The sequence below is a fragment of the Podarcis pityusensis genome (assembly GCF_964106645.2).
Source record: "Podarcis pityusensis genome assembly, chromosome: 14".
Classification (NCBI taxonomy): Eukaryota; Metazoa; Chordata; class Lepidosauria; order Squamata; family Lacertidae; genus Podarcis; species Podarcis pityusensis.
In genome coordinates this window covers 22,749,729-22,871,624 of record NC_138039.1, presented here as the reverse complement: position 1 = coordinate 22,871,624, position 121,896 = coordinate 22,749,729, and the positions used below count along the sequence as shown (strand labels likewise).

Below are 121,896 nucleotides of genomic sequence, written 5' to 3'. Positions count from 1 at the left end.
CCCTGCAGTTCAGAAATCTTTTGCCTAACATGAGGCTCGGAGCCACAATCCAGAGATTAAGAGTCTCATGCGCTGCCAGCTGAACTATCACTTCTGGAAAGATACAGTGGTGCCCCGCAAGATGAATGCCTCGCAAGACAAAAAACTCGCTAGACGAAAGGGTTTTCCGTTTTTTGAGTTGTTCCGCAAGACGAATTTCCCTATGGGCTTGCTTAGCAAGACGAAACGTCTTGCGAGTTCTTGCGAGTTTGTTTCCTTTTTCTTAAAGCCGCTAAGCCGTTAATAGCTGCTAAGCCGCTAAGCCGTTAATAGCCGCTAAGCCGCTAATAGCCGCTAAGCCGCTAATAGCCGTGCTTCGCAAGACGAAAAAACCGCAAGACGAAGAGACTCGCGGAATGGATTAATTTCGTCTTGCGAGGCACCACTGTAAAAGAAAGTACTTCTTCACACAGCACTGAGTTAAACTCTGGAACTCACTCCCACAGGAGGCAGTGAAGGCAATCAATCTATATGTCTTTAAAATACAATTAGACAAATTCTTGGAGGAGGAGGAGGAGACTATCAATGGCTACTAGCTATGATGGCTATGTGCTCTACCTCCACAGCTGGAGGCAGAAATGCTTCTGACTACCAGCTGCTGGGAGCCATAGGAGGGCAGAGGGCTCTTCTGCTCAGGTTCTACTTGTGGGTTTCCCACAGGCATCTGGTCAGCCAATGTGAGGAAAGAGTGGCCATTGGTCTGTTCCAGCAGGTTCTCCTTACATTATTATAAGGTAACTCCCTTGTTCTTAAGGTTTATCAGATTGTAAACAAATGTTAAGTGGTGAGAGGAATGCAACTGTCGGAAGTGAGCAATGGATCTTGTTGACAGAAGATTAAAAGACTGCAGAAATATGGAAATAGCATTCAGAGGAAGTTATAGACAGGAGAAAAACTTTCTCCCGAATCATCCTCACAAAATAATGAGCCTGGAAGTGGCCTTAGACTAAAAGGAGCATGAGAAGGAATAACAACAACAGCAACAACAAATAATTTCCTAGTTGAACTCATGAAAGTTGCAGGAGATGGTTTCAAGGAACATCTGTTTAAATTAATCAGAGAAATGGACAGGAGTAGCAAAACATGCCAGTCAATCTGGGCCACTATAACTGTTCTTACAGGCAGGAGGCAAATGCAAAGAGCCTCAGAGTTATTAACCTGTGCTTCCAAAATACCAGCAAAAGATTATGCAGAGAAAGGTTGGGATGAACAACTGAGATACAATTTGGATTTAAGAAGCAAGGAGGATCCACGGAAGCCATGCTTGTAATCCAAATAGGGACCAAGAGAGATCTAGAAATTAAGAGGGAATCACAACTAGGGTTAACTGATCTAGAAAAAGCCTTTGACATCTTGGGCTGGAATAAACTGTTCACTATCTTGTCAAGGACTGGAATAGACAATGAGGCCCAAGGAATAAGAAACCATATATGCTGGAAGTACAACAGGAATAATCATTCAGTTAGTACCTAAGGGTTAATTTTGTTGATAGTCAACAGGGTGCTAGAGGTGTTGCCTAGCAACCAGTCAGAATTGCATGATTCTTGCTGAGGTAGCTTATTCTCTGATTGGCTGGGTAGTTCTGAGGGAGTTCCCCTCCCTGCAAGTGTAGTTGCATGTCTCCCTGCTATGAAAAAGGCTTGCAAAGAAAGGAAAACCGCTGACTGGTTTTGTACAGTTTACCCAGTTCAGTAATATCAGTTTCTTTTCTCTCTGGGCTCTGTATGCAATCTATACTAGGGCTAGGGAACCTAGTGCCCTTAAAATGTTGTTGGACTGCAACTCCCATCAGTCCCAGGTAGCATGGCCGGTGGTCAGGGATTATGGGAATTGTAGTCCAATAATATCTGGAGGACCCCAGGTTGAAGAATGCTGTTTTAATTCTACCATTAGTACGGAATGCAGGGCAAGATCCCCACTTTCATTCTCTCAGCAGTCCTGTGACATACGTTGCGATGAGGTACGCTAGGCTGAGACGCAATGTCTGGTTGGGCTTGTGGGAATTCAAGCTCCAGAAAGCCTTGTACTGCTTCCAGTATGCCAGCTCTCCACAGCCGCTTCTGCCTTCAAGCAACCCAAAGTCTGTAAGATCAAGAGCTGAACTGGGTGGTGCATTATGCAAATCAAGCCAATTGCACAATTATTCTTATGTCGTATAATGGTCTCGTTTCTACTGTTTTGCATAATTTATGCTGCTTCTGTCAGTCATGGGGAGGAGCACACTGAAGCCCCTCCCTCTGACCTTGGGGAATCTTATCTAACCAGTCACACTCTGGCACCTGAGATTCAGCAGGAGTTGCCCTGCAGCCTTGCATCCATAGGGACTAGGAACTTGTTTTTAAACAAACAAAAATGACGCACACACACTCCACATCCTTGACAACTGCACTTCTTAGGAGGCTGGGTTCTGTACCACATTGCCTTCCTGCAGAACACAGTCCTCGCTCCTGGCTGTTTGGAGATTAGAACCCAGGCTAACAGTCACACAATGATCTGGATAGATGGCAAACCATTAAAAACACATTGCCTTTGAAACAGGCCCAGCGGGCGATGTACCAAATAGCTTGACAGATCTTCCACAAAAGCGCCCGTCCCGTCCCCCACTTAAAAATGGCTTGCTCCATTTTGCAACTCTTAACTCCAGCGAGCTCGCAGCAGTAACAAGAGGGCTTTTTCTGAATGCAGCGGGGATCCTCTGGAAAGATCTGACCATTTCCCCTTTCAGCTACCTTTCCCCTCTTCCTCCCCCCCACGAGGGGTTGTTTTTATTGTCCCCGTCTAATGAAGTAGCGGTTTCACCTGGTCAACCCCACAAGTGGTGCCTGTTCAATGCCATGAATGCAAATACTTGACCCCCTGAGCGGTGGGGCAGCAATTAGTTTAAGCAGGGGGTTCGTGTAACACTTCAAAAGTCTTAATCCGGGCGGCCAGCCTCAGCCCTGGCCTCTGCCAAGAGCCCATTGAGAGCTCTTAATGAGTCTGCAAGGCAAATGCTCGCTTTCAATGCGTTTTGGGGTCACGTCAGATGCTTGAAAAGCTCCACTCTATAAGGCATTGTGTGGCTTTGGAGATTCAGGCCTTTCCCTTTGTCGAGCTGGGGAGGGGGAAGGAAAAAAGACCCTCGAGCCCCAAACTCCCCTTTTTCACAAGGCAGAGACACAAACCATCTTTCAGAGCTGGGACCCTTTGGGCGCTTTGCATATCAATGGACCTCGGCCTGAATGCAGGCACTCAGCTGAGAAATAGGATCACTATCGGAACTTCCCGGCATTCACGGGCTCTTGGGAATCTTTAAAGCCCTTGCCGGAGAATAATTTGGTCGAATGTCATGGCTGGAAACAAAACCTAAACAAGCAGGGGGCAGTCCATCATGGGGGGGGGGGGCGTTGGCAAAAAGTGACAACGGAGTCCCCTCGGCTTTGACATCCAACCCCTGGCAGGGCACCTGGCACAGCGCTTCCATCGAGGCAGGGGGGCTCATTGTGGCAAAGGGGCCTTTTCCTATGGTGGCCTTTGTGGCTGCCCCATATCACTCCAGATTTGCTCTACCCTGCATGTGCCCGCTTGACCACTTTGAAGAAATCAGTACTTTAGCGTGGCGGTGCCTACACTTTGGAGTTCCCTGCCTGTTGATGTCACTGTATTATTTTTGGTGTTCATGCACACAAAGTAGACCTTCCAAGTGTCCCTATTTTCCAAGGACAGTCCCAGATTTACAGAAACCATCCCAATTTCTGATTTGATCCCGGAACATTCTGCTATTCCAGGAACGTTCTCCTATTTTCATCGGGGAAATGTTGGAGGATATGGAGTTATGCGATCCCCAAGCCAAGGAGATAAGTAACTATAACTTCCGGGGTGGCGCCATCGGCAATGGCGGACTCCCTCTGAATTGGAGGGACTAGCTCCGCACGAAATGGGTCTTCTCCACTACGGCGAAGCGGGGACCCTTTTAAAAATCACAGGCGGATGAAGCCTGTGACCATGGGACTCAGCGGGCACCCTTAGCGCCCCCCCAACCCGCAAAGGTACCCACTAACGGGCTCCGAAGCAAAGAGGGGGAAGTGGCGCGGTGCTGTGAGTCAACTGCTATATCCGTGGAGCGAAGCCGCACAGCTGTTGCCGGAGAGCGCTGCCTTTTTCCTGGGACAAATTGGCTTCTAAAATAAGTACCCGTGAGTACTTAAACTTTGAACAATTGGACTTTAAATAAGGACTTGCGAGCAGAAAGGAATTGGACTTAAAAATTTACTTCAATTTGGTACTGAAACGGGAAGGTCTAAACAGGAAGTCAGCCTTCCGTTTCTTTGTAGACAGAATAAAGCAAAGACAACGTAAACTAGAGCTCAGAAAATCGCCTCTAAAGGATTGGCTTTCATCATTTAAAATTGTTGAACCCCCCTTCGGCAGCAGGAGAAGAAGGGGGATCTTTTCTGGACTGTTTAAACCTGCAGAAGTGAGTTTAAAGTAAAGTAACTTTCCACCGTCCTGATCCTGGAGCGGGGTGTCAGGACTGACGTTTGAAGCTCATCGACCAGAAATAAGCGCTTTTGACAGATAGCTAAAAGAAGAGGAACATAGTGATTCCATTGTTTCCTGTCGCACCTTAAAGGAACAAATATTGACAAAATATCTGAAAAAAGGAAACTCTGTTGCTAGACTTGTCTTTAAAAGAAAGATTAAACAGAAGTTTCCCCCCTAGAGGGAGACTGTGAAACTGTAACCAACTCCTGGGAGCTGGCATCTGTTACAGATTACAATCGTGGGAATAGACATCTGACCTTCAGGACAATGTATTCAGAAGCTCTGTTGTGTGCTTTCTATAAAACAAATGCCCTACTGGAACAGTTACATGAGAAGACGAATTTGATGGCTGATTCGATTAGAAATTTTGAACAGGCAGTGGGAAATTTTGAACAGGCAGTGGGAAAATATGTGGAGCCCACCCAGGAATTAAATCAGGAGTGTGTCTTGATAGAACAGGCCCTACAGGAATATGAGCTTTCAGATTTGACAAATGAACTTAGAAAAAGCCAGATTTGGAAAGAAAAAGTTTGGTTTGGTTTGGAAATGGAGGGTTGGATAGACCCTCCTATGAAATTGGACTTTTCAAGTCTGGCAATGGGCCGTGAGATGTTTGGGATTGTGGGGGCTCTTAATTTTGGAGGGATTCTGAAACATGTTTTTAAATACCACATGGAATTTAGTGTTGATTATGGAAAAGGGGCTGATCTGTCGAGAAGGGTCAAAAATACTGCTAAGTTGGAGTTCCCACGAGTGAAAGGAGCAGGAGACAAAGGAAAATACAGCTATAAATATGAAGAAGAGCTGTGGAAGGGACATGGAAGGGACTTAAGGGCCTCGGATATAAGATTACCAAGTTAATGCGCCAGATTGATGGGATAATAAGGACTGACAAAACCCGGGACCAGGAGGAAGGGACGCTGGATGAAGATTGGATTTGTTTTTATTTCTTTTTTTCACTACTAGGACTGTTTTATAAAATTGATGAATGTTAGAAAAATGTTGGAATGAAATTACTTGGCTTTAGTAAAAATGTTTAAAGAATTATGCAAGAATATTATGGTTATGAGAAGTTGGTAAAAATAAGATTTAAGTTTTAAGTCTCAAGGTTTTTTTTATAGTAAGATAAGATTAAAATAGTTTAAGGTAATGTAACGACAGAATATTATGAAATATGGAAAGGATTTGCTGTGACAATTAACAAACAGGATACAAGGAAGGGGAGGAGGAGGAGGTCAAGGAAAGAGGGTAATGACAGTTGAGGAGTTGAGAATAATGGATTTGTTTTTAAATGTTTTTAAATGTTTGTGGTGTATTTTTGTTTTTTTCTTCCTTATTTTGAATTTGTATATGTATGGTTGGAAGTGGTTTGTTTTTCTCTTTTTCTACTTTGGTTTTTTTTGTAACTTTAAATTTTTTTTCCTTTTTCAATAAATATCTTTTTTTTTTAAAAAAAAGAGATAAGTAACTATACAACCTTTGGAAGACATCTGAAGGCAGCCCTGTATATACAAGTTTTTATAATGTTTCATTAAGTTTTTATATATGTTGGAAGCCGCCCAAAGTGGTTGGAGGAACACTTATTATTATTATTATTATTATTATTATTATTATTGAATAAGACAACCCTAGTTTCATTGGAGAAATGTTGGAGGGTATGCATAAAACTTGCAAGCCCCCCCCCCCCCCCTGAGCAGAAAACTAGGCATGTTGTAGAGGCTCCAATCGGACATACATTTGATTCATGTCAGTATGGCTCTTTGCTTTTTCAGTCAACAGATTAACTAGCTGTCTGAAGAGGGCTTGTGACTGTGTGTAGTCCTCAAAGAAGGCTGAAGAGTCCTTAAGCAACACCTGTACTAAATTGCTGGAGGGCTAAATAGTTTGAGAAAACAAAGACTTGTTAAGTCTCCTGTTACAGGCACTTAAGGCTCATATAACCCTCTCTAGATTTCGCTCCAGGGAATTATTTGTCTCGGGTATTGCCTTTCGATCCTGTTCGTAGAAGCATCCATCTTGATCCGTGAGTTTGCACAGCACATGCAGGACAGTGCCTGACACTTAAGAAGAAAAGAGATCTTAAACATTTGGAGTCTATTCAGAGCTTTTGTATTTTCCCTTTTATTAGTTCATATTTCTCACAGAAATGTTTTGAGGGGCCATAAAAAAATGGATTAGCATTTGCCAGATCTGTGGCAAAAAGAGAACAACAGGCCTCTTCTCTAAAAGGTTTGCATGGGGATGTTATCCTAGGATGCAGACCTCCCCACCCTGCAAGGCAAGAGTGAAATGAACACCCACAATGCTTAAAAGTTGTTAGGAGACCCCCTATTCCCTTTACAGGGCTTCAATTCCAAGAGTTCCTAGGGAAGAAGGACTGATTGTTGAACCCCTCTGGAAATTGTAGCTCTGTGAGAGGAATAGGGGTCCCTGAACAACTTTCAATACCCTTGACAACCTGCAGTTCTCACAATTCTATGACTGTTCAAAGAGGTATAACAATGCTTAAAATATATGGTGTGGAAGTGACTTCAGAGTCCACCACTGATCCTTTTATGAACCTACCACTTCCTTGCTCAGTGTTCTTTGATCACAGATGCAGATTCTGTGCATGTGTGGGGCAACTTTGTCTGTAGTTGTTCATCTTATGATATCCACTTGTTGCAGTGGTCAAATGGGCCAGAACATGCTGGCCTGCTTGCTCCACATCTTAGAACATTATTTGCACAGAAGGAGGCTCTTCTCACATGCCACTTGGAGAACATTGATCAGCTCCCAGGTGGATGAACTGGGAGAGCCGTTAGGAGACTCTTATTCCACTCAGAGAATTACAATTCCCAGTGTTCCTCAGGGAGAGGGACTGATTCTTAAACTAGTTCTGGGGGAAACAGGGTTCTCCTAATCACTCTCAGCTCCTTTAACAAATTACAGTTCCCAGAATTCTTTTGGAGTGGGAGCTATGCCTGTTTATGGGATCCTAGTGGTGTGAATGTGGCCTTAGTTCTGCCCAGAGCACATCAATTGAAATCAGTGGCTCAACATTAGTTATGTCCATCAATATCAAAAGGCTGACCTTGAGCAGGACTAAAGTTGGATTCATCCCAAAGGATGTGTGGAGAAGAACATAGTGGGCTGTGCCATTAGTCAAGGCTGTGTTCTGCGTTCTTCCTCCCTTGCTCGCATTGTCACTCACTCACACTCCTTCAAAAACTTCCATGCCTTGTCTATATTAGCCAGGTTTATTCAGCAGAATATTTCGTCAGATCTGGGTTTCCTGGACTTGATCTCTTCTGTTGCTGATGGTGTTTAAAAAACGAAACAAAAACAAAACTTAAATACTTTCTCTCTACTCGGTAAGCGTACATTTCTTCCTTACTGGCAAGAGGTGATATAAATTATAAAGAAAAGGAGACGTCCCCCCCTGACCCGAGACCCATTTCAGACGTCCCTTGCCCTACAACTGTGTGTCGGAGGGGCCTGCAGTATTCAACAGGCTGCTGGGAATAGGGCTATTCCACCCTCTACCAAGTTCAACTTTCCCCCTGTCACGTGAAGGGGTCTCTCCATCAGTCCCAGCCAAAGTCCTGCCCTGTCATCTGGTAGAATTTCATGTTAAAGGGTCTGTAGAACTCCTGCAGGCGGCGGATGACCTGCGGGTCGATTTTGGGGTGCGGCCTCCCTTTGGATTTCCCTAGGCACCGGGGTCGGCTGCTCCCTTCGGGCTTCTTCAAGCAAGGGAAGCCCTTAGTCTCGTTGAAGTAGAAGTGCTTGTCTGTCACCACCCGCTTGATCCCCAGAAAGTCTTGGACGCGGGCCATCTCCCCGGCTGGGTCGCTCACCAGCCTCTCCCCACTGACAAAGAGGAACTTGGACAGGGGGAAATACCGCAGCCAGCTGTCCAGGTGTTTGGCATAAATGCCGATCCGCACAGCACTCCAGGTGGTGTCGATGAGGCCCGTGCTGATGTTCTTGAAGGCCAAGGCTTGGAAGCTAGGGATGGTGGGGTTCTTGGAAAGGGTCTGTGTGTAGTCTGAAATGGCCCGTGTCACCGGGTTGCGCACCACTACAATCAGCTTGGTGTCCCTGGACATGTTGTAAATGCGCCGGGGGGCTTCCTTGGTCACAAAGTAGCTCGGTGTCTTCTCCATGGTGATCTGTCCCTCCAAGGTGCGGGGCATCAAGTTTCTGGGGAAATAAAAGGGCACTGGTAAGGATCCTGCCTCGATAATTCTACATCCTTCAGACCCCCACCAACTCTCTATGGGTGCAATCAGATACAAATAAGATCGCATTGGTTTTCTTTTTACTTTTTCTTTTTAAAAAAATTATGTGTATCATTGATTTGTCCACAGACACAAAAAATGCAAGCCTAAGAAAACCAAAAATTAAAAATATAAAGCACTGCAGCCTGGAAGGACAAAAGTACAAAGATATAGCACAGATCCAACGGGCTAATCAAGTATTTACTCATGTAAAGATTTTCTTTACCAATAATAAAGACATATAAAAATATAAATATTCTCCACCTGTGAGTTCCATACTGCTTTGGTTTTCCTGATTATAATGCAAGTGCTTCCATCCTGTTTTCTAACATTCCTTTCACACTGCAGTGACTGTTGTATTATGAGGGGACTGTGGCTTTACCAATATACTGGCATTGCACCAAGACTGCAACAAGGAGCTGTTAATTTACTTTTTAAAATTTTCAGAACAATATATATACTGAAAAACAAATAATAACACTATTTTAAAGCCAGATATTTTTTTTTAAAATGCACATATATGAATATGAGAGAATCTATCCACTCAGTTTTCTTATTTGTTGAATCATCTGTTCAAGTTCTACAGATTTCCACATCGATTTGTGGATACATGTATATATATAGTCAGCAGGAAATTTTTCTGTTATTTTATTTTGAATTCCCCCTAATATAATGCATTTTTGTATGTTACTGTCTCCAGTATATTTACTTTAATGTTCCTTTCCTGCTGATATATGCATGGGAGAACTGAATTGCAAAATTCAGAGATGGGCAGATTTCGCAGGGGAACTGTGGTCATTTTTCGTATTGTTTCAGAAAAAAAATGGAATTAAATGTGAACAGAATTCGGTTTTTCTTCCCCATCTCACACCAGATACTCCATTGCAGTAGCCTAATCAGGAGTTACCAGAGCATGCATTAGTGCTATGGAACAATTAACTTTCCCCAGCTGTTGTGAGTCTGTTGCAGCATAACAACAAAGAGGACTTGGGGTCTTTGTTGTGTGTATATTCCTTTTGGTGCTGTAAGGACAGAACCCTCCCTTGTGTTTGTGTGTGGCTTGCCACCTGGGGCTCTTTTACAAACAAAAAAACAAGACCTGCATTCATGCTTGAAAGCTGCGATGACCTGTTGGGCATTCTTGATAAACTTGAAAACAAGCTCTCTGGGTTTCAGCCGCAGCCTTGAAGTGAGTAATACTCTTGGGAGCTGCAAAGATAACACTTCATAGACGCAGAGGGGAGCGGGCACTCCAAATTGGGCACGGTTTGAAGAGCCAGGTCACAAGGCGATACAATGCCGTGTCCTCAAGCTACCAAATCAAATTGCCCTTCCAAGACCGGGCAGTCAGCAAACACTGACAGCTCTTGCTAACTGGCTGAGGTTTCTGGCACGGTGCAGGTTTTAAAAAAGGGACCATTGTTCTTCCATTCCACGGCGCCTCCAAACACCAGCTTGTTCTCCTGTCACTTCATGACTTATCTGCCAGCCTCATCCTCAGGAAAACGAGACCCACTTAAAAGCCTTCCCAAGATGTTGGCGCCTCCCTGACTGGAGTGCAGCAAACATGGGACGAGCAACAGGGAGCAAAGTGTGGTGGCTGGTGCAAAGTTGGAGGGTTGTAACTCAGTGGCAAAGCAGGAGCTTGCATGCAGAAGGTCACAGGTTCAATACCCAATGGCACCTCCAGGTATTGAATGCCCCCTGTCTGAAATCCTGGAGAGCTGCTGCAGTGTAGACAATACTGAGCTACTTGGACCAAGGGTCTGACTCAGTATGAAGCAGCTGCTTGTGTTCTTTCCCATGTACCTCAGCTCAGCGGTATTTTTTTTTTCTAGGGCTCTTCCTATCCCATTGTTCCTCTTTGACCTCAATGCATCTACTTCTATCTTGCCATTATCAACCTACTGTTCATTCCCATCATTCCCTACCTTTCAGCTTCTGGACCCTCTTCCCTTCAGATTCAGATTAGAGATCTGATGTTGTGGTTAGAGTGCTGTTGTGGTTCAAATCCCCACTTAGCCATGAAGCTCTCCAGGTGACCGTGGGCCAGTCACTCACTCTCAACCTAACCTACCTCAAAGGGTTGTTATGAGGATAACATGGGGAGGAGGAGAACTGTGGATGCCACCTTGATTAATTAAATTTTTTAATGTCCCCCCTTGCTATATATCAGCAGTGCAAAGCTTTCTCCCATCTGAAGACTCTGTGATATATATATATATGGAAAAATAAGACTATTTCCCTGAAAGGATCTGAATGACTTGTCCGAATTTTGTCAATGCAGGAAGTGAGCAGAACATCCATGAACACACCATGACATCACAGCAGTTCTGCCAATAGCTGGAGATGGTGGACAAATGGCAGGCAGGATTTAGTGTATTAAAATATTTCATCAAACTTTCACAATTCCTAACCAGCCCAAAACCCTAGAGCCATATTTAAGGGGAATCTTCCCCTTGCAACTAATATTCGCAGATTATACTCTTTTCCATACATGGTCAGAGCCTTAAAATAAAAATAAAAATCAGCCATGCTCCTGCTCTCTTCCTCACCGTCCCCCACCACATCCCACGCCCAGGGCTTCCACATGTCAAACATTAATGCTCTGCGTTCTTTCAGATCCGGGCTTTGGTCACAGGACATTTCTGAGCGGTGGGGATGGCCATGAACCCATTTCAACGAGACTTTCGGGAGTGGAGCCAAGTTCCCCTTCCCCCACTGGAAAAGGAATACCAAACAGTTCAGTTGCATGCCAATTATTTTAATGACAATCAGATGTCAGAAATTAGGAAAGATCTGGGGGAGGGAGGGGTGTGTGAGAAGGAATAAGTTTAGCATGTACTTATGTGAAATGTGTCAGAAAAGCTTTCCTGTTTGAGAAAAAAAAACTTCTGGAGGATATTCACATTCAGACAATACGCTTCTCCTTTCCTGTAATACTGCTATTTATTTATTTATTTGTATCCAGGGCTACACAGAGTTCCACTCGCACAACTTCTTCTCTTTCCCCTGCGAATCCCTAAATATTCTCTGATTTTGAGGGTGCCTGTGGGTGGGGCTGGAGGGGACAGGAGAGGCAGAGGGAGAGGAGGGGGTCTGTTGCAGGAGCAGAGCTGCAGTGTTGGAAGCAGCCACATAATAAGATATAACAATATTATTCAGTTCGGTGTTGCTAGCTTTTCCAAAGGAGTCTTGTGACTCTGCCAGCACCAGCCACTTGCAGACATTCACAGCAAAAGATTGTGCTCGCTTCCATGCTTTGGAAAAACACTCACGCAGGAAATCTGCACTGAAGCTGCTGACAAAATTTCATGAGAAAAAAAACACACACAGAGACAAAAATTGATGTGAAAAAGTAGGAAACTGAACGTAAAGATTTGAATAAGGAGAAACCGAAATCATGAGATGCAATCATCATAATTAGACAGCCCCACATAAAGCGTGTTACAGTAATTGAGTCTTGACGTAATGAACGAATTGTCATGGGCTGTCTGAGTCAGGATGATGCAGATTGCAGATTGGCCGAGAACCTGGGTGGCTAAGCAAGGACTGGGGGTGAGGCTTCCCTCAACCAGCTCTCTTGTCTCATCTGTTCCCAGAATGAGAGCCACATGTCCTGCCTCCCTCTCCATCCCCACCCCTCTCCATCTGACATTCCTATGGTGCTCATTGCACTGCCCATCTTGTTGCTGGGAGTAGCTCTGCCTACCTCAAGGGAAAAGGTTCACCCATCCCAGCCACCTCTCAGGAGGCAGAGACACATTCTCCATCACCTAGGTCTAGGAGGAACCAAAAGAGAAGAGAGCCTACTAGGCGTAGCGAGAGATTTCAGAAATGCTTACTGCCCGAAAATCAGCCTGGCTCATTCCTATATATAGGATGCCAAGGGGTGTAGCAGTGTCGGATCAACGTCTAAAACTTTGGCAGTTGGAGCACCTGCCTTTGTTGCAGCTGAATTTGGGATTAACCGTGTGCATTGCCTGGAGTGCCTTAAGCCAGCAATTTGCATCTGCACTGCAGTGATCTAAGCATTAAAGCCTTTGGAAAGAATCCTTCTTCAGGTCTTTGTTCTACAGCAACTGGGAGCCAGGACATGAATGAGCCGCTGTGTTCAGCGAAACAGGTCCAGGAATGGTAGCAGCTGGTGCACCAGCTAAAGTTGGTAGAAGATGCCCCTCCATTCCATGTACTGAAGCTGAATGGGCCAGCAGTCTAGACAGGGTCTTCTGACAGGCTAGTGTAGGGGAGAGTAGGAGGAGATACACACAACTCTGTCCTGGGTCCCATGACTGCCACCCCTATGCATCTGCCACCTGAGGAAACCGCCTGACTCTGCCTAATGATAGCGACTGGCCCTAGTTTGACTGTGTTACCACTGTGATCTACATGGACATGGATTTTGTTAGTGATCATAACACAGTGGTATAATAACATGAGCTATTCCACCAGAAGCCCAGATCAAGAGTGAACATCTCAAGGACACCAGTGCTTTTTGGAAAGAATAATGTACAAAAGAAAGGGAAGGCCATCAAGGGGGCTTATTGATCCTTGGTTAAAATCAAAGCTTGTTCCAGTTTCATTTGAGCATCTTCAAGACAGATTCAGGACTGATCAAAGAAAGTCCTTCACACATTGCAGAGTTAAACTATGGAACTCGCTCCCTCAGGAGGCTGTGATGGTCACCAGCTTAGATTGCTTTCAAAGAGGATTGGGCAAATTCATGGAGAGGGCTATCAATGGCTACCAGCCACAATGACTATGCTCTTCCTCCACTGTTGGAAACAGTGGTTGTTTCTGAATACCAGTTGCTGGAAACTGCTGTGCTCTTGTGCTCAGGTCCTACGTGCCACTTTCTCACGAGTATCTGGTTGGCCACTGTAAGAACAGGATGCTGGACTAGATGGGCCACTGGCCTGATCCAGCAGAGCTGTTCTTATAGTATTATGCTACACAGACAAATATGACTCCTTTAAATGTTAGAGGCCCTCTTCAGCTTCCTCTTGTGCTTCCTCTCGGCTGGATTGCATCTGAGCTCAGCCAAGCCCGTTTCTCCTTCACCCAAAAGACTCTCCAATCATCACTTTATTGTTACGCCAATAAATATTTACTGAGCGTTCAATGGCTTTTGTTCTTCATTTAGCGAAATGCAAGTTGTAAGTGTAACTGTTAAGGGCTCTTTTCTCCAGCCAGGCATTTTCACAACTATAGAGCACCTGTCTTAATGATGGATGGGTAAATCACTCCGTGTTAAGTGCTTAATCAATGCTGGCTGTTAAGGGGCCAGCAAGGGCTGGTCTTGAGGCTGCCAGTGGCACAGAGCTGAGAGCAAAGAAACAAAAACACCCCACATAAAGCCAGGCCGAGCTCTAATTCCTTTATTAATTCTCTCCTCTACGCCTTCTGCTAAGACCTAGTTTGTTCCTTGACACCTTATTCTTAGCTGCCTTCAGTTTGAGACCCCAAGGGATTGAAGGATGGAGGATAGAGCCCTTGAATAAATAGGGGCTCTAGAATATAAGTGTGATGAGGGCTGGTACAATGCTGACTAAGATGGGCCCAGTGCCAGCTCCAAGTCACTGATTCCTGGATGATGATGATGATGATTATGCCTTTCTCCCAAGTTGGGATTCCAGGTGGCTTCCAACATTTAAAAACACATTATAAAACAGAAAGTAATAAAAGCAAACTAGTTAAAAACAATAACTAAAATACAGCAAAATACATTTGGAAGCAACAATTAAAACACAGTGGCCAGCGTCATCTGCATCTTCCCCACGCAAAGCCTTTCAGAACAGGAAGGTCTTAGCTTGCTGCTGGAAGGATAAGAGGGGGAGCCAGTCTAACCCCTCCTGGGAGGGAATCCCACACTCTGGGCGCAGCCACAGAAAAGGCTCTCTCTCGTGTCACCACCAACTGTGCTTCTGATGTTGATGGGAACTGAGAGATGGCGCTCACTCGAGGGTCTCAGCACCCAGGCAGGTTCATAGAGGGAGATAGGATATTTCAGGTAACCTGAAATATAGGGCCTTATAGATCACAACCAGCACTTTGAATTATTCCCGGAAATGGACCAGTAGCCAGGGATTTATTTGCTTATTTATTTAAAAAAGTTAAAAAAAAAGTACACAAATAGAAAAGTTAGTATGTAAATTCATGAACATGACCAACAGCTGGTTTTTTTAAAACCAAACAGAACACATACGCATTTTCAAAATAGGGATATCATATCCAAATCTCACTTTATTATCAAGTTTTAGAGTGGTGCGCATGTGCTCCAGAATTTTCATATCATTCAGAAATGTCCAGATTGCCTAAACCCTTCACAAAATGGTCTTCAATATGGGCATCATAATAAATGACACAGTTGCTGGTGTGATAGAAGGTCCCACTGAGCAACTTAGATACCCCATTCTGCACCAGCTGCACCTTCTGAGCCAACCTTCAGGGCAGCCCCACATGGAGCGTGTTACAGTAGTCCAATCTTGAAGTCATGAAAAAATGGGTCATATAGCACCTTCCACTTTGGCATAATGGTCAGAGTGTCAGACTAGGATACAGGAGACCTGGGTTCAAATCCTCACTCGGGTTGTTGTGGGGATTAAATGAGCATGGAGAGAACTATGTAAACCACCTCGAGCACCCTAGAGGAAAAGGTGGGATAGAAATGCAATAGATAGATAGATAATTCATTGGCAACTCTAGGTGATACATTTTTCATCCCTTTGTAGGATCCTCCTTGCTCTCCTCTGACTCTTGCTTCAGCCTACCAACTGCCTTTGTGAAATCGGGAGCCCAACACTGAATGCAAGCATTGTTTGTCTTCTGCCACGGCCCCACCCCACCTTACCTCATAGGTGGTCTTTGGCACCTCTTGGCCCCACAGAATCCCCCTCCCCCTGTGCCAGGGGAGCTGTTGCTTTGTTGGGTCAAAGCCAAGGAAGAGGAAACGGAGCTAAACAGCTGCCCAGGAGGCCTCTGCTAATCACTACTTTTTCTTCTTCCTGAGAAGCAATATGGGATAATCATAATGACTTGTAAAAAAACACACACACACAGCAGTTTGATCTGGAGCCAATCTGTCTCATTATGTCGGCCTGTACAATATGCAGACTTCTTTGATGTACAAAGCAATGGGAGATGCACGCCATAAATCCGAATGGGGGCGGCAACATCTCGTTGCAGCCCAGCCAAGCACCGATGGCCTTTCTCAGCCTGTTCTCTGGAACATCCGCTTTGCAATGCTTAAATATTTCCCCGTTAGCAGAAGGAGTTAAGAACTGCCTTACACGATTAGCACAAAGGCTGACCTAGAACAGTCAACCTGCAGCTCTCCAGGGATTTTGGACTATGACTCCCACCTACTCCCTGGCATCCTACAGCTTGCGCTGGATGGAGATGAAGGAAGTTTTCACCCAGAGTTCCCTGTGATAGTTGAGCTTCCTGCATTTCAGGGGGTTGGACAAGATCAGTGATGGCCAAACTTGGCCCTCCAGCTGTTTTGGGACTACAACTCCCATCATCCCTAGCTAACAGGACCAATTCAGGGATGATGGGAATTGTAGTCCCAAAACAGCTGGAGGGCCAAGTTTGGCCATCACTGGACTAGATGATCCTCAGGGACCCTTCCAACTCTACGATTCTATGATAAACCACTCTGAAAACTGTAGCTTGGTAAGGGGGTTAGGGGTTTCCTAAGAACTCTCAGCACTATTAACAAACTATACTTCCTAGAAGTCTTTGGGGGAAGCCATGGCTTTTTAAAGTGGAATTATATTGCTTTAAATACATGGTGTGGGAGTGACCTTTGCTGTGACTGCTCTCTTCTCTTTAATAATATTAAATATCATCCATGAGAGGTCTGGAGGGTGCCAATACAAGAACAGGCCTTTTCTGTAGCGGCTTTCTGTTTATGAAATGCTCTCCCCAGGTAGGTTTGGCTGGTGCCTTCAATATACACCTTTAGGCGCCAGGTGAAAATGTTCCTCTTTAACCAGGCCTTTGGCTGATTGACATTAAAATGCTTTGAGGAGGGGGCAATTACAGGGTTGTTCTTGTTTTTATTTCTATTATGTATTTTGTGTTTTTATATCGTGACTTTATCTTGTGAGCCACCCTGAGACCTGCAACTATAGGACGGTATACAAATTCTCCTCCTCCTCATCTCTTTCATCATCATCGTCGTCGTCGTCTCTTTCATTTAAAAATGCTTTTTGATACTTGTAGGTCATCTTAGGGCTCATCCACACTTCTGCTTTCTAACCACAGGTCCAAGAAGTTTTGTCTTTGCCCCTCTGTCCTCCCCCAGAAAACGTGCTCTTTAGTACTGAATCACAGCAAACGTCGTTTCGGAGGAAACCTGATGGATGTTTGCTCTGATTTAGTTGTAAACAGTGGGTTTCTCTAGGGGAAAGGGGCAGGGCAAGTGGAAATTTGGGTGAGCCCTTATAGGTTGGTACACGCTATACCCATAAACCCCACTGAAAGCAAATCCCTCCTCAAAGAATTCTGGGCACTGTAGTTTATCCTTTACAGAGTTACTCTTAACAAACTACAGTGCTCAGAAATCTTTGAGGGGGGGAAATGTGCTTCGAATGGGCTTTAAAGTTCAGCCTTATTCAAGAACAAGTTGAACTGCAGATGTGAATAGGCAGCACAGCTTTCAAAAAGCTAGAGGTGAGTGAGGGTTTTGTGCTGTGAGTAACAGTTTCGGAACCAGCAAGGAAATCACGGGTAGTGAGAAATTCAGGAGCCATCCAGTGAATGAGTCAGCCAGAAAAAAATAATTTTGCTTCTGAACTCCTTTGATCTTGCCTCTTGCCCACACAGAGAACGGAGGCGGCTGCCCAGGCAGCTGTACTAAGCAACAGGCTCAACATTGCCCAGCAAAGGTTTATTAGGGTTTATGCTTCTTTCCCACCTTATCCCTTTGGTATGTAGGGTCAGTAATGTTTCCTTCTTTCCTGGTTTAGAGAGTTTATTCTTTGCCTTTAAATGGATTATCTGGTTGCCTTGAATAACAATTTTGTCTTGCCATGTTTGACATTAGTTGTAGAGCTAATATAGAGAGTTAGGAAAGCAGGTGGAGGGGCATAGATGGTGATACAGAGGTTACATCCACACCATACATTTAAACCACTTTAAACACTCATTGGTTCCTCCAGAGAATCCTGGGATCTGAAGTTTGTTAAGGTGCTGAGAGTTGCTAGGAGACCCTCATTCCCCTTCCCAGAGTTGCAGTTCCCAGAGTTCTCTGGAAAGAGGTTTTGATTGTTAAACCACTTTGGGAACTGTAGTTCTGGAAGGGCAATGGGGGTCTCCTAGCAACTCTCAGCATTATGGGTGCTCATTTCACTCTTTTACTTGCCTCCCTTTACCCCACAAAGAGCTACAATTTCCATAATTCCCTGTGACGAAGGACTGATCATTAAGCAACTCTAGAAATCATAGCTCTGTGAGGAGAATTAATTATTTGGGGGTGGGAAGAATCCATGGCTATTTAAAGTGGTGTCATGGTGTTTTAAATGCATGATGTGAATGTGGTTCTGTCCTGGTTTCTAACATTCCTTTTGCATGGCTTTACCTGTTGCATTATAGAAATGTGTAGCTTTTGGCTTGATATACTGCCATGCCATACTAAATTTCATTCACATCTGTGGTTTGACACAACATCGGCCCTGACTGGACATGTTGCCACCCTTCTGTTCCTCCAGGATTCCCCCGGGGGGAAACCCTATTCGCTGAAATATTACCCCATTTTTCCTCCAAATAACATGATCCACGAAAACGGTGGGAAAATTACAGAGCAAAACTCTTCTGACTTTCCAAACTAACAGGGTTGCAAAGAGTTTTCTTCTTCTTCCTGGAAGCAATTAAGATGTAAATGAGGGCTAAACTTCCTCTAGATTTTCAGAAGTGACCTTTACGTCATGTGAAAGATGTAAAATGCGAAAATTATCGCATAGGCACGTCCTGCAAATACCGTGTTATTAGGAGGTCTGTTCTGCACAATGTAAGAACTGTGGCTGCTACCCTTTGGAATCCCCTCCTGTTAAATCTTAGACAGCCACCTTCTCTTATGTCTTTCCTCTGCCTGCCGAAGACCTTCCTCTTTCAAGAAGACTTTTAAACAGAGATCTTGCCCACTCTGCAGCTGTATTGGAATTGTTTTTAAGATGCTTTAAATCTGTTTTTACTGTTTTATTGCTTGTCGTTGACTGCCCTGGGCTCATTTGTGAGGAAGGGCAGGGTGTAAATTGAATTAACTAAACAACAACCTTTCATGCGTGCCCAGGTGGAGAGATATCTGTGTTCGAAACCTCTGACTTTGGCATGGACAGAATGTACAATGTACAAAAGTGAGTCGCGTCTGTTGCCCTGCCCACTTTTGCCTCTGGCCCTGCTCACCCCCAGCATGTGGCCCCCCAAAAGTTGGCCATGAGACATTGGGCTGGAAAAGGCTGCCCACCCCTAGCCTACGGGAACAACCACAGTCCCCTCAACTCCACAGTTTTGCCCTACTCTACCGACCAAGCAGAGAGTTTTAGATATAATATTACACACAGCTACTGTGTGCCGATTTATGGAATAATTTATGTCCTTTCCAAATGTTTTTCTGAGTTTCTCATTGAATTTTTTTTTAGTAGTATAGGAAAATGATTCTTTCCATGTGTTCCTTCCGAATGTTAAAAAAATATCACTCAGCAAACACAAGCTTAGGAACTAAATCAATCATTCTGCTTAACGTGCAATAAAATGTTCATTATCAAGTGGGGGCAGGGGGAAAAATCCCCAGGCTGTGATGTCATTTGAGATACTGGAAAGGACTGCATTAAACCAGGCCAGTAAATCCTTCCAGCCTATCTCGAAAACACACGAGCGCATTCATTCAGCTCAAAAAGTGGAGGAATGTAATATTCTGCCCAGACTTCTTTCCCTTTTTCTTTCAATAATAAAACACGCCACTTCAGATTTATTTTATACGCCATAACATTTCTTGCTTCAAATAAACTCAGGAGGGAAACTCGCAAGATGCACTAACAAGCTGGGAAACCCTCCTTGCTTTCGGAATTGCCTCTTCCAATGTAGCTGTGGAAAAGCAGCTCGCTCGCTCGCTCTTTTTTGATGCTGTGGGCCGATTAAAAACTGATTTTAAGAATTCCCCACACAAGGAAAAGAACTACTTTGCATATATAATGTAACACCTTGGCTGGAAGACTAAATTCCTTCAGCAACAGAAGTCGCCCACTGGAGACCAACTTCTGTTTATAAAAACCAGGAACTACCAGAATAGTGAATGAACATGGGTGGTCAGAAGAGCTTGAAACACCTCTCTGCAAATCTCTTTCTCCCCCGGCCCAGCAGCACTCAGTTATATCTCACAGGTCTCTGTTCCATGTTATCTTCAGCAATAGCGGAAGCAATACAGTGCAGCCAGCCTCTTCCTGTGCTGTGCAGTAAACTGGGCAGTAGCATCTGAATAAGCCAAATTCACACTGGACACCTTAAAATCAACAGACTTTAGGGGACAGGATGTAGCTCAGTAGCAGAGCATCCATTTTGCATGCGCAAGCCCCCAGTTTCAACCCCTGACATCTCCAGGTAGGGCAGGGAAAAGATTTCTGCCTGAAATCCTACAGAACCACTGTCAATCAGTGCAGACAATCATGAGCTGGATGAAGATGAGGGTGTTAGATTTGTATTCTGCCCCTCATCAAAAGATCTCAGGGTGGTTCACCAGTTAAAAATGCAAGATAAAAGCACAAATAAAAAGTTAAAACAGAAACAACAAAGCAACGATCCCCTTCCACAAACACATTTAAAAGGCGGTAGAATATAATAAGCCAAAGACCTGGTTGAAGAAGAACGTCTTCGCCTGGCACTGTAATATAATTCTGTACCACCCGAAGTTTCTGAACCATCTTCAGAGGCAGCCCTACATATAACGCATTGCAGTACAGTCGTACATTGGTTCTCGAATGGCTTAGTAGCCGAACAAATTGGCTCTTGAGTGCTGCAAACCCAGAAGTAGGTGTTCCAGTTTGCGAACATTTTTCAGAAGCTGAACTTCCTACATGGTTTCCGCGGCTTCTGATTGAGTGCAGGAAGCTCCTGCAGGCAATCAGAAGCTGCGCCTTGGTTTTCGAACGGGTCCAGGAGCCAAATGGACTCCCCAAATCTATTAAGTTCAAGATCCAAGGTACGACTGTAATCTAATTTAGAGTTTACCAGATCATAGACAACAGAAGTTAGACTATCCCTGTCCAGATAAGGGCACAGCTGGACCACCAGTCAAAGCTGATGGAATGCACTCTGAAGGAAGCTTCTTATGCTCCTACATATTCAGTTAAACAAACTGCAGGAAGCGGCATTGCCGGGAGTCCATATGCATCTAATGGTGTGCAAATCGAGAGAACTGTATGTGGCAATGCAATGGCTTGTAGCACCTCCAAAATGAGGCTATGAAGTTGGAACCACTGAGCCTGTGCCAAAAACTAAACCTGCATATGGTAGACAACAGGGTGCCAACTTGAATAAAATATTGGGGGGAGGGGTTGTCAGGTAAGCCCCACTCTGCATAATTGATCACATGATGCAGCACATGCACACCACTTGAATAGCAATGCCCATCAACTTTGTGGGGGCCCAGTCCGCTCAGTATTTTATGGGGGGGGGGGTGAAGTGGCATTGGCTCCCAGGAGTTGGCTCCTATGGTGAACAAGCCACACGGAAGGAAGGAAATAATTGTTGAAGCAAGTGCTATTGGGAACATACCTATGGGTTCTACTCAAGTTTGAGGTTCCCTGTTCAGCCTCCTAGCAGATTTAGGCCCCATTTAAAGCAATACCATACCCTTTTAAATAGTCATGGCATCCCCCCACAAAAAATCCCAGGAACTATATTTTGTAAAGTGTGCTGAGGGTTGTTAGGAGAACCCTTCCCCTCATGATTTCCAGAGTGGCTGAACGATCAGTCTCTGTTCCCAGGGAATTCTGGGGATTGGAGTTCTGGGAGGGGAACAGGAAGGTCTCCTAAAAGCCCTCAGCACACTCAACAAACTACAGCTCCCAGGATTCTTTAAAAGTATGGAGTGAAGGTGGCCCAAGTATGACAGCCATGCACATCAGAGCAACAAAAGCAGCTGCTCTTCACTGCCTGAACAGCATTCTCAAGGCAAGTCTCGGCTGAAATGCCGCAGTGCTTCATTTCCCCATCCACTCTTTCCGGCAACTTGCAAGATAATTTCACGTTTCCCACATTTTCATTAAGTCTCTAATTCTCCCTCTGAAATTACCTCTGTTCATTATTGATAACCCCCTTCGAGCTCGAGTTAAGTTCTTTTTCCGGGGTGGTGTGGGGGGTGAGCAGGGTGCTGTAGCGGGAAGGCCAGATAGAAGATACCCATTACACACCACTTTAAGCAAAAGCACTGGGAACTTTAATTAAATTTCCTGTTAATTTGTATTGACCTTAAGAGAATGTCTTTGGAATGCTAAGCATTGCCTGCAGGTAGAAAGGGTGGCAAGCAACTGAAACGAAGGAGCCATGTTAGATTTCAAGAAAAAAAGAGATGGAGGGGAGGAAAGGATGAAGAACCTTCTTTGTATCAGCTGAGACAAAGGTTGTACAAATCGATTAGACAGTAAAGTTCCCAATACGATCAACTGCAGAACTGTCTTCTCACTCACAACAAATAAAGAAGTTTATACGGTGGGTTGCCAACGTGCTGTCCATGAACTCTTATGTGCCTGCAAAGGTTCCTGTCTGGGCACCTGCAGGGTCCTGCTCCCCTGCTGAAATTAGGCTGGAAAGACTCCTTAAATTGTAGACAATATATGACTTTCCCCATGCCTAATTGTTGGGGTGCGAGGGAGAGTAAGTGCGTGTGGGTACAATTTGTGGGTGCATGCCTGCATGGTTGTGATGTGTGCATGGTTCCCACACCACCATGTGTCCACAGGTGCAAAAAAAAAGATTGGTGACCCAATAGATGTTCCCCAATGCAGATCCTAACCTCTTTTCTGCTGTACATGCCTTGCCTCACTCATGGTACATCTGCAGTTCCACCTGACCCATCACTTTCCCCTGGAAAACTCACTGCTTAGTGCTGAACTGGAGCAAATGTCAACTAGGTTTTCTCCCAATTGATGCTTTCTATGATTTAGCGTCAAAGAGTGGGCTTTCCAGGGGAAAGCAGTGGGGCTAAGGCAAAACCACTTGGACCTCTTGCCTAGAGAGCAGGGGACAAGTAGAAAACTGGTTGGATCCATGCTTTCTAGACATGGCACAAGCCCTCAGTGTAAGCAAGCTAGCCAATTCCCACCCCCAAATTGTGGATATATGTAGATCTGCTTCTCCATTTGCGAATGGGGCAGTACTAGTGGAGACCTATGGTTTCTCCCTCTCAGTGTGAATAACAGAGGCAGGTAAATCTTGTAGCTATTAAGTCAGTGGCCAAGCTTAAGATTCATCATATTACTCAGGTCTCTATTTTTGGATGGGAAGCGGTGCATACTCAAACCAGAATCTGGGTCAAATGGGCAAGCAAAACACAAACAACAATCCTGCTTTTGATTAAAAGTGTCCCCACCCATAACTGCTCGATATTAGGGACCCCACCATATTGGATGGCTCTGCACATGGGCTGTGAAGCCACAACGTATGTCTCTCTGGGTGTGTAACAAGTGCAAAATGGCAGAAGCCATGCCACTTTGCTGAGAACCATGGAGCTTGCTGAGTTTGTAGCAGGAACCAAAAACAGTACAGCAAAGGCCGCTGTCTATCAATGGGCAGTGAGTTCCAAAGAGTGGGTGTTGCCCTTCTGAAGGATTGAATCTTTGGAACTGCAGAACAAACATAGAAACATGTCAGTTCTGCCATTTTGAACTGTAAATATAATCCTGTGGAAACCCGAGGAACCTGGTTTTCCTCAAGGCTCTCTAGGCAAGGTCTCATTCAAATCCAACCTTCTCTTCTCAATAGTTGGACAGATGCATTTGGGCAAGCAGCCTTGCCAAGCTTCCATCTGATGCCACCAGCCTGGAGGGGCAGGCTTGGCAAAGAACGTGAGAGGGCACCTAATTGTATTCTCTCCCGAAACATCGGTGGCTATAGTTCTGGAGAGGCCAGAGGTCCAGGTTCATTACGAGGCAGGATTGATTTCACATCAGGCTCCCTCATTAGAGCTAGGATGCACGAGGGCTGTTTGTAATGACACCTAATGGCTCTCCAGGAAGATGCTCAATTATGGAAGATAAACAGGCCTCCCCTGTCCCTATCCAAATGAACTGACTGAGATGAAATAATGGAATCTGCTTGGGGGCAAAGCACACCTTAAGTCCCCCCACCCCCATTACAGGAGGAACAATTGATCATTGAGGATCATGGACGAGACATTATGCTTAAACTCTGATGAGCCAGAAATCTACAATGGAGCCAAACAAACTGGGTGCCTGCGGCACACCATCATGGTTTGCTGTGTTGGCTAAAACGGATGCCTACAATAAGGAAACAAAGTTTAAATGCTACTGAAACTTTAACATCTCCACACACACACCCACCCATTATTTTAGACATCATGACCACCAAGCAAATCATGCCATTGGCTCAGGCCACCCCACCCAGAATGCTTTGCTCTAAGAAAGGACTTTGGCCCTTCCCAGAGCTAGACAGGGAGGGAGGAGGCAGAGGACTTTGCTGATACTGCAGCAGAAGCCCAGAAAATAAGAAAGTGGAATGAAGGTTGGACTACCACCACCATAAAGAGAAGGGATGAGGCTTGGTTGCAGTGGCTGCACCTCAGGAGGCATAATTTCTTGCGCCAGCACTCTTGCTTTCCCCTAGGAACTCCACTGAAAAGCACCCTAAGAATAATAGAATTGTAGAGTTGGGAGGGATCCCAAGGTTCATAATAATAATAAATAATAAAATGTTATCTATATCCTGCCCTCCCCAGCCGAAGCCGGGCTCAGAGTGGCTAACAACAATAAAAGTAACACAGCATTCTAAAATCAATTCATTTGCATAACAAGGAGGGGGGTCAGACTGTGCCTTGGCCAAAGGCCTGGTGGAACAGCTCTGTCTTGCAGGCCCTGCAGAAAGATGTCAGGTCCCGCAGGGCCCTAGTCTCTTGTGACAGAGCGATCCACCAGATCGGGGCCACAGCTGAAAAAGCCCTGGCTCTGGTTGAGGCCAGCCTAACCTCCCTCTGGCCCGGGACCGCCAATATGTTTTTGTTTGAAGACCATAAGGTCCTCTATGGGACATACCAGGAGAGGCGGTCCCGCAGGTATGAGGGTCCAATCTAGTCCAATCCCCTACAACCCAGGAATCTCAGTTAAAGAAACTCTGACAGATGGCCCTCCAAACTCGGTTTAAGAACGTCCAATGAAAGAGAGTCCACCACCTTCTGAGGGAGTCCATTTCACTGTTGAACAGCTCCTACCCTCAGAAAGTTCTTCCTCATATTTGGTCAGAATATCCTTGCTTGTCATTTGAATCCATCTGTTTGGATTGCATCCTCTGCAGCAGCAGAAAACAAGCTTGCTTCATCGTCCATGTGGCAGCCCTTCAGATCTTTGAAGATGGTTCTCATATCTCCGCTCCATCTCCTCTTCTCCAGGCGAAACATACCCAACTCCCTCAACCATTCCTCATAAGGCTTGGTTTCCAGACCCTTGATCCTCTTGGTCGCCCTCCTCTGCACATGTCCCAGTTTGTCAACATCCTTCTTAAACTGTGGTGCACAGAAGTAGACACAGGACTTCAGGGGGGTTCTGACCAAGGCAAAATAGAGTAGTACTTGGGACTCAGCTACATTAGTGGATTTATAATGTTATAAATGCGTTATAACAATGTGACCCTAGATGATGCTGTAGAGCTGAAATCCAAAGTCCATGATATAAATATAAATATAAATAAAATTTAATAATAATAATAATAATAATAATAATAATAATAATAATATTTCCATTGTGAATGAGGTTTTTTCATAGAGTTTTAAATAGCTGTGTAGAATCAGCCTTGGTCTGTACGTCTGTTGATGCAGCCTAGAAATGCATTAGCTCCCCCCCCCCCCCGCACTGCTGTGCATCTGTGGCATCAACAACACATTCATCCCAACAAAGACTAAGGTAACATTCAAACCATACATTTCAATCACATTTGAAGTACATGGGTCCCCCACAATCCTGGGAACAGTCATTTACCCTCACGGCGCTACAATTCCCAGCACCCTTAATGGACTGCAGTTCCCATTATTCTTTAGGAGAAGTCACGTGCTTTAAAAGTATATAATGGGCCTCAAGTGTATCCTGTGGATGATTTTGGATTTGGCAGATTTTGCTTTGGACAACCCCAAGGAACAAAGTCAGATGCCCCAGATTTTGTAATGTAGATGGAAAGATGAGTGGAATTAAAACAGCCAGTAATAAGTGGCCCAGTCTATTGGTCTGAAGGCTTCAGCTGACGATAATTTCCAGCATCTTTTTGGAAGATTAACAGGCACTGGTGTCATGATGTGTATGTGTGTGTATATACGCCTGAATTTCCTCTTAATTTTGCTCCAGTTAAGCCCCCTTTTATCGCTCCCATAATTCTTCTCACCAACTTCAGCGTTTATATCCTTCAAATATTTCCAGACATTTAACATGCTCACCCCCCGCACCCTCCACACACCAGCTCCTGATCCTTTCTAATGAATTACCGCTTAGGTAAGCGGAACGTATTTCCCACTATTAATCTCTTCTCATAAATCAGGCCCTCGCCACTCCCAGGACTCCTATGCAAACTTCTTTTTCCCCCAGGGTTCTTTCGGGTGCCCAAAAGAAAGCCTACTGCGAATAAGCACTACACACACCTTGAACTACCTGGAGACGGAGGCACTGGAGAAAATAAATACCGTATTTTTTGCTCTATAAGATGCACCAGACCACAAGACGCACCTAGTTTTTGGAGGAGGAAAACAAGAAAAAAAATATTCTGAATCTCAGAAGCCAGAACAGCAAGAGGGATCGCTATGCAGTGAAAACAGCAATCCCTCTTGCTGTTCTGGCTTCTGGGATAGCTGTGCAGCCTGCATTTGCTCCATAAGACACACACACATTTCCCCTTACTTTTTAGGAGGGAAAAAAGTGAGTCTTATAGAGCAAAAAATATGGTAAGTGCATTCCTAGCCATTGCAGAGTTATAAAAGCCAGTCCCAAATTGTTTCGAGCTCTAAGAAGGCTGGGTTGCAAGTAGCATTGAGCCCCGGTGCTTAAAAAACCACCCTAAACTAGCTATCCATAGGAGGCCATGGAGGCTGTGACTGATCCACACACACCCCAGCTACTTTGTTATTAAAAGAGCAAAGTGAACCTTAATGCCTTCCCAGGAGGTCCAACAGACTGGCTGACCTGTCATATAGAAGTATTTCCCCTGAGCAAAATAGTGGACGGGTTGTAACTCAGTGGCAGAGCATCCGTTTTGCATGCTGAAGCTCCTGGGTTCAATTGGCTGGTGTCTCCAAGTACGGCTGGGAACACCCCTTCTCCGATACCCTGGAGAGCAGCTGCCGGTCAGTGTAGACAACACTGAACTGGATGGACCAGCGGTCTGACTAATTATAAGGCAGCTTCCTATGTTCCTAAATTGCTGGAATGGTTAATATGTTTGGAAAAAAACAGACCATGTGGTGTCTAGACAAGGAACTAGGGAGTGCTAGGTTCACAAGCCTAGTCTGTCCTTGGAGTCCCTCTCCCTTAGACTATCTTACCTCTCAGGATTGTTGTGATGGAGAGCAAGAATGATGTATGCAGCTATAAGCACATTCAAAGGGTGGGATAGAAATGTAACAAATGGCTAAAATGTATTTGTTTGTCAAGCTGCTTCCCCAGTTGGCCAAAGAATAACAAATAATTCTGGGCACTACAGTTTGTTAAAGGGTGCTGAGAGTTGCCGGGAGACCCCTATTCCTCCCACAGAGCCAGACCCCCCAAGTGTCCCTATTTTCCAGGGACGCCCGTGATTTAGAGAAGCCGTCCCGGTTTCTTATTTGATCCCAGAATGTCCCGCTTTTCCTTAGGAGGTCCCTATTTTCATTGGTTAAATGTTGGAGGGTATCTGACCCCTGAGCCGTTTAAAGGCAATCCTGTATAGTGAATGGTTTTTTTTAATCTTTAATGTTTTATTATGTTTTTATATATGTTGGAAGATGCCCAGAGTGGCTGGGGCAACCCAGTAAGATGTGTGGTGTATAAATAGTAAAATTATCATTATGGAATGGGACATCCCTATTTTCATCAGGTAAATGTTGGAGGGTATGCAGAGCTACAATATACAGAGTGGTTTAACATTCAATCCCTCTTCCCAGGGAAGTCTGGGAGCTGTAGCTCTGCAAGAGAGAATGGAGGTCAGCTAACAATTCTCAGCACCCTTAACAAACCACAGCTCCCAAGATTATTAATTTTGGGGGAAGGGGGAGCCATAACAGTTTGAAGTTGAATGTATAGTGTGGGTGGGGACCTTAAAGTCCCTTAGAGGTGTTGTTCTTCCTCTGGCTAAATATTTTGTGCCAGTGGAACATTGTCATGCAAGAGGATGCATAAGCAGGTTGCTTGTAACTTTGTGATAGATTGAGCCATCTGAGGTGAAACAAACTCCCAAGAGCAGTTGCATTGGATTCCTATGCTATGCAACATTAAAACGCAACCACCCACTAGCACAAGAGCCCTTGCTCTGGTGGACAGAGAATGCCAGATATGGCCCGAAGAGTGTCTCCTGCCCCTTTGAGGTTAGATGAAACCAAGGATTAAATCACCGTCTGTTTGACAGTGGAACAGACCCCCTCAGAAAGGTAGTGGGCTCTTCTTCAACGGAGGTTTTTAAACAGAGGCTGGATGGCCATCTGTCAGGAATTCTTTAACTGTTATCCCTGCATTGCAGGGGGTTGGACTAGATGACCCTTGGGTCCCTTCCAAATTTAAAATTCTATTATTCTAAGGGCCAGAGCAAGTGACTTTACCATCAAGGAGACACAGTATATTCTTTCCCATTGGGGAATATTCACAAGAAATGTCTTGCTACACCCACCTGCCTTGAATTATGAGGAGACATGGGAATACACACACTCACACACTGAAGAAAGGCAAGGCAAATTAAAAGCAAAATACTATGATTTGGTTGATAGAAGCCTTCTGGGCTATGAAGCACCACCCGTAAGACTTGGATAACTTTGCATAACATTTTTTTTTTTTGGTGGTGGGACGGACGGACGGACTCCAACCGAACTCTTCGCAAGGAAAGGTAGATTAACTTCTGTGTCTGTTTCAGCCTCTGTCCCACCCCTGCTCCACCCCTGTTAATTCACACGGTCGGCAAGGGTGACATTCTCAATGAAGTCCGGACGCAACCCCCTTTTGAAAAGGCAGCGTGACAGGCTGCCCCCAGAACGCAGATTAAAGGGGACAGAACCTTTTTTGTATAAAAATGTAAAGCAGGCGAGATCCATGACAAAAAAAATAAAAATGCGGGGGACGGGAGCAGAAAGGGGAGCGGAGAGTGAGGAGATGCGTGTAGATTTATCCCCTCAGCCTGGAAACGCAGAACCTCCCAGATCTGCATATCAATTGCAATATGCAGGCCTATCTGCCATTTCTTTCTTAAAAAAGAGAGAGAATAAACTCAGGGAGGAACAAGGAGGCCTTTGTCGAAAGGGGAAACAGAGCTCTCCAGACTGGCTCAACTGGGGCTAAAATGGCCTTTTCCAGATAGCAGTTTTATTGCGCGAGGAAGGCGTCGCCGTTCATGGGCTGAGGTGGGGATTTGCAAATGCCTTTCCTGCTGGGAATGTGACTGTTGCATTTCTCCAGCGATGGAACTATGCCTCGTAGGCAGCAGGAAGTTTGAGGGTGGTCTTATCAGTGGGTTTCTTTGAAGGGAGGGATTGTAGGAGACTGTGGCACCCCAAGTCAGCAAGGGATGCAGGCAGGCATTCCATGTAACTAACCTATGTGAGGGCTTTATTCAGCTAATGCATGCCACACATACAGTCTCTTGACTGCCTACACACACACACACACACACACACACACAGCGCTCTGATTCCTGTATTGTGGGGTTGGACTAGATGACCCTTGGGATCCCTTCTGACTCTACACTTCCATGATTCTATTTGCCCAGCAGCAGTAACAAGTGCTTTCAGAGAGGGAGCAGCTAGGGATGTAAGCAGGCAGCCACTAGCATAGCTGGGGGATGGCGAGGGCGGCTGAGGGGGCGGCACTTACCACGGGGGGGCTTGCAGCGCACCTGAGCCACGTGTCTCTCCTGGGAGTGACATGGTGGCTTGGGCACATGCAGGCACCATGCCTGTAGCTGAGGGGGAGGCAGTGGCCGGAGCAGACTCCACGCAGGCTCCGTGTGCCCTGCCTTGGCTCATCTTGAGTGGCAAACTCTGCCACTGCAGGCAGCAGTTTCTCCCTCCCGCTCTGTGTTTTCATCACAATAGGTGCTGCTTCCATTACCACAGCAGTTTTGGCGTCTGCTCAAACCTACATTATTTGTCTCGCCATCCACTATGGCCGAAACTAACGTAATTAATTATGTTGCCAATTACATAATTAACTCCAACACGTTTCAGCGGAAGGGAAATGTCAAAAACGACACAGAAAACAACCCAGTGATTTATGTCAGGTTCATAGACCGGAGAAAAGAAGAAGAAAAGCCCAGCAACAGCTGATACTGCTTCCACCACCTCCTTCCTGACCTCAGGCGAACATGCAAATTTGGGCAATCGCTGCTCCTATATTCATTTCCAATGGGATTCTCCCGACACCCCTGGGCAGCAGGAGGGTGGGCTGAATCCTCCCTTGGCCCCCTCCATTCCCCATAACAGCTGATTGACCCTGCAGAGTAGGCCTCATCTGAATCCAGATTGGTTTTGGCAGGAAAGTGGCAAGGCTTGACACTCTGAGGAGGACAGGACCCCTCTCCTCCTTTATCCTCACAGCAACCCTGCATGGTAGGTTAATTTGAGATGGGAGGGCCTCTGAGCATCGTGGCCCAGTGGGAATGTGGGTCCCACCATTCCAAGCCCAACATTCACACACCTACCCTGCGCTGTCTCTCCAATGTGCCTAGCTATCCATGAGAGGTCCATTTCTGCAGCAAAATACCAGGACCACCTTCATAAGAACAGCAGCCTTCACCATCACAGCCCGCCATTGTTCTACAACAGGGAAGGGAAAGCTCAGGTCTGGGGGAACAAAGATGGCCCCCAACCCTCTCTATCTGGCCCCCAGGGACTGTCCACAGACCACACCTCCTCCCCAGGCAACAACCCTCTTCTTTGGCCACACTCCAAATGGTCCACGCCCCTCCTCAAGCTCTTTCACCCTAGAAGGCCAGACACAAGGGGATGTGGCCCGCAGGCTTGCCCCTCCATTCAAGAATGATGTCTGAGTGATCTGCCTGGGAGACTGTGGATGGTTTCAGCAACAGGTGGGTAGGCCGAGGAAATGCAGATTTTAAGGTGGAGCGGTCCATAGGTCGCATTCAAGCACCAGACGCTTGAATGCGGTCCAAGCAGGCAGCTCAAAGTTTCAGCCACAGGATTTCCCTCCCTCCCTCCTAATTACTTGCCCCCTGTCTCTCTCCCTCCCCCCCCCCCGCCTCCATAAGACTTGAGCCATTTCCCCACCCCTCTTCTCACAAAAGCAGCCACGGAAACGAGTCCCCCACCGGCGTCTTTACTGAGACCCCCCCCTGCTCTGAGTTTGTTATTCTTTCAACGATTCCAACGTGCCAATGAAGCCGGTGGGTTTCCAATCAAGCTTGGTCCATGAGCTAATTGGCTTTGAGAGGCCGGACCCCATACATGCTAATGGAGGCCAACGTGAGCTTATGATACGGCCCATCCGTCCTTGGCACGAACGCCTCTTCCTTCTCTTGGCTACACAACCTCCCAGTTTTGAGACATGACAATTAACAAGAAGGAGAATAATTTATTAGCACCCCTCGCCCTCTCCTCTGCCAACCCCATCCTTTGCCCTTTATACCTAATTAGAGTTTGATACAAGGGAGAGAGATCGGGGTGGGGTGGGGGTGGGAGAGAAACACCCCGGAGGCAAGTGAGGACTGCGCCCCTCCATGCCCTCCCCTTCCTGCTCCGAGACCGGCAGGCGAGCAAAACAACAGTGAGTTTGAGAGCTGAATGTCAGTGGGGGCTCAGCCCCAGAACGTCCTTTGAATGCTGAGACGGAAGCATCTGGAAGCCCTGGCAAATGCGGAAGTCCTTTTGAGCGTGTCCACCGAGCCTTTTTCTCACCATTCAGCTCTTGGGTGTGATTGTGGGATTCCGCCTTATACAGAGATGGATGATTGGCGCATATACCGTATTTTTCGCTCTGTAAGACACACTTTCCCCCTCCTAAAAAGTAAGGGGAAATGTGTGTGCGTCTTATGGAGCGAATGCAGGCAGGAGGCTCTGCTCAGCGCTCCCTTTAAAGAGCCACGTGGAGCATGTGTGCGGTTCTTGGGGGCTTTTCCCCGAGAAGGGAGAAGGGCTGCCCTTCTCCCACCTCAGGGAAAAGCCCCCAAGAGCCACACATATGCTCCATGCAGCTCTTTAAAGGGAGCGCGGCTCTTGGGGGAGCCTTCCTCCCACTGCCCGGAAGCCTTCCGGAACCACTGCCTGGCTTCTGCCTTAGCCACCTGTAGCCTCTTCCGGGCAGGGGGAGCCTTCATCCCGCTGCCCAGGAGAGGCTGCGTGCGGCTATCACATAAACCAGGACAGCAAGAGGCTATCCCAGAAGCCAGATCCCTCTTGCTATTCTGGCTTCTGGGATTCAGAATATTTTTTTTCTTGTTTTCCTCCTCTAAAAACTGGTGCGTCTTATGGTCTGGTGCGTCTTATAGAGCGAAAAATACGGTAGCTCAGTATTGTCCACACTGACTGGCAGCCACTCTCCAGCACTTCAGGCAGGAGTCCTTTCCAACCCTACCTTGAGATGCCATTGCAGATTGAACCTGGGACATTCTGCATGCAAGGCAGATGTTCTACCACTGAGCCAAGGCCTTTCCGCAGAGGAGAGGATGGACATGTGTCTGTGCAGAAATCTCTTATTTTACATGTCTGGAATGTAGCTCACTGAATGCAAGGCTGACATTCCAACACTGAGTTATGGACCTTCCCTTCAGAAGCCCAGCCTTCAGTATTGTCCACACTGATTGGCAGCAGCTCTCCGGAGTTTTAGACAAGAAAGCATCCCCAGAAACTCACCACAAATCGAAGGCCAAAAAAAGGTTGGCAAGACTTGGGAGACCCTCACCAGGCTAGCAAAGGGCTTTATTTTATTTCTTAGACTTATGATCAGGATTGGGAACTTCCAGAAAAGTTAAACTTGACTGTAATTAAATAGCATAATAGAAAAGCTATTATGTAGCATGATGTGAAGTGATAAACCTCCCCAGCCCTCCCAGCCTTTGGTTTAGCTAATAGCTAAAGATGATGTTTTAATGGACAGAAGATGCTCGCTTAAATGAACATTAATGGCTGGTGGCTACTAGCTACAGTAAACTGCGGCACTCCCAATCCTCTGGGAGTCTGGAGAGAGACGGTTTGGGAGCTCAAATGTAGCCAGTAAAGGAGGCCAATGTCAGTGTTTTGCAGCTTTTGCACCATACATTTGTGAATTAGCAGAAGTAACAAAAATAAACATGGCATCTTTTTATCTCTGGTAGATCCCTGCTGGATCGGATCAATGCCCCATTTAGGACTCAGCTACATTACTAAAGAAAAAGCATTTTAAATGCGTTATAACACTGTGACACCAGGTGGTGCTGTGGAGTTCGTCTTTGCCAACGTAATTTCCCATTATGAGGTTTACAACGTGTTTTCCTGAAACCTTTTTTTTTTTTATGTGTCTAGATCCGGCCCTAGTCCAGCATCCTGTTCTCACAGTGATCAACCGGATGCTCCAAATGGAAGCCGACAAGCAGGACCTGAGCACAAGAGCCCTCTCCCCTCCTGTTGTTTCCAGAAACTGGTATTCATTTCTGCCTCCAACTGTGGGAGTGGAGCAGAGCCATCATACTGCTCCTTCCTTCCAGTGAAATGTACCCTGTAGTATTTGCCTCTGAAACTTCCTGCCACTTGAAGAAGTAAGGAAATACAGTGGGGTCCACATTAGAGGTGTCAGAATCTCTACGAAGACAGAACCGGGAGCAGAAATTGCCAGTGCCCACTTACTCACTCCATACGCAGAACAGAAATAAATCCAGTTAATATGATTGACAAGTGTCACCATCATTGCTCTCAGTCTGGAAATGATATTCAACTGAATATGCTTCCACCCCAACTTGCATTGCATTTCGCTTTGGATTGAAAAATAATTGCATGGAATAATGTGATTAATAAGATAATTAAATAAGTTGTGTAATTTTGCAAGTGGACAGCAAGACAGATAATGTATTTATTGGCAGATGACTGCAGCAGAAAAGAAACAGGGCTTCATGCAGCAAATACAGTGAAAAATGGGATATGGTGCCCTCTTACATCCCTTGTCCACGCTGTGAGCCAGAGGGAGAACATTTCAAAGCACCAGCACTTTCTCTCATGCAAGAAAGAGGAGGAGATGCTCTATACAAAAGCAGAATCAAGGTCCAGTGACTGCAGACCCAATCAGCATTTCTCTACAAATGAAAATCTCCACAATAAGCTGTATCCAGATTCCTGGCCAATAAACACTGGATTTCTTTTCCACATTTTGAAGTTTGGATTTTGATTCCTCCTCTTTGACCTAAATTACAAGGTCCATTTCGATTCCCTTGGTAAATTTAAAACAGATCCTAATTTGAGTAGTAAAGTTTCCAAAAACCACTAACCAAACACAAGAGAGGAGAGAAGAAAAGAGCGAGTGAGAATGTCTGGATGTAGAACCACAAGCTGAGTTTGCAGGATCACCAAAAATATTAAGAAGAATGGATGCTTGATGAATTCAATCGCCGTAGTGAAAAATATGCTTAGAAAAGCATATTTTGAGAGAAAACGCATATCTAACCCATGCACAATTTTTGTGTGGTTTTTTAAAAAAACAAATCTGCAGATTAATGCAGAAATGGGATGATATCAAGTGGCCACTGAGAGACTCCACTCCCTGACTCCCAGCAATATATATATTGGCAATATAATGGCAAGGGGGAAACTAGCCTAGCTCATTCATTGGCCACATACGGAGCAGCTGCAGGGAGTTGCCATCCCCACCCAGAAAGAGCCCTCGACTCCATCTTCTTGTTTTGCTTGGGACTGCAGAAGCAAGGGCAAAAGAAACTCTGGCCCCATCCGCTGGTCAACGGAACAAGAGTCACACACACAAAAGCGACAAGGAACCAGACTCATTGGACCACCATCTCTATCAAACAATTCAGCATCTCTTTGGAGAGTTTTGGACTGAAAACGCTAGTGACCTTTTCAAAATTTATCCTAATCGGTGCCGTGTGAGCCCCTTGATGCCCCCTCTGAAAGCGACATGCTGTGTGCGTGTGTGCATAAAGGGGGGTTGCATTTGTGGGCATCGCCCAAGCAGCAGACATTGCTTCAATCACTCTTTGCTTCAGTGCTAATCAAAGTGAATGAAGTTTAAACAATCTGAGCTGTAAAGTACACACAAGTCAACGATCACTACTGGAGGTCACAACCTGGAAGTGTCTAATCACAACTGTGAACACTCAAGCAGGCTGGGGGGGGGGAGGGGGAGATTCTCTTTCTCTCCCAGCTATTTACTTTAAAGATCTGGAGGGATTTGGAGTGACAGAACTCTCCGAATCCTGACTCAGAGCCAACATTATTTCCAGCTGGAGTTGCTCTTAAATTAAATAGTTTGATTCAGTGACCTGGTTATTAACTTCAGATAACAAGAGGCTTGAGCTCCTGAATGTCAAGTAGCAACAGCCCCATGTGAGACGGAAAAGTTAATCGGTGTCATGGCAAACACTGGCGAGAGAGAGATGGACTGCTCTTGGAGAACTTGAGCCATTGGGAGATGCTTTGTTGGTGGTGACAAATTTGGGCGCAATCCCCCAGGCAATCCCCCTGAGATTCTGGTTTTTATTATTCCCTAGGAAAGTAGGAACCTAAGGGGAGTCTGCAGGGTCAGGCTAATGGCCCATCTCATCCAGCATCCTGTTCTAGCAGTGGCCAACCAGATGCCCCAATGGGAAACCCACAAGCAGGACCTGGAAACTACAACAAATCCAGAATGCTGCAGCTAGACTGGTGACTGGGAGCGGCTGCCGAGACCATATAACACCGGTCTTGAAAGACCTACATTGGCTCCCTGTATGTTTCCGAGCACAATTCAAAGTGTTGGTGACCTTTAAAGCCCTAAACGGCCTCGGCCCAGTGTACCTGAAGGAGCGTCTCCAACCCCATCGTTCTGCCTGGACGCTGAGGTCCAGCTCCGAGGGCCTTCTGGTGGTTCCCTCACTACAAGAAGCCAAGTTATAGGGAACCAGGCAGAGGGCCTTCTCGGTAGTGGCACCTGCCCTGTGGAACACCCTCCCATCAGATGTCAAAGAGAACAACAACTACCAGACTTTTAGAAGACATCTGAAGGCAGCCCTGTTCAGGGAAGCTTTTAATGTTCGATGCATTACTGTATTTTAATATTTTATTGGAAGCCGCCCAGAGTGGCTGGGGAAGCCCAGCCAGATGGGCGGGGTATAATTTTTTTTTATCATCATCATCATCATCATCATCATCATCTTATGATTTCCAGCAACTGGTATTCAGAAGCATTGCTGCCTCCAACTGTAGAGGCAGAGCATAGTGATCCTGGCTAGTAGCTATTGATAGTCTTCTCCACCATGAATTGGTCCAATCCAATCCAAGCCACCAGTGTTGGAAATGGTTCCAAAACGCCAGAAGACCAGGACACTCCAGCTTTTCAAATTTGGTCCAGCTCTTCTGGAAATTTCTCTTAGCTGAGCCGAGGGCATAGTCTCACAAACTGACCGATACAAAACCCTCCACATTGAACCAAACGCTTTGCACACACGTACATGCAAAATTTAAAAACCTCCGATCGAACATATTGATTTGCTTTTGCTGTTGCTTCCCAAGTGCCACAGACCTAGGCGCTGGAATCCCCGCGCGCTCTCTTTTAATCTCTGCTTGTGCAAACGAGAAAGTTCCCAGAGGGTGGAGTGAGTCTTGGCTTCTGCCCCCGGAGACGCTGGCGAGGAGTCGATAAAGAGCAATGCTCGGCTCCTGGGGGAGGAATTAGAATGTTTTGCTTTCTAGGCCCCCAAAGCCAGACTTTGATTCCACGAGATCATTATGGGCAGAGGCCGTTTTAGCAAACACGTTGGAGAATCAATTGTGAGCTTCTCCGACAAGCAGCACCAGGGCAATGCACAGCCCGATTGAGGCCAGGGGAAGGAGAAACCATTGGCCCAGGTACAGTGCAGGCTGCTACTGCCATAAATGAGGGTCTAGGGTTCAACCCCTGCCATCTCCAAGTAGGGCTGGGAAAGACTCCCTGCTTGAAGCTCTGCAGAGCCACCACAAGTCCATACAAACCTAGGATGGCGAACCATTTTCAGCCTGGTGGCTGCATTCCCTTCCAAGCAGCCTTCCAGGGGACTTCATCCTAGTGGTGGGCAGGGCCTGAAGCAAACCTGGGCAGAGCAGTGAATATAAATTTTACAAAATAGGCACTCTGCTTCTCTCTGTTTTCCACCCAAATGAAGCAGGTGCTTTTATATTGCTTTTTTGCTGGTTTAAGGTTGCGTTTCTATGTTTTAATAATACATTGTTTTAGACTGTACATTGCATGATACCCTCCAACATCTGGGTGCTCCAGATTAGGACGGTAGGGGTTTTTTTTGGTCCTGAGCTCTTTTGGGAGCCAGCTGTTTTGCATTAGAGCGAGACAAAAATATGAACGTCTTTTGGTCTGGTGCTCTGGCACAAGCTGACTCGTGCCAAAGTGCCGGACCAAAAAGTGGGACATTCCAGGATCCAATCAGAAGCAAGGAATGGCTTCTGTAATTCTGGGGTGTTTGCTTAAATTAGGATGGTTGAGCAGTATACACATAGATTTTTGAAAGATTAAGTGGTATATAAATGGCTTTTAATAATTTTAAAATCATGCTTTCAGTCATCCTCACAAAAGAAGAATGTGAAAATTTATTTTTCCATTAAACCTGCCTTGGGACTTCATTGGTGAAGACATCCAAACAACAATAATAAATAAATTTGCACATACAGATTTGCATGCACAAATCTTATGCAAACCTGTGCTCTGTTTTGCCCTCCTTTTTGGCGATCCACTTCCTCTGATTTGACAATGCCTAAATGATCACCCTACCCAAAGGTTAATAAGAGATTTCTCATGTGCTTTGCCACCCCAGTTTCACCCAACCACCAGAGGTTTGGAGAAAAACTCCTGTGAAGTCTCTCCATCTCTGTAGATCAGCGGTAGTCTAGCTGCCATTGGACTACAACTCTTATCATCCCTGACCACTGGCCATGCTGGTTGGAGCTGATGGGAGCTGGAGTCCAACCACACCTGGAGGGTACCACATTGGCTACTCCTGGCTTAGGGCAGGGGTGTGGATCCTGTGTCTCTCCAAATATTGTTGGACTGTGACTCCCATCATCCTTGACCATTGGGCATGCCGGTTGGGTTGTTAGAATCCAAAGACATCTGGAGCTGCCCAGTTAAGGAAGACTGCCACCCTATGATGCAACTTACATTGTTTTGACTCTGCAGAAGACTTTATTGTTTCAGTCCTGATTTGGTTTTCCATTTGTGAGCACAAATCCTAACATTCTCATTTCCATGCTGTGTGTGGCAGGGTGGGGTGGGGACTGCGATGTGCTGCGGTTTATTTCTGCAGAAATCATCCTCTATTTTTGCTAACAATCAACAGATACTTTTTAACCGAAGAGGGTGATATGCTCCCCTCCCAATGCTCCTGTCTTTTCCCTTTTTCAAAATAAGAACTTCTTCCAAGGGCTGATTTCCAAGCCCCAAATCCTGAAAAGAATGAGCATGAGCATGTTTACGGAGAGCTGAGCAAGAGAGAGGAGGCGGAGGCAGTGGGAGAAAGCAGGAAGAATGAGATGGACCAAAACCCTCCCCAGCCCCCAGCATGAACTGTGTCTGGAAAAGCAGCAATTAGAAATCCTTTTATTGATATTCACTCCCTGGAGTCCCTTTGATTCACAGGTCTGTATTGCCACTGGGCGGCAGAGGGTTGGGGGGGGGGGTTGCAAAAGAGGGAAGAAAGGGGGGCAGCTCAGTGACAGGTGTCATGCCTGTGACCCGGGTCAAGCGAAGGCTGTGATCGCCCAGTGACCCTTGCCATCAATGACGATGTCGAGCAGCGCCAAACAGCTTGCAGATGAAGGCGCAGCCGTGTGGAGATGATATATTCGGGAATTAAAGGCCCGGCTCTCCCCTTTAAAGACTTTTCAGACACCCCCACTGTCAACCTCCATTGCACGCAATTAAAAGGGTGCATGGTGGGCCTGGCTCCCTTGCTCTCTCTCAAAGGGAAATTGCAAGCAAGCAAGCAAGCAAGGAAGGAAGGAAGCAAGCAAGCGAGTGGATGCTTCTCCCAGGCAGCCATTCCCTCTAGCACAGTCTTACAAAGAAAAGTTCGTAGCCTGAATTGTTTTTTCTTAAAGTCGCCCAACAGTGAGAGGGGAGAAATTTGCCCAGCTTGCATTTTTAAAATTTTCTTTATTTATAAAAATATTTCTATGCCACTAATTCATAAAGAAAACAGCAAAGCAGTTTCCAATAATTGTGCATAAAACCATATAATGAAAGCCCCACATTGGGCAAAAGATTCCTGCATTGCAGGGGGTTGGACTAGATGTCCCTCGTGGTCCCTTCCAACTCTAGAGTTCTGTGATTCTGTGTTCTATGATTCTATATTTTAAAAGCTGAAATCAGAAATCAGCCAACTATTGCAGAAAGATGTATTCTTAATGGCCTGCATAAGCCTGATGGGAAAGTTTTCAGCATGCTTTTAGAAACTGAAACAGAAGGAGGCACCTGCTGAATCTGTGTTGGCAGAGTATTACTCAAGACAGAGCTGATGACACTCAAGGCTTCATTTCATGTTGTCAAACGAGCCTTGCCAACGCAGAGAACGACTAATGATGCTCCTGCGGATGATCTCAGTGATCGAGCTGGGATAAAAGAGTTCAGGTGATCCCTGAGGTACCCTGGACCTAAGTTGAGCTCTAGTATTTCACTGTGAATTGACCTTCAGTGGGAACTTTCCAAACCAATCTGCAGTCTGAAACATGGCACAAATCTGCATTAGTTTGCGACCTCTTTTTTTTTTTTTTGCAAGCAACGTCCCCTAAGAGAATGTATTTTTGTATGTTATTTTCACCAATATATGCATGCTTATGCACACCTTCTCCAAATGGAAACACCTCCCCTTTGAATTATTTGACTGGAGAACTACATCACAAAATTTGGACACATGTGGATTTCAAAAAATTTTCACTTTGTGTCTTGTTCTGGAAGGGTGAACTGGGAGGATTTGCCTCTCTGGTCAGACAGCAATGTTTCTGATTACTGGTTGCTGGAAACCACAGGAGGGGAGAGTAGCTCTTACGTTCGAATCCTGCTTGTAGGTTTCCTACAGACATCCGGTTAGCCATAGTGAGAACAGGATGCTGGGCTAAAATGAGCCACAGGCCTGATCCAGTGGGGCTCTTCTAACCTTATTAAATTCAGCCAAACTTGTTTGAAACCTAAATATTACTTTGGATGTCAGACCACACCTGGGTAAACTGCTGCTGATTGTCCCTCCAGGACATTTCAGAACAGATAAGAATTCAAATTGCTTTCAGCTTTATTTCTTGTATGTGTGTGTGTGTGTCCCCACCCCCCACCGCCAAACTGCTGGAATAATAGCTATTTACAAGGATTGCTTAATGGCTCAGTGGCAAAAGATCAGGGCAAAGCGAGGTCTCTGAAAGCTATCCCAAGTCTTCCTCCTGCTTTTAAGCTTCCCACTGAGCTTCTCGCCAGCATGACAGGCATCCAATGAAGGAGAGTGGCTCAGGTCCAACTGGGATAATTAATTGAGCTGACTGGATAATTTGTAGCATGCAAATTTAGTCATCAACGCGGATGACTTCTGCTGCTATGAGGCATCCGAAAACTCCCTTGAACTGTCGCGACTCCTCTCCTCCCAGCACCTGATTCATTAAAGGAAATATTTAGGATTTATGCATTTCATTATCCATTTTATACATTCTTCAGAAAGCTCTAAGCAATTTAAATGGGTGTGTGTGTGTGTCCTGGAGATCTCATCTAGGCCCTCTTAGCTTCAAGTTGTGCTACTGTCTCGGGTGCTACCAAATCACTCACAGACACATAAGACCTTCACACACAGCCTGCAAACTGGTGTCTTCCGGATGATTTGGACTACAACTCCCATCAGCCTCAGCCAGCCAGCGGCAGCCCATCCCATTTCACCACCTGAGGCAAAATGGGAATGTGCCCCTGCTCTCCCCCTTTTCTCGCCACGTGCCAGAACGCTGTCCCCTTTCACCAAACACGGCAAGAGCATTCCACAAGGCAACAGCAGTGGTGGGTGTGGATGGGACACCTGCTCTTGTGCTCCTGCCACCTGAGGTGGGTGCTTCACCCTGCCTCATCAGGAGGTCGGCTCTGCAGCCAGCACAGCCAGGTTTTGAACTACAACTCCCATCAGCCTCAGTGCCCAGAGCCATGCTGGTGGGGGCTGACAGGAGTTACAGTCTAAAGGCATCTGAAGCATTATTGCCTCTGACCACGGAGGCAGAGAACAGCCATCCTGGCTAGCAGCCATCGCTAGCCTCCTCCATCTCCATGAATTTATCTAATCCTCTTTTAAAGCCCTTCAAACTGGTGCTGATCACTACCTCTTGCGGTTGTGGAATCCATAGTTTTAACTACAGGCAGTGTAAATAAGCGCTTCCTTTTATTTTTATCTTGTTCTGAAGGTTTCTTTTCTGAGCTATTGGGACAGGGCGTGTGCTTTTACGCTCTACTAAAAAAGGAGGAAAAAAATGGCATTCTTTACATGAGCGGAGGCACTCAGGACTGCAGGCATTTTGGAAAGCAAAAAGACGCCAGACCTTCCAGTCCATCAGACTCCTCTAGATGAAACCTTGAAGTAGGAAAAGTGTGAGTCGGTGCAAATTTTGGGGCCTTAGAAGTGGAGCGTATTAAGAAACTGATGACAGCTTAAGTGAAGGCTTGCTGCAGATGCCTTTTAAGCCACTTAGCACTTCTGTTCCAGACTAATCTCCTCTCCACCAAGTGGCCAGAAAGCCCACTTTGGAAAAGAGAAAAGGGGGCCCCAGCCCCACACCACAATGCAAGCCCCTAATTCGAGGCAGATGAGAGAAGCCACCATGTGCCTTTCATCAGCCCCCACAAGAAGAAACCCAGATCAGCATCCAAGCTAATGCTTGGCTGTGAAGTCTGAAGGCAAAGCACTCAGTTGCCCCACTGGCTGCACTCAGGGATGGGAGAATCTGTTCATTACGCTTTCTCCCCATTTCTCATTTTTGCAGCACCCCACATTTCCGTTTCCAAAAAGCTATTGTGAAAATTCACCAGGGTCTTAGTGCAAATTTCTCTTAATAGACACATTTTTGTAAGCAGATTTAAGCAACACACACATATTTCTGCAAAACAATTTTCTCTAGTATAATGTATGTTATTTTGCAGTAATATATGGATTTATGTGCACACTTTACCCTATCGTATGCATTTTTGTACTTGGCTGGAGAACTGTACAGCAAAATCGAGTGAAGTATATTAGAGCAAATATGCTTTGCAAAAATGTGTATAAATTGCATACAAATATGTGTATTATATCTGCTCTGTCTAAAGCTACCTTGCAGGGTTGTAATGAGGTTGTAATGGTTAAATCCTGCACTATGCTCCCCGAGTTCCTTAAATGAGGCACAGGATTATCATTATAATATTCCTTCCCCCGTATGCATATTTTAGCCGTTTTAACACTCTGCTTTGGAAAAAGACAGGGAAGTGGAATACAAGTTGCCTCTAATGCTCACTTTTCTTTATGGAATTGGGGATGGGGGGGTTAGGAGAGGATCCCTATCCTTTCCTCCCTGTGCAGGTGCTTATTTCGGTTTCCGGAGCAGTCATGCAAACAATGTACATTAGGATTCAAAACCCAAGGGCCTTCCACCGCGGAAGCTTTTGACTGCGACCAGTACTCCCGGGGATGGCGGAAGCAACATCTGTTCCCTTGCAACTGCGGTGGGGAATCAACGCTTTTGTGCTGAGCAGCTGTTTAAGGAATTTTAAAGAGGGGGCAGATCAGCTGTGAAAAGGCCACAACCCACCTGGGAGGGACCCTTCAGCCGGTGCCGATAATTCAAAACCAGTTGCCAGCACCAGAGCCACTGGGTGAAAGGTCTGAACCAGAGAGGAAACTTGCCGAATTCTGTCCCGTTTCAGTTTCAATGACAGGAAGCACAGCTTTTTGAGAATTCGTCTGAACACACAAAAAGTCCTCATTCAAATTCTCTGCACGTTTTTGAATGTGTTTTCCCCAAATTGCGTATGTTCTGTGCATGTGTGTGTGTGTGTGTGTGTGTGTGTTAAAGTATGCATTTTGCAGGCATATATGCAGCACAGTCAAACCTTGGCTCCTGAACGGCTTAGCTGCCGAGCAAATTCGCTCCCGAATGCTGCAAACCCAGAAGTAAGTGTTCCAGTTTGCGTACATTTTTCGGAAGCTGAATGTCTGACGCGGCATCCGCTTGAGTGCAGGAAGATCCTGCAGCCAATCAGAAGCTGTGCCTTGGTTTTTGAAGGACTTTGTGAGTCAAACAGACTCCCGGAACAGATTATGTTTGAGAACCAAGGTGCCACTGTATGTAGTTTTGTATAGACCGAAACTCATAGCAAAATCTAGAAAAGTGCATAATTCAATTGGGAACTGTGTTCCAATCCACAAATGAGTTTGAAACTGTTGAATTAGGTCAGCCTGCTGCAAAACCTAGACAGAGTAACTTAACCAGCAACCCCTCTTCTCAGGGAACTCTGGGAACTGCGTCTCTACAGTAGCCATAGCAAACTACAATTCCCAGGATTCTTTGGGAGAAGCCACGAGTGGGCTCCACTCCAACCCCACGAAAGGACAAGAGATTTCTACATCACACACCCTTTCCTCTAGGAGAGCCAGAAGCATTGCACTTCAACAAAGCTTTGCAGCCAAGCAAAAGAAGCACTCAAGGAGACGGCAGAGGATATATTTTTTTTAATCCCTGAGCCTACTAAAAGTTTAACCATTTCTCCCCGTTCCCTGCATCAATCTGGAAAACACATTAGTTCACACCCCAGACTCAGAACTGGATACAATTATATTTATATATATGAGGGGGGAGGAGTTCAAAACTTTACAGAACTTGCCCCTGAGTTATCCTATGTTGTATCGCGAATTTTGGGCAGAGGCTACATCCTCAGAAGTCACAGCCTGGCCAAGGTGCAGGAACTCAAGAGTCCAGAATACTGCCAGAAAATAAAGTTGCTGCTGACTTTCCACATCCGCTCCACTGTGACGCCCAGACCAAATAACACTTGATGAGTCTCAGCATTTTCTGGCCAAATGGACAAGTCTAGAACACCTACTTTGCTTTCGTTTCCATTTAGAGATGCCAATTTTAGCAGTCTTTTTAGAAGGAAGAGGGATATTTGTGTTTGTGTGTGCATTATATTAATGATATTACATTATATTATAGCTACTATATGTTTTGGAAAGTAGTTTGTCTGTCTCTTCATCTGGTCTCCATAGGTTTGGCTCCCTCTCGAGATATTGTTGCCAAACTTGGCATGAGGGTTCCTGAATTGGGTTTGGCAGCCATCGGTGTTTGGCTGCCAGCCGCCATTTTGAATCAAGATGGTGGACCAAAATGTCACTTTGACATGACTTTGCCTGGTTGTTTTTGTTGGCACAAGTTCAGCGAAAATCAGGTTCACATTTAAATGCAAATCTCTCCCCAAGCCCTAGTTTCCATCCCTTGTAGAAATCACAACCTAAACCTCATTTTTATTCAGTAGGAAGTTGGGAACTGCCACATCTTTGCTGAGACCACCATGGCAGAATCACAGAATCATAGAAGTGTAAAGTTGGAAGGGATCATCTAGTCCAACCCCTTGCAATGCAGGAATCTTAACTCTTGAACACTGGCACCTGGCTTGTGCAAAGGCAGCCTGCAGGTTTGAACCTGGGGGTGGGGGATGCTATCTTTTATCTATGTTGTCCTGAAAAAAGACCATCACTTTCTGTGCCAGACCTGTTGTCCTCCCAGGGAAGGCATGGAATGTTCCTAATATTCTAACTGATGGTGAACGCTGAAAACCAGCATAGATGATGGGAGAGTGGGGGAATCAATTTGGCAAGGGCGGATGGAAACAAGAAGAAATTCCGACGAAAGAAGAATGGCAGATGAAATTAATGGACTATGCAGAATTGGACAAAATGACAGGAAGGATTTGAAACCTGCGGGACCAGAGATTTACAGAAGATTGGAAGAAGTATATGAATTATTTGAAGAGCAACTGTAATCAACAAATTACGCTAGTAGGACTACAAGAAGGGGAAATATACGAAGTGTTACAAAGTAGAAAAAGATAGAGATATTGGTTATGAGTTTGAAATGTAATAGGGAAGATAAGAAATGCATACTGAGAGATTAGATTAGAAAATTTTCAGATAGCATTGATGGAAGTCAAAAATTTGAATAATATGTAAAAGTATGTTTAATTACTGTTGAAAATGATATGCTAAAAAAAACAAATTATATATATATATATATTTGGCAAGGGGGGAAGGGGAAACTTCACACTGCAATTAGGGACAGAGTGATCCCTAGTGAGCAAATTGCAAAAGGTTAAGCTCATTGTGATTCAAAAGCAACCCGATTGCAAGAGTTCCCCGATCCCACACTCCCCTCGCAAACATTAACTGCTTCATCTGTTGCCAAATATAAACTGAAAAGGTAACCTGGTCAATCCCAGGAAGTGCAGCTCTTTTTCAAATCAATGTCTCCTGCTCCCTGGTGAGATAAACGGGTCGCTTTCCCTGCCTTAGCCCCTCTGAACTGCTCCGGAGAGTGTTGTTCCTCGTCCTAAATTTATCAGCAGCAAAATGCTTCCATGTGTCAGCTCTGCTCTGCCTTGCAAGTTTGGCAGGAAAGAAAATCACACACGCTCTGGGAGTAAATTACAGTTGGTGATTTTGGGATGATGTTTGTGGTTTGGGCCCAGCTTTGGGTTACCAGTTCTGGGATGGGCTCAGGAGAACAGGGCCAGGAGAAACAGCTCTCCAGACAGACAGCTGAGCCAAGAGAAAAAGGAGCAGGGAATAGCCTGCCTTTGGTACCTTCAATGGCAAAATGGTGGTCACCAGAATAAAGATCTTGAATTAGAACAGACTTTCTCCAAAAGGAAAAGGGGGGGAGGAGGAGGAGGGGAGGAAGGCCAAGCAAACATTTTTTGTGGTGCAAGCACTCCATGCCCAGCAATCACCAAACACCAGGCTGCCATCGCTGGAAGCAGGGAGACCACACAGAGACTTTAATATGTGGCACTCTCTCTGGGGAAGGCCACATCACTTCATGCACATAATGCTCTCCAATAATGCCGCAACCTAATGGGGCCATTCCATGAAGCTGCAAACTGGAACTTTTGGGAAGAAACCAAAGGAGGGACTTCTTCACACAGCACATAGTTAGACTAGGGAACTCACTGCCACAAGATGGGCTTAATTCACATTCAGTTCCCCCAGCAGTTATGAGATCTACATTCAGGTACGGTCCCGAGATTTTCTGAACAAATTCAATGAAGTTTGTTAAGGACATCAGGCTGGTGGCCCATCTAGTCCTGCATACAAGCAGCCAACCAGATGCCTCCACGGGAAGCCTTCAAGCAGGACTCAGGCACAAGAGCTCTCGCGGGGATTTGAACCGTCGACCTTCTGATTGGCAAGTCCTAAGCTCTGTGGTTTAACCCACAGCGCCACCCGCGTCCCATTGTGGCTGATAGCCTCTGTGTTCAGCTGAACCAGATCATTCCATGCACGGCTTGAAGCAGCGTAGCTCAAAAGCTCAGCAACTGAGTTACAGCCATCTTCAAAGCAGGACTGAAATCTCGGCACAAGCCACCCTTTGAGAGGTGTGTGCATTTGTGGAGAGGGAGGATGGGATGCTGGAGACTCAATGCAGGAAAAGCCAGGAAATGGGTTGCATCTTGCTTAGGAGGTGGCAGCAGCAGCAGCAACACACCCACAGGCTTGGGATCCTGACCCCTCAACCTTGCCTCATGGGTGGGCCAGTCCTGCATTCATCCCAGCCAGGAACCATCAAGTCAAAAAGCAAGCAAACGAAAAGGCTTAAGAGTCTGAAAATTCAGACTGCTGCCAATAAATATCCACAGAAGGTTTGGTATCTATGTCTGGATATACAGCAAAGCTCAGTAGTAGAGCAGTTGCTTTGCATGCAGAAGATCTCAGGTTCAATCTCTAAGTAGGAATCTGGCATCTCTAAGTAGGAATAATCCTCCCTGAAACTGTGCATAGTTCAACTATGGAACTCACTTCCGCAGGAGGCAATGAGGGCATCAACTTGGATGGCTTTTAAAAAACAATTGGATAAACTCATGGTGGAGAAGGAGGAGGCTCTGCCTCCACAGTCGGAGGCAGTAATGGTTCTAAAATCTAGTTGCTGGAAACCACAGGAAGGCAGAGTGCTGCCATGCTTGAATCCTGCTTGCAGGTTTCCCATGAAGGCATCAGGTTGGCCACTGTGAGAACAGGATGCTGGACTAGGTAGGCCTTTGCCCAGATCCATCAGGGTACTTCTTATGTTCTTCTGTTAAGGGAAATGGGCACTAAATTGCCAAGTGAGCTCAAGACCCTTACTCTCAGGGTCGTGGGTTCGAGCCCCACGTTGGGCAAAAGATTTCTGCATTGCAGGGGGTTGGACTAATGACCCTCATGGTCCATTCTACAATTCTACAATTATATGATTTTTTTAAAAAAAAAAATTGTGATGCAGAAATATGGAGAACTGAGGTTAAGAACAGAAAAATGAGAAAACTAAAATGGGCAGATCCACTCACCCTTCATCTCTGGCATTTCCAAAAGAAGATAAATAAATGAGCAAGTTAAGTTAATTTGGATGTGCAGAAGATAGTAAAAATAAATTGAAGGAACCACAGAAAGAGAGGGAAGGAAGTCAAGTTTTAAAATGTCAAAATGAATGTAAAAATCAGTGAAATGTATATATCTGAGAAGTATAAATAATTTTTTTAAAAAAATAATCTCTGGCATTTCCAGGTGGGGAGAGGAAAAGCTCCCTGCTGGACTGAGCTAAATGGCCATTAGCCTGTTTTGGCATCATGCTTCTTCCAATCTTCCCAGGTAAGGTAGCATCTCCAGCTGCTGCTATCAAGGGCCAGCCTTCCTGATCTGGGGAAATGGCCCCTTCCCAACCCCTGCTCTTCCATTTCAAGGCCCAAGTGGAATTGCAACCAGCTCTCCAAACTATCATGGAAAGTGGTGCAAATTTTCTTTCTGCACCTCCTGATCTGCACATCCCATACCCCCCGTAGGCATGGAGCCCTTTGATTCTCCATACGCGTTCGCTACAGCCCCCAAGGGTGAGTGCCATTTTATTACCCCCTATTTATTTCTTTTCAAGAAATCAATCTTTTTAATTATCACAAAAACACTTTTCTGGCTGTTTTGAACAAAAGAGAGCTATGGTGCTATAATGTCAATTTATTACGGCGATAAACTACAATAACGCTAGATCATGCCTTTTGGTCTGGAGGGCTGCGGGGAGGGAAATGGCCAGATTGCGCTCAGGTGAGCAGCAAATGGACATAAGGGGTGGTGGCGGCAGCCAGTGTAGTGTAGTGGAAAGAGCATCAGACTAGGACCTGGGAGGTAAAAGGTAAAGGTAAAGGGACCCCTGACCATTAGGTCCAGTTGTGACCGACTCTGGGGTTGTGACGCTCATCTCACTTTATTGGCCGAGGGAGCCAGCGTACAGCTTCTGGGTCATGTGGCCAGCATGACTAAGCCACTTCTGGCGAACCAGAGCAGCGCACGGAAACACCGTTTACCTTCCCGCCAGAGCGATACCTATTTATCTACTTGCACTTTGACGTGCTTTCGAACTGCTGGGTTGGCAGGAGCAGGGACTGAGCAACGGGAGCTCACCCCGTCACAGGGATTCGAACCGCCAACCTTCTGATCGGCAAGTCCTAGGCTCTGTGGTTTAACCCACAGTGCCGCCCACGTCCCAGGACCTGGGAGACCAGGGTTCAAATCCCCACTAGGTGCCCTTGGGGCAGTCCCTGCCACAGGGACCGTTTTAAGTCTGAGGGCCACATTCCCTTCTGGACAGCCTTCCAGGGGCCACATACCAGTAGAGGGCATGGTCAGCAGCAAAAGTGGGGAGAGCAAGAAATGTTACCTTTGTATAGCAGGTTAGTAGCTATACATGCTCCCGCATCCCTCAGAAAGCAACACTCCAAGAGGGGCAGAGCTGGGCAGGTGAGGACTGTGGCTTTGGGAACACCTGAAAGGACAGCTAAAGTGGTCCAAGTCCCTGCTATTACGGGCTGTTTTTGTACTTATCAGATTGGTAATGTGAAGTGCAGGTTAAATCTTAAAACAACAACAACCCAGAAAGAAAAATGTTTGGCCTGGCAGTTGGATGGTAGTGATAGTTCAGACAAGAACAACCACAATTATTAAGGAGATGGAATAGTTCCCCTCTGGGGAAACACTGAAATGTCTTGAACTTTGTAGTTTAGAGAAAATAAGAGGCAAGTTTATAAAAATGTGCTTGGCCTGGAGAAAGTCTTTCTCTGTCTCCCATAATACTAGAACTCCATTGAAGCTGAAGGTGGGATTCAAGGCAGATAAAAGAAAGTCCTTATTCATGCAGCACATAGTTAAACGATGGGACTCACCCTTGCAGGAAGCAGTGATGACCACCAACCTGGGTGGTTTAAAAGACGGTTGGACCAATTCATGGAGGAGACCGCTATTGATGGCTATTAGCCATGATGGTTTTGCTCTGCCTCTGCAGTTAGAGGCAACGGTGCTTCTGAATACCACTTGCTGAAAACTGCAGAAGGGGAGAGGGCTCTTGTGCTCAGATCCTGCTCGCAGGTTTCACCTTTGGGACATCTGGTTGGCCACTGATAGGACAGGATGCTGGACTAGATGGTCCATTGGCCTGATCCAGAAGGGTTCTTATTATGTCTTTATGTCATGAAAATGCTGCAAAAATACTTGTGGGTAGGAGCATCACAGAGTCCAAAAGAAACTAGTGCCTAACACCCCATATCTCTTGCACAGAATGATCCATATTCTGCATGTCCCAAGATGCTTTTCCTGCTGCCTTTCATTCACCTTACTTATTTTATTTTAAGCCAGGCAAAGAAAGAGGGGGTGGGGGTGGGATATGATCTCGGTTCAGCTGCAACCCGTTGCCCTTCTGCAGCTCTCCCCTCCTGGCAAGGGCTCTCCAGTGGTGGTCAAAGGCTTTCCTATGAACAAGCGTAATGACAGCTCTGCGGGGGGATGAACAGCACTCGAGGGGCCTGCAATCTTGGATGCACAACCCCGAACAACAACCCTGCTCTCTGCTGCCAAATCTCAGCCACTCAAATTAGCAACAGAAGGAGAGTTGCAGAAACCAGCCCCCACATCAGAAAAGTGGGAAATTACACCCCAGAGGACTGTCGGCATGCGCAACACAACACAGCCGGTTCTGGCGAGAGACGGGCAAATCTGTCCATTTTGGTTTCTCGTTTTTCCAGTGTGGTTGAAATGCTTTCCATCGGTTTGTGATGCCTGGTGATGATGACAATTTTAAAAGTCATTGTGAAAACTCATCAGTGTGCACTAATGTATGTGATTTTCTACAATGCCGCTTAATACACCCCAGAATTGCAAGCCATCTTCCACCAACGTAGTGAATTTTTATAAGTTATTTTCACTAATCTGTGCATGCTTGGGCATCCTCTTTGGTTGGAAAACTGCATCTCACAATTTGGAGAAGTGCAAATTTTGAAGGGTTTTTGGGAACTGATTATTTCTCTCTAGCCCTAGTTCTGACTACATGCTAAGGGTGAAGATAGATGAAATCGTATTTCCACATTGGTGATGGGACAACATTCTCCACAGTACCTGAGAGCACCAGGCTAGCTTAGAAGGTGCAAAGAACACTAGTTTAGGGCACTGGTTCTCAAACTTCCCCCCACTCTCCGGACCACTTGAAAATTGCTGAGGGTCTTGGTGGACCACTTAATGATTCTCCTGCCCATTGTAGCCATTGCAATGCACTGTGCTAGATGCTGGGTGGTTTTTAATTGGGATGCGGGTGGCGCTGTGGTCTAAACCGCACAATGGGGCAAGCTCCTGTTGCTCTCGCCTAGCTCCTGCCAACCTAGCAGTTCGAAAGCATGCCAGTGCAAGTAGATAAATAGGTACCACTGTGACAGGAAGGTAAATGTGTGCTCTGGTTTCCATCATGGTGTCCTGTTGCACCAGAAGTGGTTTAGTCCTGCTGGCCACATGACCCTGAAAAGCTGTCTGCGGACAAACACTGGCTCCCTCGGCCTAAAGTAAGATGAGCGCCACAACCCCATAGTCGCCTTTGACTGGACTTAACCATCCAGGGGTCCTTTACCTTTACCTTTTACCTTTTAATTTGATTTTTATGGCTTCCCTTATTTCTTATGTTTTATTTTATTGTATTGCAACCTGAATTCTGTAGAATGCAAACAGTAACACGATATAAAAAATGAAAGATGCAACAAAAATACAATTCTATATGAATATTTACTGCGACAGATGTGCTGTCTCCTGTCTCCGAGAACAAATCCACAGACATGCCATGGGCAACCTGAACGAAACTTGTGGCCCACCAGTTTACAGGATTCAGGTGAAAAGGTGGCAGTGGTGGGACTGTGGCTGACCCCCGGCATCTGCTGCCTGAGGCTGCTGTTTCACTTTGCCTAATGGCAGAGCCGTGTCTGGAGTCTGAACAGAGGAGGCAGTGGGTCCTGTGTGAAATAAGGGGAGATAGCAGGGAGATGGCATGGAGTAAAGCTGCAGAGGAGCTTGAGCTGGATTCAGGAAGAGAGGCGAAGGGAGAGGGGAGCTTTCAGGCAGGGGAGACAATGAGAGACACAAAACCCTAATTAGAAGGAACAGGGGCAGATGCTATTCCTGAACGCAGCCCATCATCATCCGTGCCTCCGTGCTCCTAAGCTCATCCGTTCTGCTGTTTCTCTTAGTGGTTTAGTGTATTAAATGTATGTGGCTCGTCTTTCCTGGTGATGAAAGAGGGTTGCCTTGGAAGCTCATGCTCACCCATCCCATTTGCTAAAACCCTCACATTTTAAACCAGTCTCCCCAACCTGGTTCCCCTCCAGTTATTTTGGATGGCAACTCCCATCGGCTCCAGCCAGCAGTCCAAAATGTCCAGAGGGCACCACGTTGGGGAAGGCTGGTTTAAAAAGTGTGGGCTCAAAGCACAGAAGCTGCCCTTGCCCTTTTCCCTCCCTGTCCACTGCCAGCTTCTCTCTCCCTATTCCAGGAGGTGCCAGTTCCGAGGGATCAGCCATTAAGGGGACACTAGATCCCTCGGCTTTGGAGTCAAGCATTTGAAATCCCAGCGTTCCCACTTGGCTTGGTTTATAGGCACAGCCAAAGGAAATTATTTCAGTGAGGCCCAAACCATTTCTGCAGGAAGAGAAATCCACTGTTCATTGTCAGGCCCTGGGAAACGCTTGTGCAAAGGGTTCCAGAAAAAATATTAGAGCATCTTTTTCTAATCGAAAGCAGTTTCAGACTCCATTGCGCAGACTCAGAAAGACATGAGAAAAGCAAAAAATGCAGAGGTTTGATGTGAAGTTCGCCCCATATATTGAGTTCCATGATTTGTCCATTATTCACATATGGTGGAGTCCCCCCCCCCCATCCCCATCTCACAACTGCAAGCAAACTCTAAGTCTAAGCTGTTCAGAATAACTTTCTTGGGTCAGGAGACCTTTGGAGGAGACAATGACAAAGAAGGTGTGAATTCCTTGCATATGCAAATGTAAGAGGCAAGGATCTGATCCAGAGTTCTGTCACTTTAGAACCCCAGCTTTCCTTCTGAAAATGCAATAGGTTCTAGGACTATGGCTAAGCAGGCCCTTTATTTCCAATAAGGTCAAGGCTACATGGCCAATGCCTGGTGAAAAATCAAGGGCCGAGCAGAGGTGGAGGGAAAGTATCAGCGGCCAAGGCTGTGTTGAAAAGTTTCATCCTCTCTCCCTCTCTGTGGCTCAAGGAAAGTGAGGCAAAAGCAGCTTAAAGTGTGCATGTTCTGTGTAAAGAGTCAACATAACCTTGCTTAGAGCGCCTTTGCAAAAAAGAAAAATAAGAAGTTAATCTATTTATACATATACACTCAAAGCATTTGTTAAAGGGCTACAGCAGGCAGTGCGAGTTCTGACATCATATACTTTGTTGCAAAAGAGGAAATGAATCACCGAGAAGAAAGAAAAGAGGGCACAAGGTTGCATATGCGAATCCGCTTGCGCATAGATGCACATTTATAGATAACGGCTATCGTTTTTAGTAAGAAGAAGCTCTGCTGTATCAGGCCAGTGGGCCGTCTAGCTCAGCATCCTAGTGGAAACCAGATGCCCCAGTGGGAAGCCTGCAAATGCAACAGGAGCACAGTATCACTCTTCCATTCATGATTCCCAGCAACAAGACATCAGAAGAGCCTGGCTACTGAATCAGGCCAAATGACCCCTCCCAGGCAGTGCCAGATTACTAAATAGGCAAAGTAGGCATTGGACTATGCCCCCCCCCCCGGCCTTTTAGGGGCCCCGTGACAATGGATCAAAATAATATTGATTTGATCTTGAAAGAAAATTGCAATCAAGCTTTCTTAGTTTTAGGAGATAATTTGTGAGGGGCCCCCCGCCCTGAAATTTTGACAGCCTAGGGGGCCTCCACAGGGTTTAATCTTGCACTGCTCCCAGAGCTACAATTCCCAGAATGCTTAGCAGTCAAACCCTCTTCCCAAGGAACTCTGGGAACAGCAGCTCTGGGAGTCTGCCCTTAAGAAACTGCAGCTCCCAGAATTCCTTGAGGGAAGCTGTGAGTATTTAAGTGGTCTCATAGTCCTTTCAATGTATGGGGTGAATGTGGCTCAGAACAAAAGCATCCAAAGCAGCCTCCCCCAACCTGGTGCCCTCCAGATGGGTCAAGCAGTATACCTGTGCTGGCTGGGGGGGCTGATGGGAGTTGTAGTTCGGAAAATCTGGAGGGCACTAAGTTGAGAAGGGCTGGCCCACAGAATCTAAAGGAAAGCCAAACCAGGTTTCGGATGATCAGACTTCTCAGCATCTCTCTGGGCACCTCAGCCCTCCGTATCTCTTCCTCTCCAGTTTTCTGCTTTTATAGCTTTTCGGCTTTTGCTTTTTATTATAGTTTTTAAAAAAGAGTTACAGCAGAAAATGGTTTGGGCTGGAACGCTCTGCTCCCTGACAGCCCTGACAGCTTCATCAGGCAGCCATTTGAAAAATTCCCTTACAGTCCTCGATGGCAATCGGATATTCTTGGGTCAGTGGAACTTATTATTCACTCAAGATTCCTCCCTCCCCCTTTTGCCTCTTTTAAAAAAATAATAATAAGCAAGATGGATTATTTTAGCCTTACTGCAAACCTAGAAACATTATCCAAAATATAGAGGGAGGGAGGGAGGGAAGGAAGGAAGGGGAAAGCAAGCCACATCTCTCTTTCCTTCTCAAAGAACAAGAGAAGCTGGACGGAAACTGTCAAAAGCAAAAGAAATTAATCAGAAACAGCTCCTGAAAATTTCTAAGTGGCCACAGTTTACATTTGTTACCAGCAAACACAGAAAACGTATCCATCTGCAATTCCCTAGGAACTCATATTCTTGAATGGAGACTTGTTGGTGGAGGGGGGGGGCTAGAATTAAATGGGCGGCTTTTCAAGTTGCCGGTTCAAACTTCAGAAAATGAATCATCCCATCAGGACGGGGATGCTGAGAGCATTTGGGGGCCCCTGAGAAAATATGAGGCTGCCCATCCTAATCCTTGGAACTGGGCAGAATTGCCCCCCCCTTTCCCGCTCATGAATTCTTCCACTGATGAACTCTGGGCTCATCCGCAATTACCTTTTGCCCCATACTTTCTAGGCACAGGCCTAAGATCTAAAGCTCAGTGTCTGAGTACTTCCCCACCCTCTTCTGCTTTTCCAGGAAAACTGGCTCTTTAGCGCTAAATTGGAACAAATGGCAGTTCTGGTTTCCCATGGATTGCCGTTTCCTCCAATTCAGCAGTACAGAACAGGTTTTTGTGGGGAAGTGGAGGCAAGCACTCAGACATGGAGCTTTAAAGCACAACCTGTGCCTAGAAACATGGCACAAAAAGAAGTCTGGAAGAGGTGACATCTGGGATCCAGCTGCAGGGTTCACTCCCCGCCCCGCATCCCAATTTCTTCCTCTACTCTCCCTTCTGGTTTGGCCCCTTAAGCAGTGGCAAAACCCAAAGCATATATTTGCATATGCCAAGGTATACATGCTGATTCAAGCACAGTCTTTCTTGGAAGTCGAACAGAATCTGTTCTGGAAGTCCGTTCAACTTCCAAAATGTTCGGAAAACAAAGCGTGGCTTCTGATTGGCTGTAGGAAGCTCCTGCAGCCAATTAGAAGCCACAGAAGCCCCATCGGACTTTCGGGTTCCAAAGAATGTTCGCAAACTGGAACAATCACTTCCAGGTTTGCAGCATTCAGGAGCCAAAACGTCCGAGTACCAAGGCATTTGGGATCCAAGGTATAACTGTATAGAAATAAGGACTATCCTTTAATAAGAAATACAACAGAGAGGGTTCATATGTTATGTTTTCAGGATTCAATATGGTGATAAAAATGGGCCTGCCGGTCTACCTATTTACCTAATTAACCTTGTTGCTGTCAAGATTAAAGATGGAAGGATCTGCCCATTTTGGCTCTCTCAATTCCAAAAGTGAATGGATCCAAAAAACCTCTGAAGGGCACCAGGTTAGGGGAAATCTGGGATAGAATCCATGGCTTTTTAAAAGGAAGTCATTCTCATTTCCTGCACTCACACATTCCCCAAGAACAGACTAAAGTTTTCACTCCCTGAAGGAGCTTACTCTGACGCTTGGCTTTTTCCACGGGACACCCAAACTTCTTGGAAACGAGAAGGAATGTTTTTGAGCCGTGCAGAAGTTTCCACTCTTAAAAACAGGTGAAAGTTCATGGGAGCTCCTCTTCTTCGTCTAAGCTGGTTTTGCCTAGCCCAGCTATGAGGCCGCCCCACATCCCACTTGGCTTGTGAAATCCAACCACATTAACTTTCAGGGTGGCTACAGGTCTGCAGACTTTGGAGCCATCAAATGCTTTGACTTCCCGCTTCACGATCAAATAAAAATCCCAAAGTTAGCCGTTCCCTCCCTGATGCCCCACTGTGGTTTTGGATCTTCTGGTCAAAAAACCCCCCTATCCTTCCTTCCTTTCCATAACTGAAGTGGAAGTTTTGTGCTTTACAGGGACCCATTTAAAAAGAAAGAAAATACACCCACCCACACCAAATAACACACATGCTTGACTGCATGGGAAAGGTTTAAAAATGCTCCTGGAACTCAGACCGGCAATGCTTGATGGATTCGGGCCTGCCAATTCTTATGTGAAAAGGCCTGATCAGCACCTCTCGGGCCAATGTCCAGATCATAGCTTTGCTACCCACTGGATTTTGCAATTCTCTGAATATCTTCTTATGTTCTTATATTAGAAAAATTCAGGGATGATAAGGCTATCAATGGCTATCTACAGTTGGAGGCAGCAATGCTTCTGAATACCAGTTTCTGGAAACCACAACAGGGGAGAGTACCATATCCTCCAAGTGTCCCAATTTCCCAGTGGCAGTCCCAGAATTGCCATCCCGGCTTCTGATCCTGGAATGTCCCTATTTCCCCTGGCAGTGCTGCCTCAGGGAGGTTGAGCCGGTGCTTGTCCCGAGGTGCAGCGGTGGCTGTGAGGGAGCATCCTGTTGCCTCTCCGTGGTTGATGCCGGCCTCCTGCTGGAGAAGGGGGGAAGGAGGCTGCTGCCACTATGGCCCAATCCCATGTGTCACACACCCGCTTCGAGGGGCAGACACAGGGCAGGGCCACCCTGGGCAGGAAGAAAGTGGGAGCAGAGCAGAGAGCAAGCAGCCCTGATTTTTTAAAAAACAAAATTGGGGCATCTTGCCCTTTTCTAAAATGTATTTACAGTCATACCTCATGTTACCTTTGCTTCAGGTTGAGCGTTTTCAGGTTGCGTCCCAGAAGTACCGGAAAGGGTTACCTCTGGGTTTTGCCACTCGTGCATGTGCAGACATGCAAAATAACTTCACGTACATGCGCAGAAGCTGCAAATCGCGACGCACACAGACATACAAACGCAGGTTGCGTTCTGCTCATGTTGCAAATGGGCCTCCGGAACGGATCCTGTTCGCAACCAGAGGTACCACTGTATTGGTGTTTGCTTCCCTTTTTGTAAATCTACTGAAGAATAAAATAAACTACAATTGGGATTAAGGGTAGGTTTTTTTCAGGCACTTGCCCTTCTTCTGATAGGGACTTCTCTACAGGGGGCACTAAAATTGGGGGATTGGGGAGGGTCAGTTGTGGGGAGTGAGAAATGTCCCTATTTACATCTGAGGAATGGTAGAGTGTAGGGAGTGCTCTTGTGCACAGGTCCTGCTTGCAGGTTTCCCACAGGCATCTGGTTAGCCACTGTGAGATGAGGATGCTGGACTAGATGGACCACTGGCCTGATCCATCCAGCAGGCTCTTCTTACGTTATCATGTTCTTACCATGGGCCATTTAAGTGTATCCAAATACAGTGGTACCTCGGGTTAAGGACTTAATTCATTCTGGAGGTCCGTTCTTAACCTGAAACTGTTCTTAACCTGAAGCACCACTTTAGCTAAGAGGCCTCCCGCTGCCGCCACACTGCCGCCATACGATTTCTGTTCTCATCCTGAAGCAAAGTTCTTAACTCGAGGTACTATTTCTGGGTTAGCGGAGTCTGTAACCTGAAGCGTCTGTAACCTGAAGCGTCCGTAACCTGAAGCACCTGTAACCCGAGTTACCACTGTACGGATTTTGAGAAAACAAATGTCCCAATCAAAATACAGTGGTACCTCAGGTTACATACGCTTCAGGTTACACACTCCGCTAACCTAGAAATAGTGCTTCAGGTTACGAACTTTGCTTCAGGATAAGAACAGAAATCGGGCTCCAGCGGCGCGGCGGCAGCAGGAGGCCCCATTCGCTAAAGTGGTGCTTCAGGTTAAGAACAGTTTCAGGTTAAGTACGGACCTCTGGAACAAATTAAGTACTTAACCCAAGGTACCACTGTATGTGTTTTGATATGAATTATTTTGCAATTAATACAACAGGGCTACATTCCCGTCTGGACAGCCTTTCAAGGGCCGCCTGCCAGTATTGGGCAGAGCCAGGAGCAAAAGTGGGCCGAGCCAGGAATGTAAATCTTACTGTTGTACAGTAGGATTTTTATTTTCCACACACTCACACACCCTTTCTCTGTCCTCCATCCCAGAAAGCAAGAGGCAGGATCAGAATTCAAGGACGCATTCTGTGTGGGTGGGTGTGCATATACCTCCTGAAATTCACATGCTGCAGCTAAGTAGCTAGTCCTCCTGGTGCTACCTGGTCTTGTATTTGCCAGGCCCACAGTAAACCGTAGCCAGTAGCTTTTCACCAGTTACTTGAACCGACTGGGCTGATCTTTCTACCTTCTGCAGGATATTCCGAAAAGACAACAAGCAGCTGAGGAAGTCTCCCGACAGGGCTGGGTTGCTGGTTACATTTAATGGGCCTCATCAGCAGAGTCTTAAGTTTCAGGACAAGTGTTGCCAGATGCCGGACCGGGGGCCAGAGAGGCAGGGAGCTCTGTCAGAGCCATCTACCTGCCTTGGTCCCTGTTGGGCCCTTTTGCAGGTCACCTCCCCCCACCCCACCGGTTCAACGCCAAGAACTTTAGATACTGATGTTATACCATTCTCACTCCCCCTTTCTCCTCCTGTGACCTTTTAATCACATCATAAATCATCATCGCTTCTCGTTGGGGCAGAATCGCCTATCGGAGGCCTTTGAAATGCTTCGGCCGGGTTCTCCTTCCCTGACACCGCTTGGAGCTCACGAGGGCAAGTTCCCTTCCTGCTGGGAAGACAACTCTGGAAATGGGAGCTCACTTGCACACTCCAGGTTGGCTCTGAAAAGGACACACACTCACACACAACCCTCCATCTCCATCACAGGCTAATGTGCTTCAGGTGTCTCTCGTTATGGGGCTGGAGAGAGACAAGGAAGGGGAAGAAAATGATACAGAGGAGACCGGGAAGTGGGGGGGGGGGGAGATGCAAGCTGGAGTCACCGATCTTGACCAAGGACTCACCTCTGCATTCCTAAGTTGCATACACACCATACATTTAGAGACCGTTTCCCCCTAAAAAAGAATTATGGGAACTGTAGTTTGTTAGGGGTGCTGGGAATTGTAGCGCTGCCCATAATTCTTTGGAGAAGCAGGTAGAAGTGCTTGAAATCTGCTTTAAATATGTGTTTTGTATGCAACCTTGGAAAATAGATAGATGATAGATAGATTAGATAGATAGATAGATAGATAGATAGATAGATAGACAGATAGATAGATACATTGGTACCTCGAGTTAAGTACTTAATTTGTTCCGGAGGTCCGTACTTAACCTGAAACTGTGCATAACCTGAAGCACCACTTTAGCTAATGGGGCCTCCTGCTGCTGCCACGCCGCCGGAACACGATTTCTGTTCTCATCCTGAAGCAAAGTTCTTAACCTGAAGCACTATTTCTGGGTTAGCGGAGTCTGTAACCTGAAGCTTATGTAACCCGAGGTACCACTGTATCTCCAATGTCACAAAAGCAGAGCAAAGAGGCTACATATGTTGTAAAGTGTTTTTAATGCTGCATTTTATATTGCTGTAACCTGGGACCATCTGTTGAGGGGTGGGTAATAAATCTAATAATAATACGGAACAGCGAACTGGCTTCGTAATTTCTCTGTCCCAGGTCTTTAATGGAGGGGAGCAGCTCCACCAGCCTCCGCCTCTGCTATGCTTCTCTTTCCCTGCTTGGTTCAAGATCAAAAGCCCAATGTTGGGTCAGGCCAATGGGCAATCTCGCCGCATTGGCACACTTGCACAAGAGGCGCAGCCGGGATAGGTCCCTACTTGATTGTTCCCCAAGGTGTTCACAAGAACCAAACCAGCTGCACTCCCTCCCTCCCTCCCTCCCTCCCTCTCGCTGAGCTGTAACCAACTCACACGCCGCCCTCCGGGGATTGGGATGTCAACAGCTTGCATAACCCCAACATGCAGAAAATGCCTCTCCTTTGATCGGCCCACCAACCTGTCAACATGCCAAATTTAGCCCTCTCCATTTTGCGCTGAGAGAAATGGTTGGTGGATGTGCTCATCAACCCCAATGACTTGCAGAGAGCACAAGCTGTGCTAGGTTTTGGTGACCAAATCATCTACCCTTTGCGTCTTATTTTTCAAGAAAAAGAGGTGCCGGAACTCAATACAAACGCCTCCCTTGTTCCCTTATAATGGAAATGGCGCCCACTTGAGAGGTGCCAGAACTGAGCTCCAGGGAGTTCCGGCTGGAAAAAAGCCCTGCCCTTTGCCAACCTGGTGCCCTCCAGGTGTTTTGGACTACAACTCCCATCAGCCCCAGCCAGCATGGCCATGTTTCAGAACGTAAGAATGTTTGACTGTAAGAAGAGCCTGGCTTTTGGATCAGTCCAGTGGCCTGTCTAGTCCACCATCCTATTCTCACAGTGGCCAAGCAGATACCCCCATGGAAAACCCACAAGCAGGACCTCAGCACAAGTGCTCTCTGCTGACCCGTGATTCCCATCAACTATTATTCAGAGGCATATTGCTTCTCTCAGTGGACACAAAACAGAGCCGTCCTTGCTAGTAGTCACTGAAAGCCTCATTCTCCGTGCATTTATCTCATCCTCTTTTAAAGTCATCACACTACGCCCATCAGCCCCATCCAGCATGGCAGTGAGAGTTGACATTTAAAACACTGATCCTTGGAAGTGACCTATCAGAAGCTGGGGTTGGACTAGATGATCCTTGAGCCCCTTCCAACACCACAGTTCCATGATTCTAAGTCAAGCTTCTTCAGCTCGATTGCCCAAACTGTGATGCTCTAGTGCTTTCCTCTGACAAAGCACCAGGAGATTTCAAGGGAAGCCAAATGATGGAGCTGAGTAGAAATCTGAACCAGGGAGTAGCTGTCACTTCAGGAAGAGGTAGGAGGTCTCTCGGAGGCAAAAGGGCTTGCTTGTCTATCGATAACTGTGGAGTGTGCCATTTCTTGTGAAGCAGCCACACAGAGAAAGAGAAAGAGGAAGCTCAGTGGTCCTATTGGCATGGGAGTCAATCGGTTGCCAATTCCTGCATCTGAGCCAGGATCTATTGACAAGTGTAAGTAATGAGGGGGTTCGTACGCTGACACACCCCAGAGAACGCCTCGTCAACGCTCGGATCAATGCCGTTTATTGAGCCCTCATCATACCCCCCGATGGCTGGCCCCACCCTGCTCCTTGAGAGACGGTAATTGGGGGGTTCATTTCATTTCCAGGGCTATCGATGTTCACTCTGTCTGGACGTCACCCAAGACAACTTGTCACTCAGAATTACAGTGCAAATTAAATGCAGAAGGGTCCCCTTTGGCAATGAGACGGGGATGCTTACAGATCCATCCGGCAGATATTATTCCCCTTCCTCTCTTGCAATCTAAGAAGCGACTTGGCTGAGGACTGAGGCTGGCGAGGAGCTTGGAGGAGCATCACCAAGTGTGGGGCATCACCAAGGGTGGCTGAGAGCCACACAGAATTGACTAGTTGGATTCCACACCTTCAGGAAGTTCTCCTCAGTAGGAAAAAAAGGGAGGAACCTGCATCACATAAGGAGAGGCTTGCTGGATCAGGTCAATGGCCCATCTAGTCTAGCATCCTGTTGTCATAGGGGCCAAACAGATGTCCCATTGGGAAACCCACAAGCAGGACCTGAGAAGAAGAGGACTCTCTCCCCTTCTGTAGTTCCCAGCAATTGGTATTCAGAAGCACTGCTGCCTCTAGCTGTGGGGGCAGAAGATAGTCATCAAACTAGTAGCCATTGATAGCCTTCTCTTCCTCCATGAGTTTCTCCAATCCTCTTTTAAAGCCAGCCAAGCCACATTGTGGGAAAATCCCACTGGGAATTAATGGAACAAGAAGCCATGCCAATTTTCTGCATCCATCACTCAAAACTCTGGGCCTGGCTACGAATCAGGATCTCTAGACTTGAGTCTTGCCCACCAGATGTTGTAGACCACAGCTGGCTGGGCTTGATGGGCGCCACAGTCCAAAAACATCTGGAAAGCACCTGATTGGGAAAGAGGGTTCTGCTTTCTCCTTGTTTCCTCACTTCCCAGGAGCATCTTCTAGCTCAAAGCCCAAACGTTGGCAGTTTGCTGGAAGAGGCGCTGTGTTCTCAGCACGAAAGGCTAATTCAGCTTGCAAAAAGAGCTCAGCGGCAAAGCATTTGGCCGTGGCTTTAAATCCAGCCCTCCCAGGCGCCTTCATTCCCCAAGACATTTCCATTTTGGGGAGGGAGGTAATAGAGAGTTAGACTATAAGGCTTCATAGTGGGAAAGGAAGGGAGATGGACTCCCAAAGAAAGCTCCTCACACTCAAAGGCAGGTTTGCCATCATTTTATATGCCAGGCAGGGGCTGTAGCTCAGTGGTATAGAGCAGCTGCTATGCATGCAGAAGGTCAGAGTAGTCAATACTGAATTGTCAGTATAAACAGCAGTGACTTAAACAGACCAGTAGCCTGAGCTGGTGCAAGGCAGCTTGCTGTGTTCTACAGTCACTTAGTTCTGCCCTTATTCAGAATCATGAGGACTAGAATCTTACTTTATTTTTAGGCTATGTAGGGCAACTGCACAGCATACAGAAGTTCCAAGGTTCAATCCCCAGCACTTCCAGTTAGGGCTGGAAAAAGACTACCTGTCTGAAACCCTGGAAATCTGCAGCCAGGCAGTGTAGACCATACTGAGCTACATGAGCCAATGGTCTGACTTGGCATCAGACAGCTTCAGAAGATGGTGGTGATCAACCAGAGGGAAGAGGGTACATGCTGGCTTTCAACCACCCCATCTCTCCCAAGTGCCAAGCATTGGCCCAGTGAGAAGCAAGTATATCACTCATCAGGGCCTATTGTAAAACACAGGAAAAGCCTGCTGGATCAGGCCAGTGGTTCATCTGGCCCAGCACCCTGTTCTCAAAGTGGCCAACCAGATGCCTGTAAGATACCCTCAAGCAGAACCTGGACACAAGAGTACCCTTCCTTCCTGTGGTTTCCACCAATTGGTATTCAGACACATTACTGCCTCTGACTATGGAGGCAGAACATAGCCATCATAGCTAGTAGCCATGGATAGATAGCCAGGGATGGCCTGCCCCATTTCACCGCCTAAGGAGAAACAGGATGGTACCACTGCTGCCACTGCCCCCTGCAAGTCTCACTTACCAATATATCATTGGAAGCTGCTGCTGCATGACCCCAGCACAACACAAACCCCATGGGATTCCGCCACCCGAGGCGGCTGCTTCTGTCTGCCTCATGGGCCGGCTGACCCTATGGAAAGCCTTCTCCATGAATTTTCCACTCCTCTTTAAAAGCCATCTAAGTTGCAGGCTGTGTATTTGTTGACAAGGCCAGGTGGAAGGTATTTCACATTATATGTTAACTTGTCCCCCTACATGCAGATCCTAGGAGGAGCTTTCTGAAACCCCTGTTTGTACAGAATAGCAGGTTCTCCACAAGTGAGAGGCTTCAGTGACACATAAGGTGGGCCCTTTTGCACTGGAGGCAAGAAAGAAAAGAAAAGAAAAAAGAAAAGGAAGCAGGAACTGGATAAAATAGCTGTAAACTGTAAGGGGCAGAGCACTAAATTAAAACTCAGTGTAGACATGGAGGCATCCTTGTTATTGGATACATTGCATTTTATGTTCACTGTGTTTATTTGCAGATGTCATATTTTAAATTGATTGTGATTGCATGGAATTGTTGTGGCCTTTGGCTAGTACAATAAACTTATTTTGATAGTTTTTTAAAAAACCACTAAGTTGATGGCCATCACTGCCTCCTGTGGAAGAGAGTTCCACAGTTGATCTTTGCTCTGCATGAGTAAGGACTTTCTTTTCTCTGTTTGAATGTTGCAGAAAAAGCCTGCAAGTGCAAAAAGGGATGTCTGAATTGCACACATCAAGCACAAAGTGAGGCATGTCAGGACCTGACTCTTCCCCCAAAATAGCTGTAGATGCTCCTGCTGCGGCTGGAATGCAGGGTGCACCAAGAGGGCATTTATGGGTCTCACGGTAGTAAATCAATAGCAGCCGGGTCAGACTTCCCCCATCTGCAAGGATGCTTAACAAGGTCACCTCCGTATTCTCCGCAGATTAATGAGAAGAGATTACTAATACGGCCCAAGTGACAAGCAAGTATATTAACGTAATTCTCCTCTTGCTTGTAATCAATTTGCTCTGGTAGAACAGTTGCAGCTCTTTTGGGGGGAGGGGGGATGCCAGGGAAAGTTTAAGGGCTGTCCCTAAAGCTTTTCTGATAAAAGCCACAACTTTTTGACACAAGCCAACCCCTTCGTCCCTCGCTGTTGAAACCGTGGGGGTTCAAGAGTTTTGGCAGAAATGCAGGGTTCAGTTTGTCCTGGAGTTGAACTCTAAAATTAGAATGGAAGTGGGTTCAATATAAGCCTTTTCAAGGAAATTTTAGAATGTCCGCCCCACCTCCAAGATATTGGGGCATAAAAAGGTAAAGGACCCCTGACCATTATGTCCAGTCGTGGCCGACTCTGGGGTTGCGGCGCTCATCTTGCTCTATAGGCCGAAGGAGCCGGCGTACAGCTTCCAGGTTATGTGGCCAGCATGACTAAGCCGCTTCTGGCGAACCAGAGCAGCACACGGAAACGCCATTTACCTTCCCGCCAGAGCGGTACCTATTTATCTACTCACACTTTGACGTGCTTTCGAACGGCTAGGTTGGCAGGAGCAGGGACCGAGCAACGGGAGCTCACCCCGTCCGCGCGGGGATTCGAACCGCCGACCTTCTGATCGGCAAGTCCTAGGCTCTGTGGTTTAACCCACAGCGCCACCCACGTCCATTTTCAAGGAAATTTTTGAATGTCCGCTCCACCTCCAAGTTATTGGGGCATACTTCCCATTAAAAATCCCAATTACATAAACATCCATTATATACAAACATTTTGTATCCAAAGGAGAGCAAAAGAAGATTAGGTGGCAATAAAGAAGCAGTCAAGTATAAACAGCTGGTTTCCGAGCTGCGGATTTCATGCAAACCTGTGTCCGCTTTTGGAGTAATGCAGACATGGCCTTCCTAACTCTAGGCAGGTGGGCACATTCTCTCATCCAGCAAGGCCATTCTGATCTCTTTTAGCTCAAACTCTCCCATTTAGCTCAAAAAGCAAACGGCTACGCTTTCCATCGGGTCTCTAAAATTCTTTGCGAAGGAGGAGATAGAAAGAGAACACGAGATGGCTCCCCAGTGTGACCTCGCTTTCAAAGATGGCTTTAACGAATTGGTTTCAAATTTGGAGAGAGGCCTCCAGTTTGGGGGGGGGCAGAAATGGAGGTGGGTGGGGAAGAAACAGACAACCGCAACCTACTGCTGATGGGCTCTCCACGCAGAAACAGACTCCCAGAGTGCTTTCAAAAGCCATTTAGGAGCTTAAATCCTGGTATTAAACCAAGCCTTTCATTAGCCAACTTCTCAATCCCCACCCAGGCTTAATACACTGGAAAAAAAAGTTCTCTCCCCCTCTCCCCCACCTCCCCATTTGACAAAAGGTCAGTCATAAGCTTTTAAGCCGCCTCTCCAATTAACTTTTTCTGCCTCCCTGGCCCAGCCCAACTTCCGCCAAGTCGCCCACTTCCTTCTCCGAGCAAATGTGGCATAATTATTATTTTTAAATAATGATTTAAACGCATGTGCATGCACACACACACACACATACATACGGAACAAATGTTTCAGGAAGAGTTTCCCATTTGCCTGCAGCTAACACCATTAGCGGCGACTCTTGCTCTCCTGACATCTCTTAACTTATAAAGCCTCCAGGTTTTGAGGGAAAGCGATGATGGGGGAAGAGGAATCAGCCAAGCAGCAGAACATGAATAGGTGCCTCTTCTACCTTTCAGGGTTTGGATAATTGTGCTGTCCTTGCAGCCAAGAGGACCAGATCCTTTCACACCCGTAGGAAAATCAATCAGCCCACTGAGAAAATGGACCCAGCTTTTCAGAAACCTGGAGAAGTGGATAGACAGAAGTCGTCTCTCCCCTCTCCCTTTCCCATAACACTACAACTTATAGACTTCCATAAGAGACAGCACTTCTTCATGCAATGTCTAATTCAACTCTGGAACTCGCTCCCACAGGAGGAAGCAAAGGCCACCCACTTGGATGGCTTTAAAAGAGGACTGGACCATGGGTAGGCAGACTAAGGCCCGGGGGCTGGATCTGGCCCAATTGTCTTCTAAATCTGGCCCGCGGATGGTCTGGGAATCAGCGTGTTTTTACATGAGTAGAATGTGCCCTTTTATTTAAAATGCATCTCTGTGTTATTTGTGGGGCATAGGAATTCGTTCATTTTTCCCCTCCAAAATATAGCCCACCCCCCCACAAGGTCTGAGGGACAGTGGATCGGCCCCCTGCTGAAAAAGTTTGCTGACCACTGGACTAGACAAATTCATGGAAGAAAAAACTATCAGTGGGTACTAGCATGGTCGCAGCTGCCACCCATATCAAGTAAGACAATAGAAATACTTAACTAACTGACCAATCACGTTGGTTCTGCCCCCATAACAAAAGGCCTGCTTTTCCCCCCAACAAAAATCCTGGCTCCCCCCCCCCCCATGACTCTGTGATTACTCTGTGGCAGTAATCCCCACTCAGTTATGAAGCGCGCTGGGTCACCTTGGGCCAGTCACGACCTCTCAGCCTAGCCTACCTCACAGGGTTGTGGTAGGGATTAATGGCAGAGGGGGAGAACCACAGACCCCATCTTGACCTTGGTTGCGGAGGGGAAGGTGAGATATAAATGCAACCAATAAAACACTTTATAGTCAATTCCTCTCACGTTCAGGGCAACTGTGCACCTTGATTGATGGCGGGGGGGGGGGGTCGGGGAATTGCTGATCGGCCTCAGGCAGTCACCTCAGGGAGCCTCTGGAAAGAGCCCTGCTGGATCATATCCTGCTTCCAACAGTAGCCACTGAGATGCTTCCAAGGAAGTGATAAACAGGCAGGGCATAAAAACACCAAGCAACTCTTCTGCATTGCACACCAGCAGGAACTGGTATTCAGAGGTACACTGAATACCAGTTCTTGCTGGTGTGCAAGGTACATGGAGGTTCTAACACACTATCCTGACCCAGAGCCATTGAGATACAAATTCACATTCTAACACAAGTGGGAATCAATGCCACCTTGTGGCTGTGCGTTCCACAAGTTTCCCTATGTGTGCTTCCTTTGGGGAAATGCCGTAGCTCAGTGGCACAGCATCACCCTTGCATGCAGAAGGTCCCAGGTTCAATCCCTGCCATCTCCAGGTAGGGCTGGGAGAGACTCCTGCCTGAAATCTTGGAAAGCAACTGCCAGCCAGTGCAGACAATACTGAGCTAGATGAACCAATGATCTGAGTTGGTGTCAAGCAGGTTCTTATGTTCTTTAGCAGGGAGAACTGAACTGGGCATGATGAAGAATGAGCTTTCTCTATGCACATGATCCACTCATAGCATACATTTATTAAAAAAAAACACCCTATCACGTTCCCATCCCTGCCCCAAAACTAAAACCCTGGTGTCTTCCAGATGCTGCTGGACTACAGCTCCCATCAGCCCCAGCCGGCACGGCCAGCGGCCAGGGATTGTGGGAGATGTAGTTCAGCAGCATCTGGTGGCGCACCAACTTTGGCAAGGCTAGCTGAGCCTTCCCTCATCAGAAGCTGTTCCAGCCCATTAATCATTTTGGTTGCCCTTTTCTGCACTTTCCCCCTTAGCTCTGAAATATCCTTTTTGAGTCAGAGCCACTAGTAACGCACATGGGATTCCAAACTCAGCTACACAATAGATCAGCCTTGGCCAACCAGATGCCCTCCAGATGTTTTAGACTACAACTCCCATCAGGGTGGGTTTTTTTGTGTTCACCCCCCCCAACACCACCAGGTTTTATTTATAACCCCCTGCCTTAATGGTTTTGTTGCTTTCCCCCTCATCCCTCCCACTGCACAAAGAACTGACTTTTTGGGAGAGCCAGCTACTACAATCCCGATATCTTTTCCCCAGGCACACCCGATACTGTTGGTGAATATGCAGAATAGGGATGGGTGAATCTGTTAGTTTAATTTTCTCACTTTCCCAGTGTTACATTCTCCACATTTCCACATCAGTTTGCAAATTCATCGACATTTTAGCACAAATTTCTCCCAATATACCCATTTTTCAGTGCATTTTTGTCTAAAATACACATGTTTGCAAACCAATTTTCCTGCATATAATGCACTTTTGTGCATCATTTCCCCCTATTATATGGAGGTTTTCATGCACACTTTACAATAGTATATGCATTTTTGTACACATGACTTTGCCGGTGAATTGCAAAATTCGGAGAAGTGCAAATTTCAAAGGATGGCTGTGTGTCGGTTTAAGTATTGCTTTGAAAAGTGTGAATCAGGTAGGTTAAACATAAAATGCAAACTGAATTTAATTTCTCCCCCATCCCTAAAAGTTAGGGTTCATTTTTCTGAGTGTGTGACAGTTTGCAGTTACATTAATTCTCATCTGCTACTTTCCTGCCGGTGTGCTCAGTTCGGAGAGATTTTGCTGGTCCATTTTGGGTTTCAGTATCCTAAGTAAATGGGCACCACCTGCAGTCACACATTTGGCTACATCACTGCTCACTCCTGACTTCATTATGAAGTTGGTATGCAAATAACCACTTAATTTTTAAAAAATATTTTTTTTTTGCTAAATCTTACAAAATTCTTCAGACCTACCCAGAAATCCTACATACGCTTCACCTGAGACAGAAATCCAAATTTTGGATTTGCTTTAGAGAGAGCAACTGCTTCTGGTAAATGGCACAGGTTAAGGCTTGTCTGCTGTTTGTTTATGCCTTATGATAGCAGAGGAAACATTCTGCAGAGTAATGATGTTCAAACTCTGACATGCAGGGAAAGACAAGCAAAACACGCTCCTCCTTTGGAATTGCAAAACAAACAAACAAGTTCTCCAAGGCTCCAAGGACAGAAGCAAACTATGATACTTCATATACCAGGAAAGCTGGAGAAAGAGTTTCGAGAGAGAACGTGTTCATTTCTTCACCAGCAGAGAATCAACTTAAGGGTCACATCAGTATGCATCATATATTTAAACAGTTATTCTGCGAAACAAAATAAATACACACACAGGTGAGAAGATAGTTTGCAATGGGCTATGTTCTGCTGGGAAAGGATTATGCAGACTTTTAGACCACACATGGCTCTTCTTCACATAGAAGTGTCAAACACAACCAAACCTCTATATCTCTGAAATCAGGCATGCCCTGCATTTAATATTTTTCATATCCTAGGGCCAATGGTAGGTAGAAAGAATGGTAGGTAGTAGGCTAAGAGAGCCAGTGTGGTGTAGTGGTTAAGAGCGGTGGACTTGTAATCTGGTGAACCGGGTTCGATTCCCTGCTCCTCCACATGCAGCTGCTGGGTGACCTTGGGCTAGTCACACTTCTTTGAAGTCTCTCAGCCCCACTCACCTCACAGAGTGTTTGTTATGGGGGAGGAAGGGAAAGGAGAATGTTAGCTGCTTTGAGACTCCTTAGGGTAGTGATAAAGCAGGATATCAAATCCAAACTCCTCCTCCTCTTTTTCACTGGTTAGGTTCAATTGTAATCCTTCTAACCTCCTTTGGGGTAGGTTTGCGGGTATGGCAGAAGGAGATAGGTTCTGCCCATGTGATGCCCACCTGGTGGAAACTCTAGCTCACATGGCCCTTAATAGTAAAATATATGATCTCCGCCAACAATTCTTAGACCACCTATGTATCTCAACATGGAAACCAGAGACAGCGGTTATACGCTTCTTATTACAGGGGAGAGACCAGGAGCTCACCAAGACAGTAGCCAAGTTCCTGTATTTGATTTTCTGCTGCCAAAGAAACTACAGGACCCCGCCCTTGCTGGAGTTCCACAGAGGTGAAATAGATTGCTCGCCTCTTCTTCCCTTTGGCAAATGACTGTACTGTTGAAATGGCAACGAGATCGCATTGGCCTATTTATTCTGAATGTTTGTAAGTGATGCCAATAAAGGTTTGATGATGAATGGTAGGGATGAAGGCAGGGAGACCAGGGCCAATGAACCACCCCAAATAAACCAGATTTTAAATAATAATCCAGCACTAATGTCAGCACCAGGCAAGTCTATCTAGGGAGAGAAACTCATAAATTGTGTACTACAGCACAGAAGGCCCTTTCCCAAATGCCACCTGCCTCATCGCAGGTGATGGGGAGATCTGCAAAAGTACATTTGAAGATGACTTCAGCATATGAGTGGTTCAGGCGCTGAGGCCATTTTTAAAGGCCTTCCTTCCAGGTGGTGTCACCGTGCAAGATGAATAGATATTCATTCAAACAGCAGGGTCTTAAGCAGATTTAAATGGGACTTGTTGATTCTAAAATAAAACGGACATGTCCAGGATAGTGGCCACCAAACTCAAACAAAAGAAAAACAATTATGGAATGCCAATGTCGTGTTTATCAGCGAAAGAGAGTGAGAAAAGGTAACCCTTGGAAAAGTTTTCATGCTCATCGTGGAAGAGGCAAGCCTCCATCAATTGCCTCCAAGGCTAGCCTCTGCGGATATTTTGTGTGTTTAAAGATAGTTGGTTCTCTTTCCTTGCAATGTTGCCCTAATATGTTTGCTAAAGAAACATCCTGGCAACCGTCAGACAATGGCGTACAAAGAGCAAAACTTAAATGCTGATGACATTTCAACGGCGCATACCAAGACTTGGTATCTATAGAAATCTATGCATTGGCCCAAATCCAAGTGTTCACACCCCTGGGTGGGAGTCCCTTGCCCTTGCCAAAGGAGACAAAGCAATCATTGATTAGTTCAGGGCGTGGCAGCTGAAGACTCTTATCATGGTCCCACAATGCACTGCTGCTTCACTTATCAAATGGCAGCTCGGGACTAGAGAAAGCTCTTTCAATTATCAAGGGTGGCAAAGTGATGCCACTTTATTGGTTGGCAGCTATGAATAGAGGATGCTGGACTAGATGGGCCAATGGTCTGATCCAACAGGATCTTCTGAGGTTCTTTATACAGAGCTAGACGAACCAATGGCTAAAGCTCAGCGCTTTGCCTGCAGAAGCATGTTTGTTAAAGAAAAATCAGACTTCACAAAGGTCAAGTTTAATCCTATGTTGAAGGTGAGTTTAGATGATAGATAGATAGATAGATAGATAGATAGATAGATAGGTGATAGATAGATATGCTTCATCCTGTTCAACTGGGTACAAGTGGCAAACAACTATACCCCTACCCATTTTTAAAACACAATTATTGATCACCTACACCAGCCTTTACCCAGCCTGCTGCCCTCCAGATGTTTTGGGTTCTTGAGAGTGCCTTCTTGGTGATGGCCCCAAGAAACTCCCTTCACACAGAGATGCTCCTGGCACCATCTTTTCAAAGCTGCTGGAGAGACACACATCTTCACCCTGGAAAACAATTCTAAAGAATTGAGTTTCCTTTCTCCCCTGCGATGTGCTGTGGGGGTTCTGACTGGGGCTGCGTTAATTGCTTTAATTGCAGTTTGAAATGAGATAATAATAATAACTCTCTTGTAAAAAAATCTTAAGTTATGTTATTCCTGTTACCGCATTGAAAGCAAAAGAACATGAGAGGCTGCCTTATAGTCTATCTGGCTCAATATTGCCTATGAATGGACTGGCCCCAGCTCTGCAGGATTTCAGGCAGGCAACATTTCCTGCCATACCTGCAGATACCAGGGATGAATCAAACCATGTGCTCTCCATCAAGTTGCTGTCCTTCCTTGATGCTGCTTTATATAGAGTCAAACCACTGGTCCACCAAGCTCAGTATGACCTACACTGACGGGCAGCTGTTTTCTGGGGTTTCAGACAAGGGCCCTTTCCAGCCCTATCTTGAGAGACTGAGACCTTCCGCATGCAAAGCAGATGCTCTATGGCCCTTCGCCTGAAAGCCAGCTTCCTTCTTCCCCTGCCTCTACATTAAAGAGTTAAAGGGTTTCGCAACCTGAAGAGTTACTTCTGGCTTTCTAAACCACCCGTTTCTTTTGTTATTTAACAAAGAGCACAAGTTCCCGTAGAGGTAGGGCAGGGAAACGGGAATCGAAAACATGTCCGCAGAAGAAAAAAAAGAGATGCTCCTATTTTGCTTTTGTTGGTTTTATATATTCACCGACTGAAATAACTTCTGCTTGAAAGGATGCCAGGTGCCAATCATAAGCCAAAGATATACGAAATCTAAGAGTCGGAGCCACCAAACTCCAACTGGGATTAACACTGCATGAGAAAATACAAAGAGGGTTATATTGCAAAGAGGGAGTTTGTTGCTCGACATATTTCCCCGCTTTTTTTGAAGAAACAAAAATGTACTTAAGATGATGAACAATTCCACAGGTGCCTCGGGGCCCCAAGATGTTGGCAATTAAAAGCTATTGGCACCGGTTTGGGGTTTCTTGGCTTAGTCAACTATTTCAGAAATGTTGACACTGCTGCGAAAGATTCCCAGGAGCAAAAAAGAGGAGCTCAACGTTTGTTCTTTCACCCAATACATACACACGCACACCCCAAATTTAAATAGCACCTGCAATCATATGTGATCTCAAATACACCCCAATTAAGAAACATGTTGTTTTCTCTCTGCCAAAAAGGAAGGGAAGAAGAAGGGTGAAACAACAGGAGTTCAGTAAGCACAATCATGTGGAAGGCTATTTTTGCTTATTATTATTATTTTTTAAAGGGGTTGCTTTCTACACATTTCAATCCAACCGAAGTTTTCAGCAATTTCAACAAGAGATTTGAGCGTGTCTTCGCTTAAACTTTTCCCTGATGAAACCAGCCAGATTTTCAGCACAGTTCTATGCATGCTTACTCAGTCCTAAGACCACTGGTTTCAAAAAGGGCATATACCCAGAACACACAGGACTGGAGCCTTAAAAGTAGGTAATGTTTGTTACCTTTCGACCCTCCGCATTGTGCATCAAAAATAATGCAACTGTTCACAGCTGGCTGCATCACAACCACCACCTCCACCTTACATGTCTAATTGATCTAGGTGCAGCTAGGCCCAATGGACAATAGCCCATGAAAATATAAGGCCAACCCAGAAGCCAAGCAAATGGTTTATACTCATTCTTAACATTTACCTTAGGATAGCCCCATAGGCACTAAAATGATGCTGCGGTTTTAATTAAATGCTATTATCATTATGAGCCAAGCCCATTACATTTACCTCGCCATTTGTGTTTTTGTTTTAATCAGACTTGTCCCTGTAGCATTACAGGTAGGCACAAATCTAAGGAGTGAGATTAGAGATTACCATAATATTTTTTTGTTCCATCCATTAGAACACACACACACACAGAGAGAGAGAAGCATGCAAGTTATACTTCCTTGAAAACTGCAGCAATACTTTTAGAAGCAAAATCTGAGTAGTGCAGAAAGTGTCTTTAACTCAATGGTTCAATTGACTTCCAAGTTAGAGTTTCTCAACAAAGCCACAGATGTTCAAAATAACAATTCCTGCAGAAGATATTAGACCACCACCCATTTGTAAAACATAGGGTAAGCTGTCATCACACTAAAACCCTCGTTTTAGGAATATGTACAATTAAAAAAATATTGGCCATGAACCAGCCAGCTAAAGGCTTACATGCCGTGCATGCTAAGCTGGCAACTGAAATGAGTGGGGCTTACTTGGAGTAAATTTGGGGGTCTAGCTGCTGCATATTTGATTGGGAATAATGGGATTGAGTTAACAGCTAATTTAAATGAGACCTCTTGTTTCCCACGGGATTTAGTCAACGATTGCCTTTACATGGATCAGACCCATTACTCTGATTTGCTCCAGAGGAGACTGGGTGGGAAGAAAATGGGTTCAGACACTTAAAAAGGTAGCCATTTTAAGGTCTTTGCTTTTTGCCCCATTCCCTGCCCCCTCTAAGATAATGTACCGGATACAATAATTGACTTCTAAGAAGAGATAAATCTGCTCCAGACATTTACCCAGCTGGCCAAGAGATGAAGGTTTAATATTAAGCATATGAACAGTAGCCAGACATTCTCAGAGCTGGGCTGCCTAAAGAGAGTTCATTTGTGCTATTAGAGCGTTATATCTCCCGGATCAATTCCACCTCATCGCAATTTAATTGCATAAGGGACCCAACTCAGATTTTGAAAAATGCCCATCTCTTGGCTTGTACTAACGTTTTCAGGTGCTAGAAAATATCAAGTTTTGCAATCCTTTTAAAAAATATTTTAAAAGACTGAGGGTTCATACATAAGAAATGAAAACCAGTAATACACCCCCCATGTGTACTGGAGCACCCGTTCAAACATATGCAGACACTAATTATATTAATTCTTATAAATTTGAAAAACTTATGCACATTCATGTCACTTGATAAGATGCACAAGTATGACATAATAGTTACGCTTACCAAAACCAGGGGGAACTGCGTGTGGGGAAGGGGTTTTTTGTTTTGTTTTTTTACAAAGGTTAGTTGTCAGAATTTTTTTAGGAGAAGAGTTTAGATCTTGTTAATTTTCCATTACACGCCCTCCAGATGTCTTGCAGCAAGATCTGTTGCGTGTTTGCTAGGAGGCACAACCTGTTGAGTCCCAGGGAACTTGCTTTCAAATACACAATATGAGGACTACGTCTTTAGTCCACAGTAACTTAGGCAAATCTCGCACCTCCGGCAAAATGGACTTGTGCGTTTTATGTTGTGAACCGCCCTGGGATCTAAAGGTATAGGGCGGTATAGAAATTTAATAAATAAAAATAATAAGTGACACTTTTCAAAAAAACTAACATTTACGATTACCAACGCACACACACACACACATTAAAAAGCTGCAAACAGTTAAACCTGCATTTCAACCCAGAATTACCCAGGGTTGTTTTTTTTTTGCAAGGGCCTTCTGCAAAGTCAAACGAGATTGTTGCCTCCCAGTGTTCTGTTGAAAGGAAAGGGCATGCAATTGTCCTTTTCTGGGGGTTTGTGCAGCGGATGCTCCCAAAAGATTAGGGTGTTCGCCATCTACTCCAAAGCTAAAGCAGAGGTGGCAGCGCCCAAGGATAACTGCTTCTGCATCATTATTGCTTCTTCCCAACAGCCTGGCAGGAGTAGCAGTCCCATAGCCCTCACACCAACCAAAATGAAGCATAACTTTATAGGCTCATATTTGCTTCCCTTTCCAAATCTGCCCCTTCATACTGTTCCCCACTCCCCCAACTGCTGGCCTTTAGATTGTAGACTCTTTGGGGCAGAGACCTGCTTTGTTGTGTAACATTGCCCTTCCAAGCATCCATGGAATACATAGGTCAGGACATATACACAAATAAATAAAGCTAAGCTAAACACATACACACAGAACTCCCAGCAATTAATTTTTTATTTTTAATCTGTGTTTCTGAAAACACAAGCCTGCCAAAAAGCCAGATGAACTCCAGGATCCCATCACGACCCCAACAGGAAAGGAGCTCAGCTGGAAAAAACAGAGAACCAAATGGATACCAAATAACAGAAACAAGTCACTTCTCTTGGCATTCTCTTGCAAATGCCCCACTTGATGCAGGAACTGTGTGATTCCACTAATGCGTTCTTGCATGCCATTTTTTTTGAAATCCTTATCAATGGGACTTGTGCTGGAAGATTTTAAAGTGGATCATGGTCATTGTACATTGGCAAGACTCATGTCAGAGTGCCATTAACCACAGAGGATGCAGAAAGCAGCTGATGCCCTCTTTGCACACATGAACTCACTTTCTGCTTGGGAGATGGGCTGTTTCTGTGCCTATCTTAGTGGCTGTGAAGAGGAAGCAATGCGGGCAGGAAACCCTATTATCCCCAGAGACATATACAAAGTGAGGGTGCAAAGGAAGGATGGGAAAAATTAGATACACTTTAATCAGGCTCATTCTAGCATGGAGGTCCTATCCTTGTGTCTCCCAAAAAGGATGCTTTGTTAGTCTCCGGTCTCCAAAGATCTTGAAGATTTGCTTAATTGTGATGGTCTTTCTCGAGATAGGAAGGACACCAAACTCAGCTTAAACTGTGGTTTCCTATGCTGTTACTGCCACTGGAGGCTTTGCTCAAAAGTCCCAAAAGATGCAAAAATTTAAAGTGGGGGAAAGAGGAAAGACAAGAAGAAAGGAAGGAGAAGAAAGGAAGGAGGGGTGAAGAAAGAGTGTCAGCTGGGGAACCTTGATGGGCTTGTGATGTCAGTCTCACTGCGGTTTGAGGGGGGAAATATCAGCTAGTACAGAAACTTTCTGCATCGTATTCAAAAGAGACATTTGAACATTTGGGAGCTGGGCAGGCACCCTGGTCTAAGGACACGGAAAAACCCCCAGCTCATTTGTTTTAAAGTTTGCGATTTGCCTTCCAGCCCACAGGAGTCCTGCATGAAAGGGAAGCACCTGAACCCTGATAAATCGCTTTGGGGATTTTTTTAAAAAAGCATTTTCAATAGTCGGTCAGCTTTTGTTACCTTGGTCTTTGTGAAATCTAGACCCCTTTGAAGTCCATAAAGGCAGAGTCTCCGCCATTGACTTCAAACGAAGACAGCCTTCCACTTGGAAAGTTAAGAGTGTCTTTCATACCTTATCCCATAATGGAAAGTTTCATAAAAGAGGCACAAAGGTGGGGAGATGGTAACATGAAGGGAGAAAGACCGGAGAGTTCATCCGGTGTAAAAAACAAGAGGCTTGCTCACGTAATTTGGAGTGTGCAGTTGGCTGTTAAATTTGTGGCCTGTGTGCACTGACTACGCGGAACAAGAAGACGCTTTTAAGGAAACTCTGGAGACAATGGCGACCCAAACATTTGGGAAATATTTTGATGAGTACACCATCCGGGAAAGACAGCCCTAATATGGAAAGGATTTATCGGAATTCCTAGAGGGAGGGGACAACAGCTGTGTTTTAATTTGGATTAACATACATATTGTACCAGCAGTTCGCCAGCTCCAATACGTTGATCCAAAATTTACCTCCATCGTTATACAACGCTTCGGGTCTGTTTGAGGTTGCTTTCCACTTATAAGTTTGTGTGCTGAACAGGGGAAGCTCTGTGTGACGGTAGGGAGCAAATGATCAAAAAAAGGACATCCCGTATTTATTTATTTTTAGTTTCTGCCTCTCCTCACATCCCAAAAGCTCAGAGATTTAAGCAAGTTTTTTTTAAAAGGTTAAAGTTAGATCAATAGTTTGTGTTCCAATCTAGTTAATTGGGGGCAAAATTCCCCGTCCGTTCAAGCCATGATTCTTATTGGCAAAGAGGAAATATCAACCCCAAGTAGCCATTTCTAGCTCAGAAATAGGATTGACTATTACTTCGGGTTAATTAATACACTGATGCACTGTTCTGAAATAATAGAGCTTTTTATATGGATAAAGGGAAGACCTGTAGCTCAGTGGGAGAGCATCTGCTTTGCTTGCAGAAGGTCCCGGGTTTAAACCCTCCATGTAGAGCTAGGAAAAAAAATTCAGTCTGAAACATTGGAGAACTGCTGCCTGCTAGTGTGGGCAATATTGAGCTAGATGGACCAACTTTCTGACTCAGTGAATGGCAGCTTCCTGTGTGCCAATGCTGATGCCTGCCTAGCAAGCTCAGATTCATTTCTGACCTTTGGGGGGGGGAGGGCTGTAGCTCAGTGATAGAACTCAAGATTGACCCGCAACAGATAGCTTCCGGTTCATTCCCTCCCTGGAGCCCCTCGATGGTCAACTGCTGCCAGTCAGTGCAGACAGTTCTGAGCTAGATGGCCTGACTCTGTGGTTCCATGCTCTCTGATTTCAGGAGGGAGGTTGAGAGGGTGCGAGACTGACCATCCTGTTACTCAGGCCAATCTATTCCAAACCCCCCCCCCCCCCGACAATGGGCTGCTTTAAAATGTCTGTTTCATCTCACCCCAGATCTGGTCGTAGCAAAGAGAGGACTTCAAATATAGATAGAAAAACGAAATGCAACGGACTCTGCTTAGGGACATGTGCCTGCCTGCCTGTGCTGGGACTCCAAGAGACACCCTTGGGGTGTGGGTGTGGGTGTGTCGATAGGAGCCAACTCCTAGGGACCGAGGTCTCTTCGCCGCTCACCCCAAATAAAACATGGGGCGGGACATATCTGGGGCCCCCAATATTTTATTCAAGTTGGCACCCTCATGTGTGCTTGTGGACGCACGTGTCGGACGCCCCCTAAAACCGTGGGAAAGGATTAGGTGCAGACGGAGGCACCTGCCTTACCTGTACCAAAGCAGCCCTTTCTCGTAGCACCTGTCGAAGAAATGCGGCTCGGCCCCGACGGCTCGGACGTCCGGGTGGATGCGCAGGAACTCCAGCAGCGCACGGGTGCCGCCTTTCTTGACGCCCACGATGATGGCCTGCGGAAACTTTTTACTCCCAAAGCCGTTGGCCACGGGCAAGGCTCCTCCGGCCGAGGGGCTCCCGATCCGGCCGTCCCCCCCGTCGTTGTCCTCCTCTTCCAGCCTCGATCCTCCGGCCGCCGACTCCTCGTCCTCCCCGGCGGCGGCTGCGTCCCCGGCCAGTCCCGGGAGCAACAAGAGGAGCTTGTGCGGGGGGTTCCCTTCGTCGTGCGGCTGCGCTTGTCGGATCAGGCCCGCTCCCCCCGGACGGAGGGACTCGCAGGAGCTGGTGAGGCAGTAGAAGAAGTAGCTGAAGAGCAGCAGCATGGTGAGCAGCAGCGGGGCGCGGGGAGGGGCGCGCGCACCCAGCAGCCCCCCGACGTGCGCCCGGAGAAGCCCGCCGCGGCTACATCCCATGGGGGGCCGGCCCCGGGGGACGCGGGACCACGGCGCCGCCACTCGCAGCAGCGACAGCAGCAGCAGGAGGAGCAGGAGCGCGGCCCGGAGGGGACATCGCTCCTTCGGGGAGCCGCAGCCACCCCGGGAAAGGTCCCCCCTCCCGCGGCTCCCGCGGCTCCTTCTTCTCGCTCTCAGTCTCAGCCCAAGTGGAGCCTGCGCCCGCCTGTCCTCGCCCAGAAGGTCCCCAATTCTTCTCCCCCCCCCCCCACGTCTCCTTCCTCACCAAACGGAGGAGCCCCCCCCCTACTCCGCGAGGAGAGTCAGCTGCGCCCTCCCCCGCCTCTCTCCCTCCCGGCACCATTCAGCAGGCTCGGGTCACTTTCACACCCACCGCTGGCACCGCCCCCTCGAAGGGCTGGTCACTTTCACTTCGCGCGGCTCCCGAGGAAGACGCCGCGCCGGGAAACGGACTAGCCCAGAGTCCCTCGGAGATGCGCGCCAGGAGCGTCTGCCATCTCCCCGGGAACCCCAAAGAGCTGAAAGGGGCGATCCTGGGCGCCTGCTTGAGTAATTGTGCGCGCGCATGCAGGATCGGGGGCTGCGAGACTGGGTTTCCATGCGCGGGGATAAAACACCGCTGGTTTTTATTTTATTTTTAAAGGGGGGTTACTTCCCGGTAAGTATGGAACGGGCCCCTCAAACTTTGCAAATTCGTCAGCTCGCCAAGCAGACGCGCGTTTCAGCCCGAGCTCAGGCAGGCTTCGTTGGTTTCAATGGGGGCGCCTTCCCTCAAGTAGATACAGGTTTGCAGCCCCGAGAGTGGTCCGGAAGCGTCGACATCGGAAATTTGTGACAGATAAAGAGCACAGCGAAAGAACTTACTGTTTAAATTTTTCGTGTGGTTGAATTCTTTCAAAATGCATCACCATGAGACGTGCAGGATGCTAAAGAGGACAACTCGACCTAGCTTAACTAGGGTGCCACAAGATGGGGTTGGACTGGAACTGGGGTGACGGGAGTTGTAGTGCAGCAACATCTGGAGGGCACCGGGTTGAAGAAGGATGGAGTAATAAAAGCCAATAAAGCAAAGCTCCACTGACCCGCCACCCCACCCCCAATTAGGGAAGGGGCATTTCCCCCTCTTTCCCACTTACTTTGACCCAGATACTAGACATTCAGTGAAACTGGACGTAGGCTCAGGATTGATGGCAATTAGCCGCTTGCTCAGTTGAGGCGGGGTGGGTGGGTGGGTGGATGTGTGGTCCCTCCAGACATTGCTGGACAACCCCACCCAGCATGGCCCAAGTCAGTGGATGATGGGGTTTGTAGTTGTAGTCCAGCAACTTCTGAAGGACCGCAGGTTTTGCAGCCCTGAGACAGACCAACAGTCTAGCTCAGTGCAGTCTTCCTCAACCCTCTGGATGTTTCGGACTACAGCCCCACCCCAGCCACCATGGCCAAAGGTCAGGGGATGATGGGAGTTGTAGTCCAGCAACATCTGGAGGGCCACAGGTTCCCCAGCCTTTAGCTGTATCCTGGATGCCTTTTGGTATCAGGTCCATCAGCTAGAAATTAAAGACTTCTTCAGGCAGCATAGGTGCCATCTTGCACCAAAGATTGTGGGTGCCCACAATGAAGGGCTTCAATGTTGCCTGTTGACTTGGGGGGGGCACAGCCCCACAAATATATTATTGTGGGTGCCAAAGCACCCATGGCCCCCTGGAGTTGGCTCCAGTGTCAGGCAGCACATAGTTCAGCTATGGAACCTAGTCCTGCAGGGGACAAGGATGGCCACCCACTTGGATGGCGTTAAAAGAGGATTGGACAAATTCATGGAGGAGAGGGATACCTGTGGCTGCTAGCCACAATGGCTATGCTCTGCCTTTATGGGCAGAGGCAGTCATGCTTCTCAATACCAGTTGCTGGAAACCACAGGAGGCTGGAGTGCTGTTCAGCTCAGTTCCTGCTTGCAAGTTTCCCACTAGTGTATCTGGTTGGCTGCCGTGAAAACAGGATGCCACTGGCCTGATCCAGGAGGTGCATCTTATGTTCTTAAATTTAAACACCTACTGACCTTTAGTATGTCTAGGAGTCTCCAGATGGCTCTCTATGATCACGGAGGACTGCAAAGTGAATTTTGAGGTTTGGGGGCTGGAGTCATCTGTCAAGGTGAGACTACTGCCATATTATTTCCATCTTGCAGACCATCTGAACAGCAGGTCTCCAGAATGATCTGTCACAATACCATGAAGACCCATGATCTCTGAAAGTAAACATAAAGCGCATTGAAAATCTGGGGGGAACTCCTCTCTCTCTCTCTCTGTGTGTGTGTGTTGTTTTCTATTTCTACAGGAACAGGACAAAGGTGATCATTTCAACGTGTTACAAAATATGTAATTTACAATCTGCCTTGAACCTTCAGGATGGGGAATGATACAAATCAAAGACAAATGTGTCTTTACTAGTTTTATGACTTCCCTGCCCCCACCCAAAACTGGAATTAAAGGAAGATCAAACAAGATTTGAGCAGAAGAACTGCTAGGTTAATTGAGAGGGGGTGGGGGAGAGGATGTTTTACAGCCTACATACAATGAACAAATATTTTCACATCTGATTTCCACCGCCAGCAACAACAACCTCCACATTTTGGGGACTGTAATTATTGTTTCAAATCACTTGCCTCATGGGAAGTGATTTGCCACAAAAGACCGCCTTTTTCCCTGCCGAGTTTTAAATCAAAGATGGGAAACATGTCATAAATAAACAGCAATTAGTTTGATGATAGCCACATGCTGGGCAATTAACAATTAGCCCTCACAAATGTCAGCTTTAATTAAAGAGGTACAGGAGTTTTTGTGTAGGTGCGCGTAGACACACAAATACATGCATTATACAGATTGAATGTGTGTAGTTCCATTATCAACCATCAATTTAAAAATGAGTTTAAAGGAAAGGCCTGCTGACCTGGAGCAATTTTTTTGGGGGGGGGGCATTCAGCTGGCGAATGTTAGTTGCTGGGGAAGGACACATTCTGTCAGAAAAACGTTCTTTCGCAAGCCTCAAATGTTCCACCCTATGAGCAAAGGTCGCAGCATCTGGGACTTCTTAGCTTAGAGAAAAGGCAAGCAACAAGCAACATGATAGAAGCTTTTTAAAACGGTGCATAAGATTGGAGACAGTGGATAGAGAAAAGTTATTTCTCCCTCACGTTGCTAGAAGTCGTCCACATCCAATGAAGCTGAAGGCTGGAATATTCAGAGCAAAGGGAATAAAGTCCTGCATGCAGCATATATTTGAACTATGGAACTCACTCTTGCAGGAAGCAGTGATGGCTAGCAACCTGGATGGTTTAAAAGATGACTGGATCAATTCATGGAGGATGCTAGCCACAATGGCTATGTTCTTGTTATGTACTGAGTTGAATAGGATCCAAATTGAAGCAGTCTGATTGGTCCTAGAACAATAGGATCCATAATGCAGCAGTCTGATTGGTCCACAGGAGCCACCCAATCCAACTCCAGGTGGAAGTGAATCCGCAACCTGATTGGCCTACAGGAGAATCCCGGAATTAGCCAATCACGTGGGGCCCGTTGTGTAAATAATGTATATAAAGCAGACATTTTGGGGGAACTTCCATTCCTCCTCACTACTATGAGCTGAATAAAGAGCATGAAATCCACACTCGACTCCGAGTATATTTCAGTTCTAAATACCAGTTGCTGGAAATTACCGGAGGGGAGAATGCTCTTGGGTTTTCCAAACTTCTGTGGGAGGTGGAGCTAACCAGGGGTCCCCTTCAGCTGATTTTAAAACCAGGGATGGTCTGTAGGGAAGGAGGTGGTCTCTCAAGAATGTTGGAGCTGGATCCAGCTGACATTGTTGTGGGACTGGCAGGGTGTACACTTGCTGCTGCGTATCTGAAACACCTTGGTGTTTCACAAGGAGTCTTCAGGACTCCCTCTTCTGAAGGGTACTGAGCCAATAAAGGCTGCCCCAAACAACCCGCCGGTCATGGGAATGGAAGCATGGAGCCATTTCTATCTTTCACAAAACTAGAAATATAATCCTGTGGAGTATAGAGAGAAAAATCCAGTAGAAGATTCCCATGGACAAGTCCAACACCAAGATCACGGCTGTGGTTTGTGCAGGAGACCTTCCCACTGGACTGTGTCCGGAAAGTCTCTGTGTCTGAGAAAGATCCCGGAGGAGCCCTGCTGGATCAGACCAAAGGCTGTCTAGTCCAACATCCAGGAATGTTCTCCCAGGAGCCAACCAGATAGACGCCTCTTCTGGAAAGCCTTCAAGCTGGACACGAGTGCAACAGTATTCTGCAAAAGCACCATCCGCTCTCGTCTTCATTGAAATGCATCTGTTTGCTTCTGTACATCTGCTTCCCAGCTCCAAATCCCCATTTTGTGCTGTCCTTTTTTATAGCTACAATCAGCAAAAGCGTTAATTAGCCCATTAATATAATTATCTGTTTTGAATATAATTAGGACTTCTGAACCTCCCAAGTGATAGCATAGAGGGAAGAAGATGTATGGCTTTGGGGGGGGGGGAGGAAGGGAGCGTCTTTGTCACCAGCAAGTGGATCCATGCTCCCTCCTCAGTTGGAGGCAGGGGGCCTCTGCAAAGCAGTCACTAGAATCACAAGAGGGGGGAGTTGCTGCTGCACACAGGTCCTGCTTGCAGGTTCCCGTGGGTATCAGGTTGTCCACCAGGGGAACAAAACGCTGGACTATGATGGACCTGATCCAGCAGGCTCTTCTGATGTTATGCAGCAATTCCAAAACAGATGACTTGCTGAGCTAGTTTGGAAAACGTTCCTCCCAGCCCAGCACTCTGGCCACTCAGGAGCAAGACATGAGGGTGATGGTTGTCTGCCATTAGTCTCCAGCTCTGGCATTCAGAGGAATCTTGTCTAGGCATGTGGAGGACCGGGATGTTCCAAAACATTTGGCTGCTCAAGGAGAAGGAGAAGGAGAAGGAGAAGGAGAAGGAGAAGGAGAAGGAGAAGGAGAAGGAGGAGAAGGAGGTGCCTGCTCTCATTGCTTGTACAGTGGTACCTCGGGTTACATACGCTTCAGGTTACAGACTCCGCTAACCCAGAAATAGTACCTCGGGTTAAGAACTTTGCTTCAGGATGAGAACAGAAATTGTGCAGCGGTGGCGCAGCGGCAGCAGCGGGAGGCCCCATTAGCTAAAATGGTACCTCAGGTTAAGAACAGTTTCAGGTTAAGAACAGACCTCCAGAACGAATTAAGTTCTTAACCCGAGGTACCACTGTACATGAGCCACCCAGTGGGGCACTTTGTTCTTACCACAACACTCAGCAATGGGGCAGTATATTCACCATACCTTAGGGGAGCAAGCTAGCTTAGGGGTGTAGATAGGCGAGGCCATATGGCACACACAGCTCCATCCTTACACATCTTCAGAAAGTCAGAAGAGCCTGGCTGCTGGATCAGACCAGCATCTAGTCCAGCATCCTGTTCTCACAGTGGCCAACCAGATACCTGAAGGAATCCCACAGGCACAAAAGCTCTCTCCCCTCCTGCACTTCTGAGCAGCTGCGATTCAGAAGCATTCCTGCCTCTGACCTTGAAGGCAGAGCGTAGCCATCCTGGCTAGCAGTTGCCGATAGACTTCTCCTCCTTCATGAACTTATCTAATCCTCTTTTAAAGCCACCCATGTGGGTGGCCATCCCTGTCTGTTTTGGCTGCAAGTTCCATCCTTCAACTAAGTGCTGCATGAAGAGGGATGCTCTTTTCTCTGCCCTGAATCCTAACATTTGGCTTTATTGGATGTCCACGAGTTCTAGTGGTGAGAGGCAGAAAAACTTTTCTCTTTCTACCTTCTCCATGCCAGGCATAATTTTATATAAACTTCTTCCATACGTCACTTCTCACTCCCCTTTTCTCTAAACTAAAAAAGGCCCAAAAGCTGCAACCTTTTCACATAGGGAAGTTGCCTGGCCCACCTTGATAATTTTGGCTGCCGTTTTCTGAACCTTTCCCAACTCTACAATAGTCTCTGTTTTGAGGCGAGGCAACCAGAACGGAACATCTTGCCATTCATCTCTCTCCCCACCCCGATTTGCTGCCTGAAGCAACTGCTTCACTCTGCCTAATGGTTGGTGGAGGGTTATGTTTTGCTGCTCAGCTCCAAATCCACAGCTCTGTAAAAGGATCTGCAGCGGACATTATCAGCAGATGGCAAGGGAGCAAAGAGTCTAGTGTGCTTTCAAATATGGAGACCAGAGATGGAGCGGATGTGGGGGGAGGGGGCAACAACAGTCTCACTTTTCGGTAAAGCACTTTGAAGTCAGCTGGTTGCTTTGCTCTCTAGGTTGTCTTCAGTGCTTGCTGGCTATGCTTAGAAGAGACCCACTGAAATTAATGAACGTGACAAAAGCTGGCCCATTCATTCCCATGAATTTAATCTGGTAGGATTTAGCTGGATACAACTCTTCATCTTTGGCATGTCTCCATCTTAATAAGAGAAAGTGACTTGCCTAAGGACTAATAATAATAATAATAATAATAATAATAATAATAATTTTATTATTTGTACCCCGCCCATCTGGCTGGGTTTCCCCAGCCACTCTTGGCGGCTTCCAACAAAGACCAAAAATACACTAAAATGTCACACATTAAAAACTTCCCTGAATATTGAGTCTGTGGCAGAGGTGGATCAGAAACAGGAACAAGGGGCCTAAAAGTTCCCATGTGGTTAACTGCAACCTCAAAAGGGGGCTTCAGGAATTCTGTTTCTGAAAAATCAATCACTACTGTCCATGCTTCATGTCTTCAGCCCTTTTTTTTGGCCAAGTCCTTTTTTAAAAATGTGTTTTAATACCATTCCTCAAGCAGTTGTATCCCAGATTGTTTGGCCACTTTATTTCCAAGTAGTTCTTGGACAGCTTCCATCTCATACTTTGAAGATGCTCAACATCATACTCTTTAAGGGTGAGCACACACCCTACATTTAAAGCATGGTTAAAGCTCATGGCTTCTCCCAGAGAATCCTGGGACCTGTGGTATACCTCTCACAGAACTACACTTCCCAGCACTCTTAGCAAACTGCAGTTATTAAAGGAATAAACATTCTGTCACCCAAAAAGGCTTAGTGAGGCAAGGCAGCCAGGCAGCTTCACCCTGGTCTCTGTGCATACAGCCTGATGCAGCAAAGCGCATTCAGAAACCAAATCCTACAAGAGGGAAAGGAAAGCAGGTGACACTGGGCAGCAGGTGACCAAGCAGGTGCACAAGTGTGTGTGCTTTGTGCAACTTCTGAGCAAGAATAATCTGTAGGAGCAGTTTTGAGGCAGCACCTTAGGAGCCTACAATTGTGGTTCCCAGACTTCTGCCATTCAACAGACCGCTTGCAACTGGCTGAGGGTCATTATTTCTTTACAACAATTCTGTGAAGTAGGTTAGGCAGAGAGGTTGCAGTTGGCTCAAGGTGACAGATATAGATGTGTAAATGATATTTGTGTGCACGGGTAGATCAAATGTGGGAGAACCCTCCTGATGTGGAAGAGAATGTCCCTATTTGCATCTAAGAAATGTTGGAAAATATTCCCTAGTTTGGGAACGCCTGCTCTACGGCCATTCTGAACTTACCCTGGTACTAGCTCCTGAGCAGGGAAGAGTTGAGACGAGGCTTTACTAGTTACAGCACTACTTTGCCCTGCCCACCCCTGAATTCCCAATCCACCTGACCAGTTGCATCAGGACTTTTTAAAGAGAGCGCTTAAGTCTTCCGGCTACTCACTGGAGGCAGACTTCTCCTTTCTTTTCCAGCAACTTCATGCTTCGGCTTGTTGTTCCATTAGTTTAATTGACAGTGTTGATTTTATGGCATGATTTTACATGCCGTTAGCCACTTTGCGAGTCCGTTGGGTTGGGAATGCAGATTATAAAACCCAAGTGGAGATATTATTATTATTAGCAAGGATTGAGAAATATGGAACGGTGCGTTGGGCAATCCGTCCAAAGGGCATTTTTACAGCTCTTGCATTTCCCAGTCCTGGGAAAAGAGGGGGGAAACGGCTCCCCCCAGTGGGCAAGTAGAAGCTTGCTTGAACACACACCCAGTTATCTGCTGGGATTTGCTGAGGGACTTAACAATGCAAAAAAAAAGTACGCAGGAGGTTTTCAACGGGAAGACATAGGAACTACTGCATCAGGACTAGCTAAAGTCCCCAGCTCACTTCGCTTGTCATCCAAAGGCCTTGGGGAGAAGAAAAGGAATATTAGGAAAAGGAAGTTAGTCTGCGGATCCTGAGTGCTCCAAATCCTACCTCAAACACCCACACCAATCCCCAGCAGAAGCTGTGATGTTTACAATACTAATCAGAGATGAAGACAATGATCTACTCATAATCCTGAAGAGGATTGCTGGGAACTGCAGAGGTGCTGAGAACCTTGTGTGCTACATTTACCAAAGTTTGCGTCTGGTGAATGGGGAGAAATTCAATTCAGTTCACATTCAGAGATGAATCGACCTAATTCACACTTTCTGAAACAGTGTTTTGCAAAGCGAAACACAGACACCCTTCAAAATTCACAGAGTTCTCCAAATTTTGCAGTGTATTTCTCCAGCCAAGTGATGTGTGCAGAAGTGCAGAAGCTGGGGTGTGTGGATAAAACTGTTCATATGAGTGAAAAATAGCATACAGAAATGCATTTGTTTCATAGAACTACGTAGCAAAAATGAACGTATCAGGCCTTATACTGAGTCAGACCATTGGCTCATCTAGCTCGGTATTGTCTATACTGACTGGCCGCAGCTCTCCAGGGTTTCAGAAAAGCAGGGTCTCTCAGCCTTACCTGGTGATGCCAGGGATTGAACCTGGGAACTTCTTCATGCAAGGCAGATGCTCTACTCACTGAGCTACAGCCTTTCCCACTAAAATGCAGATGAATTTTCATGATTTAGAAAGAAAACCACAAACTGATGCAGTGGTGTGGAGAACCGAACTTAAGATTGGGGGGAAGGGAAATGAAGAGAAACTTACCTATCAGCTCAGCTGGTGGAGCACAAGACTCTTAATCTCAGGGTTGTGGGTTCAAGCCCTATGTTGGGCAAAAGATTCCTGCATTGCAAGGGGTTGGACTAGATGACCCTTAAGATCCCTTCCAACTCTACAACTCTATGATTCTATGAAACTGAAATTGACAGGTTTAGCCATTCTCAGGCACAGCACCCTTGGGTCCTTCCTGAGCATCTCTAGTTCCAGTCCTGGGTCTCAGGTGAGGCATGGTTTGTTCTGAAGTGGAACTGGTGTGGGTGGGCAGACCTTTAGCTCTGTTGTCCCATGCCGTACCCTGATTTCCACAATTCAGTGTTTGTTTCTTCCCTTATGTTTGACCACTAGAAATCAATAAAGAAGATGAAAGCCAGCCAGCCAGAGTATGCCTCTCCCTGTGGCTCCTGCACTGGATTCCCCTTCAGAGCAGACTCCCTTAGCGAGTTGCAGCCTGATGAGGTGACACACTGGAGCATTTGATTTTCTGGGGTTTTGTTTTTTTTAAAGTAATGTTTTCTATGTAGAGCAAAGAGGAGTCGGGGTCCCAAGGGAAAGAAGCACTTTATGATCAAAGAAGCTCCCTGCTCTCCCGCTGATTGGCAAACAGCTCTTTCCAAACAATCCAATTAGGTGAGAAGGGGAAATATGGCTTGCACATTGACGTGGGGGATGAAAGAGATGGGCTCCAGAGCTCTCCCCTAATCAATGAAATGGACGGAGACCACCTTATTCGATTAGCAACCTTTGCTGCATCCAGAGGGTGTTTTGATGATGCTGAGAGTCCAAGCAGAATCATAGATTCGTTGAGTATAATCTAGTCTAGCCCCCTGCAATGTAGGAATATTTTGACTAACATGGGGCTCCAACACATGACCCTGCTCTACCAACTGAGATATCCCAGAGACCCACACAGATTTCCTGTGGTGAAAAGGACAGACCTGTTGCATTGTGTGTATGGGGGGGGGGGCAGTGCGGGTGGTTGGGAGAACACTGCCCACTCCCACTATCCTGAGGCTGGCTGACTGAGCCTTACTCTTTCGCATTCTGTCTCCACAACAACCCTGTGAGGTAGGCTAGCCTGGGAGATAGTGACTGGCCACAGGCCTGCCAGTGAGCTTCATGGCTGATGGGAGGAGTGAATTGAACTTGCATCTTCCCTGGCCATAGGTGAGCACTCTAACCACTACACCTCACTTGCTCTCAGTTCCTATTTTTATTTTGTTTTATTTGTGGGGAGGAGACTCTCACTTTCCAGCTGAAAAAAAGTTCCCATATGATCAGTAATTACAAGATGCTCCTCCCGGCAGGCTGGTAATCTAAGTGATGAGATAATCTAAAATGCAGTTCTCTGGACCTCTTTGCCAGGCCCTGAGGGCTCTTCCAGGGCTCCCTGACCTTGGTTCGTACCGTCCTTGAGTGTTTTTGCCTGGGATGTGCCCACAAACCCTGACCATGCCTCTTGCTTTCCTGGATGTACAATAGAGAGGTGTCCTGGACTGGTTGGACGCAGAGGCATGGTGGGAGGAATGAGCTAGGGAACCCCCAAGGGAAGAAGGCTCTGCTGCCTGGGTATTGGTGGTGGACAATGATGCATGTTCAGAGGGAGAAGACTGAGAGGAGGAGGTGTCAGAAGCTGAAGAAGAGGTAACAGGGCTTAGTGAGCTGGGAGAGTCTGTGGTAGGGAGAAGCCCAGAATCAGAGGCAGCGGCTGAAGCAGGAGAGGAAGGAAGCCAAGAGACAGAGATGAGTCTGGCTGCAGAAGAGGCACAAGTGTCTCTCCCTCCTGCTGCGACAAACTTCCCTACCCTCTAGTCTGCCAGAACCAGAAGAGGCCTGAAAAGGGTGGAGGAGAGATTATTGCACACAGACACAGTCTCCGATTGCTTGGTGGGGGAGAGGGGAACCTGGAGAGGAGATTAAGCAGCTATTATTTTTGCACTTGCACAGTGTAATTTACGTTGGCTCGCTCCTGACAAAAAGGGTACGTAAAGAAAGTAGACTGCTGTGCATAGGAAAAACTGCCTTTGTTGCTCCACCCACTTTTGTCTCCAGCCCTGCCCACCACTGGCATGTAGCCCATGGAAGGTTGCCCAGAAGGGAAGGTTGCCCTCAGGCTGGAATGATGTCCTATCCCTTCCCTTTCAACCTTCATCAACTTCCTGCATGAAGCTTCCAGACTCCATTTTCCCTTCCAGCCATGCCCCACTATGTGTGCAAAAGCACTCTCCCAACCTGCGAGCCCCAATATTAGTGTCTCTGACTGTCAAGGTATCATTAGCTAGTAGCTGCTGAAAGCCTTCTTTTCCCTGAATTTGACTAGCCATTTTTCAAGGCATCCAAGCTGATGGCTGTCGTTTCCATTTTCTTTCTGTTGAAAATGCTCTGTGTCAAACCAATGCTCTCTTGGAATTCCCAAAACATCATGGATTATGGGAACTTAAATCTTGTCTCTTAAATAAAAGCAGAGAAATCCCCCTTCAGGGAGCAGCGAAGTCTGGAAGACGTTGGCCCTCCGGAGATAGATGTGTTTGGAGCAAGTGCAAACAAGAGATTCCATGCTGAGAAGTCTTTTGTAACCTCACAGGCAGAACTGCCATCCATGCTCGCCTGTGGATTTCGTGGGTCTTTCTGTCAGAGTCAGATCACAAATGGCTTTATAAAGGAACATGGAGGGAAGTAAAACGAAATCATCAGAGAGCTCAAACCTGTTTCTGGGATGTGAGTTCTTTCTCTTTGATCCATATTAACAGGCAGGGCTTTTACCACAATTCAGAAAAAGTGGATTAAACTGTCTCTCATAGAAGAAACATCAGCTGCTGTGGTTGCGTTGAGGAGTGGAAGGTTTCTGGTCAGGATGGACAGACATTTCCAGACTACCAGATGTTGAGGCAAGGTGAGAACGTTGACTCATACAGAGATGAAGTGGGCATACTCCTCTGTGCATGGCTGCTTTGAGTTTTCAGCAACCTTTCCTCAATTCGCTGATTTCTCAGGGTACATGTCTCTCATTCCCTTAGTGGTGTGGTCACACCATCTCTGTATGAAGCAACGCTCTTGCCTTGCATCTTCCCAAATACCCGTAGCCCCACAGGATTGAGGCAGTTGAGAATAGTCAGCACCCTGAGAAATATCTGGGCATGAAGAGAAGGTGGCTGTTCTGGTGGCTTTATGGAAATAATTGAGAAGCCAAACTCGATGACTGATTGTAATTGAGAATCAATAAAAATGTAGCCATCAGGTGGTCAGGATAGAAACCCTCCTACGGTCCTGCAATGCCATTAAAATCCAAGAAGAAGATATTGGCTGAGACAACATCTTCCAAACTTTAGCCAGCAGGACTCACAGGGAGTTGACCAGGGTCCTGATTTGCTTTGATCTTTTGGTGGACTTGTTTCTTGATTCATCTTCCCCTGTGAGTCCCAAGACCCAGCAGAGCATGTTGGCAGGCAAGAGAGACAAGACCTTCTGAGCAGTAGCCCCAAGTCTATGGAACTTCCTCCCTTGAGAGAACATGCTATAGCTCAGTGATAGAACATCTGCTCTGCATGCGGAAGGGCCCAGGTTCAGTTCCTGGGATCCCTAGTTACAGCTGGGAGAAACAGCAATTGCTAGTCAGTGTGTGGACCATACTGAGCTCAATGGACCAATAGTTGGAGTCAGTATATGGCAGCTTCCTATGGTGCCAGGATTATTCGGGCAGCATTTCCTGCCCACATACTTCTCACCTGATGTTGACATAGGAACATCAGAAGAGCCTGCTGGATCAGACCAATGGCTCATCTAGTCTAGCATCTTGTTCCCAGATGCCTGTGGGAAACTATACTTCCCACCAACTGGTATTCAGAAGCATTGCTGCCTCCAACTTTGGAACATGGCCATTACATCCAGGAGACACTGATAGCCTTCTCCTCCTCCATGAATATGTCCAATCCTCTTTTAAAGCCAGCTATCTTGGGGGCCACCACTGCCTCCTATGGGATTTTGAGTTTAACCATGTTCTATGGGAAGAAATACTTCTTTTATCTGTCCTGAATCTTCCAACATGAATGTCTACAAGTTCTAGTGTTATGAGAGAGGGAGAAGAACTTTTCTCTGCCTCCCCCATGCCATGCACAATTTCATACATTTCCATCAAGTAACCTCTTGTCCTTTGGTCTCTGCCCACTAGGCAGCAGCTGCCGTTGATGTCCACTCTGAAGCAAGGGAGTGAGGCTGAACAGCTAGATCTCTCTCAGCCCATGATGGAGGCAAGTCTTCTTCTGCTGGCACATCAGCATTTTGGGGGATGTGGTGTGGGCACAGATCTCTGGGCTCCGCAAATCTTTGGCCCCAGACCCATTTGCACAAGATGCTGTCTTCTGAGAAGTCCTGCTTTGCAGATCCTCTGACATCCATTTCCAAGCAGCCACAGAATCTCTCTGTGTGTGTGTGACCAGGAGTGCGCATGCGTGGATGGAAACCCTCAGGGAGCGACTCCAGCTCTTGATAACGGCACTTGCAAGGCGAGGAGGTTGGGTTTCCCGCTGAGAAAGCATCCTTCCCAAAGAAATCTGAGCAATAAAATGTAGCCAGACTGTCTTGCTGGGTGAAATATTACCGAACCACAAAAACTAATAAAAGCGGGTGGGGGGAGAGAAAGAGTTGGACTTCCAGATGCAAACAGACATGCACTTTTTTTTTTAAGCTGATGCCTTTGCAAAGCTGCCTCGGTGGGTGGGAAGGATGAGGCCTGGGTGGAATAATGGAAAGCTGGATCCAGGAGGTAGCAGGAAGCCAGAAACCCCAAAGACTGGGAAGTGTGTTGCTATGCTAGCTGTGCTGCTTTGTTCCCTTGCCACCAGGCAAGATAATACCAGACTGTGGTAGGAAGGGCAAACCCACCCCACCCATGTTGAGATCCCCCTCTCCATAATGGTTAGCAAAACTTACCCTGTGCTACAATTTCATCACATGAGAGTATCAGGAGGACATAGCTGTTGCATCAGGCCAGTGGCTCATCCAGTCCAGCATCCTATTCTCACAGTAGCCAATAATAATAATAATAATAATAATAATAATAATAATAATAATAATTTATTATTTATACCCCGCCCATCCGGCTGGGTTTCCCCAGCCACTCTGGGCAGCTTCCAACCGAATATTAAAAACAATACAGCATCAGACATTAGAAACTTCCCTAAACAGGAAGTTGTCTTTTAAACATAAAATACAGTGGTACCTCGGGTTAAGAACTTAATTCATTCCAGAGGTCCATTCTTAACCTGAAACTGTTCTTAACCTGAAGCACCACTTTAGCTAATGAGGCCTCCCACTGCCGCCACGCCACCACCACAGGATTTCTGTTCTCATCCTGAAGCAAAGTTCTTAACCCGAGGTACTATTTCTAGGTAAGTGGAGTCTGTAACCTGAAGCGTCTGTAACCTGAAGCGTATGTAACCCGAGGTACCACTGTACATTTAAAGCAGTATCACTGTCATGGCCTCTTGGGAAATTTGACCTGTTAAGGATGACCGGCGTGGCAGTTGAATCTTATTCCTTCATTCCTAGTAACAGGAGAACATCCTCCATTGCCTGTGAAGGGGTGCAGGGCACAGCAGGTGGCACACTGAGCTCTGGCTTCTAGCTTCTCCCTTCCCCACAGCATCTCCTGCCAGAGGAACAGCTTTACACCCTTTTCCCTGCCAGCATTTACCTAATGGTAGAGCAGGCCCTGCATTGCAACAAATGCAATGGGTTACAGACTACAAAGTCCTGAGAGGCTATGGAAAGAAACCAGTTCTCAACACAAGCAGTCATGTTTTTAAACGATGTCTTTGAAAGACACCATCTGCTGTTGGGCCATTGGTAAAACCAGAAAATAATGGCTCTGTAAAACACACTCCATTATTTTATACAATGACTTTGTGCCCCGTGGCTAGGAATAAATCAACATTAGCAAGGAACATTAGCAGGAGGCAAGCATTTCTCAGGGTTTTTTTGGGTTTTTTGCTCTCGGGTTTACCTCCTTGCTTAATCGCTATGGAAAATGCTATTAACGCAGAGGGGAATCGGAAGAATCCAAATCCACTTCCCCTCTTCTGCAAAGAATAAATGAAAAATAGCTGCAGAAGGATCCTATATGAAGACTACAAGGGCGAGAAAGACCCAAATTGATTTCTGGAAGTTGTAAAGGGATTTTGGCATGCAAGTTGCACGCCTCTGAACCCCTGGATTTGTCACACATCAGAGAAGCAAAGTAAAAGTCACAAGGACAGCTGTGAATCCACAGTTAGAACCTGAAAATGGGGTTCTTGGAAACAGAAGAGTTGAGTCTGAAATATATATGGCAATAAATAGTGGAGAGTCTGGACCTCCTCTCCCGATATAAATTGACCCAGAACTTGTGATCAGTATCAGAGGCCCTTCTCCATGCACCCCATCCTTGGGAGGTCCAGAGGGTGCCAACATGAGAACAGGTGGCTCCCCACCTGCAGAATGCTCTTGCCAGGGAGGTTCACCTGGTGCCACCATTACATAGCTTTAGGCGCCAGGCAAAACATTTCTTTCCGCCAGGTTATTGGCATTTAATTATCTGTGGCCTCTTTCAGTGGGTGGGGTGTTTTCACCCTGCCTCATAACAATACAAATGCACTTTAGATTTTTATCTGTTCTGTTTTATTCTGGTTTTAATGTATATGTTATTTAATTATTGTTGTAAGTGGCTTTGAGCTGCTTTTGCATAAAAAGAAAAAAGGGACCAATAAGCTTAATTAGTAGATAATATTTAATGGATGCTTTAGCTGAGATTCCTGCATTGCAGGGCGTTGGACAAGATGACTCTTTGGGTCCTTTCCAAGTTTACAATTCTATGATTCTATGGAATATTTCTTTCTGACAAGCATTTAGGGATGTGAACATTAGGGACACTGATATTAAAATGGTTTGCAAAGGAGTAGCTTTATTTGTTGCCATTTTTACTGCAACAGACCAACAGGGTGAAACAACACCTTAAAGGTATGGTGGCATCAGCATTTATGGGCCAGTGCCCACTTCGTCACTCCCAAGAAGACTGCCCAGTGTGGACTGGCAAAGCAGGGAGGCTATGGTACCTTTAACTAATAGCTTCCTTCATAACACTTCTGCCCCTTTAATTAATTCCTTCCTGTTCCCTTGCAGGGTTGTGGCATTCTTGCATTCTCCTCAGTCAGTTCCTATTTTGAGGTGGTGGGGGCTTAATTACTAGTTTCCATTTTGCTGCTTGTTACTTTTACTTATTTTATTTATTTATAGAAAAAGCATTTTTTTGAAAAAGAAGAAGAGCACAGCAACAATACAAAAAAAAAAAAAGTTAATAAAATGCACATTGAGATGTTTCACCTCTCTCCACCAGATGAAAACGTTCAAACTCTCGGCTATTTCTGTTAATGCCAAAGCAAGGGAAAGTGTGTAGAAAGACAATGCTTGTCTTTCACATGTCTTGAACTCCTAGCCAAAACCTGTGTTTAAGAGCCTCATTTTCCAGCCTTTACCCAACAACTCAGCACCTTGTATTAATTCATTGTGGAAGATGGTTTTGATTTGCTCACTGGGAGACTATCCAGCCTATGGTACACCAGGCAAGGAGATGCAACTGGAAGGGAGGGTGTGGAGGGTGGCCCGACTCTGGGTTCATGCAATCTAAACGTTGGCCCTGAGCCTGACATTCAGACACACACACACTTCCAAAGACTGTCCTTCCAAGTTAAAAGTGGGGGGAAAGACAAGAGTTCAAAGCACTTTCTGGTGCCAGTTAGAAGGCAGAGTTCCAAATGTCAGTTTATTATTGATTTATTGGGTTATTTTGCAAGGCCAGGCGGGGTGGGAGGGGGGATGAAATAAGAAAGAAGGCTTGTTGTCACTGGGCTTGCGTGGTGGGAAGGATGGAATAGCAAAAGGATTAAACATTAACGTTGGCAGGCTACTCTGCCCTTTTGCCACGCTAAGAAAATTGCAGCTCCCTTTGCCACTTACAGGCTTAGCCAAATCCCCGGGATTTGTGTTTGAATCCAGTCGCAACCCTTTCCACTCAATGGGCCCAAGATCGTTTTCAGTTGTGTCAACAGAAGCTTTGTCTCCGGGTCTCAGGGAAGCGAGAAACCCTCTCTCCTTTGGCCTGTTAAGACCACATGAAGGGACTTCTGTTCAGCCCTGCACAAGGAGAGTACTTTCCTTTCCCTTTGCCATATTTTCTTTAAAAACGTTTGCACAAAAAAATCACACGCAGCTTTTGTACACACATCTTTGTACACGATGTTGCCTGCAACATGCAAGCAATTTTCACTAGTGGAATGTTGTTTGGAGTGTCATTTGCACTACCGCGGGCATCTTTGTGTGCACTTCGGGTCGAAAGAACCGCATTGCAAAAATTAGGTTGTATTCACATGCCAGTTTATTCCATTTTCTCAACGTTCCCCTAACTGTGAATTTCTGCAATATATTTAAGCTTTCACTTTCCGCTTCTGGAAATATAGTGAAATATTGCTATTTGCAAATAACAATATCTCTTTGCAAATAACATGGAAATGAGGGCTGAATTGGCACTATAATCTGCTATTCAGCAACTAAAAAACAGAAGTATATTGCGTTACAACCGTGGAGGCATAAACATGGTCATTGCTATTGTAGCCATTGATAGTGTTATCCACCTTGAATTTATCTAATCCTCTTTTAAAGCCATCCAAGTTGTTGGCTGTTCAAACCGCTCAAAACTGAGAGAATTGCAGAGTTATGCAGAGAAGAGATAAAGTTATGCAAACACATGCAAATACTTCAATTCATCCAATTTGTAGAACAGCCTTCAACATAACAACATAATCCCAGGACGGTTTCCAAAAATGCACAGTAATACAAAAAAAATATAAAAAGAAGCAATAGAGCAACAGCATAAGACAAAACAGTGGTTATTAATATACTCCAAATGCCAGAGAGGAGAGGACTGCCTTTACTGCTCAGCAGAAACGATTGACCCCAAAGCCTGAAAAGGACAACACGGAGAGAGGCATGTTATGAGGTTGGATAGAGGTAGGCTATATGCCTGAGCCCCATTCTAATTCCTGGATCTAGCATGAATCCAGTTCCTGGAATAGCCAGGCTAGCTTCCTGGTGAGGTAATGGCCCTCTCAGTATGGGCTATTAAGGCAACAAAGGAAGTGGCTCTGTGCCAGACAGCAAATGGGTGGGGTCCCCTCCCTCAGCTTGCTGGTAGTTAGAAAGACAAAGGCCAGATGTTGGATGCTGTGCACTCTAAGTTGGAAACTGGGCAGCTGGGAGAGACATAGCCATGCCTGATTTCTGCTTGAATCAAGATTGTGGCTATGGGGAAGCAAGACCCTCTTTGGGTGTTAATGCTGTGAGCCCCTCCATTGCAAGATCAGCTTGTATATATGTGTGTAAAGAAGCCATATATCATAAAGACACCACAGTCTACGCTGCCCCTCATTCGAAGGAAACCAAACTCTAGGTAAGCAGCTGGAACCCCTGGAATCTCACACTGCTTGGAGATCAGGGTGGCATGCAGCAGGCATGTTGACAAAGAGCTGGGTACTGACATAGCTAGGGGGCAGGGGGTGAGGCATTCTGGGCGGCAACTTACCGCGGAGGCGGCACTTACCACAGTGCCTGCAGCGCTCCCGAGCTCCTGGAAGAGACATGGCGGTTTGGGCATCTGCAGGCACTGCCTGGAAAGGTGGCATGGGGCTCGTGTCCGCCTGCCCTGCAGCTGAGGGGAAGTGGGAAGTGGATGTGAGCCCCATATTGCCTTTTTGGGTGGCACAGTGCCTGCAACTGAGGGGGAGGCGGGGGGCAGAGCGGACTCCATGCAGGCTCTGGCTCCATGCAGCGCACCCTGCCCTGGCTTGCCATGGGTGGCCCGAGAGGCTAGCTACGCCACTGTAGCTGGGTCCTTGGCTTTAATGCTCATACTGCAACCTTGAATTGGACCCAGCAGTACATGCAGCCAGGGTAGCGCCCGGAAAATCAGTATTACAGTGGTACCTCGGGTTAAGAACTTACCATATTTTTTGCTCTATAAGATGCACTTTTCCCCTCCTAAAAAGTAAGGGGAAATGTTTGTGAGTCTTATGGAGTAAATGCAGGCGGGAGGCTCTGCTCAGCGCTCCCTTTAAAGAGCCGTGTGGATCGTGTGTGCGGATCTTGGGGGCTTTTCCCTGCCCTTCTCCTTCCCCAAGAGCCGAGCACACACTCCGTGCGCTCTTTAAAGGGAGGACAGCTCTTGGGGGAGACTTAGCCGCATGCAGCCTCTCCCGGGCGGGGGATGAAGGCTCCCCTTGCCCAGGAGAGGCTGCGCACGGCTATCACATAAGCCAGGACAGCAAGCGGGATCGCTGCACAGCGATCCCGCTTGCTGTCCTGGCTTCTGGGAGTCAGAATTTTTTCCCCTTGTTTTCCTCTTCCAAAAACTAGGTGCGTCTTATGGTCTGGTGCGTCTTACAGAGCGAAAAATACGGTAATTCATTCTGGAGGTCCGTTGTTAACCTGAAACTGTTCTTACCCTGAGGTACCACTTTAGCTAATGGGGCCTCCCGCTGCTGCCCCCGTGCCATCACCACACAATTTCTGTTCTCATCCTGAAGCAAAGTTCTTAACCCGCGATACTATTTCTGGGTTAGTAGAGTCTGTAACCTGAAGCGACTGTAACCCGAGGTACCACTGTATAATCAAAGTGTGCAGATGTGCCCATTATTGTCTGGGCAGCAACGTTCCACACTAGATATGATTTCCGACAGCCTTCAAGGGCAGCCCAATGTAGAACACAATGCAGTAGTCTCAGCCTAAGATTACGATGTCATGATTGCAGGACAAGTATACCCCGATTTAGAAATGGCCATACCTGGCACTATACAGACACTCCTTGCCACTGCAGCCTGTTGTATCTCAAGTCACTGGGCTGGAGCCAGAAGTACCTCCTGGCATCAGACCTGGTCCTTCAGGCCACCTGATCTAGGGCAGGCTGTATAATCAGTTACCTGGATAAGGGAACCACTTAGCTCTGTCTTGTTGGGATACAGCTCCAGTTGATGCAGGCAATTTATGCAGCTTGCGAAAATCAGCTCATCTTCGAGGAGAATCTAACCTTTTTAGCATGGAGTAGCAGTCAATGGAACCCTTTGCTTCATTGCTGAAAGTTGGGCTCTCAAGTTAGTTTCCGCCCGGCTTTAAAAGGCTGAATGAATGATTGCATCTATTCTACTCTCGGCTTTGGAGAAACAAATAAATAAATGCGCTTCATGCAACTTTGCAACCGATGGAGTGGGTGGGGGGTGGGGGGAAACAAGGCCCATTAAGAACAGGTAATGAACACATAATGAAGCAGGTAATGAATGCAATTAGATAAAAATCCTAATTTCCCTGAATCGTTGAATACTTCGTGGCAAGGTCTTAAATCAGAGCAGTTGGAATTATTGGCAAAACGATTCCCTGGCAGCTGGGAATTAGCTTCTCAAGACTGGGATGCCCACTGCGGCATGTAACTGATGCAGCTGGACAAGGTGGGAGGCCCCCATGCTCACGGTGGCTTCTTCTAGTGCAAACACCCATCTCTGAGAAATGGAGAAAGTGGATAGAGAAAGCTTTTTCTCCCTCACCCATAATGCTAGAACCCATGGAGATCCTGTGAAGCTGAATGCTGGAAGATTCAGGACTGACAAAGGAAAGTCCTTCTTCACGCATCACAGAGCTAAACTGTGGAACTCACTCCCACAGGAGGCAGTGAAGGCCACCAACCTGGATGGCTTTAAAAAGATCGAACAAATCCATGGAGGATTAGGCTATCAAAGGCCATGATGGCTATTGCTCTGCCTCCACAGTCACAGGCAGTAATAATGTGGGATAAGCAACATGCTTAAGTTTAATTAATGCACGAAGGGGTTAATACCATAGAGTAAGCTGTTTTGTGAGGCTTCGTGATGTCACTTCCCTTTACCTTGGGAGGAAGAGGGTAATCAAGCTTCATCCCACTTTCTACTTGAGAAGCTCAATATGTAAATATGGGTGAGGAGAAGAACCTTTTATACCACCTTGAGCTTCTTGGAGGAAAAGATGGGATAAAAACACAATAAATACATCATCATCATCTTTGATTTCTTAATTGCCTTCTAAGGCACCATTTCAAGGTGATTTACAAATAACATATTTAAAACAATTAAAAACACAAAACAACCAATACATACTTTTACAAGATTAAAACCCTAACAAGTGGTCACTAGTTTATCCAAATGTCACCAATTGTTTCCAGAGAGTGCAGATAGGGGGTGCCTGTCATATCTCAACAGGAATGCTATTCCAAAGCCCTGCTCCAAATTGCTTTAGTCTATCCCATTTTCTTAGTACAAATTAAAAAGAGAAAACTCCTTTGTCTACCATCCCAGTGGCTGAAATTCTGGAAGGAGAGGCCACTTAGAGCCTTCTGGAAGCCATTTTGCAGCCAAAGAGGGCCAGAGGCAAAAGTGGATGTTGCAAGGGATGTAAAGTTTACCTTTGTCCTGTAGGCTAGTTTCTACATGATATTGTGGTTTTATATTTTGATTTTGTTCTGTGAACCACCCTGAGACCTCTGGGTATGGGGTGGTATATAAATTCAATAAATAAAAATAATAAAATAAATAAATACATCCACACAGGCAAGCAGAATCCATTATCAGAGTTCAAGGGCACATTCTAGCCAGGCCCAAAACACCTGAGGAAGGAGGGAAGCGTGAGCAAGTGAGGGGCATGGCCTGGGCAGAGGGGGTGTGGCCTGAGGAAAACCCCAAGGGCCAGTTAAGAAGACTGGAGGGCCTTATTTGGACCCCGCTCCAGGTGTGAGGCTCCCCTAATGAAAATGGGCAGAGACTTTATTTTCAATGGCCTGAATGTTCAGGAACAGGGCCTGCAATATCCCATGGAGACCAGAGCTGAAGCCCTGATCCATACACTCCGAGGCTTAACTAATCAATGGCCCTTTTTGTAACTTTACCAGTTCTACATCTCTCTTTTTTAAAAAAAGAATATACAAAGAGCTACTGAATCAGGCCAGTGGCCCACTGAGTCCAGCATCCTGTTCTCCCAGAGGCCAAGCAGCTGCCAGTGGGAAAACTGGAAGTAGAACCTGAGCAACAGTACTCTGTCCACCAGCATTTCCCAGTAATAGGTTCCCATCATGGCCAGCAACCTCTGACAGCCTCCTCCTCCATGAATCTGCCTCTTCCTCTTTTGAAGCCATCCCAAAGCGTTTTGAGTTAAGCAGCCAGAACCGTGCGTGATATTCCAAGTTTTTCCTCCCTCTCCCCTAAATCGACTGCCAACCTCTTGCCTAGCAATCCTTGGGCAGGGACGCTCCACATGTGTGCAACAGTGTACCGCTTTAGGGGTTGATCATGTACCTGTTTTAATTTATTTTTTTTAATAAACAACAAAAAAGAGAGAGTGAAGGATGTTTCATGGCTCCCATCCCAGGAGATGCACATGCTAAATTAATCATGAGAAAGAGCCTTGGACCCTTTCCAGGTACAAGAGGGAGCAGAGTACATTTTGGTTCCTTGAGCCCTGGGGCTGCTCTGTCTTTTGCGCCGATCAAGGGCAGGTGTTGGATGCAGAAAAGGGATGTGGCGGGGGGGGCGGGAGGAGGAGAGAGATTGCCGGCACTTGTCTGGACGGCCATCAATAGCAAGAGTGCCGGAGTTAATAAAGTACAGAATGTTTAAGGTTCTTCCTCTCCCCCCCCCACATCTTTCACCCCTCCCTTACCCACACACCCTGTGCTGTTACTTTATAGTCATTAACTGAGTGATTCACCTGCGAAACAGCCATTAACATCTGTTTTTTTGGAACACAGATGAATGCAGGCAGCGGCTTTCTCATATGTGCCAGGGACATGGCCCAGAGGTTCCTCCTTTCATGGAGAAGAAGAAGAAGAAGAAGAAGAAGAAGAAGAAGAAGAAGAAGAAGAAGAAGAAGAAGAAGAAGAAGAAGAATAGTAGTAGTAGTAGTAGTTTGGATTTGATATCCCGCTTTATCACTACCCCACATGACCCGGAAGCTGTATGCCAGCAACCTCGGCCAATAAAGCGAGATTAACGCCGCAACCCCAGAGTGGGGCATGACTGGACCTAATGGTCAGGGGTCACCTTTACCTTTACTTTAAGGAGTCTCAAAGTGGCTAACAATCTCCTTTCCCTTCCTCCCCCACAACAAACACTCTGTGAGGTGAGTGAGGCTGAGAGACTTCAGAGAAGTGTGACCAGCCCAAGGTCGCCCAGCAGCTGCATGTGGAGGAGTGGAGACGTGAACCCGGTTCCCCAGATTACGAGTCCACCGCTCTTAACCACCACACGATGCTGGCTGCACCTCAGTGGTAGAGTACCTGCTTGCATGCAAGAGCTCCCAGGTTCAGTCCTCTGTGGTGTCTCCAGGCCAGGCTTGGAATGACCTAAGCGGGGGGAACGGACGGATGACTAAAATGGAGCATTGAGGAGGGTCAGTTGGCGGGGAGTGAGAAATGTCCCTATTTTTGTCTGAGGAATGTTGGATGAGGCCAGTGGCCCATCTAGTCCAGACTCCTGTTCTCTCAGTGGCCAACCAGGTGCCTGAGGGAACCCTGCAAGCAGGACCTGAGCACAATAGCCCTCCCATCCATGAATTTGTCCAATCCTCTTTCAAAGCCATCCAAGTTGGTGGCCATTGCTGCCCCCTAAGGGAACAAGCTCCATAATTTAACTGTGCACTGCATGAAAAAGTCATTTCTTTTGTCTCTCCTGAATCTTCCAACATTCAGCTTCGTGTTCACAAGTTCTACTGTTATGAGAGAGGGAGAAAAACTTTTCTTTATCCACTTTCTCTATGCCTGGCACAATTTTATACACTTCTGTTCTCTCTGACTTTTTAGAAAGCGCTCCGAACGCGACAAATGCCCCCAGAGGTTTTCCTTGCCAGCTTGCATTCAGCAAGATCCTGATTTCTCAGCCCTTGTGAGGTCTGTGCATCTTTGACCTTCCTCACCACTAATTCAAAACCCTCTCGGCCATCTGCTATGCAGGGATGCCTCACCTCTGCCTCCAAGTTCAAGGCGAGCCATCTCTGTCTGTGGAAAGGATGGATTAAGTCGGGAGCTGGGTTGTGTGGTTTTGATCAGTCGGCCTGTGACTGGGGGATATGTCGAGGAGACGGCATTAAGGGGTTATTATCTGACTCTTAAACTTTCCAGCCCATTGAGAAGCATTCCAAAGCGGTGAGATCAAAGCTAAAGAGGCATTTTGGGTGGAGGGGGGATTTTTTAACTGGCTGGGTGCCATTAAGAGTTCAGTCTGCCAGTGAGCGCCTTTCCCCTTCCTCATCGGACAGCCTCCGCATCCTTCATAGGGGCTCTTGCCTTGCACATTATCTCCCTCAACCTGGGCTCAAATATTTAGTGGCAGGAGAAAAGAGCATCAGATTATGGAGATGGTTTGCAGGACTCATAGTGTCTGGAGACTCCAGACTTTCAGACCTAGATCTGACAGGCTGATTCAAATTAGTCTAGAGAATTCAACTAGCGCCGTGATGAAAACTGGTTTCATCAATTGTTTTCTTCCTCTGCAAAGGAAGTTCCCACCCTTCTTCCTTATTCTCAGGGCAGTTGAGAATTTCATTAGAATTGTTGGTTTGGGGCTTGCTTTTAAATCATAGAATCATAGAAATGGAAGGGATCCTGAGGATCATCTAGTCCAGCCTCCTGGAATGCAGGAATATTCAGGTGGCCCATACAGGGATTGAACCTGCAACCTTGGAGTTGTGAGCACCGTGCTCTAAGCCAACAATTCCCTCAGTTTTGAGCTTCTCAAACAATGCCCTCAGTTTTAACCCTAGAGAGGCAATCCAAAGTTGTGTGATCTTGAGAGCTTAAAGCTAAGCACAGTTTTCTGCATGTTTTGTATTTAGTGTTCAAAATGAGAAGGGCACCATGAAATACAGCGGGCAATGAGCTCTGTGTGGCTAGGAAAAGGGATTCGGTGAAAATCAAAGTACAGTGGTACCTCTGGTTGCAAACGGGATCTGTTCCAGAGGCCAGTTCGCAATATGAAAAGAGCGCAACCTGCAGCGGCGCGTCTGCACACTGCAATTTGCTGCTTCTGTGTATGCACGTGATGTCATTTCACGCTTCTGCGCATGCGCGAGTGGCAAAACCCGGAAGTAACCCTTTCCAGTACTTCCGGGTCGCTGCAGGACATAACCTGAAAGAACGTAACATGAAGCAGACGTAACATGAGGTATGACTGTAGAGAACTAGCTAGGCCCTTTTTCCAATCCTGCAGGAGGGCAGCTTTTGCTCAGATTCATTCCTGCTCATGCAGATGGCACTGAACCATGGTTTAGCATTGCAAACAGACACAGTGTGAAAGAGTGGAATTGGGAGCAGTAGTATTATTATACCGTAAGTGTTGTTATGTCTGAACATTTTCATTTTTCATTTTAATTCACTGCATTTCTATCCCACCTTTTTCCTCCAAGGAGGAAATGTGGGCTGTTATCCCACACCCTCCACAAATTATTTCCCCCACCCACCAGCCCTCCTTGGCAGCCTCCCTCTAGCCTGCTCCTGTTACATGTGCTTTCTGCAACACAATCCTGTTTTGGATCTTCTCAGATGCTATTCTTAGATGGATTGGGATGAGGAAACTCCCCCAAGGGCCAGGCAGAAAGGCATGGGGGCCACATTTGGCACCCCTGCTTTACCTAATGCTACCGGCTCGAGATTTTGCAAAAAATTATGTGTAGCAAATGAAATCACTCCCCTTAACTAGGGAAGGCAGGAAGCATATGCTGCATATGGGAAGGCTAATCTGAACTCCCCCATCCCTGGTCATTTTTAACCTTTGCTCTCTTAAGGTTTCTTGAGAGCATGCCTCCATTTGTGTGTGTGGGAAATCACTCATGGACCCCGTGGGATAACATCTGGGTGCGATACATCATGGCAGCCACCATACGATTTCATGCCACAATTTCTGACACGGAACGAAGTCTGGGATAAACTAATGCACATGCAGACTCCAAGCTGCACCCTCGATAGATGGGATCAAGATGCACTGTTGGCTGTATGGATTTCATCTGCTGGCAGGCTCTCTGTTGCCCCCTCCCCACCCAGATTCCCCCTTTCCCCCTTTCTCCACCCACCCTCTTTCTTGCTCTTAACTGGCTCCGTCTTCAAGACATTCTTTTGCACATGGGGAAGTACCAGACATTTCTTTACAACTCAGAATCTAATCACACAAGTAAAAAATCAAATTCTGGGTCTGTCTTAGGACAGAGAAGAATTCATATCCCCCTGGACACTTTCCTTCTTCTTCCTAAAAAACTGGCAAGACCCTACAATTTTCTACAAGGAAAAGAGAGTTTGCGTCGTAGCAAAACAATGACAGTAGCGGCCCATTTCAGATGCAGCCCATTTCAAGAACAAGGGCATGGGTGCTTGGTTCTCTTACGATGGGAGCAGCTGGGGATGGGCAAGAAATTCTGTTCTGGTCATGTTTAAAGGTAAACTTAAGAAATCTGCACTTTTGGAGAAAATACACAAACCATACATAGCCATTCTTCAAAATTCGCACTTTTCTGAATTTTGCAATTCTCCAGCCACACAGTGTGTTCAAAAATGCATATATTAGGGTGAATTGTGCCTATGCACACATAAAAAAGCTACAAAAACCATGCATTATAAAAAGGGAATTTGCTTGCAGAAACATCGTAGTTACTCAAAGCTGCATGCAAAAAATATTTCTATTAGGAGAAATTTGCGGTATAATGCTGACAAATTTTCGCAAGGATTTTTTAAATAGAAAAACTGAAAATTGCTGCAGAAATGTGGAGAACTGAATTTAAGTCTGAAAAAAATGAGAAACAGAGAAGAATGAAAGTTGACAGATTCATCCATCCCTAGGAGTGACTAACTTTCTTGATGCGAGGGCCACATCCAACCCCTGGATGGTCTTCCAAGGGCCACATGCCAGTGGCAGGTATGGCTAAAAATGGGCATGACCACCTCACACTCTATATGCACTTTCTCACATGCATGTGCACGTACACACGGACACATGCGTGTGCACGCACGCACACACACACACACACACCAACAACATACACACAGACACACATCCCGCTCATCCGCTCTACATATATGCGTATGTTAGTGGGAGGGGGGGTTAATCCAGTAAATTAGGGGAAATTGCTTGCAAAAATGTGTATACTGGCCAAATGATAAATATCTTAGGAGAAAATGCATGGAAATCTGAACAAAATTTTCCATGGCCTTCTAAAACATGAATGAATGCATAAATAAAATGGAAAATCATGTGGCTATGGGGTGAATTGAACATAAGAGTGAAGAAATGAGAAACTAGAATCCACATGCTCTACATAGGCATTCATAGGCTTAACCTATGTCCCTCAGCTTGGATAGCTCAGTTGGTTAGAGCTTGGTGCTGATAACGCCAAGGTTGCAGATTCGATTTACAGCTGCATATTCCTGCACTGCAGGGGGGTTGGACTAGATGATCCTCAGGGTCCCTTCCAGCTCTACAATTCTATGATTCTATATACAGAAGCCTGCAAGCCTAGCCCATTCATCTAAAGACACACCAAACTACTAATTTCAGTGTTACTCTCATTTATTGAAGTCCTTAACATCACACAGACCTGCGGACAGGACTCAGACATTTTGAGCTTCCTGCTGTCTCTTGTCTGTTGGGTGAGAAAAGGCCATTGAATTCTTAACGCTCATTTCCTCTTGTGGCTGCTGTAAGGAAGGATGTTGGTGTTTCTTCCATTAACAGACAGTTCTGCTCTGTGTGAGGGTGGGGGACTTACCCCCCCCCACTCTCCAAGGGAAGAGGAAGCACCCTCTCTGCTACAAACAAAAGATAACTTTTTCTGATGCACATAGAGATAGTCCTCCTGGTAACAAAGGCCTTCAGAGAATATGCAACGGAAAACTCTTGCAGTCCCAACAAGCCCTTTTACAGTGTGTTTAATCAGGAAACAATAGGGCATTATGCAGTAGAAACATGTTGAGGTCTTGCATTAAGGGCAACATGTATGCTGGGCCATTTATGACCTGCAATTCAACCGGGGGCCTGCCTGGCCAAGTGACAACTTTTGAGAATTTGAAAGCAGGAGATTTACATCTGCTCCAGTCATTGCTCAGCTTAGCAGTGCACGCAAACAGTCAGCTAAGGTTGTTCATTGAGAAGAATGCATCCTGGCCTGTCTGATTATTAGGGTGGCCCACTTTTATTTATTTCATAAAATTTGTATGCTACTTGCATGCAAGAATATGAAACAACAAAATAAAAAAAAGTTGCAACTGTACTTTAAAACAAACAAAACTTTTGCACCATCGTTTTAAAAAACAAAACAGTGGGTACCTGTTGTATCTTGATAGGGATGCTATTCCACAGAACAGGAGCAGCCATACTAAAAGCCCTGCACAGTTACTGGGGAATGGGCTTCGGAGATCTTTGCAACTTGTAGGAAACACTCTCCCACAATCTGCAGCAACCTGCTGGATGTGTTGACATCATTGAGCTGGAGATCATCATATAGCGCCCAATAACATTCCACTGAGTCCTTGTACCCGTGTGTGTGTGTGTGTGTGTGTGTGTGTGAAGCAGCTTTTATCAGTGGGACTGCTGGGGTGGAAGGCAGGGAGGCCAACACTATGTGGCGCCAGAGCCAATGGCAGGAGGAGCCAACTCAATCTGGTGTTGTCACCATCCTCTTCCTCCAGACCCAACTGCTGCAAAGGCAACTGAAACGGGGGAGGAGGAGGAGGAGGAAGCTGACCTCTACTACCCCCCTCTAGACTGGTTGTAAGTAAGGAGGGGGGCAGCTGGCTGAGGGCAGGCAGTGAATGGTGGTTGCAATGCCTCACTCGCCCTGGTGGACCAACCTGCACCTGCTTTTCACAGTAGGAAGCAAGAGCAAATCCTGCCAATGATAACAGTGAAACATTTGCTCTTGCTTCCTACTGTGAAAAGCAGGTGCTTTCCCCCATCCTTGGCGTGATCCTGAGACGCCACATATGCCGGCCTCTGCTCACTGTTAATCAGCCGCTAATTTGCCCAGCTTTTCAGAAAATCAGAACCACAAAGGCTTTCATGTGGCTTGACATGCAATGCTTTGATCTCATGCTGCAGGAGGGAGGAAACAGAAAAGATTTTGTTGTTATTAGATGTATAAAGGCTAGTTTGCAATATCCTCTCCACCACCTGCCCTGTCCTGGCCATTCAATGGAGCGACAAAATTAATCTCCAGTCGTGGAAATGAAATCCAGGGGAAGGTTTAGTGCTAGGGCCTAGAGAGAATGCAAAGGTCTTCTATTCTTTCCTTCTATAGCAGTTCCAGGTTCTGGAACTGGGGGAAGCCCATAGTTCCCTAGCAATGCACCAGCTTTGCCTTTAAAGGTTCTAAGTTCAATCCCTGGCATCTGCAGGGAGGCCTGGGAATGTCCTCTGTCTGAAACCCAGGAACACTGCTGCCAGTCAGTGCAGAGAACACTGAGTTGATGACCCAGTGCAGAAGACACCCGAAACCCCACCCACCGGTCTAGAAGGTCCCGTATGTGGGGAGGGAGACACGCTGTCCCTCCTGCACTGCCCCACCTCACACTTCTGTCCCATCACCAAACCTGCCTGCAAAATCTTGTTTGGAAGTTATGGCTCTTCAGAGAGCTTTGGACCGACTAGACACCAGCCTCTACTTTATTAAAGCATTAGCAATGCATCTTCACCATTGGATGTCAGAGAGTTATATTACCCAATATTCTCCTTGCTTTATGTCCCAGACTTTGGGGAGGGAAGGCACACCGCTGTACTGTACAGTCACTACATCTATTAGAGGATAATTCATTCCTGACATTTATGAGAGTGCCATTGTTCTTTCATTACTATTTTTTTAAGTACTCAAAATGTGTAAAAGGAAGGAAGGAAGGGAAGAAGGAAGGAAGGAAGGAAGGAAGGAAGGAAGGTGGCTCTAACATGACTTGTAAAATTGGGTCTTGGGAAGTTTAACATTTATTACTGATGTGTTTACAGGGACCTTCCAAGCTGTCACTGTTTGGGGGGGGGGATTCCATCACATACCAGCAAGTTCAGCTTGCATAATAGGTTGCGTAACAATATACAAGTTGATTGGGAGGCTTTGTACAACAAATCTAGACATTTTGCAGTAAGGAAAGTGACAGAGAAATGCCCTGGAAGGTGTGAGAGGACACTTCTTTTATTGGGTGTTATAGTGTGGATGTCCTCAAGGCACTATTATTGGCAATATTGGTTAGAGTCCAACATCTGGAGTGCAACTGATTGGCTACCCCTCACATAGGTGATCTAAGCCAGAGCCAGAGCTACAGAAGGGGGTCACTAGGTCTTTTGCCCCAGGTGAAGCCTGAGACAGGTGCCATTGAGACTGCCAGTGTGTGTGTGTACACAAATATGCATGGGGGTGCCAAATTGGGTCTTTGACCTGGGTGAAATAAAGCCTAGTTTCACCCCTGTCTAAGCACCAAAGTAGCTGGGGCAGGAATGTGCAAGCAAACCCTTTCCATCTTGTTCTGTGCTCCTCCTGCAACTAGCCCGCTGGTTTTAAGTTTTCATTCTTAATTTGGGAAGGTGAGGAAAGTTTGCCATCTGAGAAATTACTCCTGGGTGGAATGGAAATCCCCCTGGCAGAGCAGCTCCTACTTTCAGCACGAAACCCAACGGGGCAAATCTTGCTTGTCGGCAGTTGGAAACCCTTTGCAAGAAGGCACAATTAAATCCAAGGCTCTTTACTTAGAATATTTGCCATGGGGTGAAAAGGGGGAGAGAAGTTACAAAAACAGACCATCGGGGAGGAAGTTTGAGACAAATGTGAGCATGCAATTAGCCAGAACAATTTAGATCCCGAGAAGATGGATTTTCATTTTAATCAGCTTGTTTTATTGCTACCCACATGTTATGTCACTCCCAGACATTTTAGTGCTAAATGGTTTTATGTAACAGCACTACACACGCGAGAAACACACACACCCTATTCTCTAGTCTAGAAAGCATCCGGTTGGTACCAGTTGGTGCAAGGAACAGATCCACCTTGGGTTACTTATTACCACTGCTCCACAGAGTGCAGGGGGTGAAGGCAGAGGGGGCGTTCTCCTGTATTCCACTTTGATTGCTGTCAGTTACAGAGGTATGTTTTTTAATTAAGTGCAATCCCAAAACATGAAGTCATGTCATCAGTGATGATCAAAAACATTCCACTTGGTTTAACCTATGGAGTGGAGGCCACAATATTATTTCAGAGTCATTGATGCCGCAGAGCTATCTCTCAGTGTGGGAGTAATGCATGATCCACAGCAGAAGATGGCGGCGGTGGGGTGGTGGGAGAGAGATTCAATATCAGTTTAGTGGTGGGTGAGGAGAATTATGAGCTTGGAGACTTGGAGACAAAAAGCTGGGCTTGTTATTTTGGGCCAACGTGAAAAATTCAGTCATCTTAACCCATCGTTCCACAGACATATGAGAATAGAACTGGCTCTTCCATTTGGCAAATGGAGGCAATGGCCTCAGGTGGAGAGATTCCCAAATCTGAACACACCCATGCACACACCTGTGATGTAGTGGCAAATTTAGATGTGCAGGGTCCCTTCATAATATTCACCACCATGCCCCTCATAGCCACAGCTACATTCCTTCCAAGATGATGCAATTCTCTAAGAAAGTACAATGATCTTATAATTAAACAACAATAATGAGTAGGGACGCATTGCAACAATCAATGCAGATCTCCATGTGTTGCCTTTCAGCCAGATCTACTATTTTCTGTGCACATACATGGGGAAATGATTTGGAGGGCTCCAGTATCGCCTTTCAGAGTGACTTAATTTGTGTCTTCTGCAAAGTTAAACTCTATGACTAGTGCACCATCCTCTTGAAACTGAAGCTCTTTATGTTTTGAGTTTAAATGCTTAGGTTTGGAGCATGCACAACAACTCCTCCTCAATGTTCTTCCCATGCGCCTTCTCCAGAGTGACCCTCAGAGCGCATCACCTCCTTTCACTCTTCTGAAATTTACTATACAGCGGAAAGGAGCAGCCAAGCATACAAGGACTCAATTTCTTGACTTTAAGAAAGCTGACTTCATAAAACTTAGGGAAGTGCTGGGTGAGATCCCATGGACAGTAATACTAAAAGGAAAGGGAGTTCCTGATGGCTGGGAGTTTGTTAAGAGGGAGATAGTAAAAGCACAACTTCAGGCAATACCAATGAGACGGAAACATGGAAGGTGCCTAAAGAAGCCAGGGTGGCTATCTAAAGAACTTTTAACTGAGTTAAGATTAAAAAAGGATGTGTACAAAAAATGGAAAAGGGGGGAAACCACCAAAGAGGAATTCAAACAAATAGTCAGCACGTGTAGACACAAAGTCAGAAAAGCTAAAGCACAGAATGAACTCAGGCTTGCTAGAGAGGTTAAAAGCAACAAAAAAGGCTTTTATGGGTATGTTCGTAGCAAAAGGAAGAACAAAGAAACAGTGGGGTCACTCAGAGGAGAAGATGGTGAAATGCAAACAGGGGACACAGAAAGGGCTGAACTCCTCAATGCCTTCTTTGCCTCAGTCTTCTCCGATAAAGAAAACAATGCCCGACCTGAAGAATTTGAAGCAAATGATTCAGCAAAGGAAACACAGCCCAGAATAACTAAGGAGATAGTACAAGAATACTTGGCTAGTTTAGATGTATTCAAGTCTCCAGGGCCAGATGAACTGCATCCAAGAGTATTAAAAGAACTGGCAGATGTGATCTCAGAACCACTGGCAGTCATCTTTGAGAATTCCTGGAGAACAGGCGAAGTCCCGGCAGACTGGAGGAGGGCAAATGTTGTCCCTATTTTCAAAAAGGGGAAAAGAGAGGACCCAAATAATTACCGCCCAGTCAGTCTGACATCAATACCAGGGAAGATTCTGGAGCAGATCATTAAGCAAACAGTCTGTGAGCACCTAGAAAGGAATGCTGTGATCACCAATAGTCAGCATGGATTTCTGAAAAATAAGTCATGTCAGACTAACCTGATCTCGTTTTTTGACAGAATTACAAGCCTGGTGGATGAAGGGAACGCAGTGGATGTAGCCTACCTTGATTTCAGCAAGGCATTTGACAAGGTGCCTCATGATATTCTTGTAAAGAAGCTGGTAAAATGCGGTCTTGACTATGCTACCACTCAGTGGATTTGTAACTGGCTGACTGACCGAACCCAAAGGGTGCTCATCAATGGTTCCTCTTCATCCTGGAGAAGAGTGACTAGTGGGGTGCCACAGGGTTCTGTCTTGGGCCCGGTCTTATTCAACATCTTTATCAACGACTTGGATGATGGGCTCAAGGGCATCCTGATCAAATTTGCAGATGACACCAAACTGGGAGGGGTGGCTAACACCCCAGAGGACAGGGTCACACTTCAAAACGACCTTGACAGATTAGAGAACTGGGCCAAAACAAACAAGATGAATTTTAACAGGGAGAAATGTAAAGTATTGCACTTGGGCAAAAAAAAGAGAGGCACAAATACAAGATGGGTGACAGCGGGCTTGAGAGCAGTACATGTGAAAAGGATCTAGGAGTCTTGGTTGACCACAAACTTGACATGAGCCAACAGTGTGACGCGGCAGCTAAAAAAGCCAATGCAATTCTGGGCTGCATCAATAGGAGTATAGCATCTAGATCAAGGGAAGTAATAGTGCCACTGTATTCTGCTCTGGTCAGATCTCACCTGGAGTACTGTGTCCAGTTCTGGGCACCACAGTTCAAGAAGGACACTGACAAACTGGAACGTGTCCAGAGGAGGGCAACCAAAATGGTCAAAGGCCTGGAAACGATGCCTTATGAGGAACGGCTAAGGGAGCTGGGCATGTTTAGCCTGGAGAAGAGGAGGTTAAGGGGTGATATGATAGCCATGTTCAAATATATAAAAGGATGTCACATAGAGGAGGGAGAAAGGTTGTTTTCTGCTGCTCCAGAGAAGCGGACACGGAGCAATGGATCCAAACTACAAGAAAGAAGATTCCACCTAAACATTAGGAAGAACTTCCTGACAGTAAGAGCTGTTTGACAGTGGAATTTGCTGCCAAGGAGTGTGGTGGAGTCTCCTTCTTTGGAGGTCTTTAAGCAGAGGCTTGACAACCATATGTCAGGAGTGCTCTGATGGTGTTTCCTGCTTGGCAGGGGGTTGGACTCGATGGCCCTTGTGGTCTCTTCCAACTCTATGATTCTATGATTCTATGACTCTGATTGGCCCCAATCCACACAAAGGGCCAAAGGAACTTCTTCCCAGTGGCTAAAAAGCTCCTTTTTTTTTTTGTTTTGTTATTGGAAGGCTCTAGGACACTGGAGACAGGGGCCCCGCTGGGACCCCGCGGTGGAAATAGTAACAGGTCTTCAGTCATACTGGGAGATGCTGGAGATTGAACCTTGGCGACCTGGATGCAAAGGAGATGCTCCACCACTAAATTACTTCCCCTACCCCAGCAAGAGTTTGCAGCCTTGGAAGTTGTCCAGCGTCAACTATTGCCAAGTGCCTTTCTAGATAATGATGCCAGAGAAAGTGGCACAGACCAGGCCAGCCTCCTCCTTTGTAGATAGCTTAGCCTGCTGGGTAATCCAGCCCAGAGATTCAAAGACCTTCAAGATGAGCTCAGTTCTCTAAGGAATGCAGGTGAAGCATCCCTATTCAATAAGATCTGAAGTTACACCTCCTATATTGAACAGCATAAAAGCCAGGCTTTTTAAAGGATGATGAGAGCACAGAAAAAGAAACCCCAATACTGAGTGTCAAATTGATAGCATGGGGAAAGTAAAAGATTAATCAATGGTCTATAAAGCAATAAAAGGGCCCAAAAATATATATATCTTTCTGGCCGGGACTATTCATCCTCACCCAGTGAGGGTCATCAGGAGAGTTTAATGCCGTGCAGGCCTTGATTAAATATTTGCTTTGTTTTAGTGCTGCTCATGCAACAGACGTTGGCTTTGAAGTCCCCCCCCCCTCCAAAAAAATAAGAGGGTGGATGTTCCTTTGTTGCAGGATGAAACATGATAAGACATGGAACCGGGAGACTGAACCGCAGTTAATCATTGCGGTTTTACAAGCAACAAATCATGGATTTCAATGGTGAAGTGGATGACTTAAATTTTTGATAGAGGGAGAGAGAGAGGGAGAGTGGCTGCCTCTCCTCTCCTCAGTATCCTAAAGGATGGGGAGCCTTTTGTGCCCAAACTTGTTTGCAGAAGTGCAGGGAAATCCCTAGGCAAAACCAGCTCTTCACTTGTGAAAGGAAGTTCCGTTAATAGGTGTGGGCAAACCCCAAAGAAAAGGAGGCTGTCAAATCCCAGGCTGGTGCTTTCGGGGCTGATTCCTCTTGGGGATGTTGCAGGTTGAGTTTTCAGCTTCTGTTTAAAGGTAAAGGGACCCCTGACCATTAGGTCCAGTCGTGGCCGACTCTGGGGTTGCGGCGCTCATCTCTCTTTATTGGCCGAGCTTCCGGGTCATGTGGCCAGCATGACTAAGCCGCTTCTGGCTAACCAGAGCAGCGCACGGAAACGCCGTTTACCTTCCCGCCGGAGCGGTACCTATTTATCTACTTGAACTTTGACGTGCTTTTGAACTGCTAGGTGGGCAGGAGCAGGGACTGAGCAACGGGAGCTCACCCCGTCGCAGGGAATTGAACTGCAGACCTTCTGATCGGCAAGTCCTAGGCTCTGTGGTTTAACCCACAGTGCCTCCCATGTCCCAGCTTCTGTTTAGAGAGAAGTAAAAAAAAAACATGGATCACAATTCAGCCCATTCTGACATTTCAGATCACACTGATATCAAGAGCAGAGTGAGTGAAGTGGGGCAATCAAGACACAGAGCAATAGGGAGTGCCCCCCAAATGTACAAAGGAGGGCACTGGCTTGCATAAATTTGGCATATGCTCATGCATATGTATAGCAAATTGCTATATGTATATCTTATATAAATTGGCTGCATTTGCACAACAGTTTATTCAGTTTCTTTGAAGTTTTCCTAACCGCTAATTTCCATGTTATAGCTGAACTTTCACACGGTGTCAAAGCAACCTCTGGAGATCTAGCCGAATATGGAGCTCATTTCTGTGTATTTTTTTAATTCCAGAAAAAATCCATTTGCAGCCCCTTTAACCCGGAAAATTGTCTTAGTAGAAGTGATGGAATTTGGGGCCATATACCAGCATGCAGTTGTCTCTTGCTGTGTCCTTGGGGGAATCAGGGGGAAACAGAAGCAGGCATGTGCAGAAAGGGAGGGGAAGCAGCGATCTTGTCAATGACAGCTATTGTTGTGCCACACCACGCCCACTAGTATGAATGAAATTTGGCACAAAATGCTGGCATCTTGGTCAAAAAGCCACCGTTCCACAACACAGCAGTCACTGCAGTATGGAAGGAACATTAGGAAACGGGACAGAAGCACTGACCGTATCATCAGGAAAACTAACACAATATTCCCCATGTCTGAAAGCACACATAGAAATGCAGTCCATCTCACCATAAGAGGGAACAAGATGGTGAGCAGAAGACTTGTGCGCCTGCTCGGTTGGCTGCCCCATTGTCGGTGTGCAATGGTGTTGCTTTAGCCTACCAGGATAGGGCAGGGGGTGGATGAGGAAGATGGTCAGGGCAGCACAGGGACACCAGTGAGGCCCACTGGTGCTTCCCCTGGCGACCCCAGACCCACTCTGAACTTGCCACCCTGTTAAGTGGCAGCCACGCTTCTGTTGGGAGACTGGCATGGTGGTGCTATCCTTCTGGCCAAGCCTGGATAGATCCCTGTAAGACCATGTAAAGCTAGACAGACTTGTTAAGGCACCTTTTAACACTCGATTGGGAGCCGCCCAGAGTGGCTGGGGAAACTCAGCCAGATGAGCGGGGTATAAATAATAAATTATTAAATTATTATTATTATACGTTTGTTGAATTGTAGAATTGTAGAGCTGGAACGGACTGGACTGAGGAGGAATAGTGGAGACCGCCTTCCCCTCTTCCTCCTGACAGTGGCGAAGGTGCATGCTCTGCTACTGGGGGCAGAGAGAAGGCAGGGGCGTGGCTGGCACCCCCTCCAGGGGGTGTGATGCACACCCCGGGGGCGTGGTACACCGCCCATGGGGCATGGCGCGCATCCTGGGGGCATGGTATGCCACCCACAAGGGCATGGCACACTGCCCGCAGGGGCTTGGTGCGTGTTCGGGGGGCATGGTGCGCTACCTGTGGGGGCATGGTGCCCGGCGTGCAGGGGGGGTGCACAGCGCATGTCTGGGGGGGGCGCAGCAATGGCACCCTACTGGAATAGTGGTGCCGGGGGCGGTCCACTCCCTCCGCACACCCTTTCCTCTGCCAGTGCCTCCTGAACCTTCCAGAGAAGAGGAAGACAGTATAGATTTACAAGACTGGTTTGCAGGAGGTCAAGGCTCAGAGATAGAAGAGGGACAAAGCTGGGAAATCATTGGAGAAGAGGAAGGGGGAGAAGCAGAGCCGGAGCAGCTGGCTGATACATTATCACTGGAAAGCATTCCAGACCCCCCTTCTCCCAGAACCTGGCAAGCAATGAAAGTAGGAGAGCAGAGAACTAAGAGGCAAATGGCCTTCAGGAGCCACCATAAGGGTGGTGGTGCTGTTGATGACTGAGAAAGGAAGGGATGGAATTTACTCAAAGCAACGCCATTACTCCTAGAGGCAGCATTTCTAAACCTCTCTCTGTAAATATTGAATAAAAGACTTGGTAGGAGCTTTTCATGTCTATTTAACCCTGGCAGCCTCTCATGTGGTGGAGGATCAGACTCCCTGATGCCTGACACCAGGGGTCATTGAGTCCAGCCCCCTGCAATGCAGGAATCGCTGCTAAAGCATCCCTGACAGATGACCACCCAACCTTTGCTTGAGAACCTTCAATAAAGGAGAGTCCATTGCCTTGCGAGGAAGTCCATTCCACTTCCAACATGCTCTTGCCATCAGAAAGTCCTTCCTAATTCCATGTTCCTGGTTCTGATGTACGCACAAACACAAAGGGTGTCAATAGGATTAGGAGATGTTAGTCGGGATCATCAGCTCAGCGCTCATTTCAAGTCATTAAGAATGACTGATTAGCAAACACATTTTCACTAAGTGCTTGGAGAAGACAGACCTCAGCAACCCCCTGGAAATAAAGAAATAAAAGCCCAATGTTTTCCTCAGGCAAAACATTTTTTCCCCCCAACAGGCTCAGACTAGTGGCAAACAATGCAAGTCGTTACCTCCCTAATTAACATGCAAGTGGGATGAAAACAAATTTCAGCGCCTCCTCTGATGCACCAAGGTGGATTCTTTTCCCTCTGATTAAGCAAAACTTTGTGGAATGGGCCGCCCTTGCTCGGCACGCAGATCCTTTGGGGTGTTCTTGGGCTCGGAATCAAGATAGATGGAGTTATTAGGAGAGGACGGAGGCAAGCGGAGGCTTTAATTTCATCCAGATGTTTGGAGGCTTCCCCTCCCTTGACAGGTGTGAGCTCAGGAGGATAGCCAGCAAGAGTTTGCAAGGGAAGATGGCTTTCATTTAATACCTCCTTTTATGCTCATATGTTTTTAAAAAAGAGAGTATTTTTTTTTTTTGTTTAAAGGTGTGGGGTTATGTGTGGTGATAGTGGGGGTTGCATTTAAAAAAATGATATACCCTCTGGGCAATGCAATGAGGATTTGGGGGAGCAGGGAGAGAATATAATAATATTCAGTATTTACACAGCACTTTCAAAGGGGGGCAGTTTTGTTTGGTGTTGGGCTAGGACCTGGGAGAGTAGGGTTCAAATCCTCACTCGGCCATGAAGCCCACCTGGTGACCTTGGGCCATCACGGTCTCTCAGCCTAACCTACCTCACAGGGTTGTTGTGGAGATTAAATGAGGAGTGGGGGAACCATGTATGTCACCTTGAGTTCCTTGGAGGGAAAGGAGGGTATAAATACAATAATAAATAAATACATAGAATTGCTGCATGTATATTATTCCCATCCCATCTAGGCCCAGGGTTGAAGAGTGAATTGGTTAATATTTATTTATTTGAATGGGGGAACCAGGGGATGAATGTGGCTATCTATGCCTTTCTATTTGGCCCTCATGACTCCTCCCAGGCCACACCCACTTCCCAGGCCACACCCCTCACCTGCCATGTTCCAAATGGCTTTTAGGTGTTTTTGCCTGGCTAGAATGTGCCACCGAGCTATGACAATGCCTCTTGCTTGCCTGGGTGGAGCGAGATATGCATTTGGGTGTAGCAATAGAGCAATCCTGGGTTCTGGCATGACTGGAATTTGGCATCCTGCGCAGAGGTAAGAGTTGCATCTGTTACTCTGCCCATTTTTGCTTCTGGCCTCACCCACCACTGCCATGCATCCCTCACAAAGTTCTCCATGATGGAATGTGGCCAGCTGCTCAGCCCACCAGGGGGCGCAACACTTGCCCCGCCCCGGGCACCAGCAACCTACACTATACCACTGCCTCTGAGAACAGAATGCAGGTCTAGATGGGCCACTGGCCTGATCCAGCAGGCTCTTCTTATTTTCTTATGACCTCCCTCTGAAAAGCAGAACAGCCACTCACCCTACGGCTGGGTAGTGGTTTAAGCCAAAGCCTCGTTCCAAGTCCAACATTCTGTCCATTGTTCGGCAGCCACTTGCATTCTTTGTGACGTTTCCTTCCACGGTGGTCCAGCCAACTCCAGGAGTCTTGCTCACTCAAATAAAAGCAATGCCTCTACAAGAATGTGCGCAGGTTTGAGGCTCTCGTTTATGCTGCCAGTAAAGATGAATGCGAAGTAGTTTTGGTGCCCCTTTCGAAGGTCAGCCTCCGAGTAGAGGTTTCATGGGGCCCAGATGTTTTCGATACGTCCTCAGGGCTCTTAAAGCATTTGCGGTTCCTGAGCCCGGTGGGGAGTGTCTCCAGTCCAGGCCGCTGGTGGGAAGATGAAATATCACGAGATGAGTCTGGGCTGACTTTTATAATGTTTCCTCGACGTAATGCGGCAACTCTGGACAATTCCATAATACAGCATGGGATTAAACAGGGGCTGGAGAAGCGAGTTCTATGTGTCCATGACAATACAAGGGGAAACAAAAATATGAAGCTGGGCTCACCCTTGATGGAGACCGAGAGATGGTTTGTAGGCCATCTACCCTTAAACCACCTGCCCTCACCCAAAATCCAGACCCCACTCCCATTTTGTTGACTGCAAATGGTCTGGTAAATTTGGAAATAAGAATGGGAGAGAAAATTGATTAACTTTTTAATGCAAACCTACCTTACTCTTCCTAAAGCACCTGAGGGCCTGAGGCTACAGTTGTAGTTTGTTATGGGTGCTGAGAGTTGTTAGGAGACCCCTGTTCCCTCCCAGAGCGACAATTCCCAGAGTTCCTTGTGAAAAGAGACAGAGTGTTAAGTAACTTTGGGAATTGTCGCTCTGGGCGAGGAATAGGAGTCTCCTGTGTGAGAGCCAGTGTGGTGTAGTGGTTAAGAGCGGTAGTCTCGTAATCTGGGGAACCGGGTTCGCGTCTCCGCTCCTCCACATGCAGCTGCTGGGTGACCTTGGGCCAGTCACACTTCTTTGAAGTCTCTCAGCCCCACTCATCTCACAGAGTGTTTGTTGTGGGGGAGGAAGGGAAAGGAGAATGTTAGCCGCTTTGAGACTCCTGAAGGGGAGTGAAAGGCGGGATATCAAATCCAAACTCTTCTTCTTCTTCTTCCTAACAACTATCAGCACCCTTAACAAATTACGGCTCCCAGAATTCATTGAGGCGAGCCATTGAATGTTTAAAGTGGAATCATAGCACTTTAATCGTGTGGTTTGAATGTGGCCCAAGACACAGCGATGCTTCAAGATTCACACTTCTCTGAATTTTGAGATATTGTTCGCCCCTCACTAAAGCGTACAAAATATATATACTAGAGAAAAGTTTGCATAAAAATGTGTACATTGCTGAAAATATTGTACAAACATTTACATTATATTAGAGGAAACTGCTTACAAATAGATTAGGAAAATAAAAGGTAAAAAGGTAATGGACCCCTGGATGGTTAAGTCCAGTCAAAGGCAACTGTGGGGTATGGCGCTCATCTCACTTTCAGGCCGAGGAAGCCAGCGTTTGTCCACAGACAGCATTCCGGGTCATGTGGCCAGCAGGACTAAACCCCTCCTGGTGCAACAGGACACCGTGACAGAAGCCAGAGCACACGAAAATGCCATTAACCTTCCCTCCACAGTGGTAGCTATTTATCTACTTGCACTGGCATGCTTTAAAATGCTAGGTTGGCAGAAGCTGGGACAGTGCAACGGGAACTCACCCCATTGCACAAATTTGAATCACTGACCTTCCAATCGACAAGCCCAAGAGGCTCAGTGGTTTAGACCACAGCGCCACCCACTCCCTCTGATTAGGAAAATAATTGCATTTAAAAATTGTGTATCAATTAGGGTGGTATGGCTGTAAACAAAAGGTGTATATTAGGGGGTAATGCACATTAAAAGACTGTTGAAAATTTGTCAGGACTTAAAAATAATAATAATGCAAACTGATGTAGAAGTGGTGTAAACTACACCTCAGGAATTGCCTGAACCCTTTTATCCCAACTTGATTGCTGAGCTCATGTGCAGGAGATGCCACTGGTTGTTCCCTGAGCTAGTGAGGCTCATTGACAAGAACAAGAAGCCAAGCCTTTAGTGTCATTGGCCCAGTCCTCTGAAATACTCTACTGAGAGAGATCCAGTGGCTGCCTTCTGGGCCAGCTTTAATGCCTGCTGAAAACCTTACTATTCCACCAGGAGTATGCAAGCAATTAAGAGGAGACCCTTCCACAATGGTTTACTGGTGTCTGTTGTTGTTGTTGTTTTAAAAAAATTAGTTTGTTTTTAACTTTTTATGCATTTATTGTATAGTTTTATTGCTGTAAACTGCTTTGATTTTTTTATGATACATTTTAAATTGTTTTTAAAAGCTTTTCTTGGGTAACAAAAGTATATACAGCGTCTCTGTTTTCAATTCATAGAGCCCTCTCTACAGGTCAATATAACAGACAAACAAACAAACTGAACCAAAGATCAGAATAATGAGAAATGGAGATAAAGCAAAATTGTCATATTTGTCCATCTCTAATTGGAGGGGAGCCCTTTTAGCTCAGCATATATTTTTTTAACTTTTTTTTTTTAAAGAAGACTAAAATTACTGGAAAGCTCAGCTTGAAAACTTGTGGACAGTTTTGGTTTGGTTCCAGAAGTCACTGCAGGGAGGCGGTCGGCTCCTGCATGTAGTGTAGATCGGAGGCTGCAGGGCTCCACAGAACTAAGCAGCCGCAGCCGTGTGCAGGTTTGCTTAATCTGCATCTTTTTGGCTTGCAAATGGTCGCTCCCCTTCGAGCTACCTGTCTGCAGAATGTCAGATTTTTTCTGGATCGGTTAACTCCTGGGCACTGTGACGCCTGTGCCAGCCCAGCCTCCCTGCCAGGGTCTCTCCCTTCCGTAACAGCTGGCAAATGCCCTGCTTGCCGTCACCAGCTGGGGCATTTGCTTCGAAATAAATCATTATTTGCTTCCTTCGTGACATCCCTGAGCTTTCCCCGTGCCAGGCTCAACTCTGAACAAGTCTTGGCAATCCCTGGATCGAGGTGCATCC

The 121,896-nt window shown here is 46.3% G+C and overlaps 1 protein-coding gene across 1 annotated transcript; it reads right to left on the bottom strand.

The window, feature by feature from the left end:
* Positions 1–6,656: 6,656 nt before the first annotated feature.
* On the bottom strand, positions 6,657–79,407 carry LOC308463277 (heparan sulfate glucosamine 3-O-sulfotransferase 6-like). The gene is made up of 2 exons (XM_080981526.1): positions 78,637–79,407; positions 6,657–8,748 (listed from the first exon to the last, which is right to left on the bottom strand). Exons 1-2 carry the CDS (start codon positions 79,170–79,172, stop codon positions 8,130–8,132), a joined length of 1,155 nt encoding a protein of 384 aa, XP_080837652.1. The 5' UTR covers positions 79,173–79,407; the 3' UTR covers positions 6,657–8,129.
* Between the last annotated feature and the right edge of the window lie 42,489 nt (positions 79,408–121,896).

Excerpts from the sequence above, each read along its gene's own strand:
- LOC308463277 (XM_080981526.1), bottom strand. The coding sequence starts at position 79,172 with ATGGGATGTAGCCGCGGCGGGCTTCTCCGGGCGCACGTCGGGGGGCTG. Across the intron at positions 8,749-78,636 it reads AAAGGGCTGCTTTGGTACAG|AAACTTGATGCCCCGCACCT; the intron begins GTAAGGCAGGTG and ends TTATTTCCCCAG.